The following is a 144,179-nucleotide window of genomic DNA, read 5'->3' as shown; positions in this document are numbered from 1 at the left end:
CACACACACACAGCAGCAGCAGAATGAGGAAACTCCAGAAGGAAAACGTAGTCTGTTCTACTTTGATATACAAAGGGCTGATAACTGTGCTGCAGGAAGACCTCATTAAAATATCTGCAAGGAAAATTATTACGACTCAATAGATAAGTAGGGAATGCATCGCAGAGACGATCCACTTGTGGGGGAGACCCCGTGTGTTAGCAAACACCTGGGGGAGTGTTTAGCCTCTCTGCTAATCAGAGCAAAGGAAACCAAGCAGTTTAAATCTCTCTGATACTTGTTGAACTAGCAGCAGCACCTCCCCCCATGTTGCTCAAGTGTGTGCTCAAGTTGCTCAAGTGTGAGCATGACAAACTCAGTCATGCTCAGAGGTGGAAGGAATGACCTTGCTGTTTTAAGTAAGCAGTGTGTGGACATATGTGTCCTTCAATCCTGTTAGTTTAATTCTGGAAAGGAAGACTGTCCCTTTGATGGTGTTTCATATGTCCCTATTTTTTTTTAAAGGTTAGCAGTAACCTATACACTAGGTGATAAAGGATTGTTGAGGAAATTATAGGTCGCCTACACTATATTTTAAATTTGATTATAAAAGCTGTATGAAAATATGAAAAATGTTTATTAGGCATTGTTAACTGGACAAAAAAAAATCCCTGCTTGCCAAATTACACACACAAGTACAGCGAAGAGAAAAATATGTGCTTCCACAGACAACAAGGGCAGGGAAGAGAAACAGGGAGATGAGAATAGTTTCCTCTGTGGGATTTAGGGTGCCTTGCTTGTTGATTTCATTTTAAAAACGTGGGCTTCTGAAGCCTGTGAGGTCCACATCACAGGCTCTTTCCCAGCCATTGCCCCTCCCTGGCTGGGATCTCTGTCCCTTGGATTACCCTCCATGCTGGTTGCCTGGACCTGGGCCAGATAACCAGGCCAATAGCTTCCAGTAGCTCTTCCAGATAGCTCCAGAAACCCCTGGCTTGGGACACCAGCAGGCCATCTTTGCAGCTTAGCCTCAGGGGGTGGGTGACTGTCCTCCTGACAAATGGTTACTTCAATGCCCACAATGACCAATTCCATCTGCTTCCTGTACTTTCAGGACATCTCAGCTTCAGCCCTAAACTGGAGGCCAGCAGAGGAGCTTTCAGGGCTAAGGGACAGCTTCTCCCTAGGTGAGAATAGAGAACAGGGGGCAGTGCCAGGTCTCAGGCAGGGACAGGGGCAGGGACAGGGGAGTTGGGAGCATCATGCCAGCAGCTACCCTGATGAGTCAGGTGGACCTGGGAGTCAAGCCACCTAAATTTTACTAGAGCTTTGCTCACCTCACCCAGGCCCTTAGGCAGCCTGAGCTCCATAGCTCAAAGATCTTCCACATGCTTATCCATCCTAGAGCTGCTCAAGTGTGTGTGTGTGTGTGTGTGTGTGTGTGTGTGTGTGTGTGTGTGTGCATGCAAGTGCAGCATGTGCGTGAGTGTGGCGTGTGTGCTTGTTCATATACTCTGATTTCTCCTCTCTCATTCTTAGTGATTGTCCCCTCTGCCCTACTTCCTACAGTCTCTGCTTCCTTTTCCTTGCCTGTAAGAGTCTGCGAATAGGAACCAGACAGCCATTGTTCTGAATGATGTAGAAACAGCCCAGGAACAGGTGGACAGCATTCCTTTTGTACAGGCTTTCCACCTAGGAATGACAGCTTCAGGACTGAGCTGACTCCCTCCAGCCCTGTTTCCACAAAAATAACACCCCACCACCTTTCATGACTTTTGCAGGGTTCCTGGAAACTTATAAGAACATAAGAGGTGGGGGGAGCACAGTGACACATGGCACTTTGATGGAGAGTTCTGGCACTGAGGTTTCTTTGGCTGGTCTCCTCTCATCCCAAGGGCTAGCTTCCACCCTGGGTGCATGAATCCAGATACTTGCCCTCTGGGTGGGGGCCTTCACACAGGCTGTGAGAGTGATGTGGATTGTTATCCCAGGAGTGAGAAGCTCTCATTTCATTTATACTGTAATAAAACTCCTATCGATTTTAATAAAATTGAAAAATCTCTTTGTGGCTGAACAGCCCGGGCCCCACCCAATCGCTACCTGACTGGCTGCATTTTCTCCACACTGTGGACATCGTGATTCATGGCTGGGCACCGCTGCAGCCCAGGGCCGATTTTCCCGGCAGAATGAATGTGAACTATAAAAAGTTGCACATTTGAGTACCTCCCAAGAGGGCTTGGCTGAGAGGGAAAGAGTTTCCAGTGAGGGGGTCAGAGCCATGGAACAGCCTGAGGATGGCTTAGGGAAGAAGCAGAGTCTGAATTTCCCTGCCCCAGATGCTGGTCCTCAGCATCTGTCCTACCTGAGCTCTGAGAAATAGCTTCGCCTGACCCTCAGAAACTTGTCCAAGATGGATGACTTCTAGTCTCAACCAGAATTCCTGGTCCCTTGAAAGCATAACACTCCCTATCCAGGTGATCAAGCCAGAAGCCATGTGTAGCCCTTGACTCTCTTCCTGCAGTATCTAGGACTCTCTGTGCTCTGTCTGCATCTTGCAGGTGCCGCGACTTCTCCACAGAACCATTCATGCCAGTCTTCCTCTTTGTCTCTTCTCTCTGATCAATTTGTCCACCCACACACTTTGCACACGCCACTAACCCCTGACATCAAGTTTCTCCCTGGTTTGTGCTCTCGTTGACCCTGTACATAATCCCTTCCAGCACCACACACACACATAGGGTGCATTTGCCTTTGTCACATTTCTAAGCCCTCTCTTCTATTAAGTCAATTCTCTGTAATGGATGCGAAACAAGCACAGAGAGGTTAAGGAATGTGTTCAAGCTCATACACTGAGCAAGTAGCAAAGTCAGGTGATGGACTTATAAGTCTGGGCTAGTGACCACTCTGCTTGCATTGTATGAGGTTGCCAAGGCACATGTCTTTCATCCTCCTCAGGACTGGTGAGTGCTTACCACAGGGCTAGGATGCTCTCAGCATCAGGTGTAGGTTGGATATCCAGCTTGGTAACATCCTCTCCACAGGATGACTCGTCCCCACACCACAGTCTTTCATCTCATCAATGCATGGGAGTCTGCAGACTGATGAGGAACCTTGGCTATATTATTGAGCTTGTATCCATGATATAAGTAGGCTCCATCACATCATGTCTGAATAGGTTAGATAAACTGTGAGGTGCCTGGCATTTCAACTCTAGAAAGCATGAATCCAAAGTCAGGAGCCTCCCTGGCTCAGTGCTTCTTCAACCATGCTTCCTCTTCCTCAGACTCCAACTGTAAGTCCCACCTGCAAAGACTTGGAGGAAGTGCATGGCCTTCAAGAGCCAGTCTGAGGCTGAACTCTACCTAGGAATTGGGTGTGCAGAATGATAATTCTCAATAATAGGGTAGATTTAGAGAGCTCGATTGCAATTAACTAATGAAAAAATAAAATATGAGCACAAGAACGTACTATTCTGCCTCAAAAAGCATAAATTCTTGCCATTTGTGGCAACATGTACAGATAAGAGGAAACTGTGCTAAGTGAAATAGGCCAGGCACAAAAAACAAGTACCGCATGCTCTTCACCATGTATGGAAGCTAGACAAGTTGATCTTTATGGTTTTGCTTCTAACAGAAGTGAGGCATAGAATAGTAGTTTCCAGGTACTTCTGAGGAGAAAGAAGATAGGCATTCTGATTTATGGGCTGTTGTGGAATAGAATATTTGTTTAATTATGTAAAGATGTGTTGCACTTGTTTATGTTGCATTTGTTTAGCTATGTAAAGATGTGTTACTGTTTTACCTTGCCTGCATAATGCATCTGATTGGTCTAATAAAAAAGTCAAACGGCCAATAGATAGGCAGAGGAGGGATAGGCAGGCCTTGTGGATAGAGAGAAAAGGGGAGCCAGCCAGGGCCCAGCCAGCCAGGTCCAGCCAGCCAGGGTCCAGCCAGCCAGGGCCCAGCCAGCCAGGGCCCAGCAGCCAGGGCCCAGCCAGCCAGGGCCAGCCAGCCAGGGCCCAATCAGCCAGACACGGAGGAAGCAGGAAAGCAGGATGGACAGCACATAGATGAGGTAAATGAGCCTTGGAGCAGCACAGAGATGACTAGAACTGGGTTAAATTAAGTTTTGAAAAAAGCTATCTAGAAACAAGCCTAAACTAAGGCCAAACATTCACAATTAATAATAAGTATCTGTGTCATGATTTTGGGGCTGGTGGTCTGAGAAAGCTGGCTATAATAGGCACAAAAATACATTTATTCAGGGGAAATGAGGTCTAGAACTTTACAGTGTAAGAACACAACTATAGCCAACAATGGCTTCATATGGCTTCCAAAGGAGCTCGAGGAAAGGAACTTGACAGTCTGAGGTGATGGATATGCTAATCACCCAGACCAGGTGAGTACACACTGTGTATACATGCCTGAAGTTCTGAGATGATGGATATGCTAATCACCCAGACCAGGTGAGGACACACTGTATATACATACCTGAAGTTCTGAAGTGATGGATATGCTGATCACCAGACCAGGTGAGTACACACTGTATATACATGCCTGAAGTTCTGAAGTGATGGATATGCTAATCACTCAGACCAGGTGAGGACACACTGTATATACATGCCTGAAGTTCCGAGGTGATGAATATGCTAATCACCAGACCAGGTGAGGACACACTGTGTATACATGCCTGAAGTTCTGAGATGATGGATATGCTAATCACCCAGACCAGGTGAGTACACACTGTGTATACATGCCTGAAGTTCCGAGATGATGGATATGCTAATCACCAGACCAGATGAGTACACACTGTGTATACATGCCTGAAGTTCCGAGATGATGGATATGCTAATCACCTGACCAGGTGAGTACACACTGTATATACATGCCTGAAGTTCTGAGGTGATGGATATGCTAATCACCCCACCAGGTGAGTACACACTGTATATATACGCTTGAAGTTCTGAGGTGATGAATATGCTAATTATCCTGACCAGGTGAGTACATATTGTATATACATACCTGGAGATCACAGTGTATCCTGTAAGAGATTTACTGAACTAAAAAAATAAGTTGAAAATTTCTGATATGTATTGACCTGTACCACTATCTCTACCTCCATGCTCTTAAGAGTATGCTAGACTTTTCTAGACTTCTTTAGAAATAGAAACATATAGTATATTATTTTCCCCTTCTGATTTCTTTGATTTATCTAACAATACTCTCATTTTGTAGTACGAATCAGTAGTTTTTATGATTCTTTCCTTTTTAGGGTTGGATAATATTCTGAGGTGTGGAGTAACCACAGTTTCGCATCTGGTGATGATCATCTAGGTTGTTCTCAGTCTGAGAATGGGGCTCTTGTTTCTCTCAGGTAAGCACCAATCCACGTATGACAGATATAAATTTAATTTTAAAACGATGTTTTCATTTAGTTGTAGAGTCACAGGTAGTTTTAAGAACTAATATAGAGAGATCCATGATGCCTTTTCCTTTTACCCAGTTTCGACCTATAATCACACGTTGCTGAACTTTGCTAAGGTTTGCATCGCAACCTGGCTATCCACACTGTTACAATCCACCAACTTATGCAGGTTGCCCCAGTCTTACTTTGTCAATCTCTGTGGACAGCTAGTTGTACACAGTTTTGTGACAAACAGACTCAAGCGTTCACTGCTATAGCCACAGAACCAAGCATTTCCATCCAGAAGACCAAACTCCACACCGGAACATCAAACCTTAGTGCTGGATTTCAGTGGAGGCCTGCAAGGATGCTTCTAGAGCTCTAACAGCTGAGCAAGAACTGAGAGTTGGAAGTGTTGCCTAAGGTTCAACAGCATTTCTCTGAGCCTGCATCAGCTCAAGACTCTACTCTTGCCAATCAGCCAACAGATGTAAGACAAAGACCTGAGGAACCAAGGACTTTCCAGCCCTGAAACTGTTCAGTAAGACATCTTGTGTAAAAAATGAAGGTCAGCCTTACCCCCAGGCTTCCTTTCATTTCATTACAAACTAAGAAGAACCCAGACCCAAATTCTTTTCAGTTAAAGTTTCTTATCCATTCATTAAATGATATGAAGAGAACAATAGATGTGTCTAGTCTCAGTTGCTTTTAGAATAATGTAGAAACCCGTGTTGTACAATCGGAGTGGCAGGAGCCTTGTGGGAAACTCATACGTCTTGGCTGCCAACAACACCAGCATATATTGAGCAGGCCTGGTGCCTGGCTGCATGGGACATTGGTCTGAGAAGCTCTTTCTTTCAGTTCATTTCCAACACCAAAAACCTGCCCCCTGCCAAATGAGAGACCACTATATAGTTATTTTTTCTTATTATTAAAGTGTGGTAGTATTGCTTATAGTACATGTTTGTTAGCCACTATTATTTTAAACAGACAATATCTCAACATAATATTTCATGGAAGAGCAAATTCACCATTTAAAGGCGTGCTTGGATTCAGTCCCGCACATGCTATAACTACCTACCGCAGCAAAGAACACGAGGAAGCAGTGTTTTTGTGTGTATTCACTGGAGAATAACTACCCTTGTGGATTTAGTCAATTGCTATCTCAGTCTTCAAAATACACCATCCTGAGTGTGAGAGGCTCTAGCGTCACTGAAATATAGATGAGAAATAGGGACTTCACAAGTACATGAGGTGCATACCTGCCATGTGACATGGATCTGTAGATCATTTTATAGCAATAAATATTTTATCACAGTTTACAAAAAAAGTCTTTGTTTGTTGAAAGAAAATGAAGGATCAGGGAAAAAAGCTTTCCTGCAAAATACAAAATTTCAGTCAATGGAGTTGGTGTGCCTTTCCCGTTGTTTTGGAGTGAAGAATGCTACCATGAGATTTACTTTTTAAAAGACAAATAACATACTATTTTCATGGTTTTTGTTTACTTTCACAATTTTAAACCGGATTAATAGTTAAAAATCCAACAGTGAACAATTTAGAAAGTAAAATACTCAATAAGGAAAACAACTGTAATAAACAGTGTTATGAAATGTAGAAGAAACACTTGCATTGCCTCATTTTTTCATTTATTACATCAAAGAGAATCCCATCTCAAACGTTGATCTTAAAATGGGATGAAGAGATGGCTCAGCAGTTAAGAGAACTGGTTGCTCTTCCAGAGAACTCATCTATAATTCTTAGCACCCACATCACAGCTCACAACCATCTATAACTCCAGGGAATCTGACTCCCTCTCTGGGCTCTTTAGGCATCAGGCATGCATGTGGTACATAGACATACAGGCAAGCAAAAATACCCATACACATAAAGAGTTAAATAAGTATATTATTAAGCCAAAATACACTCTCTTGTCTTCATATTTGGTGCCATGGTGGCTTTTGTTAGATGTCTACTAAGATGAGATTTTCTATATGTTAATGTATAATAAGACTGAAATGAGATACTTCCCATTTGAAATTTTATATGGTTTAAAAACATCTCATCCTTTATTGGCATTGTGCCATTACAAAACTTTATTACAGAGTTTGTATTTAGCTAAACCGTTATATTAACTAAGAATACATTTGTTTTTTATTTGTAATAATTGAACTTAGATTAAATTGATCTATTATATTAATATAAAACACCTCTTCAGTGTTTTTCCAGAACCCAAGATATGGATGACAAGATCTTTCATCATCTCTGGCCTTGTCTATGGTTACATCTTTCTCCCTCTTAGGTTCCGGCTCTCTGATTTCCTTGCAATTCTAGAACATGCCTTGGGCTCTCTGTAATTCCTGCTCTCTCTCCTCTTCTTTAGGCTTTTCCTTGTTTTGAATATCTTATGTAATATTAATTCCTATGGAAAAATAAAAGCCCACATTCACTCGTTATTCTACTTACCTTCTGTTCCCAAAATCTGACTAGATATCCTTGGGACAAGGGTAATTTTTCTTCCTCTCTCATATCTATTATCCACCCCCCTTATTTCTTTTAGCAGTTGGAAACTCTCTCAATTTGATCTGGCCACATGACCACCTGTAGGAGAGACTACATCACTCTGACTCCCTTGCAGCTAAGTGGTCTGCAATAGGCTCAGTTAGGGTTGATTGGACACATGTTGAAGTGCTGTATGTAACTTTGAACTATCTACTTACATGTGTCTTTTGTTCTCTTCCCACCTCCCATGTGTCATGTGGCCATGAAGCCCAGCCAACTTTGGTCATATAGAGAGGACTAACTTTTTGTGATGCAGAGAAACAAAATGGAAAGATCCAGAATTCCTGAAAAATGCTGTAGAACAGAAATGCTCACTGACTCTGGACCACACAGCTCCCTCTGAGAGGAAACTGACTTCATCTCTTTGGGGCCACAATATGTTAGAGTCTCTTTGTTCCAGCAACTTTGTCATACCCTGAGTTACATAATAACTTTCCAGCCTTGGTGTCTCAGTGTTAAATTGAAATGATAATTCTATTTAGTGGTATTCTTTGAAGGGCTAATGTATTAACACATGGATGGGCTTTTAATAAACTCACAGTAGTTGCTGGTTATTGCTATTTATCTGTCCTCATAACTCTACTTGCTACCTAGCAGTATATAAAATGTGCCCTTGTGTGGTGATATATTGTGCACCTCAATAAAACTTATTTGGGGATTAGAGGACAGAGCTAGCCACTAGATTAGACACAGATGCCAGATAATGATGGAACACACCCTTAATCCTATCACTTGGGAGACAGAGATTCTCTGGATCTCTGTGAGTTCAAGGCCACACTGGGAACCAAGCCAGGCATGATGGCACACACCTTTAATCCCAACACTTGAGATCTCATGCCTTTGCTTGGGAAGCACTCATGCCTTTAATCCCAGGAAGTAAGATGGCAGGGCAGAGAAAGGTATATAAGGCATGAGGAACAGGAACTCACTCTCCTGGGGCTGAGGATTTCATAGGGGTAAGAACTAGTGGCTTGCTCTCTGCTTCTCTGATCTGGATCTTTCAGCTATTACCCCAATATCTGGCTCTAGGTTTTTTTTTTTTTTATTAATAGGACCTTTAAAGATTCGTGTTACACCCTTATCTGCTTGTTTGTTGATCACGTCCTTCACTGGGTTGCGACTTCCACTAACAGTGTCTATGTCTGTCTTGTTCTGCTTGCAGCTGTAGTCACAGTTCCAGAACAGCACTACCCACAGTTCTAGAAACTCAACGAGTGCCATGGGGAGTATTTACATGCATTCCTCTTTTTTCCTTTCTCTGCCTCTCGTATCCATTAGTTCCTTCTACTCACGGCACCTTGGAAACCCTGTATGGTCCAGCCATTTCCTTTACTTCTTTCTAGAGCATAGTAGGCTCAGATTCCAGGAACATCCTGCTTAACCGCACTGTGAAGGATCCACGTGCCACCTAGGAGGAAGCTGGAAGGCTGCTTGTGCTGCCCACTTCCTTCTTACGCTCTGTGACAGCCACACGCTCCCGTTTCCACTGCAGATGTTATCACAAGATGGGAGCCAGGCTGCATTCTAATGGCTGACCACCGTCTTCTGCCTCTGCCTGAAGAAGGAATTATTCCAGTCTCCTCCTAGGTCTTTTCTCTTTTCTCACTGTCTCCCCAGGCTCCTGGGCACGATCAGCTGGTGTGTGGCGGGAGGGTGCATTCTGGAGGGAAATGTGACAGTGACAGCAGAGCTGCTGCAGGCTGAGTGATTTTGAGATGGAGAGGCATAGACATTTCAGCACAAAGTACAGGAAGCCTGGGGCAGCAAAGCTTTCCACACAAGCCAAAGAATACAGAAGTCATAAATGAAAAGCCGGTCAGATCTGAATTCATAAAATATTTATAATATCTGAACAAGGAAGACACAACAAGATTAAGAGACAAGCAAGAAAGTAATATGGAATATTTTTAATGTGATGATTAATTTTTATTGCCAACCTGATTGGATCCAGAGACAAAAGTCTAGGGCATTGGTGAGGCACATCTTTGGGTGTACCTGTGAGGGCATTTCCACTACTGATTAACGGAGGAGTAAGATGTGCCCTGAAAAGCAGGCAGTGCCATTCCATGAGCTGGGGTCCTAAATGAGAAACAGAGAAAAAAGTGATCCAAGCTGTAGGACCCACCTTCTGCTTTCTGATCCACTTGGTGTGTGTGTGTGTGTGTGTGTGTGTGTGTGTGTGTCCACATATACACATTCATAGAAATGGTATATTTAGTGTTATATATAAACCTTGACTGTCAACCTGACTGGACTGCGAGTGTCTAGGAGATGGTAATACATATTCTGGGTCTCTAGGAGCAGCTCCTGAGATGGTTAACTAGTGGGAAGGGCTGCCCTGAATGTGCATAGAACCCTTGCTGAGGCTGGGGCCCTGGGTGGAATAAAGGAGGAAAAAGGGGGGGGGCTTGCAGTAAAGACATTTTCTCCCCCTGCTTTCCCAGGCACCATGGTGTGTCTTTCACAAAAAGTGCTTTCTCTCTGCACTCCCCAGGCACCACAGTGATGTGAACTGCTCTGTCCTGCCAGGCGCTCCCTGCCAGGATGAACTGAAACCTCTGACAGTGGGAGCCAGAGTAAGATCCCCTCTGTCAGACATTTATGTCAGGCATATTCTCACAGCAATGAGGCCATTACTATATATGCATATTGTCACATACACAGACAGTGCACAATATCTATATCTATATCTATATATGTTATAACCTATATGTAAACAAATGAATCTATTTACATGAGAAGGGCATATGTATTTCTGAATGTGGCCATATTTATAAGTGCTTATGTGCTTAATTGCTGTCCCTGGAGGAATAGGAATCGGGAGCTCAAGTGGGTGGAAAGTGTTGAAGGGAGAGTCTCATTTTTTTTTTCCTGAAAATTCCTGTATTTTTTGATTCAGATATAATGTGACTACACTCTGGCATTTGCTGAGTAATGAGAAAAAATATTAAAAATATAAAAAGGAAAATTCCAGAGACGGCTTCCACTAAAAGAAGGCCAGAGGGAATTGACTACCTACTGGTTGGCTTGGCTGCCTGCGGCTTGTGCCTGATTGGCTGAGGAAGGGCTATTTTGGTGTGTGATTGCTCACCCTCAGTCCCATGCCCCTTTGTCCCGGTGGCTACAAGTTGCTTGTGTGAGGGGCATGGGAGGGGAGTTGGCAGCCTGCTGGAGCATCTGCCATGAGGAGGAGACCCTCAGCACTGCAAGTGCCCTGACCTCCCGTTTCAAAGTGCATTGACTCCTCCATTCATTCACACAACCTGGTAGAATATTTTCGAATAAATCATGAGCATGGCAGTTACATTCTCTAAACGACACCGGAAAAAGGATTATGGTCTTTACTACAGGGACAGCAAGATTGATTTTTCACCCAGAAAAGCTGCCAGCTTCTTGATTTAGGGAGCAAGTGATCAGCACAGGCTAGCCCTGATTTATACGGGGGATGGGGGACCGTGTCTTCCTCAGGGCCTTCTCCCATCCCAGATGGCATTCAGGGTGGGGCAAGGCTGGAACAAGTGATTTCCTGCTAGCTCATTCTGAGATGGCCCGCCACAAGCAGGAACACAGCAGCGCACTGTCCCACAGCTGCGTCCTGGGTATCCTCGTTTCTAATCCTGCTCCCAAGGCCCTGTCACCTGCAGTTCTAAGACTGTGATGGCACTTCGGTCACTTTCTACACCGGATCTTTCTTTGCCACGCCGTTTATGGGCAAGCCAATATTGTCCTTGGTCAACTTTGTCTACCCTGTATCTCACTTACTGATCCTTATCACCACATCCATCACTCATTCACTCTGTTTCTAGGTTTCCTCCATCTTTGGTATGAGACCCAGGTCATGTGTATACTCAGTTGGGTTAACTTATTTCCAAGTCATCCTTGGTCCAGATCTAGCCTGTTACGAGGAATGAGCCTTCAGCTAGCTAGAAGCCACCTGGTGCTTCTGTAGAGATCACTGAAGGACCAGTGTGGGCTGTGAGGAGGGCTACATCTACAAGCCATTGGAATTGGAGCAAGCCATCATGGAGCTGCTTGGACGCCAGCTGTTTACCGACCCCTGGTTCCTCTGGCATGGATGACAACCTTTCCTATTCCTTCTTGAAATCTGTGCCTCCAAAGCCATCTCAGCTCAGAGTGGCTGGATCCTTCACACCCACACCCAAGGCCCTCCTTCACATTGCCCATTGGGCCAGCAGTTGCTAAGTGTGACACGACTATCCCTGGGAATATGCACTCCTTTCAAAGGAAACCTCAGCCAATAGGTGTGGGGAGGCAGGAGAGTCAAGCTCCCCAATTTCTGATAACTTCACTTCAAGGATCCTCATGGGCTAGTTCTCTTTTCTAGATGTGAAGCAGGTTAGTTAACATGCTCCTTAAATAACTGCCCAGAGCTGGGCTCATTCCCCCTGGACATGCTGCCGTTCATAGCATGGTTGATGCAGAAGCAGGCGAGATTTTTCTGCAGCCCCCCTCCCCCCCACCCTTGCAAACGAGGCTAGCAGGAGGAGAAAGTCTCAGAGCTGCATGACAGGGGGCTATAGGCCTTCAACTTGAGCTCCCAGAGAACCCTTACCTTCAGAGTTTAAAAGATTTGTAGGCAGGTTAATGATGATTTCACAGTTTTCTCCAAGAACAACCGTCGAGAATCCGTGTTACTAGATACTACACCCCACGGTGATTTCTCCAGTCTAAAGCAGGAATGTACAGCTACAAGTCAACACAAGGTCCCGGGAAGCAAATACAAAGATGTCACTTTTTTTTCTTGAGCAGAATCTCACTCCCCAGACTAAGCAGTGTTTGTGAATCTTAGTGTGCAGGCATAGGAAACAGGGTCCCTCTCCTCCATGATATCTCAAACACCCCAAGATTATGGAATCCTGGGAGGGAGGGACCTTCTCACCCCTTAGCTTATCTCTAGGAGCCACTAACCTGCTCATCAAATGACCAGCAGCTCTGCCATGCATGCCCTCCACTTTCGTATTTTTAGCAGTTTTCAAAAGGTACTTGACCGACTTGTTTTCGGTGCAACTGTTTATCTCCTGAGTCAAGGTTGTTCTGCAGCCCGAATCTTTCACTCCCGTGAGCAAGTCTTCTCAAGCCTGCATGACCCCTTCCTCCTCCAACAGCACAAAGCCACGTTAAAATGCTTCAGACTCATGCCCATCAATCCTTAATGGCCAGAATCAAAGACTCCTTTCTCCACAGAAGACTCATAATAGCCTCTGGCTTCAATATAATTTCCACACATTGGAAACATTTATGGGGGAGTTGGGTTCGATGTGATTAAAACAAACTGGTTTACATGACCTGGTATCGAGGTAATTATGAAGTAATTCAATTAACAAGGAGTAAGATAGGACACAGGTGAAAGGGCTTAGCAGAGGGAATGTATTGGACTAGACTCTGTTTCCGGTACCAGTCTGTACCAGCAGAAGTGAACTCAGCAGCCTCTGGTTTCCAAGGCAGTCTAAGGGATTTCCTTCACACTGATAACTGTCAGTGCATGAGATCTTTAGTAAGCAATAGTCATGGCCACCAAAGGAGGAGGAGCGAGTGGGAGGGGAAGAGTCTTATGAAGATTCAGAAAACAGTAGCCAGTGCAAATGATGTTTAATGTTCCTAATGGATATCTAATTATCTCGATACTGAATTACTAGTAAACCAAAGATTTTAAATATCTGATACTGGTAAGAAAACCATTATCCAAGAGCATTTATTTACTCTTCTAGTTCACTATGTGGCAATGCGATTCATGGCAGATGAGACCCTGCCCTCTTCTGACAGTTCACTGATATCTAATCGACAGGTCATCCTGTTAAATGTCTGCCAGGGCATTTGCAGGAAGATGGGATCAGAGCCACCAGCATTTCTACAGGCTCTGGACTTTATTTTGGATGCTACAGTTTGGGTCAGGAGTGTCTCTCAAAGGCTCATGTGTAGCAGGCTTAGTCCTCAGCCGTTGGTGTTACTGGGAGATGGTGGCCTATCAGAAGAGAATTAGGTCATTGGAGGGTATAACTTTGGAGGGCTATTGAGGCCTGCCTCTTTTCTCTCTGGCTTTTCCTTGCTAGCTAGTATGAAGTGAGCATTGCTGCTCGACCATGCAATGTCGAGCAGGACATCAGCACTGGTGTCCTGATGTTCTCCCTCACTATAGGTGCCAAACCAATGGAGACTGTTCACTGAGACCTCAGAAGCTGTGTGTCAAAACAAAACATCCCCTGTGTGTGTGTGTGTGTGTGTGTGTGTGTGTTTGCGTGAGTAAGTGTATGCGGAACCTCAGGTGTTATACCTTAGATACTACTCACTTTGTTTTTGAGACAGGGACACTGATTAGGTGGCCTGGCTGGTCAGCAAGCGCCAGGGAGCATCCTCTCTCTGCTTCCCCAGTGCTGGGATTACAAGTCCATGTCACCGTCACTGTGCCTAGATTTGTAATGTGGGTTTGGCCTTCCAGCTTGCAAGGCAAGCACTTTACTGAGCTCTCTCCCCACCCTCCTTTACCTCTGGTGTTTTATCACAGCAAGGGCAAGCTGGCTTTCTGGGTGCTGTATGTGTGTGGTAACTATCCTAAGACGACAGGAAAGTGAACGGCAGTGTTTCTCAAACTAGATAGTGAATTAGCCAATCACTGGAGAGGCTTTCAAAATGCCAAATGCATGGGGCATACCCTCTTCTCAACAATTACCTGGGCTTCTCTGGCACTGGAACGCAGTTCTGCATTTGCAACCCCATTGTGCTTCAGACTGACAACCATGAGAGACATGGCTTACAACACTGGCTGGATGTCACTGTTCTTGCAGTAACTGGAACATGGCAAATCTCCCATCCTGTTCCACCAAAGCCGTTGGTCAACCAAGAGCTTGAACCAGCCTATCTCTGACCACCATTCTAGGAAGGCTTGCTCAATTCTTCTTAACTCAGTTTCCACTTGGCACCTTGACATCATCATTCATGGTTCTTCCTTGGAGAAAGATTCCCTCCTCTACCAACCAGTCTGGCATCTCTGAACCTGCTCTGTGTTCCACAGCACAGGGGTGGTCATGCTGGCTGGGAAGGGGACTAAATTTCACAGAGCAGGAAGTATGGCTTGGTTTGCTGAATGCCCAGTGACAAGGGTAGAAGGTGCTTCACAGAATGTGCCAGGAGAGGAGAAATGAACCGGGGTCCATGTGAAGGGACCTGTCATGTGAACTTTGAGGAGAAGGAAGTCACAACACTTTGCTTCTAAACTGTTGAGCATCAAACTGTTGGCGAAATGATCCCAGAGGAGCAAGGTAGATTGGCAGACATGACAAGGTGCTGGGACATGCGTATCCTGTCATGGAATGGGCATGAAGGTGCAGGGGTGAGGACTTTTAGACACCATGCACGCAAGTGTGAACACTTTCACACAGTTGGCCTTGTCTTGGGAGGAAGGCCCTGTGGTGTGGTCATGAGGATTAGTCTGCGGGCACCAGAGAGAACACAAGATGTAATTCCACTTGTACGAAACCCTAGGCAGTACCAGCTAACCTGTAGTAACAGAAAGCAGAGGTGCGGGTACGTGAGGGTGGGTCAGAGGGAGAGATAAGCAGGGAGCCCAAGGAAACCTTGGATGCAGGATGTGCTCCTGGTCTTGATTGTGGAGATGGCTGTGTGGGCATTATACACCAGAGCTTATCAATGCATGCTTCCAATGTGGGAGGCTTAGTATAAGACAACCACACCTCAGTGAAACCAGAAAGTAAAATGAACCCCTTCGCACTCACTGAGGTGTGTGTGTGTGTGTGTGTGTGTGTGTGTGTGTGTGTGACTTCTATACTTAGCTTTCTTGCTCCCCGCTTGGGATGGCTTTGGGCAAGTTTTAAAAAGAGCTCTGTGCCTCAGTTTCTTCATCTGTGGGAATAATAATCTGCTCACCTCATCATAGTTCAACAAACGAATAAGGTGAGATATGAACACACAAGTCCTTCTAGCAGCATCCAGCACATTTTCGCTCCCTAGTGATGATGGAACCTGTCATGGTGGTCTGTGGATAGGCTGGGGTGCGTCTGCACAGAGGAGTGCAGGTTGTGAACCCATGTGTCTGCGTATGCCAGCCAGGGATCGAGGAACTGTGGATTCGGGCTGGGTGTGCATCCCGAGTTCAGCCATGAATCCTCCCTCATCCCCAGCATCCATACAGCCTCCTCCTCCGCCCTGGCAGATGGCATGGCTATTGATTTTTTTTTTTGTAACAGTTACTAAACTGCTGCATTTACTGACTCATTCAGTCTTTTATCATATCCAATAACACAGTGCATTTTGGAAATCACATCGCCTCGGTTCCTCCATGGCTTCTGCAAATCAAATTTATTTTACCATTGAAAATGTCAAAAGGATTCAGCTGCAGGAAATCTGCACTGTTCTGGGGAGGCAGGACCCCAAAGCTGCCTCTAGGGCTGCATGAAGGAGGCTGGAGCTGCTCCTGTGAGTGGAGGAAGGCAGGGTGTCACTGGGGAGGGTGCAGAGTTTACAGCTCTTGAAGATGGACTCATGTGAGAGCAGGGAATCATGGGAAGATCTCCGGGGTCAGCAAAGCTAAATGAAGCAAGCATAGGCCTGTTTACACACCAGCAACAAAATGGACTCAGCAGCTGGGTGTGGTGGCATGTACCTTTAATCCCAGAAACTGGGAGGCAGAAGCAGGAGGATCTGTATGAACTCCAGGCCAGCCTGGTCTAGTGAGTTCTAAGACAGTCAGGGTTGTGCAGAGAGGCTCTGTCTGAAAATAAAATTGGACCCAGCATGTTGTATTTACATATATTTATGTACACACATATGTATTTGTATATGTTTAACAGTGATAAAGAAAAAGAGGCTATCAACTTGATAGGGAGATAGAAGGGATTAGAGGGAGGGTAGCTGGGAGGGGCCAGAAGGAGGAAAGGGAAATGATGCAATTCTATTTCAATTAAAATTTTTTTTTTTTTTTTTTTTTTTTTTTTTTTTTTTTAAAGAAAAGAAGGTTGAGAGATTTGGAGAGATGGCTCAGTGGTTAAGAGAGTGTACTGCTGTTGTAGAGGATTTGAGTTTAGTTTCCACACCCACATCAGGTGACTCACAACTGCCTGTAACTCCAGCTTCAGGGCATCTGACACCCTCTCTGGCTTCCTGGACACTTGTATTCATGTGCACAAACCCACGCAGGCATCCACATAATTCAAAAATAGAAACAATGTTGAAAATAAAATGAAGTTGAGGCTTGACCTAGAGCAGGTCTTGGTTAGGGTGTAAGGCTGGCTCAAGAACATAGAGGGGCATTCTGTACATTCATTCTCAGGAGAGCCGACTCAAGGGCAGAGCATCCCACTGAGGTGCTCAGGAGACCAGAGTTGGTACCCACAAAGTCACCCGGAAGGAGGACAGGGTTCTCCTGCTGTTCGTTCTCGAGCTGCCCCCTCATCTTCCCTCTTAACCTGCAGACAGACGTCTCTTACATCTTTAAATAGTCATCATCAGGAAGAATGACCTCTTTCCCCTCATTTTATTTACGTACTCTCTATCCCTGCCAGCAGCCAAGACGCCAGCATTGCTTAATGCAATGGCAGCTTCCTGGTAAAGAGAAAGGATTGGTGCATCTTGGGTCAGCTGCCCTCTTCCTACAATCTGCTGAGAAAGTGGCTAAGAATGGCGTAGGATAAATCCACTGCCCCATGAGTCGGTACAGGTGGAGAGAGAGGGGATGAGCTCACGGTTCCTGGGTTCCAGACAGTGATTCATTATCTGAGGCCATGGTGGAGCTATTGTCTCCAAATTGAAATATTCTCTCTTGGAGGGAATGGTGGAGATTCCTAAGCTAAGAAGTTCAGGAAGCCAAGAAACTTACCTGATTCATAAGCCTCCTCCTCCAGGTTATATACAAAGTAAACATTTGCTGAAGAAGAGGAGACTCTCTGGTGGAGCTGCCTGCAGGGTGTGCAGGGAGCTCCGAGGAGAGTGTCAAGGATGCAGCTCTCGTGAATCATCACTATGCTGGAGTGGGCTTTCTGGTGACTGCTCTGCTGACAATGGGAGTAAACCCATTGATTCAGCAAGCTGGACTTGGGTGGGATCACTGTTTCTGTCCTCAGTTTCCCATCTAGGCTAAAAACAAATTCATTCGCATATTCCTAGAAAAAGTCACATGATAGAGACAAATCAGGTGGGGAGATAGATATTAGGTACATTTTAGGAATACCTTCTTCTACAGTTATGAAATTATCAATGATAGTTGCAGCCTTGGTAGTAGTCTGCTTTTCAGGGACACTGACCGCCTCTGAGGATGAGTAGGGGAATGAGGTATACATGGACCATCTTCCCTGGTACCATTCCGTAATACTAACTGTAAGTTCCCTTGGAGATAGTGAAGCAGAGATGCTCAGTGGCTTTCTTCCCTCCCCACAGAATCACCTAGAATTTCTCATTTATTTATTCGGCAAACATTGACAGAGTTCTGAAGGGAACAGTGTTGATTTGTGGGGCAGGTGCAGCGAAATAAACGGATGTGCTCTCAGAGGGATTTTTTTCTAGTTCAAGACACAGATGTGCAAATGCCAAGACAAATGACATCTGGAGGAACATCAGTCAGCATTATCCATTTTCAAGACACAGGGATGAACTTTGGGTAAACGTAAGAAAAAAGGAGCCATTTGGAAGGATAGGGAATAAATAGGTCGTTGGACTCAAGACTAAACTGTAGCACAGGCTACAGAACACACAGGATAGTGAGCCACTCCCAAAGATGCAGTGAGCAGTAGAGAATGGACATTTTCTTCAGGGCTCCAGGTTCAGGAACAAAGTATCTCTAATCACTGCCCCCTTGGCCTTGTAGCTGACAATCAAAGGCCCTGCTGATGAACATGACTGGCCTAATATGGGCTAGTTTCTGACTTTTCCAGTTCTTCTTGACTGGTGGTGCTATCATGGCAGACCCACCAGGAAAGGAGTAGCTCCCCACAAAATCTAAAGCTTATGTCCAGAGCTAAGGTCAGATAGACAGATGCCTCAGGGCCCAGCCTTCTCTTCTTTTATATTCAATAAAGGCTTTAGGGGGGTTCATGATCACCTATAAAAGAGGCTACATATGCCACATTCCCTGAAGCCAGGTGCACTGTACATTCACTTGACGGCTACTGTCATTGAAGTGGGAGTGTCACGTAGAAGTTCTCAGAAATTTTCTGAGACATGACATGAGCAATATTGCCTCTCATGTCATGAGTCAATGAGCCAATGCATAGATGGTTCTCAAAAGACAGAGTCCAAATGGCTGATAAACACATGAAAGAATGTTCAATGTCCTTAGGCATCAAGGAAGTGTAACTTAAAAATGCATTGAGATTCCATCTCACCCCAGTTAGAATGGCTGTCATCAAAAAACCAAATAGCAACAAATGCTAGGGGGAAAGTGGTGAAAAGGGAACCCTTATACTTCTCATAGGAATGTAAATTAACCTAGCTGCTACAGAAAATCAGTATGGAGGTTTGCCAAAGAACTCAGGTAGATCTATCAGATGGCTCAGGTGTCAGGTATCCCATTCCTGGGGATCCGATGGAAGGATTGTGCATCAACATACCACAAGACAGAGATACTTGCATCCATGTGTATTGCGGCGCTATTCACAATAGCCAAGCTATGGAATTATCCTTGGTGCCAGTCAATGGATAAAGAAAACATGTGTCTATACACAGGGGGTTGTATTCAGCTCTAAAGGAAAAAGATGGATGCAACTGGAGATCATCACATAGAACAAAGTAAGTCAGACTCAGAAAGTCAAATGTCACACGTTTCCTCTCATTTGCAGATCCTAGAGTTTATAAAGACACGCAGCATCACTATGTACACATGTAATGAGAGTAGAAGAGAAACTGGGGGAACAACGGAGACCAGCAAGGAGGGGTAAAGGAGAAAATGTAGGAGCATGGTGGTGATTTGATCAAGATACATGATACAATTATATGAAACTATGTTTATGACACTCACTACTATGTACAATAAATATATGCCAACAAAAAAAAAAAAGAGCAACGTTCTTTGTCTCCTTCTCTCACCCCTGTCCACTCTGACTTGCTGTCTAGGAGGTCATATGATGGCTGAGGTTCTAGCACCATCTTATACCAGAAGTATGAGAACCACATCCTGGAGACAATGGGAGACAGTGGTGGAATAGCCAGGATTCCGGAGGATAAGCCAGTTTGGGGGAGACACAAGCATCGTTTTAGCTGTGGCTGTTTGGGGGATGGGTTCTTACTTGCAACTGAACCAGCTCTTAAGTGGCACACAGGAGAAACCACCAAATACCTACCTGCAGTTGTTACAATTTGCTGTTAGAATCAGGAAGAAGATGTCACAGAGGAAGAACAGAGCTGCCCTGGAAGGTCCCCAATCCATTCTCTTTGTATTCTGCTCTTTAGCCCTGACGTTTGGTCTCTATCACAACCTTTTCCAGGGTTGGGAAAAGGTGGCATCTAGCCTGAAAACCTAGTAGTCACGGTGTTCCATGCCCCGAGCATCCAAGCCCAGCCTCAGGTAGGTTACTATGAATGCTGCTCTAGCTCTAGACTCAATGTAGTCTTCTTGGATGAAGAGGATGGCTAAGTCTATGTCTGCCATGTGATCCTCTTTATATTATGCTGAGGACTAATTGTTATAGGGTGTTCTTAGAGGAAAACAAGCTACTTGGAGTGTCTGATGGGCAAGTGTGGCTGAATCTGACTCGAGGGGGCGGCAGTGAGAAGTGAAGTTCTTACTACCCCTGCTATTGCCAAGCACCCAAGGATCTCTTCTGTGGACTGGATTTAGCTTTTGTTCCAAGACACCAAGCAGCCAGAGTAGGCTCAATGCCACATCCCCCATGTCCATGACCATCAGTCAGAGACCAGTATAAGCACACTGTAGTGCGACCAAGTTGAGCTCAATTTGCTTGGCATAATGTGGCAGCATCAGAATCTCTGAAGAAAGCCTGGGAGAGGCCATTGGTAAAGGTGAAGTCCAGTTGCAGGAGAGACCTAAGCATTTTGAAGATGCCGGTACCATGGGATGACCATCAAGGACAGTAGCAAATATGGAGTGGAGATGGCCTGAGTTTATGAGACAGGCTGTGTGTGCTACAGACAGCAGAGCTGGAGAGATGGAGCTGACCAGCCTCTGGACACACAAAGATTGTGAGATTCAGAAGTCTGACACTTACCCGTTACACTACTGGATTTTGTTTTTATTTAATTTGATTTTTATCAAGCCTCAACTTCTCTCCATGATACCTTCAATCCAGGGGTTTCTACTCCAATTGAGGTTGTACCTTCACCAAAGCCATCTCCTGGTCTCTTATGATGTCATACTCAGCTATTCTCCATGACCCCTTCATGCCTTCAAAACCAGCTGCACCTGGAAATGCTTATACATTACCAAGTTCAGCTGCTAGCACGAGGTATAGCTTTGGGGCCCCTGGACCACAGCTTCTGTGTGCTGACTCCAGGAAACATTCCCAGAAGACTTTACATCAATGATGCTGCTCCCTTCTTAGTTCATTGTTTATTTCTCAGCTCCAGCTAGCCAGTATCAATTGTCCCAGAAAAGGGAAGGTTTTGATTGAGTAATTCTTACTTTAAAATATCAATGGTCATGACAGTCTTTAAGAGATTCTCAAAACTTCTCTCTGAAACTTCACAAGCCAGGCCACCAGGATCTTCATTGTTTCAGCATCATCTTCTAACTCTCCACAATAGCTCATTAAGTTCTAAACACTTAACACTTGCCAGTGTCTCTAGCCCCAAGTTCAAAGGCTACCACATTATTTCCAAAAATAAATGATCAAGTATGTCACAGCAACATCCCATGAACTATATCAATTACTATCTTAATTTGGGTTTCTATTGCTGTGATTAAAAAACATGATCAAAAGAAACTTGGGGAGTAAGTAGTTTATTAAATCGTATAACTCTCAAGTCATTTTCCATCACTGATGGAAGTTGGGGTAAGAACTCAAGGTAGGAACCTGGAGGCAGGAACTGATGCATAGAGGAGTGCTGCTTACTGGCTTACTCATTATGGCTTGCTCACTCTGCTTTCTTAAAAAACACAGGACCAACAGTCCATGGGTGGCACCAGTGACAGTGAGCTGGACCTTCCTACTTCAATCGCTAATCAAGAAAATACACCACAGTCTTTCCTACAGGCCAATCTAGTGGGAGAATTTTCTCAACTGAGTTTCTCTTCCAAGATAACTCTAGCTTGTGTCAAGCTGACAAAGTAAAAATGACAAGACCCCCAAAGACAAAATAAAACAACAATAACAATTACAAAACCCAACCAGGACAGCTGGGGCACGCACATGAGAACCTGTCTGGAAAAAAAAAGCTTGATTATGTACACATATAGAAATGCATTTGAACCACAGACATGGAGAATATATTGGGGAAATGGTCTGTGTACAGACCACAGAAGAGGTTTCAATACATTCCAAAGATCCCTCATTTATGGACGGAGTCCCCATATCTTTCTCTCTCTGGCATGCAATAAAATTAGTAATCAACAACAAAGAAATGGTTTAAGCTTTTGCTTGGAAACTAAAAAGTGTAGTTTTAAATTAACCGTGGGCTAAAGAAGAAAATCACAACAGAAATGAACAAAACCGTGTGTTGAAATTCTGAAAGCACTGCACATGGAACTTGTCTGCTGCCTTCTCCCTGCCTCCTGATGGAGTAATTTATAGTCCTGGATGCACTTATTAGGGAATTAGAACAGCTGCATCTAACCCACAGCCCAAGCAATCAACTCAACCATCTTAAAGAGAAAAGGAAACCAGAAAGAAGGGAATAATAAAGATAATGATGGCAACAAATGCAAAATAAAACAAATAGCAGCACATAAAACATAAAAAGAAACCCATCAACAAAAGCAGAAGTGAGTTGCTTCAAAGGCAATGTTTTAACAAGCCGCAGTAAGATGATCCAGAAAAGGAGGCGAAAGATGTAATTGAACAATATGCAGAAGAAGAAGAAGAAAGCCCACAGGGAGACTAGATAGGTCTTAGCTGCAATGAATGCAGCATGCCAATCTGCCTGCAAACCCAGAGAGTGTCTCTTAGATTCCACTTGGACTCCCACAGCCTCCAGCACAGGGCTGTGGGCAGTGAGGCTGCACGGAGGTGTGATGATATGCAGGACTGACTTCACACTCTGGACAAGAGCAGTCTTTTTTATCTTGGGACCTCTTGCTCTACCTCGAGAAAGGAAATTTAACCAAGTAGAATTTGTTTCTGTGTGATCCACAAAGCCAGGGAGTGTGGTCAGAAAAGGTGAGGTCAGAAATCAGAGAGAAAGGATGGCCAGACTGCAAAGCAAGAGACCAGCAGATGAAGAAGTTGGGGATGGGATGTCACTGCTGGGGGGCATCATCTGCCAAGGGTAAGAGGTCAGAATAAGTACCATTGACCACTTTAATGACTGTGTAGCTCTAAGCAAATGATTTAACCAATCTGAACCCTTCATCTTCAAGCTGAGAGCAATCCTATTGCCATCTTTACGGAATTACAAAGGTGACATAAGACAAATGTATATGAGTTTCCTTGATCAGGGCCTGCCAGAGAGGCAGTGACCCTAAGGACAAGTGGTGGTGGTGACAATGATGATGATGAGCTCTGCAGAAGTTGAGTGGGGTAGGGTATGTGTGGATGGGGGAGGCAGAATAAAAGTCAAGCCCTTGTCAGATTAGGAAGAGTCATAAATGTGACCCAAATGGTGGCCTTTATTCAATGTGTGACCAAGAGGCAACTAGGCTTTTGAGCTGGGTCATGGCTTATAAAATATGGTGCAGTTCAAGGCTCAGGGAACATTGTGGAAGAGAGGGCAGGAAGACTGTAAGAGCCTGAGGACCAGGGAGTCTGCTGTAAGACTGTCTTCTAGAAATAGCAGGGAAGCTTCTCCTGTGATACCACAACAATATGGCCACCTAAGCAAGTGATCCCTGAAGTCATAGACATATAAGTAGCTCTAAATGGACTGAGTACACACACACACACACACACACACACACACACACACACACACACACACAGAGAGAGAGAGAGAGAGAGAGAGAGAGAGAGAGAGAGAGAGAGAGAGAGAGGTGTGTGTGTGTGTGTGTGTGTGTGTGTGTGTGTAAAAAACAATGACAATTAAAGAAAAAGAGGCTGGCCATGATTTCTAGAGGGAGCAAGAGTGGGTATACAGGACGTATTGGAGGGAGGAAAGGGAAGGGAGAAATGGTTAATTATATTTTAGTTAAAAGCAAAGGCCGGGCGGTGGTGGTGCACGCCTTTAATCCCAGCACTTGGGAGGCAGAGGCTAGCCTGGTCTACAGAGTGTGATCCAGGAAAGGTGCAAAGCTACACAGAGAAACCCTGTCTCGAAAAACCAAAAAAAAAAAAAAAAAAAAAAAAAGCAAAGAATAAAATAATAAGATGTATCCTGGTGAACATTAGGTACACTAGAATTAAGAATTAAAGGAAGGACAGAAGATTGCTAGAGAAGATGACGCATTTGGTGGTCCTCATTTCTCAATGTCATGGACCTTACCACTATCTAAATCCCCATTTCTTTTAGGGTTGCTTCCATTTGAAGGGACTCTCATCCATGCTCAATTTCCTCTTCTGTGTGGCATCAGTGCCATATGTCTGTATGTCTGTGTCTATATAGAGTGTACCTATATCTGTATGTTTAAATACTGCAAGACATTAAAAACAGATTTGTGGCTCTGCATCAATTCACTCCAAGGCCATGCTCATTAGCATCTGCCTAGCACATTCATCAGTATCCATCTATTCTCTAAACAAGAATCTAGTGGAAGAATATTTACCTAATGTGGATAATTAGGAAGGATCTTTCTGTGCTTGGATAGCTGGCGAGAATGAGGCACATCTATAACCTTCAACCACCAGCACTGTGGAACTGGCTGGCCTTGGCTGCTTTAAAAGCTTCAAAGGACACAACTGCTGAGGGTAATTTCTCTGTAGCTCTGCTTCCCGCACAAACAGCCCCCTCCGAGATGCAGAGACCTCTAGCCCTGATGAGTCTTAATAAAATGCACTAAAGAAAGTCAATACCCTCTTGAGTGAAGCCCCGCCTTCTTCTTTTTGTTAAAATAGCTTCTTTTAAAAAGAAAAGTCTATTTCTAGAAAACCAGAGGGGCTTGTTGATAATAAGCCAGTGTTTCTGCACCAATTGCCCTGCTCAGCTTAGTCTCTATCCGGGTGGCCTCATGTGACACCAGAAGCTCCTCTGTGCCCTTGACAGTGCTGACTCTGTCCCTCCTTGCAATGGCAGGACTGAATGAGTCGACCTTCCAAACATTCTGGACACTTGATAAGAGCTCGACGCCAGGCATGCATAGTCCATTGGGCAGTAAGATACACTCTCAGTCCTCAGGGGGCTGGAACAGGTAGGTGAATGAGATGCCATGAGAATATGATGTGTGATCTGAATGGTGGATGTGTGGGGAGTCTTGAAGGTGGAGGACCTATGGCCATGAAGTAAACTCAAGGGAGGATCCCGTGGTCAAGAGATGTTTGAACAAATCTGGAAGGAGGGGTGAAGATGAGCAAGACAGAGAGGAACATCCAGGCAGAAGGGACAGTGTGATATAAGGCAGGTGTGAGGGACCCTTGTACACTTGAGAAACTGCTGGGAGAGGCACAGAAGACCACTCCTTGCTTAGCACAGAGTAAACATGTAAGGCCTGTTCACTGGTAGAATGACTGGCTTGACCCTAGAGCCACCAACTGGCGGGATTTTTTTGGTAGAATATACTGATAGAAAGCATCTTTTTTTTTTTTTATAAGTGTGGGCATCCTTAGCATCACCATTATCTTCTCTACCACCTCAGCCACTACAATTTTCACTTTCTCCACAATCATCACCATTACCATCATCTGCCCCATTATCACCACCTCCCTGATCACCACCATCTCCCAATAAAGACTATCACCTTCATCTCTACCATCTCTCTGTCCTGACCATTAGCACCATGTCCTCCATCACCACATTCTCCCATCACAACTATCATCACTATCACGATCATCTTTCCCATCAGGACCATCTCCCCCATTAGGACCATCTTTCCCATCACCACCATTACCACCATCTCCACCTCTCTCCACCAGTTGGATATCTATTTATTATAAATGGAAGGAGACTTTTTAGATTTGGGTAATAACCAAAACTCACAAGGGTCCTCCCAAAGATTATAAAAGCAGTAACATTTGCTGAGAATAAGAGACTCCAAATGGCCAAGCTGCCCGTACATTGTACAAAGAACTCAGGGATTCACTGTGGTGATATATTGTGTACCCAACTAAAGCTTACCTGGGGATCAGAGGATGGAGCCAGCCACTAAATTAGACATAGAGGTCAGGTGGTGGTGGCACACACCTTTAATCCTATCACTCGGGAGGCAGAGATCCATTTGGATTTCTGTGAGTTCAAGGCCACACTGGGCTACATAAGAGAAACAGAACCAGGCAGTGGTGACAAATGCCTTTAATCCAAGGAATTAATATGGCAGGATACATAAAGGTACATAAGACATGAGGAGACAGAAACTCGCTCTCTTGAGGTTGAAGATTTTGTAGAGGTAAGCTAGTGCCTGGCTGTTCTGCTTTTCTGATCTTTCAGCTTTCACCCCAATATATGGCTCTGTTTTTTTTTATTATAAGACCTTTTAAGATTTGTGTTACAATTCACATTTCATGAGTTGTCATTCATGCTGGAGCAGAGTTTTAGTGATGTAGCTGCCTTTGAATAACCTTTCCTCCCCCATTCATACTTCTATAAATAACCTCCCACAAAATCCCCAGTTCACTAAGCTAGATTTCAGTGAAATTGTTTCTATGGTCTATCATTAGTGCCTTATTTTGGGTGAACAGACATTTGTTCACTCTCCCCAGGAAAAGTCTCACATTGCCACTATCTAATGAATCACACTCTTCACCACTACCACCACCATCTCCATCATTACCACCATCTTTACCAATACCATCTTCACCACCACCACCACCACCATCACCATCATTACGACATCTTCACCATCATCTCATTCATCACCACCATCTTCACCTGAAACATCATCTCCATAATTACCACCATCTTTACCAATATCATCTTCACCACCACCACCACCACCACCACCACCACCACCACCACCATCATTACGACCATCTTCACCATCATCTCATTCATCACTGCCATCTTCACCTGAAACATCATTCCCACCATCTTTACCAATACCATCTTCACCAGCACTTATCTTCATCATGGTTTTTCTAGGAAGAGTCTTTTTATCCCTTTCCTCACATATCAAAAGACAAAACCCATAAGAAATGGAAACAGGAATTTCTGTCTTCCTGAATGGGCAGGTTCATGTTTTTGCTCTTTTCTTTATCCCTCTTCCCTCATCCCTGAGGGAGAAATGTCTCATCAGGTATGAAGTGAGGGGAAATGTTGAGTGTGAGTAGCTTGGTCTCTCTGGCCATGCTATCTTTGCTGTTCAGCCTGACTATTTCTACAAGCTGTTTTCTTTCCCTTCTCTATATAATGTTCCCACCTGGATAGGCATGGGTTGGTACCTGCAATTTTGTTAGAAAGCCAGGTTTTATTTGAAATTTCAAATCTGTCTTTCTACTAAATCTCATAGGGGAGGAAGCCATTTTGTTATATGTTTCCTATTTATTTCTCAATTTCTTCAGAGCCCAGAGGAGTGCATACATTATATACCATCATTTAATGTACATGAAATGTCTATAAATCTTCCAGAACCATCAACCATTGTTAATTGTCCATGTGTCACTTGCAGCTATCCGGGGACTCTACTGACCTTGGCTGCACTCCTTCTGTCTAGAAGCTAGTTGGGTTGAGCCTACCACATTAGAAACATAGACTCATTTGTGTCTTTTCACAATGCCAGAATTTATTGGATGACAATAAATTCATAAGCTACATTAGTTCTGTTTCCTAATTTGTCAAGTACTCTCAATTTTCCTTAGTTTGTTGAGGCAAACGCAAGCTCTTAAACATTAATATTAATTCAAACCACATATTACATATTTTGTAGGTTACAGAAAGGGTTAAATAGGCTGCAGCAGAGGTCGGTGGGATCTGAAGAGTCCTATATGGAGATATGAGAGGGATATAGAGGGGAGTTCTGCAGGACTTAGAAAATGAACACGCTGGAGGTCTTTTGGGGGTGCCTCTGCAGAATCAGGCCCCAGGGTCAGAACTGAGAGGCCACATCATCAGTGGGTCAGAGACAAGCTGAAGCCCCTGGGACAGTCAAGAGGTCTCTGTCAGTCCCCTGCCTCACAAACTGGGTGGCAGCCTGATGGGGCCCATCTCAATCATATATGAAGTTCCTTCCTCTTTATGGGGTTCCACGTAAAGGTGTCGCACACGTTCCTCTGTTTCATGTGTCTGATAAGTTCTCTGGATTCCTTTTCCTGATATGATTTTAATGCATCCATGGGCTCACAGGGTCGCAACTTATTTTGGTAAGAGTATAGCTGGTACTCTTCATACTTTTAGGAATGAAGTGTTTAGCAGTCAGTGCCTCACAGGTGGTGCTGAACAGATGGTGTGTATGTACCCACCAAGGTGCAGGGCTGTCCCTCCTCTGTGTTGGCACTCAAAATGGAGCTGCTTGCAAAATGGAGTTTCTCAGGGCAAGGCACAGCCTCAAAAATCACTGTTTCATACCATGTGGGCTAACTTAGCCTGATCTCAGCACCAGTGGAATGGTAACTAGTTTAGAATGGCCTCGGTTCTCCTGTGGGTGAACCCACCTTCCACAGGCAATTCCAGACCTGTTCTCACCATCCTAGCAGAGAGCAAAGAGGTAAAGACTGAAATCATCAAGGTTTGGAGCGGGCAAGCCATCACTTTACACTTGTTTTATTGACCACAGGAAACTGCCAGGGCCTCCTGAGCTCTGTGAGGGAGACTGACTCACCCTCTTTAGGACAGGAGCTTCGAAGACCTTGATTTTAGAAAGTAAAGAGTGCACCTGGTTCTCATTTCAGAGTCACATCCCTGTCCGCACCATGAACTTGGTTATCAACAGAGTCAGCATGCCCACTTTCTTCATGGACCCTCTGTCCATGGTGATTTGTTCATGTCACAACATGTGATGGATGTGAACAGGCCTCACACACCCTAAAGAGAATCCTGTAGCACAGGTGAAACACTTATACCTTCTATGGGACAAAATTGAGATCTGAGAATTTTTCTGCTTTGTTTAATGTCCCATGGCTGGGCTGCAGGACAAGTCAGGCTTCTCTGCATCCCACTCTAGAGTGGCAGATGTCTGCTTCCTCCAGCATCAGCAAATTGAGGCTGTCCTTTGGATCCTCCACAACCGCCGAGCCACATGCTTCCTAAATAGAGCCTCTTCCGGATCCTGCTGTTACTTCCCTGGGATGGGGAGGCTGCTTGCCTCACCCCTGAAGCTTAATTAAAATGAAGATGAAGTGCTCTCCATGACGGGTCACGCTTGGTGGCAGTCCCTATGCCAAGGACCCGGCGGGCCCTCCGATGTTGAGAATTCGTTCCCAGCTTCTGCACTGGCTCAGCTTCCTCTGGGAGCCTCATTATAATTCCTCTGGTAATTAAAACAACAGATGTTATAATTAAAAGGCTCCTCATTAAATCACAAATAACTGAAGCTTGAGGTGGGGCCTCATGGAACCGTGTCACCAAGTCACCTTTAGAGGGAATGAAAAGCAGGTGAAGGGGGAAGGGATCACAGGCTTAGTACTGCAAAAGGCAGCCAAGCAAGGAGCTCATGAGATACCTACAGGGCTGCCTGGGAAAAACCCACCAAGGCTCTGGGCTCCCAGGGCAGGATGGAGTGCCCCTCCCAGGTTCCCTTTGGATAGAGAAATAAGCTCAATAGGAGGAGCCTTGGGGGTGTCCAGAGCTCCCAACACAATTGAAAACTTGGCTGGGAAGGGAACATGCCAGAGAGTTCAGGATGCATGGTTCTTATCCTGTCTTGGTCACTGACATTCTCAGTGTCCTTGAGCAACCCTTGCCACCAAATCACAGTACTGCCCCCTGGAAAATGCCTAGAGAATAACACATTGGATGTTTGCAGCCCTCCAGCTCCTGTCTGGAGGGCAGATGGATAGACGCATGAGGCCTGGATTGCTGGGACTGTCCAAAGGTGCCTCTAAACAGTCTCATGAAGGAGCCACTTGAATACAGTTGTGGTCCACAGTCAGTTTCCGATTGCATGCATGATGTGTGTGTATGGTGAGGTGTTGCATGGATCCTAATGGTCTTATAGTAAAAAACCAGAGCCAGATATTGGGATAAATGCTGAAAGATCAGAGAGACAAAGGAACAAGCCACAGCCATTTCTCATCTCACCAACTCCATGAATCCTTTGACTGAATGCCGCTGAGTCCTCAGCTGAAAGTGTTTCTAGTTCCTGTCTCCTTGTGCCTTATATGCCTTTCTCCACCCAGCCATTTCACTTCCTATCTCAACCTTTCTAGTGCTGGGATTATTGGTGTGTGCTTCCCAAATACTAGGATTAAAGGTGTGTGCCACCACTGCTTGGCTCTGTTTCTCTCCTAGACAAGATCTCAATCTCATGTAGCCTAATGTGGCCTTGAACTCAAAGAGAGAGAGAGAGAGCGAGAGCGAGAGCGAGAGCGAGAGCGAGAGCGAGAGCGAGAGAGAGAGAGAGAGAGAGAGAGAGAGAGAGAGACCTCCCAAGTGCTAGGATTAAAGGTGTGTGCCACCACTGCCTGACCTCTATGTTTAATTTAGAGGCTGACTCTGCCCTCTGATCTTCAGGCAAACTTTAAGAGTACAACAAAATATCACCACAGTGAGGGATGCTTAACACACAAGATGGTGATCCTGTCCTCAACCCCATTTCCCTTTCTTTTTTGGTCAAGTTGCTGTCCCAGAGGGAGCTATAGAGAGTTCAGAACAGTAGTAAGATGTCCTTATTGAGCTAGCCTGGTCTTTGCCCTTCATTGAGGCAGAGGAGAGCATACAGCTCGGCCAGCCAGTCCCACATGGCATCCTGTCTCCCCTGCCTCTTCCTGGACTCGTCCTTAGGCTGTTTTCATTCTCCACCAGCCTGGTTCCAGAGTGTAAACTGAGGGCACTGAGCCTCACTACCACCAAGTTGTCTTGAACACTTCATGACAGAATAGTGAAGGTAAATGCTCCTGTAGTACTTAGCACACTGCAAGAACACTCTAGAATTTTATGTTCATTCATTTCATCCTTATAACAGCCTTATGGGAGAGTGTGATGGTTATCTTTTTCAACTCAATGTAACCTGGAATTGCCTGGAAAGAATCTCAGTAAGTATCTTAGTTACTATTCTATTGCTGTGTAGAGGCACCATGACCAAGGCAAATCTTATAAAAGAAAGCCTTTAATTAGGGGGTTGCTTACAGTTTCAGAGAGTTAGTCCGTGATCATCATGGCAGGAAGCAGAGAGGCATGGGACTAGAGCAGAAGCTATCATTTCATCCTTATAACAGCCTTATGGGAGAGTGTGATGGTTATCTTTTTCAACTCAATGTAACCTGGAATTGCCTGGAAAGAATCTCAGTAAGTATCTTAGTTACTATTCTATTGCTGTGTAGAGGCACCATTGACCAAGGCAAATCTTATAAAAGAAAGCCTTTAATTAGGGGGTTGCTTACAGTTTCAGAGAGTTAGTCCGTGATCATCATGGCAGGAAGCAGAGAGGCATGGGACTAGAGCAGAAGCTAAGAGATTTACATTCTGATCCACAGATGAGAGAGAGAGAGAGAGAGAGAGAGAGAGAGAGAGAGAGAGAGAGAGAGAGAGAGAGACTAGACCTGGTATGGGCTTTTGAAACCTCAAAGCACCCCTCCACTGTGATACACATCCTCCAACAAAGCCACACCTAATCCTTCCCAAATCTTCCCAAATAACTCTACTAGCTGGAGACCAAGCATTCAAACATATGGGCCCGTGGAGACATTCTCACTCAAACCATCACATTGTTGTCTTCATTGGGTTAGCTTGTGAGCATATCTGTGAGGGATTGTCTTAGTTTAATTAACTGATGTCAGAAGACTTAGTCCACTGTGGGAGGCACTATTCCCTAGTCAGTGGTTCCTGAATGTGCAAGAGTGGAGCAACAGAGCTGAATATAAGCAAGCAAGCATGCATGCATGCAAGCAAGCAACTATGTATGCATTTGTTTTGCTCTGCTCTTGACTATAGGTATGTTCCTAGCTTCTTCAAGCTCCTGCTGCTGTGACCTCCCTACAATGATGAACTGCAACTTGGAACTATAATCTACAATCAACTCTTTCCCTCTAAGTTAGTTTTTGTCAGGATATTATTGCAGCAACAGAAAGGAAACCATAATAGAGAGTAAGTGGATAGCTAGATAGCCAGGTGGGGCATGGAGTCATGGAAAGGATGGTGTATGGTCAGGCAATAAGGGTCCAGAGGGCAGTAGGGTGCTGCTGCAGTGGAGCCTTCATGTGCACAGCCCCTGCTTGATACTATCTGCTACCTTCTTTGCCATGTCTCAGGCTCCCCCTTAGGGCAGACCAGGCCCACAGGTAACAGCCAAGAAGATGCGAAGGAATTGATGAGCCAGGCCAGCATATCCATCTCACTAGATCAGAGACACACCAAGTCTGTGTGCAGCAAGAGGTGATATAAAAACAAAGGTCACAATGTCAAATATTGGAACAAGAGATGGAGACTATATCAAACTGTCTTCTCCTGAGTACTCTCCATAGTGTCCCTAGTCTAGTACTGTGCCTAGCTCTCAGGAAATCCTCTAGAAATATTGGTTGATTGATAGATTTGTATGGTTGGCTATATGGATAGATGATTGAACAGATCAATCTATGTATGGATGCATGAGTGGATTACAGGTATGGCTACATGGATATATCAATGATTTGATAGATAGGATGGATGGATCACTATCAGTGGATACATGGACGGGTGGGCAGATGGAGCAAAGAGTGAGCATCTGCTACATGCTAGATACTGCACATGACCTGCAAGATTGGCTTCAATATTCCCATTCTACAGACAGAAAAGTACAGATACAGCGACTTGCCTAAGTGGCAGTATCAGCATTTGAACCCTGGAATGACCATTTCCAAAACTGCTCATCTTACTCAAGTTGAGTTCCTCACCTCTGTTTGGATGAATTCTGTCCATCTCTATGTGTCCCCATCACGTGGCTGACAGGTAACCTCCATGACATGTCTAGTGCTCAACATTGGAAGCACAGAAATGGTCTCTACACTGGATGTATCTAGTGTCTAGAGACAGTGGCCACAGAGTGGAGAATGCTGGGCTTGGTCAATGTTCAGGGTCAGTGGATCCTGATGCAAAGTCTCAGAGCATCCTAGTACACCCTCATATGTTCCCCAAGACCTTGGTAACTGAAGCAGATTTTGAAGAGAAAGTGGGAGTTGGATAAAGTAAAAAAGAGAGAAGGCTATTGCAGATGGAGGTGACAAGATTTATAAAATCAAGGTTGTGCAAGGAGCCCTTGGTGTGGGGCTTCTTGCTGGTGGCAACAACGGAGCATTGTGGTAGGAATGGGAGATGAAGCAGAATGGGATGTTGAAGCCAAGTGATGAGATCTTTAAATGTTAGTCCAGGAAGACAAGAGGCTATCAGCGCTGAGGGATGCAGTGCTCAGGCATGCAATAAGAAAGCTCAGTCAATACACGGGGCAAGATGGTCAGAAGCTGGGAGACCTAAGCTGGGCATGTATATAGATTCAGTTACTCTCACGGACCATAAAATTACACAGATGCTTAGAATGGAGTACTCTGTAAGCCATTTCCAACCCTCTGGTTGCATATTTAGTGAACCTGAGACCAAGAGATGGGAAGCAAGAGGCTCAAGGTGGAGCAGAAACCAGCTCAGCAGCTTCAGGAATTGCAGAATCTCAGCGTGTCTGGGAGGTTGGTGTAAAATGATGCTCGTAATAAATTTTCCTCCCTTGAGGATAATGAAGCACAAAAGAAGGGGGTGAATGCTTGACAGCAGCTCTGATTAAAGTCAAATACGATGTTCTCAACAATACAGGCTGCTGGTGCCCCAGAGAAGTGAATGACACAGAGTAAGGTAACTCTGGGCCAGGCTGGGAGAGAAGGCGGCTCCCAGGAGACCGAGTCAGAGGCTGCTGGAGGCACGGAGGCCTCAAAGTTGCTTCTCCAGAGGAGAAACTCTCTTGATAACCCCGGTGGCTCTTCACTGCTCTCCTGTTGTGGGTGATCATGTGCCCTCTGTGCCCTGGGCAGGGAGGTGTATACGATAGATTATCATCATTGCAAGTTGTGCTGTGTGTTTCTTTTCAGTACTAGGGATAGAGCCCAGGATGTCCTACAGGCTAAGCAGGGTCTTTACCACTGAGGTCTACTCTAGCCCTGGGGCATGCAGACAGATTCAGTTACTCTTATGACCATAAAATTACACAGATACTCAGAGTGGAATGCGCTAGCTGTGGACTCTGACCTACTGGAAAGAGGTCGTTTCTTTCATGTCTTCTCCTTACGAGGTCACCACTCCCTTCACAGGGGTCCACTCTCATGATCGGACTTCTCTCCATGGCCCCATGAACTTGGACTTTAGCCTTCGACAAAGGAATTGGGGACAGGGCACAGTTGTTTTGTCCATAGCAGAGGGGCACCGGTAACCTGCATCTGTTTTTCCTGGCACTAACATCGCTGGCTTTTATGGAGTCCACTGGCTGTCCTCATTTCCCAGGCACAGGAGTAGCACAGCCCAGGAAAAAGGGCACAGCATGGGCCCAGTGACTGACAAGCTGGTGGCCCTTGAACAAGCCATCTCCCCTCTCCTGGTCTCTGTTTCTTTTTCTGCAAAATGGAAATGATGCCTTCCAGGCTGTTTTGTGCATAAAAAGACATTATGTTTGGACAAATATTTTCATTTCCTTATGTTTTTATTAGTAGCCTAATTGTACAAGTAATTTCCTAGTGTCATCACTGTTAACAATCCAACAGTGATATGTTTTAAGCAGAACTCAGCCAAGGGTCCCTTAGCCTGAGCCATGTCCTACTCAGGGGCGACCACCATTATGGGCACTTAGAGGAACAAAGGGCTTGGTTTTCCTTTCTGTTTGTTCTGCACGGTGAGAGTGTGCTACCCGTGTCCTCTGCTCAGGGCCTCCCAGATGCCACACCCGTTCTCATCTGGTGGATTCTGCTCACCTCCCAGCTCATTCAGTGTCCAGCTGAATGTATCTCCTTGTGGCCATGTGGCTAGGTGCCACAGTTTCTCAATGGGCACTGGCTGAAGACCGATATTGGGGTCAGGGGCCACTCAAGCCTTCCCATAGGGTCCTCTGCCATTCTTGGAAGTTAACACAGGACAGTTGGCCTTTCCAAAGCCTGCAAGAGATGCCCCTCTTGATTCAGCAAAGTCTTACTTGGCAAGGCAACCATGGCAGTGACTTTATAATACCTTAGCGGTACTCTAGTGGGTTAGAAGCTTGCCACCGGCCCCACCCACACTCAAAGGGAGAGGACTGCAAGGGGAAAACTCACAGTAGAGAGGTTGCTTTAGGGTGTATCTTAGTTACTTTTCTATTGCCAGGATAAAACACCATGACCAAGGCTACTTATAAAAGAAAGCATTTAATTTTGGAGTCCATTGTTCCAGAGGGTTAGAGTCTATGACCTTCATGGTGGGGAATTTGGTAGCAGGCAGGCATTGTGCTGGAGCAGCAGTTGAGAGCTTACACCTTGATCCACAAGCTTGAGACTGAGCTAACTGAAAATAGCATAGGCTTTTGAAACCTCAAAGCTCAAACACCTCCTCCAACAAGACCATACCTTTTAATCCTTCCCAAACAGTTCCACTATCTGGGGACCAAGTATTCAAATATATGAGCCTAAGCAGACCATTCTCATTCAAAGACCGTGGGATGTGTCCACAGCAACAAGGTAATGTCCCTCCTCCTCATCCTCTCTGTTTGCTCCCACAGTCTCACCTTTCCACCTCTGTGGCTTTCCCATATCTTGGCCACATCTCAGAGTTCCCAGCCTGCATATGCACACTCTTTGTGCCTGAACTGCAGCCCAGCCTGGACAAAGCTTTGAAGACTAGGCACCTGAGGGGTAAAACCCAATGGGAAGGATGGAGCAAAGGAGACAAAGAGGGGTATGAGTTCCCCCTAAAGCCACACACGACCTCTTCCAGTATATGCTGAGGGAGGAGTACCCCTTGCTCTTCTAGGCTCATGAGGGCCTGTAGACCTGAACACCTGGACCTCTGTCTGTCCCTTTCTACTGGAAGTGACTGATTTGATTGACATGCTTGGAATGAGGTCCTGGGTTGTCTCTTTGCTTTTCCTTTTGTCTCTCCGTGGAGATCCATCAGAAAAGACCCCACAGGAGATCTCATGGCAGAGGTTAACCCTGATTGTGACTATTTTCTAACTGACACTCAGAATGTTCGAGCCCTCACTGCAGCGCTGCATCCAAACCACAGCTCCCAGACCAGCTCTTGGAAGTCCTGCTTCTGATATTTAGATCTCCATCTGCAAGATGTCTTTGTGCCTCTCCAGTCAGCTCATCCCACTGGATAATAATCACAGACTTTCAAACTGAGTGCAGCTTGCCACGTTGCTTGTCAGAGTGTCAAAACCTTGAAAATACTCAGTGCTGGTGAGGTTTTGGGAAGATGAGTGCCTTGGCTTCTTTCCCTGTCACTGTGTTAAAATACCTGGATAAGAGCAACGTAAGGGCTCACAATGAAATGTTTTAGGCCTTCATGCTGGGGCAGTCAAAGCAGCCGAAGCTTGAAGTAGCTGATTGCATTGTATCCACAGTCAGAAAGCAGATAAAAAGATGAATGAATACATGCCTGGGTGCAGCTGCCTTTCTCCATTGTATATAGTGCAGGATTCCCTGACCCAGGAATGGATCCAATCACTATTAAGATGGGCCTCCTCACATCAATTAATGTAATCAAGGTAATTATTAATTCATTCTGAGAGGCTAACCTCAATGTAGATAATTCTTCACAGGTATGCTTGGAAGCTTCCCTCAGGGTGGCTCTAGATTTCAATTGACAACACTAACCAATGCAACAGGCTTCTGATTTACTTGTTAGGAACATAAAGGGTCATGGACCTTTTTTAAAACAAACAAACAAACAAACAAACAAACAAACAAACAAACAACCCCGTGTGTGTGTGTGTGTGTGTGTGTGTGTGTGTGTGTGTGTGTGCGCGCGCGTGCAATGTGTAGATAGACACACTACAGCATGTATGTGGAAGCCTGGGGACAATTTGCAGGAGTCTGTTCTCTCCTACCGTGTGGGCCCCTGGTATTGAGGTCAGGTCATCAGGCTTGGCAGCAGGTACCTTAGACTACTGAGCCCTCTCACAGCCTTGTCAAACTTTCTTTGAGAACAACTAGGAAGTCTGAGTCAGGAGCCTAAAAACATTCATTCTTTCTCAGTAATTTAACTTTAACATAAGGATATGAAAGCAATTTGAGCTGCAAAGGAATACTGTAGCACGAATCTTAAAAGGTCTTATTAATAAAAATGTTTTCAAAATACTGGTGAAGTGAACTCAGTGTATCCATTTAAAAAAAGACTTTGCATGACTTAGGGTCAAATGCTAATGTAAAAATTTGGAAATTTAATAAAAAATACAGATGGAGGAGAGAAGGATTAATTAGTAACTCATTTTTAAAAATATGTTTCCTTGTCCCACCGTTTTTCAAAGATTGAAATTGAAACAAATTCTGGGATTTTCTTTGTTACTGAAAAAGGCTAAAATAAAAATGTATGTCCTATACTAATAAAATCACTAGCTTTGCTTCAGATTAAAAAAATATCATTTTTAATAATTTTTAATAATTACCACTTGGGTTGGTAAATTGAAGACAAAAACAACCTTGAAGTTATTCAGAACATGCTTCAATAAAGATTTCTTATTGAAAAAAATAAATAAAAACAAGCTGGATCCAGGTATTGGGGTGAACGCTAAAAGATCAGAGAAGCAGAATAAGCCACAGTCACCTCATCTCACCAATTTCTCAGCTGATCCTGTTTCCTCAGACTGGATGCCTCTGTTTCCTCATCTGAATGGGTCTCAGCTGAACTGCTGCTCAAAAGTCTAAAAGCTTAACCAGACTAGTTCCTGGTCATCATGCCTCATATATCTTTCTGCTTTCTGCCATCACTTCCTGGGATTAAAGGCTAACTTCACAGGATTAAAGGCATGAGTCACCATGCCTGGCTGTTTCCAGTGTGGCTTTAAACTCACATAGATCTGCATGGATCTCTGCCTCCCAAGTGATAGGATTAAAGGCCTGTGCTACCACTGCCTAACCTCTGTGTTTAATATTGTGGCTGTTCTGTTCTCTGACCCCAGATAAGTTTGTTAGTGTGCACAATATTTTGGGAAACACAATACCACCACAGAATACCAGTTCATGAGATGAGCCTAATATTTTGTGAATAAGAAAAAGTCTTGACAAGGTCACCTAGATCTCCATCAAAAGGAAAAGGGAAAGATAAAATCAACCACTGCATACAGCCAGCTTATAAGATATAATAGTCATTAGCCTTATTTTCAGTGGGAATTTGAACATGTTAGAAATTAACTGTGATATGATACCAACTATGAAACTGTGGAGGGAAGATGATTAGATGATTGCATATTGTGGTTATAGTTTCCTCCTCACTCCCACCCCATTTTCCAGTATAACATACCTACTCCTGTGGAGGGTCCCTGTAGGCTTTGTTTTTTGAGACAGGGTTTCTCTGTGTAACTTTGCACCTTTCCTGGAACTAACGCTGTAGCCCAGGCTGGCCTCGAACTCACAGAGATCTGCCTGGCCCTGCCTCCCCAGTGCTGGGATTAAAGGAAGTGTGCCACCACTGCCTGGATCTCTGCAGGCTTTAAAGCAGGCAGGAACAGGGTGTGCAAGGAGACAAGAATGAAACTCGATTCAATCTGAATTTAGGTACCAGTGCTAGGCCAAGATTTTGAGAGTCTGACACCAGATCATTTACTTTATTCATATTTAAGCACAACACAATTTTGGAAAAAAGCTTTCTGATAACAACTCAGTTATCAGAGCAGAGCAGAGCTCAAGTTATGATTTTATTGGTGCTCTTTATAAAGGACATGTGGCTTCTTCTATAAGATGGCCTCTGTTGACTTAGACATAATGCTCAAAATAAGAGTCTAGGGAGAATGACTGAGGCAAACATAATGCCTGGGGGTGTCAGGATTAGTCTGGCCCTAAGATAACATAGAAGTCACTTAGGTGGTTGTAAAGTATAAATGACATTACTCATAAGGATGGGTTTTATGGCCAAGAAGTAATGTTCAAGGTCTTAGGGGGCAAAGTCTAGGATAAGTAAAACAATATTCTGGGGGATATGGGATATGGTTCAACAGGTAGGAAAGGTTTACCAGGTTGTAAAAGGCATCCATTCTCAGCATTCCAGGAGGAACAGCTAAGCACCTCAATCCACTGGAGAGATAAACTGGGTGTTTAACTTTTCCTGGCTTCTCCAGCGCTGATCTGTGCGCACAAAGACTGTTTTGCCCTCTACACACTCCATCCACACACTTAGTTCTACAGGTAAGAAGAGATCTCTGTGCCATTCCCTTTCTGAAGCTCTTTGAAGTTACCAAGGAGTCTTTGACAGCTAGTGTGAGCTGTGGGCTCTGAGCCACATCTTCTGCAAGAGTGACAGGATGCTGGCTTGCTGGTGCTTGGCAGGTTCTGTGGAAGGCACAGCCGAGTGGGAGGAGGCCCTCTTGTGTACTTTTTCTCTCACCTCTCACCCTGTGGACTTTCCTAAGTGCTCTTGCCGGATCTTTCTGCAGCACATCTGTATGCTTCCAGACAGGACACATGGAAGAAGACACTGTCACTTTGTACAGATGTTACACTCCGGGCACCAGTGGAGGGCTTGCTGTCTGTGTGTCCCCAGGGCAGACCGTCTGGGAGGCTTACGCTGGGAAGAGCAGCATTGCTCCTTGGATGACACTGAATGGTGTAGCTAACCTTCTGGTCGTGGGTTCTGTCCCTCAGGAAACGACCCTGGATTTTTGCTCTAGAGGGAGTATTGCACAGGGGCTTCCCCGTAAGATCAGAACCTTCCATCTTGGAGGAAAACTTCCTAAGACAGAAGATGTTAAAGGGTGAGGTGAACAACAGGATATTTTAAGACTGGATGGTCACAGGGAAGTGAAACAAGAGGATGTTCTGAGGGAAGGTTTAACATTCCATCCTGGAGGGAAGTGCTTTGAGCTCAGGAAGTAAACAACAACAACAACAACAACAACAAACTGAACAGCTTCAGGAAACCGAAACTGAGCAGATTGACTTGGTGAAGTACATACAAACAGGAAGGAATGTTGGGAGACACTCTCAGATAAGCCAAGCTACCTAGAAGATTCTTAGACCAGCTGAGCTGCCAGGAAAAGGCTCAGAGCAGCTGAGCTGAGGACCTGGAAAGGGCACTCTCCAACCTGCTGAGCTGCTTGTAGGGTACATAATGTGCTCCGTGTTCCCAGCTTTCATGAACTGTCATCCATGCTGGGGTGGGCTTTGGTGATGCAGTTGTTTGTGTCTCCTGCAAGTAATCACAGTAAAACTCATTGGCTCACCAAGTTCGACTTTGGTGGTGTCTGTACTTTGATCTGTTGTTAGTTCCCTGTATGGGGTGTGACTCGATGTCTGTTCACGTTTTCCCAGGAACAGTGTCACACAAGAAATAACAGGATGATAGCTCAGCTGACAAACATAATGCACTATAAACGATACCATCTGGAATTGTGGAAACTGTAAGGCTGACTGACCCACAAGGAACTGAGTGGATGGCCAGAAAGATGGGGGGCCCAAAACCTGACCATTTGGTCAGGGACAACCAGAACCTGGGTCTTTCCTGCTTGCTAACTACCGTGATCAGGAGGTCAGATGGAGAAGGAGAATATGCGGGTAAGGTTCCAGGGAACTATGATCAGAGCCAGGTCATAGCAAGGGTTCTGTGCTCTGCAAACTTAGAATACAACCTTCTGAAGGAAAGCAACATGTCACCTCCTGTCCAGATGGCAACTCTTATTTGCCACATATTCCTCAAACAGAATTGTTGACTTCAGTGGCCTGCAGGGTCGGGGACTTTGGCAGACACTAGCTAGACTCCTAATGTATTTGCAGTTGGGTAAAGAGGAGTAAGGGCTTGAGGATAGAGGCACAACCTCACTGTTGCCTTGATGAGAGGCAAGGCTGTGCCAAGCTACCACAAAGAACTGTGGCACAGTTCAGGAGCAGCAGCAGTGCAAGGATGCAAGTAGGTTATGAGCTCAGTCTGAGACTGAGATCAGCTTTGGTCTCTGGGTATGCCAGATTGGGTCAGTGGAGACTCAATCCAAGAATATGTTCAGGGTTTTGTCTGGCCAGAATCAAGGCTTGATTTGCAGCCTACACCAGGGTCTACTCCTGTCCAGGTCATGGTCCATGTCCCTTCTTTCCTTTAGGAAAGTTGACAGTGCTCTAGGAGAGGCATAGAGATTGGCTCTTGGATGGTAGCCTGCCCTGTGTGAGTGTCACTCCTGAGCAGGCGACTAAGAAAAGTTACAAGCTGAGAAGTCAAGAAGAACTCAGAGACCAAGCCTTGTACAACTCAGTACCCCCAGTTTTCCAGCACCTCCAGCCTCCCTATCTTCCAGTCTAGGTCTCCATAAATGGCCTTGTCTTCTGGCACACCTGACCAGACAATAGACAGGCTCCTAATGTCCAAGAAGGTATGTCATGGTGGAATCCATCAGTCGGGTGTCTGGCTTCCATCCTGGATCAGTTCACAAGCTTGGAGAGAGGTTTGTGACCTGTAGGGAGGGCATTTCCATAGGCTGTGCCTCTGACTGGAGTCCCCATGTGCCCTGAGCTTAATGATGGGGTAGCATGGGGAAGCTTCCTGAAGGAAGTGGTGTATATACCTCCTGATAAGACTGGAAGGCAATGAGGCTGGAACCTAGCCTCCTCAAAAGACACACAAAAACCTGGCAAAACTACCCAAAGCCTTTTCTAGATGTTACTATTCTTCAGACACAATATTTTGATCGTTTCCACATAAGATGAATCAGAAGCATATGCATTAATTTCCCCTTAAAACACACACACTTGTTGTACTTGGCAAAATGCAGCCTGAGATTTGATGAATGTAAGGCAGCTGAAGGCTTGTATGGGATCCAAGACCAGGAGGTCCCAAAAGCTGGAGCAGCTTGCAGCTTGTACCTGGAAGCCACTTCTACAGCTCACACATGGCAGCAAACTTGAGATAGAATCTCTTGTCCCAAATGACCTTGCTGAAGACATCCTATCACCCTCAAGCTCAGGTCTAAATTCAGGTTAGATGTCAACACATTCCTTCTATGCATATCCAGGCATGAGCCCAGCCCATCTACACTAAGCAGTTCATGGTTTGGAAAGACAGACATGTTACTCCCCTTAATTTGATGATTCTGTTCTCACCTTTCTCCCTCCCTCTTGTGTCTCTGATACAGGTGGTCCTCATACCTGTTGCAGTTTGGGCTTTGGGGTGTATCAGTTTCCTCTGAAATCAAGAATTGGACTGTTCCATCCTGGAGGGAAGCTCTTTTAACACTCAGGAAGTAAACAACTCACAACTCTCAGGGAGTTCCTGAAACTTACCAGACACTCAAGGCTCCTCCCTCCCCAAGGTTATCTTAGCAATGAGGACTGAGTGCTTCAGAGAGGACACTGTGCCCTGTCCAGTTGTACAGAGCTCTAGGGTTCCAGCTTTGGTGAGTTTACATTATTTAGGTAATGTCTGTGCCTTTGAATAGTCCATACTTCTGCAATTAACCTCTCATCCATACTGCTGTAAGTGACCCCAGTAAACCCAGTGGTTTACCAAATTGTGTTTGGTGATGTCATTACTTTTGTCTGTCTTTGGTTCCTTATCTGGGGTGAGCGGATGTTTATTTCTGTCTCCATAGGAACAGTGTCACTCAACCAGTGTGAAATGGCTTTCCTGGGCTCCTGTGTCTGAACACTTAGTCTGCAGCTGATGGTGTTGTGTTGGAAGGTTGTGAAACCTTTAGGAGGTAGAACCTTGCTAGAATAAGTGAGTCCCTGGGGACAGATCTTGAGGTTTGACAGCCTAGCTCCACTTCCTGCTCACTGTCTGCTTCTTTTCTTCCTCTTCATCCTTCTTGTCCTCCTTCTCCTCTTCCTCATCTTCTTCACTCCCTCCTCCTCACCTCTTCCTTGTCTACCTCCTCCTCTTTGTACGTGTGGTGTCACTTGTGTTGTGTATGATGTATTTGTCTGTGCAGCACTGTGTGTGGGATATGCACGCCGGTGTATACATACGTAGGAGCCAGTTGAGGACACTGGGTGACTTTTCTTTCCTCTTGCCTTATTCCCTTGAGACAGAGTCTCTCACTGAACTCGGAGCCCACTAGTTTTTGTTAGGTTGGCTGGCAATCAAAGACAACCATTCTCCTGTTTCCACCCCTCATCCAGGAGGCTGTTCCATAGGAGCAGCAAATCACCCAGGTGCCCTCTGTTGCTCCATTCAAAACACCAGCAGTGACTTCTCTGCATGAGGCACACCTCACCGGGACTGTCTCAACCCTGAGGTGAGCCCACAGTTTGTAACATGCCACGTTATAACCATCCGTTTGCACCTTAGTCTCAAAGGTAACTCCTGAATGTACAATGTGGGGGTTAAGGGCACTTAGGAGAGGCTGTGGAGATGCTTTGGTAATACAGTGGACCCTGGAGTTGGAGGACAAGAGGATGGAATGGAAATTGGGAAAGCCTTAAGGTCCTGCCAAGGGCAGGGGACAGGGAACTCTCAGGTATCAAGGGCCAGAAGGGTGGATATGTGGTGGCTGTGGACCTAGAACTAGCTACTTACCACACTCTGAATTCTGCTTCTCAGATGTAAGGATCTTCTGGCTCTGTGTGAGTGGGTGCCGAGTCCTGCCTACCTTACTGGAGTGACATTATATTAAGTCACATCCCAGGTTAGCCACAGGCCATGTGTATTTCAAACTTTACCTTGCTTCTGAGCATTCCCTGGGCTGCACTTTCCATTCCCATCATAAGCTGTAGCTATGGGCATAAGTAACTTCCACCTTTCAGAGTGTAGGCCGTGACTAGGTGGGAGGTTTGGGGAGGTCTAGGGAGGGCTTCTTGTATACACTCAGTGTGTTAGAAAACTAAGTCATAGCAAGAACACTTTGTACCAAGCCTGGGGTGGACACAGCAAGTGCTCAGCACATTATGATGTGAATGCTGCTGTTATCACAGCAGACGACCTTCAACATCAACCACTAGGGGATCTTTCCCCAAAGGGAGCAGCTCGAATACTACTGCAGGGAGTGATAGATACTTTTTGGGGAAGGGAGAACCCAATGCATCTGAAATAGAAAGCCAGGATCCAAGGAGATAGAATCTATCTCAAGAGGAGTTGGATTTCAGTAATGTCCAGACACAAGCCAGGGTCTTCCACAGGGGGTGAGTCTCTCATTACTGAAGGTGTGCAAGGAGAGAATGAAGAGTCTTGGTCGAGATACATGCCTCGAGTGTGGTAGGTAGAGATGCATGTTGGGGGTGGGCGTAAAGAGAGGTACCTTTTTTTTTTTCCCACTACTGGGGGTGGGGTAGGAAGGGACTACCATTCTTAAGGGTTGAAAGTTGAAGTTCTAAGCTCTGGAGTCTATCACCAAAGGACTAAGTTAAGCTGGGCTTTGGACTTCTCCTTAGTTTCCCAGCAGCATCACTGCAGAATGGGTGGTGGTGGAGATGTTTGAGAGGACTCCACAGCTCTAGTGAACAGAGGGGCAGGCATTTATTAAAGCACAGATTGACTGTCAGTCATGGGGAACAGCATCAGGACTTAGAATTGCTTAATAAGAGGGTTTGTTACACTGGTTGGCCTTGAGAAGGCAATATTGATCAGGAATCCCTGGCCCGGAACTAATGGAATATTCACCCCCAAATTGCAGTAGCTGATTGCTACAAGGACATCGCTTCTATTGTTACTTGGGAAATCACTGGTGGGGGTGTTTAGAAGAGAGTAAGCAGTGGTTGTGGGAGGGGAGAGGGTCAAGGGAAAAAGGAGGAGAATGAACCGAAGGACAGGTAATGAAGTGGAGCCTCCCCCAGCCGACAAAACCAGATACAAGGAGCTAGGTAGGACCTTCATCCTGAAACAGCTTCTCATCTGTGGAAAGTTACTTGCTGTCCAGGTTGATCAGGAGGTGTATGCAGCATGTAATTTTAATGATGGGGCTTTCCTTATGTTAGTCAGGGGGAATAAACAGTTATGAATTCATTCCTCTCTGTGTGCCTCCCTTCCCACAGGCAGTCCGATGATAGTGTGCCTGAAATGATGTTTATTTGAATAACCCAGAGTAATACCTTGGGAATGTCTGTTAGGGCTCATACAGGAGGAAATGGGTCCAGGTGTACCAGGGCTCTGCAGGGCTCTGCTCTGTGATGTGAGCACATGGCAAGATGCCTCAGTGTCCCCCGAAGGCAGTGTTCGATTCCTGGTGCAGGTGCATCTTCTGATGGCTGTTATCTTCAAACCTCCAGCACAGCACAGCCGACCACAGACTGTGGATGCATGTGAGTTTAAGTGTGTATGTCCCTGATGCTCAGGTTCCCAGTATGGTGAGAACAATGGAGAACACACTAATCAGGGTGTGCACACCACCAAGAGCCACAGCAGGTTTTTTGGGGTGAGCACTCCATCCTATTTGTGTTTGAGCTTTGGGGATAAGCATGAGGGCTCCTGGCAGAGAAGGGTAGAGCAAGGAACAAAGCCAAAGCATAAGGAACAGTGTTACATCTTCCTGAGACATCAAGGGTCTAGGGCAGTGCAGGTGGATGGGGCTGAGACTGGACCACCAAGATTCTCAAAGACGAGGGTCTTTTGTCAGAGGACTGAGCTATTGCGGCTAGGTTGGGGGAAAGGGAGGGAAAAGCCCAGAATAATATACTGACTTGGGAAACTGAGCTGTTGGTAAGAACTTGGATCCACAGTACGTCTTGGCAGAAATGGCACATTAAGTATTGACTGTGCTATGTGAGGTTTCAGGAGATGGCCAGGAAGTGTGTGTGTGTGTGTGTGTGTGTGTGTGTGTGTGTGTGTGTGTTGTGTAATAGCAAAGGCCACACAAGAAAGCACTAGACGACCCAGGTAAAACCCAGCAACAACACTGAGGGCAGAGAAGCAGCCTGAGGTGACAGAAGAGCTGCATATAGATGTGCATGGTAGAGGCTCTTCGTGAGAGGCAACCCACTATTTTAACAAATTCTTGGTTCTGCAGACTTAACAGGAAGAGGGGTGGCCGGGTTTTTAATAGCAATTTATCTCAATGTGGGCTTTTACACCTCAATTTATCATTGTCGCTGACAACACTTGGATTAATCTGTTGCTCTGTGTCTTTCTTGCTGCTGCGAATCCCAGAAGGATCAAAGGGAATTGATATACATAAAGAACTGAATTTCAATTAATGCAAGCCCGTGCTAATTTTCCAGCACGTAGCCCAGAAACATTCTCATCCATTCCAAATTTGTTGAGGCCATTCCTCCAGGGAAAACACACCCATAGATTTATTTAATTTTTTTCTGGCATCAAATTCATCACAGAGAACATTCTAGGGTGGATTGGGTGCACTCTCTGCCCCTCCCTAGCTGTCTATTTGTGGCTGGGCCTTGAAGAGCGGCTTCAGTCTCAGTCTTTCTCTGTACCCTAGACTTATGGCCCTGTGTGCACAGGCCTGGAAAGGGAGCCCAGGCCTTCAAGACAAGGGAGGTTCTTAGCTGTGATACCAGCCTAGCACCTGCCTTTGCCTCAACCTCAGCCATTTCTCAGAAATGGGGCCTTCAGTGGAGGGATCAGGACAATGGTTTCTTTTGGAGGCTGGGTCCTGATTCCCTCAGCTTTAGCTCTGGAGAGAAACACAGACGAACGGGAAAAGCACTTACCACAGCTCCTCAGTTGTGTGTGCCAGGCACGCCTCACACTGGCATCCACCAGTTCAGTGGCCTTGCAATTGCCAAGACCCACTCAGCCTCTTCAAGGAGTTGCTCCCAGGATCTCTCACCTCTGTGCCTGTAAACAGCTCTTGGTTTACCAGGGGTGTCAGTTTCTCATAGGCAGAGACAAGGCTGCCAGGGTGCAGTCATGCAGACAGATCTACAAAGATGCCCAGAAGAGTGGAGGCAAGCTGTGTTCCACCCCATGATCCACTCCATGCATGCACTGAGCTGTGTATGCTCATGCATTAGTAAGTGTGTGGTGGAGGAGGCATCTTTACCCTAAAGCACCTTGGCAAATACTGCCCCCAAGAGGCTGTGTCTTCTCAGAGGGTGGCTCTGCGAATGAATCTGTCTTCCAGATAGATAGTCTCTTTATGCCAGTTGGCACAAAGCCACTCTGCACCTGCCTTCCCTGGGATGCTGCAGATGAACACACCTCTTCCCACATCCCAGGGGGTGATGCTGAGTGCCAGAACAGGGCCTCCCTGCCAAGTCAGATGCTGAGCTTCCCAGACGAACTCATTAGCATCTCTGGGTCGGCCAGCTGCCTGACTCTCCTAGACTGGCAGGAGTGAAACTTTGTTTAAATTGCCTTGGTCTGACTTAAAGAAATGTTCAACATCCTTAGCATCAGGAAAATGCAAATCAAAACTACTTTGAGATTCCATCTTACACCCGTCAGAATGGTTCAGATCATAAAACAAATGACAGCTCATGCTGGTGAGGATGTGGAGCAAGGGGAACACTTATCCCATTGCTGGTGGAACTGCAAACTTGTACAGCCTCTATGGAATCAGTGTCACAGTTCCTTAGGAAGATGGGTATTGATCTATACTACCCTTAGGCATAGTCCTAAGTGATGCTTCATACTACTACAGAGACATGTACCCAACTTGTTCATTGCTTCTCTAGTCACAGTATCCAGAAACTGGAAATGACCTAGATGTTTCTCAACAAATGAATGGATAAAGAAAATGTGGTGCATTTATACAATAAGTATTACTCAGTCATTTAAAAAAAAATGAAATCTGCAGGTAAATGGATAAAACTAGAAAAAAATCATACTGAGTAAGGTAATCCAGAACCAGAAAGATAAATTGTATGTTCACTTATATGTGGATATTATCTATTAAGTCAATGATAACCAAGCTACAATCTATAAAACTAGGTATAGAGTAAGGAACTGGGGTAACAGATCTCCATGGGAAAGGGAAATACGATAGTTATAGATGGGTTGGGGACTTCTGGGATGGGAGGACCAAGTGGGGAGGGAAAGGGAGGAGGAGGAGGAAGAAGGAGGGAATACAGTGGGAGACAGCTAAAATTAAGGGCCATTTGAGGGTTAGTATGAAAACCTAATATAGTAGAAGCTTTATAAAATACATATATATGCTAAGGGAATCTAAATGAAATTGCTAAATAATAGAGGAGACAGAACCCCAAATGGACATCTCTTGTCAACAAGTGAAGTTTCCAGTACTGGGATTGGCTTACATCTAATTGAGTTGTGGGCCAAAGAGGTCTCATAGGAACCACCCCCCCCCAAATAACCCAGGCTGTTGCCAAGACTGTAGGTTGCTCTCCACAAATTGACAGCAAGGCTCCATTGCTGAAGACAACACCCATACAACTCATTGAACATGGAGATGTTGAGCTGGTGCCTACATTGAGCCTTCAACCGTATGTGCTGGTGTCTTTGGTATTGGAAATTACTCTGAAGTCTACCAAAGGAAAAACATAAACACCAAACCAGCTACAAACCCTTTGATCTACAACAGTGTCCTGTCTACAAGATATGCTAGTGCAATGGAGGCACAAAGCTTGCAGGAGTAACCTATCGATATCCGATTTGACTTAAGGCCTACTGCACGAGATGGAACCCATCCGCAACACTGCTTGAGTGGCCAAGAACCTGAGACAAGATAGCCCAGGGGACAAGGATAAAACCAAATACTACTATTATTTTTTAAGGAATAAATCCTAATGACATTCTGCTATGCTCATAGATCAGTGTTTTTGCTCAGTCATCAGTAGAGGAGCTTCCTCCTGCAGCAAATGGGAACAGATACAGAGACCCACAGCTAGACATTATGCTGAGAATGAGAGACCTTGTAACCCTCTGCTCTAAACAGGATATCTCCATTAAATCCCTCCCCTCAGAGCTCAGGGGACCCTAAAAAATAGGAGGCAGAAAGAGTGTAAGAACCAGAAGGGATGGAGGACACGAAGAAAACAAGGCCCTCTATATCACATATGATCAACGTGCATATGAATGCAGAGACTGAAGGAGCATGCATAGGGCCTGCATGAGTTTGCATCAGATGAGGTCGTGGAGCTGAAAGGAGAAGTGGACTCATGTCCCCATCCCTAACCTAGAAGCTATTTCTAAATGGTAAGTACTTATAAGTGAAAATTTAGTGTTCTTCAAGGGAGTCTCACTGGAGAAACAAACTACTCTTTTTTTTTAAATTAAGAAATATTGTATTCATTTTACATACTAATCCCCCTCTTCCCTCCTTCAGCCTCTCCAGCCTCCCCCCTCAACCCACCCCCTATTTCCTCCTACAAGAAGGTAAGGCCTCCTATGGGGAGTTAGCAGAGCCTGGTACATTCAGTAGAGGTAGGTCCAATCCCCTCCCTCTGCCTCAAGGCTGTGCGAGGTGTCCCACCACAGGCAGTGGTCTCCAAACAGCCAGCTCATGAACCAGGGATGGATCCTGATCCTACTGCAAGGGGATCCCTTAAGCAGACCAAGCTACACAACTGTCTCACTTATGAAGAGGGCCTAGTCCTAGACTCCACAGGTATTGGTCTAAGTTTCATGAGTTCCCACTAGTTTGGTTTGGTTGTCTCTAGGATTTCCCATCATGATCTTGATGCCCCTTGCTCATAGAATCCCTCTTCTCTCTCTTTGACTGGACTCCTGGAGCTCAGCATGTAAGTTTCCCCATCATGATCTTAATGCCCCTTGCTCATAGAATCCCTCTTCTTTCTCTTTGACTGGACTCCTGGAGCTCAGCCTGGTGGCTGTGGATCTCTGCATCTGCTTCCATCAGTTACTGGGTGAAGGCTCTCTGATGACACTTAGGGTATTTACTGATCTGATTACTGGGATGAGCCAGCTCAGGCACCCTCTCCACCATTGCTGATAGTCTGAGCTGGGGTCATCCTTGTGGATTCCTGGGAACTTCCCTAGCACCTGGTTTCTCCCTATCCCCATGAAGTCTCCCTCTATCATGGAATCTCTTTCATTGTTCTCCTACTCCATCCCTGTTCCAGCTCGACTATCCCATTCCCTTATGTTCTCATCCCCCATCCCCTACCCTTTGTTACCCTCCCCCCATATCCAGTTTGCTCATGGAGATCTCATCTATTTCCCCTTCCCAGGGCAATCCATTCGTCCCTCAAACTACTCTTAAGGATAGGCTGCACGTTCACAGTAGAAGGCCAACAGAAAATGAATTTGTGGTATCAATGAGTTTCCTTGTCTCAGTGTCCTGACAGTTTTTTTTAAGAAAATGTTATCTTATAAAGATATATATAAAATATATACACATGTACACACACACACACACACACACACACACACACACACACACACACATAAGGGTCGGCTGCCCCATAGTCAGTCATTCTCTCCATTTTGAACCAGTTATGGCTTTCTGTAATAGTCTCCATCTTCTGTAAAAAGAAGCTTCTTTGATGATGGGTGAGAGCTGTGTTTATCTATGGGTATCAGGACAAGTATTTAGAATACAGTTGGAAGTTATATTGATTTAGGAATGCAGCAGTAGTAGGTGCTCTTTGGGTTCTATGACCTCTCCAGCCATGGATAGTTGGCTAAGTTTTCAATACCAGGCATGAATTCTCTCCCATTGAGCAGGCCTCAAGTCCAATTAGACAGCCGTTGGTCACCAGCAAGACAAAAGTGCCATATTCTAAACTGAACACGCTAAGAACAATAACTTTAGCATCTGATACATTTTGTTGAAGACAAGATGAAGTTGGTTATTTTCAGTGGTTCTAGGGGCATAGTAAGTTTTACCCCATGGTGTCTTAATATGCATTGAGTTAAAGGCACATCTTGATGAACAAAGCAAGAGTTAATAATAGGGAAGTGATTCAGGTCAGTGAATGTTCTGTTTGGTAGATATTCTTTCCCAAGGTCACCAGTGGTCTTGATAGCTGTTGGGAGCCTGATCAGTGGAGAGTTTCCCTGAGGCTCTGATATATGGAGAAGGAACACAGCTCTTTCTCAAAACCAGGACCATGCTCAGCAGAACCAGTAACAGCCCAGGGCCAGGGCCTGGGAGCATTTCCCTGAGAACCCAATGTATAGAGAAGAAACACAGCACCAGTTATAAACTTAGTAGAGGCAGTAATGGCCTGGGGCCAGGGCCTTGGGGGAGATGCAGCTTCAGATCCTGATAATCCAACTCTTCCCACCCTAAAGGGCTGTCATCTATGGTCCCAAGGCTGCTGTGTGCTTTTAAGATACCCCACCTTCTCTTTGTGCAACACTGCTTGATGAACTCCCTGCTGACTTCTTCCCATGTATGATAGATAGTCTTTTGCTGACAATGTCCCATTTTTCATTTCAAGAAAGCTGTATATAAAGTACTGTATTTCTTAAAAAAAAAAAAAAAAAAAAAAAACTTGCTTGTTTTACACACACACACACACACACACACACACACACACACACACACACACAATTGCCTTGGTCTGAACACAGTGGAGATTCAGAAAGGAAGCCGATGGCCCTCTCTTTAGCCAGCCTCAGCTGAGTCCTGGCTTTGGATGGAACTTGGGGTGCCAGCCCAGGCAGTCCTGGATCCCTCTGTTCAGAGTCCCTACTTCTGCTTTTCTTTGGGGTCTCCCCTCTTCCAGCCACTGTTTGCTGCCTTTCTTCTTGGGGTTACTAGGCTTTTTACAGAGGTCTTATCCCTGATGTTTCCCTTCTAGATAATTAAAGGGGCTGTTCTCAGTGCCTGGGTCTTAATTTGTAAATGTGGTTGATTAACAACTTAAGGAGGTCGAGTCATCAGCAGAACAGTTTGCTGTTGCCATGGTTCCCCTAGTGTCTTGGTTTCTTTTCCCGTTGTGGAAAATCTGAAGGGATAGGGGGTTTATGTCACTCCCAGTTCAAGGTCTAGTTCATCGAAATGGGAAATTCAAGGCAGTGGGAGCTTGCACCCACAGCTGGGAAACAGAGAGGGATGAACGCAAGCCTGTTAGTGCTCAGCCCATTGTCTTCATTTAGACAGACCACAGGAGACGACTCAGTTGTTAACAGTGAGCGCTGCTCTACAGAGGATTGAAGTTAGGCTCCTGGACTCACTTCAGGAGGCTCACCATGCCTGTAACTCCAGCTCCAGGGGTCTGACATTCTCAGATACCCACACTCACGTGCACATCTACCTCTCGCATAGACACATAATTCAAAATTTTAAAAACAAATAAACTGTCCAGGATCCTCCACCCAGGGAACGGTCCCACACACAATTAAGATGTTTTCCCCCATTAATATGATAGTGATGATCTCCCACAGGCATGCCCAGAGGCCCATCTCTTAGATAATTCTAGATTCTGTCAAGTTGACAGTTAACATTAAACATCACACCTAGAAATGAGAGCACGGGACACTTGAGCGTGACTCAGGACCCTGCAGGGGGAGCAGCAGGGCAGGCCAGGAGGCAGAGTGTAAGGGCAAATGAAGAAGGTATGGTGCTCATGAGCTTTAGCAAGAAAAGCAATGGGACTTGGGGAATAGTTCATGACTGACTGCTTCTACCAGCTCCAGTGGGCTGGGGGCCATGGAAACATCTTAAGTTGCCTGATTCTTGGGCCTGGGATGACCTGCTCTCAGGGGAAACTTTGGCTTTGATGATTTGATGGCTGAGGGCTAGTAGATCTAGCTTGGTAAGTTTACACACAGGAACTTTGGAATCTGCTAGAATCTACTGACCTTAGGAGGGCAACCTCTTTCTTAAGATCTCTAAATGTGAGAGCCTGGGGTATAGAGAGAAGAAAAAAAAATCATAGTAATAGAACCAGCTCTGGGATGAATGGACCCAGCAGGGAAGTAAAGAATCCAGGACAGCACCATGAAAGCATATCTGTACTGAGAAGGTAAGGATTCCCTGCCTGTAAACTGGGAGTGGCAGTCCCCCAAACTCCTAGGACAGCTAGGTATGAAAGTATTGAAATGCAGCCCCTGTCCACCCCTACAGGCCCTGGGAGCATGGCAGCCCTACACACACCCTCCTCTCCGCTCTTCCCCAGAACCTAAGACTCAGCAGAGTGTGGCCCTGCTCTGAACGTGTACAGGCTGCTCAAGCTGAGCCGCCTCCCGCCATGGCGACGTTCAACAGGTGCTGTCTCTGTTTGCTTAAAACATTTCAGGGTGTAACAGCAACACATTGGCTCGGAAACACGCTGTCTGCCATTTGAAACGGAACGGGAGTGGGGCTTCCAAACACATCCTTATGCAGGGATCGTGGCATAATTAGTATAATTATTAGGGGGTTAATGAAGCTGGGAACAGCACATCAAGCACACATTTAAACAAAGCCTTTTTAAAAGTGGGTGGAGAAATGTGCCTGCTCAACTTTCACTCTCGCTCTCTCTTTTACAATTGGGCTTTCAGAGGTTGTACTTGGTATGTGGGAGTGGGAACTCACTACTTGCCCAACCCTGGCTCTTTACTGCCAAGGCCATCTGTGTCATCACTAAACAGGGGTAATAGACCCAGTTCTTTCACTGTCCCTTATCTAGCCGGTGGCCAATGCAGGTAACTCCACTTGCTTAGTATTTCTGGACTTGGCCCTCAGTTTTCACTCCACTATCGTTGTCCAAGGTAGAGGCAGCCGCATCCTCCCATGAATGAGAACATCACCTTGTACTAGCCCAGCCTTCCTCTCCAGGCACCTTTTCCTTAGGCTGGGTACCCCCCAAACAGACACAGAGATAGAGATTCCTATGAGACACTCATTAGGAAGTATTACGGATAATCCAGAAATGGGAGGAGAATGCAGACCAGGATGGGAGGAGAACCTATGGGAAGGTGGCCAGATGATAGCTCCGTCTTAATCTGCTTACAGCTGAGGCCCTGATGGCAGCCTCGAACATCTCAGATCTTGCTCAGAGTCATCCTAGTTTGAACTGGGTGCAGAAGCTGGGTGCTAAGACACAGACAACATCAATTACAGGTTGGAACGCGCTTTCCAAGCCCTGCGCCAAATGACCCAAGCTGCCGTTGTATATTTGAATTTTTAGAGGAAAACACAGCATCAGCTGCCAGACACCCACTCTCAAGACAGTTCCGTTTAAGCATCAGATTGTCCTACATTTCCTCGAATGACGTCAAATCTTTGTGAAGCTGGGTGTGAAGCAGCAGCTGGGATCAAAAGCCCAGACCTAGTGGAAATCAGCTGGAGCAGGGAATGAGGGCAACAGTGTTCAGTCAGATTCCAAGCGCGGAAGAGTTTAGGCAGTGGCCAAAAAGTGCGTGCATCCTGTCAATACGTAAGTGTGATCATTTATGGGTAAAATTGACATGGCATTTTCTGCCTTCACTTTTATATACCGTTACAAGTGGTGGCTACAGAGTTAGGTTGTAAATATTGTTAAAGCTATTTGACCCATGCTACTGAGTAGATGCAACTGATAGTTTGGCTTTTTGTTTTTTGTTTATCTGTCCAACCTTTTGGCCTATGAATGAGTTCTGTGCGAAATGACTAAGACAAGGGGACTTCCGTGAACTGTGAAAGTTTGGAAAGCCAGGAGTAAAGGGCTGCCCCTGAGTGGATGTAAGTTTCTAGGCCCTCAGGCTCTCTGTGCCACAGGCAAAGGGGCCTCCAGCAGCCCTAGGGCAGCCTCCTGGCAAAGAGGCGCTAGTGTGGGCTGCTGGGAATGAAGGCAGCTAGGAGAAGTGTACAGAAAAAAAAACACACAGAGAAAAAGTCTCTAATGGGAAAGCATGGCCACAGTGCCTACAATATTAGTGCATCTCAAGCTGTAAGGTGTGCACAAATGGCCTGGAGGTCCTGCTCAATGCAGTTCTGATTGAGGGCTCCAGGGGCTTGAGGACCTGTGTTCACAGTGTACTCCAGGCTGTTGCTGTGGCTGTTAGTCTGTGGTTCCTGTTGGCAATGCAAAGAGCCAAACCATTTCATCTCTAGTCCTTCCATGCTCATGCACACACATTGGATCTGTGAGGGACTTTCCAACCCAAGATTAACATCGGGATATTGGGATAGCCTTGGAACCTGAGCTCTGGGCCAACCTGGCCCTCCCCCACACTCCTAATTGCTCCACCTCCCCAACAGACAGGAGACTGAGTACTCTGGACAGTGAGTGTTTTGGATCAATGAACTTGAAGCATGATCATAGCAGAAGAGAGTCTAGAAACATCAGTGGCAGGTCAGCGTCCTGGAACTGGGAACTTCCTGGCTAGGAAGGCTCTTGGATGGATATGATGGCCAAAGCCCATTTTATAAACAGAAAATAGAGGCCTGGGGATGGGCAAAAGCATGAGACAGGAACTCAGAACCTTGAATCCCGTTCTCAGGCAATGACCCTTCCCTGCAGTTGGTGTGTCCGTTCAGAGGATCTTGAACCCCAGATAGGGAAAGCAGATAGATATTGGCAGTAATATCCTTACTAAGGTACTAGGAGTTGGAGTTCATGGATGAGAACTTTGGGTACCCTGAAAGAAATACTGTGGGGGAACATTACCACCATATTGTGAAAGCACCCTGTCCCAGGTGTGGGGCAACGCGTTCTCCCAGAAGCTGGGCATGAGTGAACAGCCTCCTGTCTTTGGTGGGCAGGAAGCAGGCATTGCTGAGGAATGGATATTGGTGACAAGGTGTGGTTTTCCTCCCTGATTCCTCATCCTGCAAGTGAGCAGGTTTCTCCATCCACATCAAGATCATGAGCCTAGAGCTTGATCTGCACAGCTGTGGAGGGAACAACAGAATGGAAGCAAGGTGACAGTGCATTTTGGTGGCAGAGGACCAATTTGGACCCTGGTGTTTCTTCTCAGCTAGCTAGGTATGTATGGCATACCCCATTCATATTTTCTTCCTACTAGCCAAATGGAGCACCTGGTCCCTTTCCATCTGACCTTGTCAGACTTCCCAGTAGAAGAGGTTAGAGTTGACTTCCTTCCCATTGATGTGGGTCCTGGCCAAAACTCTTATGGAGTTGCCTGTGTTGGATAGAATCTTGCTGTCATCTCTCTTCTGCTCTGAGGCATGAGTTCATGATCATTACCCCAGAGGAATGAAGAGATTCCAGAAATGGACCAAAAACAGTGGCACCAAAACCACAGGGGCCCCATCTGCCAGCGAGGGAAGGTTCGCTGTCATTTCCTGAACTTGTGGATCTTTGGCTATGTGACATTATGGCCACAATAACTGACAAATGGACTTTGGGGCCTCTAATTAGTTGCTTATGTGAATCTCAGTGGGATATGGTTTCCTAATCTATACAATATGGGCCACCCCATTAATTTTACAGCCCTTGTGTTATGGCTTGATGACCTAGGATGTAAGAAAGCACACAACATGGAACTCACTACACTGAGGGTTCCCTATAAATGAGATTTGAGAAAGAGCAAGAGTCGTTCTGTGAGAGCTGGGTTTACATGTTCACGATAGGTGACTCAGTGCCCGACTCAGATGAGGGTCATATCTAATATTCTATTTCTGTTAGATGACTTAATATGGGCCTCAGAAAGTCACTGAGTAGAAATCCATGCCAGGTAAGGGACAGAGTAGAGGGGAGTTGGAAACCTCTTCCCTTGAGTGCCAAGTCTCAGTGCTGATCATGGGATTTGCACCTGCTAATCTGCACCATAGGTTCATATGTTCTTGTATAATTTTCTGGACAACAAAAGCAACTCTCATTTCTTGTCATTTTGACAAAAGAGCAGTGGTGACCAGTCAAGAAAGGATGCTGTGACAAGAGCAATACCATACATGTCTGCTGAGGCTAAGAGTTGGGGCTTGGAGTGTTCCCCAGGCCTCCAGTGCTCCTCTTTCCCTGCTGGGGTGGCATTCAGGTATTCACTCTGGGACCAAGGCTTCCTTCACCAGATGTCAGAGGATGCTGAACCCTGCCTCTAGCAATTCAACACGTGGCTCAGCTAAACAGTTCCTATGGAAGGGAATAGGGTAGAGGTCACTGTAGACCTTGGACTCCCTGGCTCTCTGTATCTAACTGTAGCCATTCTTCAAATGCCTGTGAGCAAAATGTCTGGGAAGGCCAGCCTGGCTAGAATGTTGGCTGCCTGCACTGTTGCACCACAGGATAGGGCAGGAAGATGTGCTGAGATGGGTCAGCTCAGGAGCAGGGGTCTCAATGACTACATGCAGTGAGGACTTTGTGGCAAGCACTTGACCTGGGTGTCTGCACCATGGAGGATATTGTCTTTGCTCAAACCAGAAACCTAGCCTGTTACACATTTTAGAAAGTTCAAATAACACACACACACACACACACACACACACACACACACACACACACACAGAAAAAAAAAGACAAATTAAAAAAAACAAAAACATTATTTCTGAGGAACAACCGCTGTTACCATTTGGGTGACATTATTCTAGGCTGATGGTATATGTGTGTAAGTGTTCATGTGTGCAGGTGTGTGTGTGTGTTCATGTGTGTATGTGTGTCTGTGGATAGCACTGTTATTTGTCAAATGCTGTCTAAAGAGGGCAGGTTCTGTGCAGGAAGTGGCTGTTGGTAGTTGACCTGGAGCTTCAGGTTGGGTTTGGATACAACCAAGGGTGGCCTAGATGTGGAGCTGGGATGAGAGAGGAGAAGGACTGAATTGCTCTGCTTCGTAAAGAGAGAAGAGCTTGGAGCTCCCAGGACCAATCAAGAGCAGATAGGAGAGTAATAGAGCTAAAAATAGAAAGAAAACTAAAGGGAAGCCCCAGCCCAGCGGAAGCCTGTGCCTTGCTTGGCAGAGTGGCCAGGGTACTTCTACCGGGACACCTAATGACTGGACTACAAGGTGCTGGCTTTGATGCTATGACAGACTGCAGCAGCCTTTCACAAGCCTTCCACAGCATGCTTGACACACACACAGACTTAGAAGTGTGCAGGGAAACATTCAGGAAAGGGTTGACCCTATACCTACTGGTGTGTTGTGGCATGGGAACAACAGAGGCACAGAAGACAGTACGACCGTCCTGACTTTGGGAACATTTGAGGAGCATGGGCTGGGGCAGGAGGGGACAGAGAAGAACCCAGTTGTGACCTTGTCAACAAGGATCCTACAGTGATCACGGAGATTGGGGTTTCTCAATGTGTGGGTGGGGATTTAGACAAGGCGGTTTTTAGATCTGCAGCTATAGGCTGGCCCTTGTCACCAGGGATGTATGCCCACGTTTATGGGCTTTCTTTAAGTGGAATTTTATATCACTTGCCGTTTTACAGCTCTTTATGCCCATCCCCTGTGCTTATGCATCTCGGGCCATCACTAAGTTTATGCCTACTTGGCTTTTCTTGCCATCTACATGGTGAGTTATTGGATAGGAACTACAGTCTATATAGTCTGTGCCCTGCTAACGGGCTTCGAGGCAATGTCCAATACTTCTGGAATAACATCTTTCCATTTATATCTTTACACACTTGTTGAAGTGGCCACTTAAAAACTAGTTTCAGGTCAGAATAGAAAAAGAAAAAAAAAAAACACCCCTCTGATAAGACATAAATAGCATTGGTCATTTTTCCTTCATTCCACCACTGAGCATCTGTATGAAGGCCAGGCCAGCATGCGTGGGTGGTGGTGGTGATTTGAGCAAAAAATGACCAGCCCTGTCAGGCTGTTAATGGTACGGTATCAAAGCTCCTAATTCCAGAAGAGCCAAAGGAATACAGTCTATCCTTCCTTTGAGACAGAACTGGGACCTTTTAATACATACTCAGATTATGAGCATGGGATATGACTGCTGTGGGGCAGCAGGCAACATGTGCTCAGGGAATGGATTTTTTTGTGACTCTGAGAAACAGCAGCTCATGTGAGAAGATGTCAGTGTCAGGGACTTTCTGAGCTGAGTGTTTCACAACACAAACACAAGTCGTTCCTGGCATGCTTTCTGTGTTGAAGTCTGAGATGTAGGAACAGCCTGGAGACGTGCTGTTCTTCTCCAGCTTTCCGGTGGAGAAAACAGAGGAAGAGGAGACATGAGCCCTGGCCTTCTGGAGCTAGTCTGCATACCCTCACCAAAGACTACTAGCCCTGGAGGTGGACAGAGCTCTGGGTCTCTCAGGTAGAGCTGCAGATGCAAGGTCCATCCTCCCCAGGTCTCTCTGCGTGTCTGTCTGCCACCTGTGAGCCTGGGGAGGGGTATTATAGATGGGCTCCACAAATGAATAATTGAATGAAACGTGAATTATTTCCATGGCAGCCTTGCTAGCCCATGACCCACTCTGCCACCTCCAAGGGCCCGCTTCACCCTAATAAAGAAACACATTTGTCAGACGACACAGAGTGAACTGGGATAAGGCTATTTCAAGGGAATGAGAAGGAAACTAGGTCAGCTGAAGGCAGCAAAGCAGGGCTTGCAAGAGTCCCGTCAGCGGGCAGGTGCTGGTGGAAGGTCCTGCATCATACAGTGCTGGGAAGAGGCCTGCCCCTTCTCATGGGGGACGGGCATGGAGTTTGACCCCAAGCTGTCCTGAATGCAAAACCCATATTCAACAGTATGCTTACATGCCTGGAGCACTACATCATATTACTCTCGGAGTAGGAAAGGGAAAGTGAGGCCAGAAAAGACCCTCTTGGGACTCGTTCTAGGTGATCTAGTCATTAAGTAGGAATTAGGGTTGGGAACAAAGCCAGAGATCCAGGATAACCATGGAAGGAACCACAGGGGACACCAGCCTATGGTCAGGACCTGGTGTGCACAGAAGAGCAGTCATTCCTATGTTTCTACAGGAAAAATGGTTATGGTGTCTGGGTGGGTTTTGGAAGGACTGGCTACTCTAAGAAAAGCCTGGGAAGTATGGAAACTCCATGCCTGTCATATGCTGTCATTAGTATTTGTCTGCAGTGCCTATGCTGTTCACTCAGATGGGGCTTCCCCCGTGCAATCGTGTGGAGTGGCCCTGATGACTTGGCTTTAGGTTGATTATCCTACCTCTCTTAGATGTTTCTTTTGTAAAATAGGAATAATAAATGCCTCCCTCATGTATTATCCTGAGACTTCATTATTAATGCAGCCCTGAAATAAATATTTCAATGGCAGTAGTGCCTACATTTTGCTGATATTGTTGTTTGTGTGAAGGTGGTATTGGCAACTTCCAGGACCCTGGCTCTACAGCATTCTTGCCCAGGCACTTGGTTCTTTGAGACATACTCCCTATGTATCAGCTGCTAGTCAAATAGAGGCTTACTGTTCCTTCCTCCTTTCATTAAGAGGCAAACCTGGAACCTGGGACCATGAGGCCAGTCGAGAGGATAGAGCCCCAGGCATCCTTGGGGGGAGTACTTTAGTTGCTTTTCTATGGCTGTGATAAGACATCATGACCAAGGTAACTCCCAGAAGAGAGCGTTTATTGGGGTCTTATAGTTCCAGAGTGTTAGAGCTCATGGCTACTCCATGGTAGGGAGCATGGTGGCAGGCAGGCAGGCAGGCAGTTGGGCATGGTGTTAGAGCTGTAGCTGAGAATTTACATCTTGATCCACCAGCATGAAGTAGAGAGAGCTAACTGGGCATGATGTGGCTTTTGAAACCCCCAAAGCCCACCCCCAGGGACACACTTCCTCCCACAAGGCCACACGTCCTAATAATGGCCACACCTTCCCAAACAGTTCTACCAACTGGGGACCAAGCATTCAAATATATGAGCCTATAGGGGGACATTCTCATTCAAACCACCACCACCACCACCACCACCACCACCACCACCACCACCACCACCAGGAGTGAGCAAGTAAACAAAAGAGCAAGATCACTCTCATCCCTAGGAGTAATTAATACTCTCCCAGTAGAGAGAAGAGAGCCTCACAGAGAGAGGCAGGTGGTGGCCCACCAACCCACAGACTGCACTGCTCAAAACTGGAACCTCACTCTAGACCTAGTTCTGTCATTGCTGCCTCCCTTAGGGCTCTGGCAACTGGAAGAACCAAAGCAGAAAGGCAGGGTAGAGAGGAGCTGAACAGTCTTAAAGGCTGCCTCCTCCAAGGGTTTTCACTTCAGCACTTTGGACAGAAGCCACCAAGGACTAAAATGAAGTGACAATCTGCAAGTGTGGTCTTTCTTTTTCCAACTCCACGACGGCTGCCAACAGCAAATAACATCATTTCAGGCCGTGGGAGAACCGCAGCTTTCGGGAACTTTTGTCCTGTCGATGTAAATCTCTCAGCACCGCCTTCCATCTTGGCAAAAAGGTTCTTCTAAATTACATTACGCACACTGGCGCCCACCCTCATTGACTGTACACTTCTTATTTTATCTGTGGGCAGTCGTCAAACATGCCCTGATTTCATTTGGAACCTTTGGAGTCATTAGGAATAGGTGCTTTCTTTTTGTGTCCCTTATGGTTCGGCACACTAGACAAAGAGGATACTAGTAATAAAAGTAATAATTAATAATAATGATACCAAGACATCTGAAAATCAAGAAGGGCCCACAGCTTGGGAACCCAGGGGAAATCTCTTCTTGGGTCAAGGTTAATTGTAGGAGGCCTTGGTGGGTAATACAAAGCCTCCACTAAGGAGAGATTGCAGACTCAATATGCTATGAATTTGATTTTGAGTAGTCTGGATGCACAATGACCCACTCCAAATGCAATAATGGTCGTATCCTGAATTTGATCACAGAGCAGAAGGACATGAATAGGGGATCCAAAGAAAAGATTCACTGGTCATATTGTAACAGTATTAATGTCTCAATTCTCATAAATGTACTCAGACTGAGCAAAGGTGTTATTAACAGTGGAGAGCCTGGACAAAGGGGATTCTCTCAGTTTTGCTATCCTGCTTCTGGCTTTCAAAGTGCAATCATCAGGGGGGAAACAGAGGCAGCGTAGCCCTTGGTCCTATAGTCACAATTCAAACCTCAGCGAAAGATCAGTCTGTGCTTCTGGACACATGTGATATGGTGTTCAGTCTGGCCATGCTAGCTCAATGGTCTCTTTCTCACTTGTCTGTAGAAATTGTTGGCCCCCAGGAAGAGGAGGGTGAAGGCTAACTTGAAGGTGCATCAGCAGAGAGGAAGCTATCCCCTTCCAGGGGATGGTATTAAACAAAGAGAGCTTCATTTTCTAATCACATTAACTCACCCCAGGGGGTGTTTCCCGGCCCATTATCACATGGTGTGGTTGGCTGGATCTCCATTTGTCACAGCAAACATCAGGCATATGGTAATGGTCCCGTAAAACATGCCCTGTTGGGTCTTAATGTCTATTTAATGACACCTGCTATGAAGGCTCCCATAACTGAACTCATAATGGGAGATGAGGGGATATTAGATTTTGGAGAAAGAGAGTTCTCTGAATGACAGGCTGCTTCTCTCCAGGAGGCCTGTGCTGGGTTGGGCAGGGTGGGGGCCGCGCTGGGCTGGGTAGGTGGGGGGGCCTGGGTCTGAAGCCTCAGAATTTAACTGCAATAGAAATACTAAGAGGTATAATGGCTCTAAATCCTCTGTTCTAATGCAGACGGGGACACTGCGGCTCTGAGGGAAAGGGACAGAATGGGTCCAGTGTGGAAACAGCTTTGCATCTCTCCTGCTCACCATTAATCTGTGATCATGAGTTCCAAGCATTCCACTGGGTGTGAAGGAAGATGGAAGTCCGGTGGCTATAGAAAGCACCAAGACTGGGGATTTAGTTCTGGGGAAGATGTCCAGTCTCCCTACACCCATTTTACTAGAATTTATTAATTGTACAAAATAATAGGTTTCATTATAAAATTCCATATGTGTAGTTAATATTCTTTAGTCATCTTTCAATCCTGTTATCATCTCTTGGTCTCCTTCCCACTATTCCAACACAGAGAGGCCCAAGCCAGGACTATTCTGTGACACCGGAGACGATGATGGAAGTTAAATAGAGTTTGTGCAGGTGCCCAAGGATGCGGCTGGGAAGTCAAATTCCTTCCACCTACCTGTTTTGTCATTCAAGGCACATGGCTTTGTCCTCACCATCACACGGTGGCTAGCTCTTCCATACATGTATTTCTGGATAAATGACAGAAGTATCTCATGAAGCCGTATCCTCCATTGGGGGGGGCGGTGATTCCCTCACTAAGGGTTCCATCTGCCTCTTGTTGAACAGAACTGAGACAGAGACACATGGATGCTCATTGCTGCAAGGAAATCTAGAAAGAACATTTTCCCAAGGTGTATTACCACACCAGTGGAATCCATGGGTGTTGGGTAGCAACTAGCTATATCTGTATAGCATCAATTAACTTCTTTGTTTCTTACACCAAGCCTATGCTATACTTACAGCTAATGCACTTTTATGAATGAGGAACTAGTGGGACAAATAGGTATAGGTTCTTTTTAAAAAAAAGTTTATATAGCTATTAATTATAGTAGCTGGGGATAGAGTATGCTTATCTGTGGTGCTCATGGGTCCATAAGAAGCCTGAGGGAAGGACTGTGTTTTTATCATTTTGCTCATCTTCCGGCATTTGCATCACTGGGTGTCCTGGTCAGCAGGATGATTGAATGCTTTCTTGACATCCTAATAAGAATCTATACCTGTCTGCCCCCATCTCAATACAGAACAGAGGTCAGAAAGACCTCTGTCCTGGTATGATATCCCTCTTGGCCCAAGGCATCTGGGACTTGAGTGTCTTAGAATCATTTTTGTTGACTGCCAGCCTGGACATGCTGAGTTGAGCACAACCAGACTCCACAAGATCTGCACTGTTTCAACCAAACTCCACAAGGTCTATACTGTTTCAGGGAGAGTCTTCGGAAAGTTGTAAATGTGTTTCACTGGGTCCCATTGCTGGTATGATTGGTGTAGATGATGAAAGTGTTGTTGGAATCTTAGATGGTCTTTTAATAAAAAATCCAGAGCCAGATATTAGGGTGAAAGCTGAAAGATCAGAGAAGCACAACAGTCAGCCACTAGATCTTACCTCTACGAAATCCTCAGCCTAAAGAGAGTGAGTTCTTGTTTCCTCATGCCTTATATACCTTTCTCTGCCCTGCTGTATTACTTCCTGGGATTAAAGTCATGTGTGCTTTCCAAGCAAAGGCATGAGAGATCACATGCTGGGATTAAAGGTGTGTGCCACCACTGCTTGGCTCTGTTTCTGTCCTAGGCTGGATCAATCTCATGGAGCCCAGTGTGGCCTTGAACTCACAGAGAACCAGATGGATTTCTGCCTCCTGAGTGATAGGATTAAAGAAGTGTGCCACCACTGCCTGACCTCTTTGTCTAATCTAGTGGCTGGCTCTGTCCTCTGATCCTTAGGCAAGTTTATTAGGGTACACAATATATCACCACATGAAAGGCTGAGTGATTCCTGAGTCAGTTCTACCCAATTACAAGTGTGTTTCACTCACACCTTCCAGGATGGTGCCCAAAACACACTTTTATTACAGGAAATGTGTTTTATGTCAACATATGGTAAAACTGTCTTTCAATTCACTTCTTTGCTGGCTCATATGATCTGCGAAAGAGAAAAAGGCAAGCTAGTAATTACTATAGATTTTTTTTAAAAAACCTATCCACTCTATAATTGCTTTTGACTATAAACAAGGGCAGTTGCAAGAATGATCGTCTCATCTATACTTGGTTTGCTTTGGGATAAGAACTATGGAAGACGTCTTGGGATGTGATTATTTGTGTATACATCTTTTGCTCTCATTTAAAGAGATAGAATATGCCTCATCCCAGCTTATAGCCATATCTAACATGTCCTGGTGCCTTTGCTAAGTCTTAGGACAAGTGCTCTTCACCAGATGTATGAATAAATGAAGGAAGGAAGACTGAAAGCTTCTGTAAGAAATATTTTAAAACCCTGAAGGGAAAGTATTCCTTGTTTATGGTTGCTGTCTATGGTTATCTATCAGTCTGAGTTGGCATTTGGACTTGAAATATTGAGGGTTTAAGCACCTGGAGTAGTCAAGTTGTATTGATTAGTAGAAGTGTTGGTAATGCTGCATAACAAACATCTCCCAAACTCCCCCCCCCAAATTTTATTGATATAAATAAAACAAGTGTATTCTGTAAGAATAGTGGGGTCTACAGGTTGATGGAGATGTTGCCTAATTATAGCTGGCCTTGATTAGGTGTATCTGCTTCATGTTTATTGCTCGGCTGCCTTGGTTCCAGGGTTCAAGGCAGGTTCATGCCTATTCTGTAAGTTTTTCTGGGGTCAAGTATAAGTGGCAGCTCCTCACTGGCAGATGATTTCTAGTGGATCATTAGAGCATGGTACGAGAGAGCTCAGCTGCATCCAGACAGTTCACACCTCTGATTGAATTGTAGTTGGCAGCTTCTCGTTAGTATAAACAGACTGTGCAGACTGTGGGAAAGTCAAGTCAGAAAAGAGTACTCTGAGGTTTGCTAGGCTGTGGACCAAGGGTGCGAGTAAAACTCCACAAGGCAGAGAAGAGGCTGGGGAGATGGCTCACTCGCAGAGCTCTTGTCACCCAAACATGAAGACCCGAATCTGATCTCCCTAGAGCCAATGGGACACCATGTACTTGTAATCCTGGAAGGGGACTGGAGGATCTCTGGGACTTGCTGATCTGAAAGTCTAGCAAAAACTATGAACTTGATTCAGTGAGAGACCTTGTCTCAAACAATATAGTGGAGAGTGATTAAGGAAGACACCAAACTCTCTCTCTCTCTCTCTCTCTCTCTCTCTCTCTTCTCTCTCTCTCTCTCTCTCTCTCTCTCTCTCACACACACACACACACACACACAGAAGAGTTGGAATCTACCACAAAGGAACCCTTACAGATGAAGAGTAGGATGTAGAAAAGTGAGATGGCAGAGGGAATAAAGAGGTGCTAAGGGTTGGGAGAGCAGGGAGGTGAGGAAGCTCCATCTAGGTCACAGGTTACTGAGTTAGGGGGCCTTAATATCATGAAAGGGTAAGACTTCCCTCCAGTAGACCCAGCTTAAACCATCACAAAGATCCCTCAGTGTAAAACTGCCACAGAAGCACAGAATGTACTCATTAAGAAAATTCAGAGACACAGTTTCCCGAGTGACTAGATCTGTTGATGGGAGTGAGAGCAGAGGTGTGAATGTTGGGCTCTGATGAGATACCCACTCCATCTCTGAGATTCCATGGACCCCAGGCCAGATCACCCCTCATGCTAATGCTCCTGCCCCAGCCCCAGATCATGCCATCCAACCAAGATTTTCTTCATGGATACTCAGCACACTTTGGTTCTAATTGTCTGTAATTTGTGACACTGTCAGTCAGTCTCTTTCTGAAATACCCCTGTGATCTTAGATCTTACCTCCTGGCCTGCACCTGTGTTTCCTTCCTAGCTCCCTGCACATTTCTTCTCAGCATGATTTCCAGGCTCATTCAAATTTTCATGAAGGAAAATGTTGGTGACTGAATGGAAGAAAAGATGCACTTGGCAGTCAGTGGTCCACACGGCTTTGCCTTGGAAACAACCAGGGCTCCGTGCCAACAGTGCCTGATGTGGGATGGGATGTAGTGAACTCATCTGGACCGCACTGCCACATGGAAACAGTGACATCCCGCCCCCAACCTTAATTATACAGTACTGACAAAGTTCAAGCCAGCATTGGCTTCAGAGTCACCTTTCCTTCTTCAGAGTTCCTGGGTGGCTTGGTGCCTGACTCATCTTGGCCTCTCACAAGGACCCAGCCAGGGTCTGGCAAGCCGGTGTGCTGTACTGATGCTTCCACACCTCTTCATTCCCTGTGTAGAGAGGAAGGAAAGCATGACCTTGAGCTACAAAATCTCATCTATACTTTCTGCATCCTGCTCAGGACTTCAGACCTGTCCACCCTCTCCACCTCTCACCACGCTTCACCTGCCTGCCTCACACTGAAGTCACTCCTGTGTTAGTCTGAACGAGCCTATCACTTAAAATGGCTGCCTACCTCCCCGATAGCCCCGCCCTTTTCATTATTCCAGTTTCTGCTCCATGCTGGGTTGTCCAGGAAGCATCTCTGACGTCCCACTAGGAAGCAACTCCTTCCTCTGAACTGGCCGTCACTCGCCTCTGCCTCTTCTGGAGCACTGGTTACTTCTGTCAGCCTGAACCACTGTCACCTCTGCTCCTTACCTGCTCACTCCCTCAATGGATTTCCAGGTCATGCAGTTGGGATTTGTTTCAAATTTTGATTTAACCCCAGAATTTAGCCAGTGATTCAAATCGAAGAGGTTTTTTAATGAACCAGTAAATACTTGGCCAACAAATTGGGGTAGAGGGTCAGTGGGGGAAAAAAAATCCTATCCCAAGCTTGTACTTTTGGAAAAGAGAAGGGAGAGATCCATGTTTGTTGAATCCAACTCTTTGCAGAATTATTTTGTGGTCTCTTTCATTGGGCCAATTACATTTATGAAGATAAATTATGACAGGCGAGAACCCACTTGCATGGATTACTGTGTGCTAACTACATAATTAGCGGCCTCGTCTAGGAAGGGAGTTTGTTAGATATTTCCATAAGAAAAAAAAGACATTATGATCCATAAAAACAATGAGCAATGATAATTTCATTTTTATTGGTCATTTAAAAACATTCACTGATAATTCTCCCCATGCTTAATAGGCATATGTTTGCTTCCTTCAGAATACACCCATAAACGCATCGCGAAAAGCACTCTTACATAATCGTTCAGCCTCGCTTCCATCATCAAAGACTTTCAAAGACGGAGAGTGTGGGGTTCAGCAAGGGCATTTGAACAGGTGGTTCCCATTATCCTGAATCAGAGCCTGGTACCTGGGCCGGGCCCAGCACTCACAACCACATCGTTCTCAAGCCAGAGGAGCTACACACCTGAAAGTCTTATCCCCTGGCTTTCATTTGAATGAGCAAACAGCCAGAAGCCACAAACTCTCCTCTTTCATGATAATCCCTAGGCCTCTGGAACTCCTTTCAGGAGACCTGGATCCACAGGCCAAGCCAAAGGCAGGGATGATAAATGTTAACTGTGTGACTGAAGGACCGAAGGCTGGCGAGTGAATGAATGAGGGAGCATGAAGGCTACCTGCACCCCAGCTGGGCTGGCTGAGACTTCTCAAATCCTGTCTCTTAGGATTCTGGCAGAGACTTCAGACCCAGTGCTACTGCCCATGGCTCTTCTGGAAGGAAAACCTGATTGTTGAGCACTCTGGGAGCTAGTTAGCAGCCTCTCATGTTCAGAAAAACAGCAACAACAAAAAGATGCTTTCATGTGTTTCCAAAAACACTTCAAGAAATGGTTTCTATATTCCTAATGAAAATTAGATTCACCATATGAAGTGTGTGTGTGTGTGTGTGTGTGTGTGTGTGTGTGTGTGTGTGTGTGTGTGTGTGTGTGTGTCTGGACTCAAGATACACTTTCCTGTCATTACAAGGCCATCAAACTATGGATGAAAGGGATGGAGTTGCTGATTGGCAGCCCCTCAGAGGAGCTCATTGGCCTTGGGAGCATGCTTATTTCACTCTAGAAATGATATCTATTAATTATGCTTTGAAGTGCTTAGATCCCCTCCTCTGTATGTAAGGGTATGTGTGCAAGCACCCATGAATGTGTGTGTGTGTGTGTGTGTGTGTGTGTGTATGTGTGGAGGTGTCTTATGTGTAAATGTATGTATGTGAGTACATGTCTAACTGAGGCAGAAATTGTGTGTATGTATCTCTGTATGTGTGCACGTGTTCACATGCTAGTGTATATGAATATGTCTGTATTTATATATGAATGTGCATATGTGTGAACTTGTGAGTTTGTGTGTGAGACCAATGGTGTTTGTATGCATATATGAGTGTGTATGTGGAGGTGTGTGTGTGTGTGTGTGTGTGTCTTTATGTTGTTTTTCAGTCTCAGTGTTTCTTTCTTACTATGTCACCAGAATTCTCCCCTGTGCAGAGCAAGTGGGGCAGGAGGGATATAGGGGACACTCCTGAGGCCTTCCTCTGAATATCAGATGCCTGGCCCTTGTCTTTGTGTTGCCCCTGGATGAGCCCCAGGTCCTGTGTCTGCTTCCTGATCTAAGTGTGTCTGCCATAGTTTTCTGTGAGACTTAACAGTTTTACAGATTGTTGTCATGGTTTTCTCTCCCTGACTCTGGCCTCAATGCCCTTGCTTCCACCAGTGCCGATGGAGCCTGCTTCAGAGGGAGGGCTGCTCACCACCCATGCTTTCTCTTGTTCTCTGCATCCTATTGGCTTCCTGACTGTACTATCCTATGACATTGTGTAGCAGCCTTGGGCGAAGTTTGCCCTGGAGGATAGTGTAGCATAACGTGAAGAAACCGGGTAACCCACCTCTGCTGGAGCTGACACAACTCCATAGTCCATCTTCCCGAGGATAATCAGAGTCTTTTCTGGGCCCCAAAGGATGAAATACCCCTCTCAACATCCCTTGGAGTACTTTTAAAGTGACACTCACTGGTGTGGCTGTTATAGCCAGTGCCTCCACAGAACTGCTACTAATCAAAGAGAAGGTTCACTTTCATGGCTTGGAGTCTAGAAAATGTCTTATGATAGTGAGTAGGATAGGCAGCTTCTCTAGCTGGTGACTTCTGTCTTATTACTTATTTTATTGTTAACATGTATCTTATTTATCAAATAGTTAATAGCACCAAATGAAGCCAGTGGTTACTATGAGAGCTGCCATTTGCAATAGGACCATGGGGAACTCTATTCTTTACCAGTTAAATCAAAGTCAATATGACATTTGCCTCAAGGGATTGTGCTGAGGACCAAGGACAATCACATCCTAACTCTCCATAAATGCCATCTGTTATTATTGCTGTTAATGTTGTCACTGTTACTGAGTGACAATGGGGGTGAACGGCATGGGTCCTGCCCATGAGGAATTCACAGTCTAGTTGCCAAGGCAGATATGGAGTTAGAGGCAGAATGATGGAAATGAGATTGTGGGGATGCCACAGAAGAGACCCTTCAGTTCTGCCTGAGAGAGAAGAGGCTCCCGGGGGAGGCAGGTCCATTCAGTTCAGGCTGTGAATGATGCTTAAGATTTGAATGGTCCAAGAGGGGGGAAAAAGACATTCTAAGCAGATGGGAGAGTTGCCATCTAAACTGACTAGATTGACTGAAGCATACATGGGAAATTACAGTCATGAATAAGAGGCTTATGTGGGCATGTTACAGGTCTCCAGGGCCAAGCCAAGTGGGCCTCTGTGTTTTATTCCACAGGCCATGGATGTGGTTCTAACATCTTAAGCAAGGGATTCTGTTCACTACCAATGGTGAAACCTGTCATTATGAAAAATAAATACATTTGCTCAATACTGAGACATAGTTGCAGGATGAAGAGGCCAGCTTTTCAGTTCTTTAGCTTAGGTGGCTTGCTGTCTGCCAAGGGTCAAGAAGGATGACATGACAGGATCTGTGGGACCCTCATGTTTAGAGCAGGTAGCCAACCTGAGCTTACCAAGGACCGTGAAGAAGAAAGAATTTAGCATCACTCAAGATCTCTCCTATCTCTACAGCTCTGGTGTAGGGAGTGGGGGGAGGTATGGTTCTGAGGGGGAAATGACAGGTGGGAAACTGAGGCACATGAGGTGAATCATAGAGATTCATAGAATCATTTTCCTGCTGTCTAACTCTTTGTGTAACACTGGGGACAAATTAGCCTCACCTTTTTGAAGCCTGACTTCCTCATCTGTCAAAAGAGAGAGTTTCACAGAGCTCAGGAACGACTCAGTGAAGGAAGACATAGGAAATTTCCATCTGGATGCTGGGCAGCTGCAAATCCTTGCTAAGTGGCAGCTATTACCAAGACTTCTCACACATGCCTTCTAATCCCCTGCGTCCTCATTCTCCCTCATGCCTATGAGGGCATGACAGGCTGCAGGATGTGCTACAAGAGAGTGGAAGTGGAGAGCACAGCACCCCCACAGCACCCCCCCACACACACACACACCTGCCAGGAGCTTGCAGCCAGAGGAGACCAAGGCACATCACCTGTCTTTTAGCACTTCTCCTAAGAGGCCAAGAAGTGTATCATGTGTCTTTTCCTCTCTCGGACCTTTGAAGTATGAGCTATAAATGGTAAAAAACACATCAACCACTCTCTCCATGAATATTTATTGAGATAGCACTTTCAATACAGAACCATTTGAAAAGTGAATCTCCAAGGAAAACCACGTCTTTTGCAGCCATTGATCTTAAAATATTTCCTATGAATGCACTTGCACTAGAAATATGATGCCCTGCTTTTTATTATTTGTTCTGAGTGAAATCATGGATTTGGCCTTAGTGGTTTTTACAAGCTGAATAGTATTGGCCAAACCATCTTCTGGACCAGATTCAATTTTTATTCTAGCCTCTGGTTTCCCCCAAGATATCTCTGGGACTCACAACAGCTGGTAGAGGGGAGACTGAATATACCCTGCTAACAAGTGACCCCGGGAGCAGGTGGTGAAATCATGTACAGGAGAGCTGGAAGGGTTTTGAAAGTCATCTTGTCCAGTACCCATCCTCACATATGAGGATGCTTTAAAAAATTCTCTCGAATAGGATCCGCTTCATCACCCTCCCACTGGACAGGCCAAGGTTAAAAGAATAAGAGCCGTGAGGTCTGTGTGGGGCTATGAATGCCAATGGAATCCATATCTCTACTGATAGCAGAAATATGAATTGCTACAGACATTTCAGAGAACAGACCACATATTGATTAATTTGAAAATAGAACATGCCCTTTGAATCTGCAGTTTACTTTGGGGACTCCAGCATTTAAACACCCCTGTGCAGTGAGGCTGGCTGTGCCCTCAATTGTAATGAATCTTGCTCCAACATCAAGAATCAGACTGGATATGCACCTAGACAGAGGAGGCAGGTGATCAAATTGTTCCCCAAGTCTGCAGATTAGTGGTCTCAAGCCAGCACTTTTGATTGCTATTTAGCGAGAGTGCACACCTCCAAAATACAGATATTTACTTGTATGTATTATCTTATGTGCATGGTGAAGAAACACAAAATTGTAAAGAGTTGAGATAAAAATAAATAGGAGTCAAAGTGTGAATGTGTTTCTCCCCATGCCAGTGAGGTGGAGCCCCCAAATCAGGAATCTCATCTGCAGAAGGTCATGTTGCATACTAAAGGAAGGAACAAAACACTTGAAAAGTGCTCACAGCAGAAAAGAAAATAAATCTGTGCATCGTATGGTCATATGTCCTCCTGAGTTCTATTGGTATTTGTAGGCCCAAGTAGATGCAGACTTGAGGCCACTTGCCACCACACATGTGTTGTGTGAATTTATATGAGTGCAGAGAACAGAGTGAATGTTATAACCGCTTATTCTCTTGTGGGGCTGAATAGGAAAGTGGGAGAAAGACACATTTGGGGGAAAGATTTTTGGAAGGTTACTGAAAATGAGAAATATTAATAAAAGGATGCTAAATGAAAAGAATTAGAAGCTATGCATAGACAGACTCATGCCTATAATTTCAGCTCTTGGGAGGGTGAGGCAGGAAGATTGCCAAGTTCAAGACCAGCCTGGGCTACGTACACAGTGAATTCAAGACCAGCTTGATCTTCAGACTTTGACCCCGTTACAAAGCAAAACAAAACTAAACAAAACATCTATGCATCCATGGGTCATTTTAGCTCATCTTGATAAAACTAAAGTAGGCATCAGAGCAGTATGGATAAATGAGAGAACTGACTTGATGAGGTGACAGTGTTTGTCTTGTATTTGGATTGTCATTTTAGAAGTATAGGCAATGTCTCCTTCTCTCAGCACAGTGACACCATTTTTTTTTCCTGCAGAGACCTCAGAATGACCATGTGAGGGGCTCCAGGGGCCCCACATTCCCGTATGTTCCTTTCTCACAGCCAGAAGACAGGCCAGGGTTTCTCAGGTCCAAGCTCAAGTCACCAAAACTAGAGTCCAGTTGCTTCAGCCTCAGCTATAGGGCTCCAAGGGTCCCAAGAAGAGAGGAGAGACAGGGAGACAGGTCACGAGGTCAAATCCAGTGTCTGCTCACAGCGATGTTCCAGTGTCAGTCCTAAGGGAAGGGGAGAGTGTCTTCCACAGGTGCACAGCCAGTTAGTACCAAAGTCAGTTCTAAAGCCCAAGTCTCTGGGACCCCAACTGGGGAATTTTCTCACTCATTGGAGATGCTTCATTTTTTCCCTCCTAGGGCTGGTGACCCTGAGAAAGACTTGCCCATTGATTGATGATGAGTTCAGGACAGGACAAGCAAGAGGAATCGCCATGAGGTATCTCTGAGAAGACAAGAGACAAACTCAATGGGCAAATGTATTTTTTTTTTTTTTTAAAGAGTGAGAGTAGGTGATGGTGTCTGTACTGGTTAGTTTTTCTCAACTCCATACAAAAAATCATCTGGGAAGAGGAAAGCTCAGTTGAGGAACGGCCTCTATCAGATCAGCCTGTGGGCACCTCTGTGGGACATTTTCTTGATTGACAATTGATGTGGGAAGGCTCAGTCCATGGTAGGTTGGGCCGTCCCTGGGCAGGTGGTCTTGGGCTGTAAGAGTGTAAGCTGAACAAGACATTGAAATCAGGTCACTCAACAGCATCCCTCTATAAATCCTGCTTCTGCTCATGCTCAAGTTCCTGCCCTGACTTTCCTCAATAATGGACTGCGATTGGGGTGCATAAGTCAAATCAGCCCTTTCTTTCCCAAGCTGCTTTTCGTGGTGGTGTTTTTTTTTTTTTTTTTTTTTTTTCTCCCAAGACAGGGTTTCTCTTTGAGCCTTTCCTGGGACTCACTTGGTAGCCCAGGCTGGCCTCTATCTCACAGAGATCCGCCTGGCTCTGCCTCCCGAGTGCTGGGATTAAAGGCATGAGCCACCACTGCCCGGCCGGTGGTGGTGTTTATCAGAGCAATAGAAAGCAGACTAGGGCAGAAATTGGTACCAGGAGTGGGACCTATTCTCATACTACTGAGCTGTGCTGCCCTGACAGGACAGGGCTACCTGAGACAAGGACCTGCCACCAGATGTACAGGAAACCGCAGGAGCAAGTGTGGGTGCAGATGCTGCCCCTGCCCGAGCTAGGAGTAGGACAAGTAACACAGCCACATGTAGCTCTAGCCGCACCAGCGCAGCAGGATGGGCCAACACATGATGTCACTGGCTCATTCCATCAATTGTTTTTCTGCAATTGAAAATATGCATAAATTTGCATATGGCATCTCTGGGCCCAGTTATTTCTCAAGCTAGAAGATTTGCTCCCTGGCATCCCAAGCACAAATTGCCCTTTTCCTAGTTTCCTGTAGAACATCACATGGATCTTCATGTAGCTCAAGACTCGGAACTGCATAGCCAAGTTCAGTCCCCTGAGAAGGAGGGAGTGGCGCAGGGAGGAGGCCCTGATGGTACCGATGTGGTATCACCACTCTGTGTACTCAGAGGGTCAGAAGGCAGTACCAGGCCCAGGATGCTACCCTTAACAGAACTCAGCTGTGCCAGAGATGGCCCCACTGCCCTTGGCTACTGGGCTGTTTGAGAGGAAAATTGAATTATAATCTTAACATCCTTTGTACATCTGAAAATTTGTCAGAGCAATTAAATGCTAATAAAGCAAGGGAGATTAAATGGATAGTTTTCCTTAAAGATTACCCTCTACCACCCAAGGTCAGGTAGAAATTGGAAGTAATGTCGTGGTGGAGTCCAATCACTCTGGCTGAATAAATGTCACATGAAAGCAAGGAGTCATTCAGTTTTCTATATTTGAACGTCTCATTAGAGTCTGTGTCATTTAAAGATGTATTGGGTGGCAGAAAGGTGACATTTGAGGTTTCTCATGGTAAGCCAAGCCCTTAATTATCTGATGGAGGTTAATGTGGCCATGGCATGGGGGAAACCTCAGCATAAAGGGAGCTAATGTATCCCATTAAGAATAGGTTTCATGGTGGGCCAGTAGTGTGAGCCGTCCACGAGGGTGTCTAGCCAGAGTGATTCTTGCTGGTTTCATGACAGGTGGAGGTGGAGACCATGAAAGAAGTGGTGGCAGGGCTGGGGTTAACGTGCTTGCTGTCCAAGCATGAGGGCCTGAGCTAGAGCTCCAGAACCTCCGTAAAGACAGGCATGCAGCAGCATATTTGTAATCCTGGCATTCTTGACGGTGAGATGGGAGGCAGAGACAATGGAAACTGGCAGGGAGGCTAGCCTGGCTTCCGCAACAGCAAACGTGAAGAGTTCTGTCTGAAACTAGGTAGAAGGTGAAGGCCAGTATCTGAAGCTGTCCTCTGATCTGTACACACATGCTATGGCATGTAATGTCTATACATGTGTTCTCCCTTCCCCCCTCTAAGATTACAAAAAGTGATAACCATAGTTGGGGTTAAGGGATGAGATGGTAGAAAACCACCCTTATCTCCAACAACAATGAAGGCAGGAGCTCAGCTGATTCCTTGTCTGGAGAAACTCAGCTGAGGATGTTGAAGGATGTGTAAGGGTGAGGTGAGGTCCAGTGCAAGAAGCCTCAGGATGGCTTCAGGGTATGTCCTGATGTTTACTGTCCTTGGAGATCTGTGCTTCTCTGCACTCCTGGACTAGGCTGGGTGACTTGCTTCTGATAAGTACAGTAATGATCAAAGTGTTGTGATCCCATTTCCAAGAATTGGTTATAGAAGATGGTGGCTTGTGGCTCGCTCACTGCCTCTTTGATGTATGGATTGAACCCAGGGATTTGTGCAGACTTTTTTTTTTTTAACCAACTGAACTACATTCCAAGCCCCCAAAGGGAGACTTCTATCAAAAGAAAGAAGTTCTTCTGTAAACTTAGTGGCTGGTTTTAGGTAAGGAACTATAGAGCCATGAGAGGTAGGGAAGCTGTCATTCCCCACCTGTCCCAAGGCAAAGAAGACCAGCACAAGCTCTGGTGTAGAACCAAGGTGTGGAGCCAGTCATCGGTCTGTCTTTCTGAACATCCATGGTCAGGGATTTTGCCAGTTTGTACCCTGTTCTTCTCCAAGAGTGAGGAACAGATGGTTGGGCACAGACTAATGTGTGGTGATTCAAGACAGAGCTCCAACAGAATTTGGTGTGTGCTATGTTTCTCTCCTACTCACACCTGCTGCTCTGAGCAGTTACAACCTAGACCAGTCTCTGAACTATTTAACAGACTGCTGGTGGCGACGCTCAGCCAACTCTTCCTCAGCAACTCCCAAATGGAGAAAGTACAGTTGTGTTTCCCAGGACAATATTATTTTCTTAGAAAACTCCTAAAACCCAGGTGATCTTAGATTTCCATTACATCCTCTTTTTATTCTATTTACAGTTCCTGGGCCTCCTGTTTAAGCCAGGTCCTATGTTAGTGGCAGAGGTTACAAAGGTTAAGTACAAAATACCATATTGTTCTTGGTTCCAGGCTTAAAGTTCTAATGATGGAAATATATAAATACAGCTTTTCAAGTGAAAGAGAAGTGTTGGAGAACATTTCTATTGAATTAAAACAAGCAGATAAAAAAATAAAGAATGGGAGAGATAAAGAAAAATTTTCATTAGTACTATCATTACCATAAAATGATTATTAGACACTGTCCATTTGAGGAGACATGATCAAAATTGAGAAACCAAGGGAGTAAAAGTCCATCTGCTATGATGTCATTGGTGAAGTCCTGTGCTTTGAGTAGGATACAAAACTCACTCATTTTCACATGATTATGTGGATGAATTAAGCCAAATTTTAGAATCCACAAGCTAGATGAAGCTTTAGATAATTTTTAAGCTTTACTTATTTTTAAAAGAAGAAATTGAGATTCAGAGAGGAGGTACTTGCCCAAGGCCATGTAACAAGTAAATTATACTCCCAGATGGGATCCCAGGTCTTCTTGGTCTGAGTTAGCATCTGTATGAGGCTCTTAGGATGTCTAAGTGCTTCAAAGGCCTGATATTTTAGGATTGGCAATGGATTAATCAGCAAGTATCTCTTTATTTTATATATATATATATATGATAAAGATATATGATAGTAAGCCAAGAAAGCATGTGCTTCATTCCAAGAGTCACTGGAGCTTTGGCATTAGCTCGCTTGATCTTTCTTCCTCTAGCAGACAGAGCTGCCATCCCCCCGATGATACAGTGGTTCACTCCCACTTTGGAAGGAAGGGCACACATCTAGCGTGTGTCTGGAGGTGGCCCAGAATACTTCCTCCGAGCAGCTTTCCAAGTACAAGGGATGCTTGATCAATGGCCTTAAGAAGGGAACTCAAGCACCCACTGTAAAGTATCTTGGCAAAGGATTAGCAGTGAAATAAACCGTGTTGCTTCCAAATGAGCTGATAAGCACATTTATTTAATTTCCATTGAGCTATTTAAATTTTTTTTATATTTGTGTGTGTGCACCTGTGTGGCAGAGGATGACTCTCGGGGAGAGCTGGTTGTCTCCTTCTACCTTGTGTGTCCAGGGATTGAACTTAGGTTGTCAGGCTTGGGAGTGAGCACTTTACCTATGGAACCGCCTCTCTAAGTGACGGGGTGATGTAATGTGATGACAGTGATGGGGTGGTCTAGGGAAAAGAACCACCTTCTAGTCCCTGCAACTCTCACGCCCATAGTTTCACCACATACAACACCCATCCTGAACATCATTTTCCTTATCTGTAAGATGAAAGGGCTAAACTTCGGTCAATCTTAAAAACAAGAGTTTCTCTTTCCCCACATGGAAGTTATGTTTACCTCCCTCAGACATATTGAGATGATGATCCTTGGAACTCGTTGACCCATAAGACCACTAGTCTCCTTGATCATCAGTGACTCTGCCTTCAAACTATGAATGTCATCATTGATATCTGAACCCGAATAAAAGAAATCTCAGGTCCTGAGTGTCCCTTGGAAAGTTAATTCATTCAGCTCGTGTTATGTTTCCAGCCTCAGTTGGAGTTATTGTTCTTTTTGTTTGATACCAGAGTCCTCTTTTTATAGAAGCAAACACATTTTCAACTTAAGGCAGATTTGCCCATATTCCCATGGCAGGGGCTGGGATGTCTATAATGTTTCCACACATTAGTCTCAGAGGACTGGGAAATCTAGCTTCAACCACAAAGGATAACTGTGAACAAGCATACTCACATTGACCTCCTGAGAGCCTTGCTTTTCTCTACACATCAAAAAGGCCTCCACCCTGGCATACTCTAGGACATTCAGATCTTCCAAGAGGAGCTCAGAAGAATGGACAAGATACCACTTCTTTTGTCCCTTCTATTTCCAGTCCACTATGGGGTCACAGGGGGCAGGACAGAAGAAAAGACTCTACTGGCTTCACCCCACCGCCCCTCCAATAACACTACTACTGCTCTACCCCAAACTTTCCTGTTCCTATTGGGGGAAAAAAAAAACAAAGCTGGAGGATGGTTTACCACACCTGATGTATTAATTATTTTCGTTTGTTGTGACAATATACCTGTCAAAAGTAATTTAAGGAAGGAAATGTGTACTTTGGTTACAGTTTGGGGATACAGTCCATCGCCGAAAGCATAGCAGCTGGAGTATGAGACAGCTGGACACATGTCATCAGCAGCCAGGAAGCAAAGAAAGCCGAGCGTTGGTGCTCAGCTTGCCTTTTCCTCTTCACTCAGTCTGAGATCTGTGCCCATAGAATGGTACTGCTCACAGTCAGCCTGGGTCTCCCCCCACCCCAGTGAATCCAATCTAGAAACTTCCTCCTAGACATGCCCTAAAGTTTGTCTCCTAGGTGATTCTGGATCATGGCAACTTGACTATCAATATTAACCATCATACCTTGCCTTCCTTTGGAAGGCAGTTTATGGCACACGCTGTTACTGTCATCTGTTATTTCTTGAAGTGGGCCTCACCTGCAATCTAAGTCAATTACCAAGAATGCCTTCGAACATCACAGATTTTTCTCCACAAAAGCATTCTGGGAAACACAACAGGACCATGCTCTTACAGTCATTATAGTTGTTATCCTTGTCTTCTTTTCTGTCAAGCAGAGAGAGTAACCAAGTAATAACAACATCAAAGCACTGATGAGGACTGAGACAATGGACAGTTCAGTTCAAGTGTCCAGTAGGAATTCTTTCCTGAGGATATCCAGGTCACCTTCATGCATTGGCTTAAACATGTCACTTGTCTCGGCACAGCTTCCCACAACGTCCTTCACATCCAGCCTCACGCTGAAGAAAGTGGTCTTCCAATCCCAATAGCTTTCTTCCTTCCCTCAGGGAGAGTGATTCCATCATGGTCTCAAGTTATCTGACTACTTTGGAGACTCAGGGTTACCTGCTTCCTCTTTACACGTCTAGTCAGTGCTTATACAAGTACTACTTAATGTTCCCAGAAAAGCCCGTGAGTGAGGCTCACATGGTTGCACAAGGACCAGTCACTGTAGCCAGAGAGGTGGCCATGTTGTTGACATAATCCCAGGCCAAGTCTTCTACCTGATGATGATGAGACTCAGATTATACAAAAGTCCAGAAGAAATGAGGGGCTGTGGGGACAGGAGTGGGGAACAGACATTGAGAATGGAATCAACATCTACCACACCTCTCATTTTTTGGATGAGAGACTGAGACTGGAGCTAGAAAAGTCAGATCACCCTGGCCACCAGACTCCCCAATACTCAAATATCCCTTTATTCATTCTTGTTCAGATCAACACACCCAATATCAGTGACAAGCAACACAAGGTCGGAGCAATCAGCTCCTCCCTCGCTCTCCACGGACTGCTTTGGCTACACTGGATTTTAACATCCCTGGTTTTCTGAGTCTAAGGGAAAGCCGGGCTTTTTGTAGCCACAAGAATAACCTTCAGTTCTTTGTCCCTGTGCTCTTGGGGCCGCCATGAGAACCAAAGAGCTCTTGCTACTTTTAAGAGGAAAAACTGCATTCTGATGTGCAAACACACTCGCATATTCATGCACTCAAAATCTAATTTTAGCTGCAAGAAGCTTCATTATAAGATGTTCACATAATTAAGCAGTTTTCTTCCCAGGGCCTGGGAGCCTGTCTATTCTTCTCTCTCATTTACACATCACTGAGATTATCAGAATGTGTTTTAGTTCTTTAAAATTATATATTTTGGTTTTTCCAAATTGATCCACAACAGGAGATAAAACCATGAAAATTACATGTTTTAAACACAGGTTTGTGCCACTTCACAGCCTTGCTACTCGAGTTGGAATCTGTAGACGGTTAGGGTTTTGCTGTTCTGTTCTAATTGGGTCCCAATGCAGTTGTCACATGCCTGCTTTCTAGACAGACTGGCTTTTATGATTTGGCTAGTGGGTACAGCCGCATCCTCTCTAAGGAGAAGCTCAGAGTTACAGATGAGTCAAATGGACTTCTCCACAAAGATGGACAGATCTACCCCCTTCCCCAATGAAGCTGGTTGGGCTGGTTATTGAAGGTCAGCCACCACCACAGGACCTTTGCACTCCTTTATTCAGGCAATACAGTAACATCAAGGCCTTATGAATTGGTAGCATTCCATCTGAAAGGAGGCGAGGCCTTTGGGTCCCTGGCATCTGTGACTATATCATCCCAACTTCCCAGACAAACTCTCTGGGACTGCTACTCTCCCAGACTCCTGGGATGGCAGGGAAAGACCAGGGTATCTATCACGCCTGGATGCAGACCCTGCCAGGTCTCCCTCCATACTTTGCCCTTCCAAGCTTTCTTTTGGGGATCTATTGGGTGACCAGCAGGAGGCTATGGATCATCTCAGGAGGACTCTAGCTCCCTGCTGCAGAGTCTGGGATGTAGGTGTTTCCTGGCTCCCCTTCAAGTCACCATGGACATTCCTAGGGCAGTGCCTCAGCTGCTCCTTTGGAATGGATAGTGGAGATATCTCAAGCCTGAAGAGATTGATAGAGACTCCAGCCTTCCTAGATTGAGAGAGGGCCAATAGGTTCCTTAGATTTGGTCTTTGCTTAGTGCCTTAAACATGCAGCATGTTCCATTAGTGTGATTTTAAAAAGTTATTTCCTTTAAGTAATTCATTCCTCTACTCTGTCTTCAAACCCCCAAACTCTGCCTTCTTTGTGATCAATTTTGTTGGCAAGGCTTTCCACTAAGCTTCTTAGTTGATTTATGGACATTTTTTTTTTAAATTTCCAGTTTGATTTCAGTTTGGGTTTTCTTTAGAATTTCTACCTATTCATTGAATTCTACTTTCATATCCTAAATTGTCTTCCGTATTTCATTCAGTGGTTTGTTCTTTTTCCACACTTCAAATGCTTTATTCTCATACTCTTTGAGTTCTTTTGGATGTTTATTTGTGTCTTATTTGAATTTTTTTGAACAATAGTTCTTTTTGAACTCCTTGTTTTGTGTTTTTTTTTCCTAAGTTGTTCTCATTAGGGACGGTTACCATGGGATTGGCAATTCTTGTTGGAGACAGATTGTCTTAGCTCCTTGCACTGCTTATGTTATTCCAGTGAGACCTAGGCATTTGAAGTTAGGGTGAAGGGTGATTGGCTGCATGACTGAGTAATGCTGAGCCTAATAGCCAGGGATTATTAAACAAAAATTCTAGTGCCAGGTATGGGATACCTCCTTATGAGTTGTTGGCCATTGTCTTCTTAGTCAGGGTTTCTACTGATGTAACAAAACACCATGACCAAAAGCAACTTGGGAAAGGAGAGGGTTTATTTCACCTTACAGCTTGTAAGTCCATCACTTAGGGAAGTGAGAACAGGAACCAAGAGCAACAACCAGGAGGCAGGAACTGAAGCAGAAGCTGTGGAGGAGTTCTCCTTATTGTTTTGATCCCCATGGCTTTCCCAGGCTGCTCTCCTATACTACCTAGGATCACATACCCAGGGATGGCACTGTCCCCAATGACCTGGGATCCACTAACAACAATCATTAATCAAGAAAATATACTACAGAGTTGCCTACAGGAAAATATGATAGGGGCATTTCTCAGTTGAGATCCTCTCTTCCAAAATGACTCTAGTTTGTGTCAAGCTGAAAAAACAACAACAACAACAACAACAACAACAAACCACTAATCAGGACAGCCATGGAGGTCCCAGAGTAATGGGAAACCAAACAACATAAGCCATTTTTCTTGCATGGCCACCAGAACTAGTTGTTAAGACACTATTGCTAAAGATACCACACATTTTGGGTGCAATATACAGAGAAATTAAACTGTACCTGAGCTGGCATCCTCTTTCTCAATGACCAGCTTTCATAGTACTGCAAGGAAGGAGGCAAGCTACGTATCGGGGGAGAAAAGTATCACAGTTAGCTTCTGTTGTCAACTTGAAACGAAGAGGGAACTTCAACTGAGTTTCTTCCATAAGATTAGCCCATGGCCACATTTATGGGGCATTTTCTTGATTGGTGATTGATGTGGGAGTGCTCAGGCCATGGTGGATGGTACTATCCATAGGCCTGTGGTCTTGGTCTGTGTAAGAGAGGTAACTGAGCAATTCCAGGGAAGCAAGCCAGTAGGCAGTGTTCCTCCATGGTTTCTACTTCAGCACCTGTCTCCAGGTTCCTGCCCTGATTTCCATTAATGATGGATTATAATCTATAAGGCAAAACAAACTCTTTCTAATCAAGTTGCTTTGGTCATGGTGTTTACCACAGTAACAGGAAAGCGGACTAGGACAGATATTGATGGCTTTACCTAACTGAGAACTCTACAGACTATGGTATCAACCTGCCAGAAGACATGTACCTACTGGCACAATAGTGGTATGGCTGTTCTGGGGGCAAACAAACACTCTATAATTAATTTTGAGGCTCACTCCACAAAAGGGAATCCACGCCTGGGATGTTAAAAACCCATGGCTAGGGTGGTCTTAGGCTGTAGGGAGAACTTACTAGTGTTGTTAGACTAAGTTGACACAGAACCATACTGCTTTCTAAATGTGTTTACACTCATAGACAAATGCTATTCTCAGTTTTGATTGGGGAAACTTCTCTGGAAGGTGATGAATAAAGAGACTCATGGCTGCTCAAGATACTGAGAATAAGTGATGGTCACGTGCTCAGCTCTCAGGAGGATGTTTAAACCACTATCTCTGAGGATCAGCGAACAATTCAGAGGAGGGGGTGGTAGGAATATAAGAACTACAAGAGGCAGAACTATAGAACTGTGTAATGGTGTCCTCTGGCCATGGCACACAATGGAATCATGACCTCACAGCAGCAGTGGCTGCTTACAATGGGCCTGTATAAGACTAGACCTGGGCCGGGCGTTGGTGGCGCACGCCTTTAGTCCCAGCACTCGGGAGGCAGAGGCAGGCGGATCTCTGTGAGTTCGAGGCCAGCCTGGGCTACCAAGTGAGCTCCAGGAAAGGCGCAAAGCTACACAGAGAAACCCTGTCTCGAAAAAACAAAAAAAAAAAAAAAAAAAAAAAAAAAAAAAAAAAAAGACTAGACCTGTTAATAGCCAGTCATATATAGGAGCGTTTGTCCCAAAGGGCTCTACTCCTCATTGCTGAACAACGGGATACTGATGGATTCTAGGGATAGGGCAGATGCTGTCTACAGTTGTGTACTCACTGATGAGCTCACCATGCCTCAAGAAATAGTTTCAAACCTGTGGTTTCATAGACGGCCCTAATTAAACTTAGTGAGTTACAAAACAAAATAAAAAAGACATGGATGTGGGAAGAAGACTTGTAGGCAGGAGGCAGGGTGTGATTAAAACAGACTCTATAGGAAGGACATGGAAGTTTAGGAGCAGATACACAGCTGGGGGAGGCAGTTCTGGGGTACATTCTACCACCCTATAAACCCCAGACAGGGACTCCTATCTAGCCAGAGAGCAGGTTGGGGCCTTCCCATGACCATCCTTCAACTGTCCACACTGTTTCTCCTTCTACATAGCTTTGCTTGGTTGAGGAATGTCTCCCCGAGGGCCTTCCAAGGGCAAGACCCTACGCCCTGCCGGGGTCACCTCTCATGGAGAAGCCCTCTGGAGCTCAGACCCATCCTGCTCTTCACCAGTTCCCTACCCCTTACTCCCTCTCCTGTGCCTTGCTCCCAAACTGCACCCATTTCTGAGCACAAGACACGCCGCAAAGGTGACCCATGAAGGCTGTGAGCATAAGCAGTTCTGGTCTCAGGTGGCAGGCTGGGCTGAACACTAAAAGGCTGTGAGAGCAATGTCCATTTCTATGCCCCTCCTCTGTCCTCACCTACCCACTCCCTCCTCCCGCTGCATCTGTAAAGGGACCTGCACTTAGGGCTATCCCATCGCTTTGCAAGCATGCCTGGGTTTCTGGGCCTGCGAACCTCTGCACATGTGCGCAAGCTACTTTCCGTCCGACTGTCCTTCCTTTGTTAGCAGGGGCCATTCTCATTCGAAACCACCTCAAGACTGCCATGAAGCATGCTCTGAAGGTCCCCGGGGAGGTAGCTTAGTTAGGCCTTTGGAGACCACACAACACATACATTCCTCTGTGACTGGAATGTGTTTTCTGTGGCCCCTGGGGCAGTGCCACAGCTGGTGAGATTGGCAGGAAGGGGGTAGGAGGAGGGAGTTGTCACACCCATCTTCTCCCTGTGGGTCGCACAGAGGGCAGAGTGGGGTGACTGAGGAAGGCCATATCAGCATCTCACTGCCCTCTGACGAAAGCAATGGACCAAGGATGGGGAACAATGTTGGCTACAGAAATAAAGCCAGAGGGTGTGGCAGAGCCAGTGACATGGCAGCAGTGACAGGCAGTGTCAGAGGGGATGCAGTATCAGGGAGGACTCTGTCACCTGGGGAGAGGCAGAGGGTTTGCCATGCCTCTTCAAGGAACACATAGCACTTTGGTTGTATGTGTGTGTGTGTGTGTGTGTGTGTAGCCCAGGCTAACTTCAGATTCACTATGTGGCTGAAGATGAGCCTGAGTGCTAGATTCTACTGCTTCTACCTCCGAAGTGCTGAGAAGGAAGGTGGATGTCTCTCTACTTGGTTTGCATAGACCTTTCAGTGTGACCTCGCCAGAGCACGGGCTTCCTACTGTCTGGGGCAACTGGTCCTAGTGGTCCCCGAGACGTACCACCGAGGGCCTCGTAACCACCGCAGACCCCTCCTGTTGGCATGTGGTCTCCCTTGAGTCTGGAGACCCCCTAGAGGTCAAGCTGCCATCCCATCCTCTGGCCCTCACTCCTTACAGGCAGGGTTTGATGCCCCAGCTTCCCAAGACAATTGGATGGAGGAGCAAGTGGACCACTCTTAGATGCCCTGGTGGTGGTAGCTGAAAGAGGGTAACAGGGCCGTGCTGAAGAGCAGTGGCTATTCTAAGGGCAGCATGTGTGCTTGCAGGAGTGTGGGGGTGGGGGGAAAGGGGGTCCCATGCTGTCACACAGTGTTGTCAATGTTCATCTATGGAGAAGAGAGAAGCAGAGACACAGTGTTTGCAGTGCCAGGATGTCACAGCACACACGTTTATGGGATGTCAGACACGCAGCCAGGGTCACACAGTACCCATCAGCAACAGTCTGTCTGTGCACCTCCATCCACTCCCAGTCCCCACTGTACCTGCTCAGAGCAATACTGCCAGTCCAGTCCAGTATTCCAGAGCCAAGGACCCCAAAAGGCCAGTTTATGCCCAGCTGGACCTTGGAAGCCCAGAGCCTCCCAGAGCCTAAAGTGTGTGCACATGTGTATGTATGAGGCAGATATCCAGTCTCTGCAAGCATACACCCTGGCACCTGTGTGTATGTGTCCATATCTGGCTGTGTGTACAAAGCTGGGAGTGTCTGGCCCACCCTACTCGAGTAGTTTAGGCACATTAAAATGGGCACTGTGAATGTTGAATGATGTCTAGGTGTGTCTGAGGATGTGTAAGTGTCTGGCAAGGGGTGTTCTGTGATGTGCATCTGTCTGGGTAGGCTTTGTGCTGCTCAAGATCTCCCGCACATGAAGCAGCATCCACAAGAACACCTTGCTGACGGTGTGCCGGCAGCCATGCATCCCAGGGGTCCACGGATCAGTGCCCTAGAGCGGTGTTCAGCCCGACAGTGTAACTGCATCTCAGCAAGAGCAGGTAGCCAGGGTGGGCCAGCCTATCATCTGGGCACATACTCCCTGGGCAGCCCAGCCCAGTTGTGGTCACGCAAGGCTTGGTCCACTGTCTGGATGTAGCCATTGATCAAGTCCTTCATCTCCGGGGTGAAGGGCTCTGGGTCGTGAGGGCGCCGGCCACGGCGCCTGAAGCTCCCCTCTTTGTTGTTCTCCACACAGAGAAGCCGCTCCTCGCTCACAGAGACGTTGAGGAAGGCCACCATCTCCCGCAGCGTGGGCACCAGGCTGCGCCGCAGCTCCTCATAGTGCACAACCAGCAGCCGCTTCCCGTACTTGAGCCAATCTAGGACGTGTGAGGACCACCAGGAGGCATAGCTGTTCACGAATTCCGGCCACTCTGCAACAGGGAGAGAAGTACTGATGTCAGAGCTGCCTCCTGAGGCTACTGGCTCTGGAGGGCCTGCCTAGGAGAGGGGAGCTGCCAGTTTTTGACCTCTCACTACCCTGGGATGACCCACTTGGGTGTCCAGTGCGAATAAAGGGTTCCTGTCAGGTACAACTTGGCAGAGTCCTAGGTCTGCCTGGAAGACAGTGATCTTGGGTACCAAGTCACGATGAATATAGCCTGCCATGCGCCAAGTGAAAACTGGCCCTCTCCTGGATGCTGTGAGTTCTTTGACCTTTGGGACCATCCTGGACAAGGAGGAGTGTGGGTGGCCTGTGGGCCCTGGGACATGATGACACAGCAAGACAAAAGGATCAGAATCAGGAGGAAACCCAAGCAATCCACCTCTGTGCAGATGACCCCATGAGCATCTCGACCTTGTCCCAGGCCCCTGGGCACATCAAATGTTAAGGTAAGGGCGACGTCCAGGGCTCTACTGCCTACCATCTGGACCAACTTGCCTACATCCTCTAGGGCAGTGGTTCTCAACCTGTGTGTCACGACCCCTTTGGGATGCTGAATGACCCTTTCAACAGGGGTTGCCTAAGACCATGAGAAAACACAGATATTTACCTTATGATTCATAACAGTAACAAAATTACAGTTATAAAGTAGCAACGAAAATAATTTTATGGTTGGAGGTCACCACAACATGAGGAACTGTATTCAAGGATCGCAGCTTTAGGAAGGCTGAGAACCACTGCTCTACGATGACTAATGGTTAATGTATGCCATCAGCTCCTGGGCCCTAGTGAGATGAGGGTGCTAAGCAGTTTGGTCTATTGTGCTAACAGAATGTGGTGTGTGAAGCATGCAGGTGGGGGCCTTGTCATCATGATGGACAATTTGAACCCGTGACATTGCTGGGAGGCAGGATGCAGAATGAAGCCATAGACAAGAGGGTGGCCTCAAGCTTTTGTAGATCTATACCATGAGATGCCCACCCCCTTTTTTTTAACAACATAAAGAAATTATTTTTGAAGAGTGCAGAGTATGAAAACAAAAATGGTCTCAATTAAGAGTTTCCAATGAGGTGCAACAGATCTATTACATATATATAGTCTCAGAGCTCCAGAGGCTGAAATAGAGAATTGTGAGTTCAAAGTCAGCCTGGGCTACATAGAAAGTTCCAAAACAGTCTAAGCTGAATAATATTTTGCCTAAAATACTTCCATATTGTCTAAAAGTTTCCAGAGTAGAGCTATTGATATGCCTGGCATACTATGGCTTGCTTCCTGTCATCTTCAAAATAATCTTATGAGATCAGACAATCCGGGGCTTGAAGATGAAAAAATCTGGTCTCTAGGGGGAAAGCTGAAGCTTGCTCAGGGTTTTAAGGCTTGTAAGAGTCAGTTAGTGGAGGGTCTGAGTTCAGTATGAGTATTTGTAGGCTGATGGGGGCTGAATCTCTTGCCACTGTCCCCGAATGCCTAAACGCAGCTAAGGATGGCTGCTGGGTCTGGTCTAGGCAGAAGGCAATAGGAAAGGAGATGACTGAAAACCATCAGGTCACCAGTTGGCTCCGGAAAGCACAGGTTCATCTGGCGCTGGCCCTGTAGCATCTCCACCCAGTGTTGTCCTAGGTAGAGTTTCATTCATGACTTCACTGACACCGTCACCTCCAGATGTACCCTCTCTATCAAATATCATCATACTGAGGACTAGGGTTCAATATATGAATGGAGGGGGACAAGGGCCAGACTCTAGTGCTTCAAGGGCAGGCTCTCCAGCTAGGGCCTGACAAACGGTAGCATTTTAGGAGCTGAGGTCAACAGGCTGACTCCACGATGAGAACGTCCATCCCAAGTCAGGAAACGAGGGTGCCTCGGCTGAATGTTGATAACATATATTGAAGTCCCTAGACCTGAATATGATGGTGCATATAGAAGAGGCTTTTGGAAGACAATCTAGGTTAGATGAGATCATGAGGGTGTGGCTCTTGAGATGGGATTAGTGTCCCTATAATTAGGGTCTCTGCCATATGGCCATGGAGTGCTGTCTGGAAGCTGGGAGAAGGGCCTCACCAGACACTTTATCATTCATCTTCCAGAACCATGAAGAATAAAGAACTATTGTTTAAGCCACCCTGTCTGGTGCCTTGTTGCAGTAGTCTAAGCTGACTAGGAAGCAGGATTAAGGCCCAGCTCTGCCACCTACCACCTAAGTACCCTGGACAAGTCAAATCATCCTCTGGGCTCATCTGGAAAGTTACATGGACAGTGATTCCCCTTCAGAATATAGTAGAGTCAGTGGAGTCAGCTTAGGAATGATGGTCGTGCTGTACCCTGGATGCACATTATCTTTGTCTTCTCATTTCTGAACAGCATGTGAGTATAGCCTCCTTTTCTAAAGGAGGACCTTGTTAATTCAGGCAGAGGGGCAGACAGGGCCGTGTGCATCTAGAGCTGTCTCAGGTTTCTAAGGCAAACCCTAGGTCTATATGACCTCATCCCTCGCCTGGGGGTGGATAGAGGAGAAATCTGGCTTGCCATCTGCATGGCAGTCATATAAAATGCCACACTGTGTGGACAGAGCAGGCTTGGAGAGGATGGGGAAGAAGTGAGTGCAACCAGGCCTTTCTACAGCTGGGAGCATGTATTCTGATCCTGCACCACTCTGCTGCACCTGTCAGTCCCCTGCTCCAGCCATCTGTCCCTCACCTTTGCTCTTCCAGTTGCGGTCAGGGGCATATCCCAGATGTCCAGCACATTTCCTGTTGAACTCGGCAACGAGAGATCTGTAGGGGTTCCGGATCAGCAGGATGGCGGAGTCAAACATCTCGATCTCTCTCTGGCCGCTCTCATGTGTCTTCACACAGATGGTGCGTCGGCTCCGCCAATGGTCCTTCTCACCCTTGAACCCTGCTCGGGAGGAATGGAGGGCCTCTGTGGAGGAAGGTACCCTCAGTCCCACTTGTGGTGATCCCACATCTACGATAACACAAGGACTGAAGCATCTGAGGGGGTGCTGGGGGAATCTATGAATGGGGACAGGAGAGGTCTTCACAGGAGTGACTCTTATCTCAGGGCAAGTGTGAACAGGAGGTGTCTATCAGTAGAGAAGATGATGTTCACATCAGCATGAGGCAGATTACCTCCTGCAGTCCCTGGGGGCTCAAAAAGGCAGGGTCCCGACTGTAAATATAAAAGGTGACACACACGTTGGACTTTCCAGGGAGATAATTTCAGAGGAGCATTGTAAAGAATTTTGGCCCAGATGAGGCTCAGAGTGGGTGTGTGAACTACACAATATCACACAGCAACCTGACAACTGTGCTAGAGCTCTGTCCACATACCCTTGAGTGTTCCTGTGAAGCCCCTATCTTCTAGCCACCTCTCCAGTAGAGACAAGACAGCCATCATTGTCAGTGGCTGTAAACAATGGTCGACTCTCTATGACTTCATACCATATCCTATCTCAGGTTCCTGGACTATCATATGAGTAGAGATTCTGTGCTACAGGATCCAGGGCAGGTCTGGTGAAGGCCTCACCCACAACACTTCAGAATCCACTTCCATGAATGGAGAGCTGTCCCCCAAACCAATATCTCTACTACCCACACCCTCCCTTGGATCTTTGGTAAAGCACTGAGCACTCAGAATCTGAGTGACAACTGATTGAAAAGATCAGACTGGACTCATTGGTCCCCAGAGTCACAGGGTTCCATAAGGTCCTCGTGGCTCCTGTATTGAACTTTGGATCAGTTAATGGATGGTGCTGTCAACTTGGTAAGACTGGGTTCAGCTAGGAGACAAGCCTCTGGGCACACCTGTGAGGGATGTAGCACTGGCCATATCCATGGGGGACTATCTTGATTGGGTTAATTGAGCGAGGCAGATCCACCCTAAAGGAAGGTGACACCATTCCCTGAACTGGGGTCCTGGCTCACATAAGAGGAGGAAGCTGGCTGAATACCTATATTCATTGCTTTTCTTCTTGCTGACCACAGATGGATCCAGTATGACCAGCCACCGCAGTCTCCTGTTCCTCTAACTCCATCTCAAACTGTGAGCCAAATAAACTCTTCCTTCTTTCCTTGAATTACTTTTTCCACTGTATTTTGCCACAGTGACAGGAAGGATAAATCCAATAGCAATGAAGGAACAAGAGCAGACCCTGACCTCAATGCTCTGGATTAGAAGGTGGTGTGGCCCAAGTGCAGAGCACAGGGGCTTAAGGGAGCAGAGAAGAAGAGCTCACAAAGTGGATGTTCTGGAGGCTTTCTGGAAATATATCACCTGGGGTCCCTAGCCCATAGATCAGCCTCACCCAGGACACCCAGCTCATAGAACAGGCTCCTTAAATCTCCGCAAGCTTGTCTTGGGGTTTTGGAAACAGAGTCCAGATGCCTCCCTTCAGTAGAGGTTTCAAAACATCCATATCTACAGTAGCATCGGTGCTTCCCTGGTGCCTGGAAAATGCAACTCTCAAACCCGGAATTGGGGGTTACCCACCAAAGCTTGCTGCTGCCATGGGTCAAACACCAGAAGCTTTTTTTGCCTTGATTGATCTTACCAGACAGGCTAGGATGCCATAAGAGGAAGATTCAAACTATAGCTAAATGAATTGTCAGACCATGTCTGAGAGCCCATAGCCCAAGTGCCCCTTGGCAGCCCTGAAACTGGCTGTTCCACTCTTTGGCCACTTATCTACATGTGGGTAGCTGGTACAGGCCTTCTAGGCAAACATTGTAGGTCACTGCCGCCTGGGTCCAGCCAGAGAAAGCAGGCCCATGTGCTTATCTAGCAACTGTCTCCTGCATCTGCAGGTGCCCTCAGCATCTCAAGGAAGAGGGCTGGGCTACCCAGGCACAGCCAGTTTAAGAACTTGCTGCCACACACAGACACATCTGTCCCTCTGGGTTGTTTTGTTTCCGACAGTGTCGGCTGTTTTCGCAAACCCAACTCTGGTTCAGAAACCCAGAGCAAATGCCGTGCCACTTGACAACTGAGAAATACATTTTGCCAGATTTAGATGCCACTTGACTTGTCTGAGGGTCTTCATTCTTGAGCAGCAGGCAAACTTGAGCCATTTAAGTTAATTTACTCAGCATAACGAGACCTCTTATTTCTACAAGGGAAAGATTAAAGATTAGAAATCATAAAGTTCTTGAGCACTTCTGGACCAATTAAAGAAAAAAAAAAAAAACAACAACAACGGCATTTCGATGAGCTACCCCTTTGCCTGGAAAAAAAGAGGAATGAACAGATTAACTTTCACCCTTAATGACTGGGGAGCTGTGGGAAAATTCTAGTGCTCTGAGGAGAGCTGGTTTGCGAGGGGACCACATGGGGCTGCCTCTTCTCCCCCAGCAACCTGGCTTACCCTTGTTGTATAGGGTTCCATCGAAGTAGTAGCTTCCTGTGTAGAAGCCAGTGGCGTGTTCGATCAGGTGCCTCGCCCACGTGTTCCCAGCTCCCGGGAAGCTCGTCAGAGCCACAAACACCTTAGACTTGTTGGGCAGGAACCTCCTGTCTGTGCACCGGGTGTCTGAAAGTCCATAAGTCACCATGGAGTCACTCACCCGCACTGTGATCTCAGAGCTGTTGCTGGAGTCCTCTGGACAGGGACTGGCAATGAAGCCATTTGTCACCTACACTTTGCTGTGCAGGTGAGTGGATGGTGATGGGATAAAACCTCCCATCCCTGGTGGATGGGAATTGGGTGTGCTGGGGATGCTCACCCCACTCTGTCTCTATGGGACAGCCAAAGCCTCTTGGCATAACACAGAGAACTCCAGATTCTGCTAGGGGAGCTGTGTCCGGACCTGGCCATGTCACTGCAGTATAATAAACTGAAGCTGGGCTGATTTCAGGCCAACAACTGTGCTTCTTATGTTCCCTCCCCAGGGCTGCTGAAAGAAGTACAAGTCACTAGGGGACAGTCCCTGGAGGCACTGGGAAACAGTGGGATGCCTCTCCCTATGAGCTAGTCTTCCCCATCAGTCCCTAGGTCCAGCAGAGGCCAACGTGATGCTGCTCACCCCAGGGGGATTGCTAGCACATGGAGGCTTCTGAGACCCTTTCTGTGCCTCTGAGTCTTGAGTTATCCCCTGAGGCCTCCCACTCTGCTCTTCTTCTCTGTCTTTTACTCTACCATTCCAATGGCTTATGTTTTGAAAAGGAGCCTGGCCTCACCCTCCCTTTTCTCTCCCTTATCCACTGAGAAGAGACAGAGGGAACTCAACATACCCTTTACCCTGTGGCTTCACAGTCAAGCATACTTAGTCTTTCTAGCCTCGGGAGCTCTTTGGGCCCAGAAAAGCAATTCTCAACCAGTGGGTCATGATCCCTTTGGTGTTTGAATGACCTTTCATAGATTTGACAGCCTAGGATGGTCAGAAATATCAGATATGTACACTAAAATCCATAACAGTAGCAAAATTACAGCTATGAAGTAGCAATGAGAATAGATTTATGGTTGGGGGTCACCACAACATGAAGAATTGTATTAAAGGGTCACAGCATTCGGAAGGTTGAAAGCCACTGCTCTAGACCAATGCCACAGTCCAGGAGGTATGTAGAGCTCACCTTGTACAGGTGTCTGGTAGACCTCACAGTAGCCAGGTAGCCCCTGAGCCTCAGGGACCTGGCTGCACAATGCTCCATCCACAGCATCCCGCAGGCTGAACTGGGGGGTAGGGTAGGCACAGTAGCAGTCCCAGCCCCGGAGGATGGCCAGAGGAAACTCCTGTAGGGAAGGAGAGGAGGAGCGTGAGGTAAGGGAGTGAGTGGCTTGTACCTGCAGTCCAGGTGTGAGCTGCACGCTGTGGAGGTGCTGCCTCTCACACAGAGTCAGCAGGGACGACCACCAGGCTCTGTGTCCAAACCTGAGGTAGTCACAGAAGTGAGCTGTGCCTTCTGCCCTGCAGGAGCTCGGAGTGGACGGGAGGCAAGCCAGCTGTCACCACACTGCGCGAGCGTCACCACCGGAGAAGGTGAACAGCACAGAACGCTGGGCACATCCTGGAATGGGGCCCGGGATGTGGCTAGGCGTCTGGCAGGAGTGGCAGGGTGGGTGAGGACATCAGGGAAGAGACCCACATATGTGACCTCGTGAGGACAGGAAGCCAGCTCTGCTGCCATAGGGCAGCTCAGGGCGCAGTGTGCCACATCATTAGACATCAGACCTTAAGCCCTAAGGGGGCCCCAACTCCCTTAGCTAACTATGCCCCCATGAAAAGGGACAAAAGCCAACCCTTGGCCTAGAGTCCCACAACAGAGTGGGGACAGATCCTATGGTCTTTTTTTCCAAAGACTGAAGAGTAGAGAAACACCAATCTCGTTCCTTCCTGACACGCTCAGATGATGGATGGGGCCTTTCTGAAAATGGAAAGTCTCCACCAGACAGAGACTGGACACACCTCTTTTTGAGGGTTCAGCCAGCTCTCAAGTGGGTTTTTGTTCCCCTTTGGAGTGTCTGCAGCATATAGCAGAAAGAGAATCCTGAAGGCCTGGGTGTGAATTCCGGCTCACTTGTGCAACAATGGACAAGATGCTAACAGGCGCACAGTAGGCATTCTACATGGGAATGGGACATATTTGGCTTTCTTATCCTTTACCACAGCTCGTTCAAAAAAAAAATGCACCCATTCCCCTAGCACATGTCTATGAGCACCCACTATGTGCCAGACAGTAGGACGGACATTCAACCCCACCCCATGCCTCCCAAGGGGGCACAGTAGGCTTCTTAGACACAGAACCTGTGTGACAAGAGGAGGCAGTGGGGCGGGGAGGATGGCGTTTGCTGCGAAGGGAGCCGCTGCACAAACCTTTTTATTTTTTGCCCACAGCAAGAAATCTCATAAATAAATAAGGAAAATCAATAGCGTTTTCTGTGCGTGGCTTGGTAAAGCTGAGGAGCCAGGCACTTGTGTTAGACAAGAGATAGTGTCGCAGCCAGGGGAGGCGAAGCGGAGCCTGGGGGTGCACTCAGGAAGAAACGCTCATCGTTGACTCCCTCGGCACAGGAGACCCTCTCCTCTGAGCCCAGAAAGCCCTGTCCCCCATCTCCCCCATCCTTCTTCATACGAGGATGGCACTCTGTCACTGTCACAAGGGACTGACAGGCACCACTGTGTCTTTAAGTCGATTCCACACATGGGCCCCACACTGCTTTACAAATAAGCCCCTTTGGTGGCCTGACTCGCCAGCTTTTCTGGAAGTAAGAGTCCCTGTGGATGTGAGCTGGTGGAAAGTGGTATGGTCCCTGCAGTCTCACCTCCTCTCTTCACCACACCAGTGTCCTGCCTTGTCCTTCAGTAGAACCTTCGCCCTAGTGGAGGCTCCCAGGCCCCCACGTTGCCCTCGGGGAGCACACAGTGGCTTGGTGCTCATTCCAGCCCACACAGCCTGTGATGGTGGAGTTTTAAACACGGGGTCTTTATAGAGTTAATTAAAATGAAGCCATTAGGTTGGGATGGTCCTTCATTGTGACTGTTGTCCTCACAGGAAGGGCAGGCCAAGGCAAGCATCTAATAACACTGGGAGATACAGGTTAAGGAAAGAGGATTTAGGAGACACCAAGGCTGCTGGTACCTCCAAGTCATGGTTCCAGCTTTACCCTCCAGAGCTAGGTGAGGGTTAACACCTGTTGTTTATTCTGTCCAGGCCGTGGTGCTGATGCAGCAGTCTGAGTCAGCTAAGACAAAGGCTCGCTCTGTTCCTGGGCTATTGAGTCAGGCTCCCATCCCAGGGCCTTTGCACCTGCTATCCCAAGGGCCTGGGGTGTTCCTCCCCACACACCCTCTCTCACTTTCTCCCAGCTGCCATTTCAGTGAGGCCTCCTCTGCCTACGCCTTTCCGAACCACAGTGCCCTCCCACCTTCCCCTTGGTTGTGTGCGAATACTGCTTAGTAAGTTCCCTATGAAATGCTCTCATCCCACATCCATAGCTTGGTCAGCTATGATGAACACACATTGAGGCAGGCAGCATTTCCACCCACTTAGAGGTTCTACGGTTCTTTCTCCTACAGCTCTCCCTCCCTCAGCCTAAGCAACTGCTACCCTGCTTTCGATCACCGCAGATCAGCGGCATCCATTCTAGAGCGTCGTATAAATAGGATCACAGGGTGTGTATTTTTGTAAGCCTGGCTTCTTTCATTCAGAAAACCATTTGTTTAATCCATCCCCATCGCCTTACACATCAGTAGCTTCTGACTGTCACATAGAATGCCACGTGTGGATGGGCCACGGGTTGACGGCCATCCGAGCTGCTTCCAGGCTTTAGCCACTGTGGATAAAGCTGCTGTGAAACATCTAAGGATGAACGTCTCGTGTGTAAACGCCTGCTGCCTTTCCTGCCTTTTTCTTCACCACTGTGCTCACCACCACACAGCATACGGCGTACTTTATTTCTTTTCCTGGTTTGTTGTCTGCTCTGTTCACAATGATATAAACAGGCAAGGGATTTCTGTGTCCTGCGTGTTGCTGCATCCTCAGGGTCTAAAACAGTGTCTAGTGTGTGGCAGATTTTTAGTAAGTGTTTGATGGATGAAGAAACACATGAATGAATGAATGAATGAATGAATGAATGAATGAATGAAAATGCATCCTTTCTAGATTCTACCACCATCAAAAGCTATTGGCAACAAACCATGCCATATTCCTGCTAGCTAAGGTCAAGAGCATCAAAGGCTATGAGGGCGGAGAACGTGGCTACCTCTGAGCCAGCCCCTCCCCCCCCACAAGCCCAGGGCCCTACTATCTTGGGATCCCTGCCAAGGCCAACAGTCTCCCCAGCCTGAGGTCTGAGGGCTCCTTTTTGGCTCTCCCCAGTGGCATTGGTGCTGCTGAGGCTGAGCCTTCCATTCTCATATCCCAGGGCTGCATGTCTCATATGCCTGTCACTGCCCCCACCAGTGACCCAAACCTTTTTGCTTCCCTGAGTGGATTAAACTGTCAAGTTTCCGGGTGTTTGCAGAGCAACGGGAGAGCTGCACACAGTAATGCAGTTTTATTTACAACATAACCGCCTCGGCGACATCAGTGGATCCTGAAAACACAGAACAATTTTCAGCCCCATGGGATTTCGAGGACACGATTTCCATAAAAATTAAATATTGATGAATCTTATCTCTTTTCCAACTTTCAGCTCTCCCATGCCCCTGCCCCCACTCCAACCTTCAATGAGAGAAAAAGACAGAGGAAAAGGGGGGTGGGGAACAGTTGAAAAAAGCTAGGCAGAAAAAACAAGCAGAAAGCCTGAGAATGACGTGGGTTGTTGGAATCAAGCAGAGAGTGAGGAGAGCCCGTTAGGCCTGCATCCTGGGACAGGATGGATGCACAGCCTGCTCTTGATCCTGCACCTGCCTGGGATGGGGACTAGGGCAGGATGGGACTGAGCCTGACCTAGGAGAGGGCATCAGGCAAGGACCAGGTCTTGAGTCAGTGACTAGGGCTCTGTGGCTTGCAGGGAGCCATGAACAAAGGCCTGGCCTGTGGTTGTGGATATCTCTATTCGTGGGAGTGGGATCCAGGGGTTGAAATGAGCTCTGGGTCCCTTTCAGAGAGTACTCAACAGCTGTGATGGTGAGAGTGTGGGTAAGGCTCAAAGAATTGGGCTAGATCTCCAGCTCTCACTTGTCAGGCCCTTTCCACACATGCATCCTATGGGCACAAGAAAAGTCCAAACATGGTGGCTTAGGGGAAAAGTCTGAGTGTCACCAGGAGACTTAGGGGTATCAGTAGGGGTGTCATGACTTTGGGAAGACCCAAGTCCATGGGCAATAGACAAACTAGACCAACTTCCCAGAGGACTTGGAGAAATAATCTTTGTCACAATCACCATCTGGACAATGGCCTACTCGGGAGGCACCACAAAACATAAATCATGACATCGCTGGACCCGTGCCCCGTTCTCGCTGGCATTCTCACTCCATCCAGCACAAAAGGTGGAGGACGGGGGTGACAGGACTAGCCAGCGTCACAAATGAACAGCAGGCAGGGACTAGGACTCAAATGATCCCAAGTTCAAGTCCCTCTTTGGACCAACTTGAGAAGGGCAAGACACAGTTGGAAAACATTAAAAGTTTGTTATGTACTTCTGCGTGTACATATGAAACCACGAATCCTTGGTTCCCTTGTTAACGTAGCTCAAGGAAACAATTATGAAAGTGCTCACAGGTAAGAAAAGAAAACCAAGAGTACAAAAGAAGTAAGGAAGAGGGTCTGAGATAGCTCCATTGGTAAAGTGCTTGCCTTGAAAGCATGAGGACCTGCGTTCCAGAACCCACATTTTATATTTTTGGTTGTGAGCCTAGCCCTTAACGGCTGAGCCATCTCTCCAGCCCCAGAACCCACATTTTAAAAAGGCAGGTAAGGTGGTGCATACAGTGTGATCCCAGAACTGGGGAAGTGGAGTCAGGTTGATCCCTAGCCTACTTATCGAGTTCCAGGCTAGTGAGGGACCCTGTCTTAATAAAACCCAAGGTGAGGACGATACCAAGGTTGTCCCTTGGTATATACATGCATATATATATATATATATGAGCTCTTGCATGTGTGTGTATGTGTACATGTGCACGCACATACACACATACACACAAGACAAAAGAAAGAAGGAGAGAATGGAGGGAGAAATGAGGAAAATAAAGAAGGGAGGTAGAGAGAGGGGAGGGAAAGGAAAGGAAGGGACAGGGAAGGGAGTGGAGTGGAGGGCAGGCGAGAATGGAAAGCCACATAGCCACAAAAATCACAGCATGGCAACAGAAATGTACAGGTCATACTAAAGAAGAGGATGGATGTAAGATGCAATGGTCCAATGTTTATATTAGAAAACAAAGCCCTTGCACACATGCCGAGAATAAGGTCAAAAGGCTACTATGTTTTTAGTTGTTTTTCTTTTTTGATGCAGTAAAGTTATAGGTAAGTTTTATTTCTATTTTGTACCTTCAATTTTTCTGTAACAGACACCTTTTTACCTTTGCAACCCTCTAAAACAATGAGTGTTTTATAAGTACATGCACAGTTCAATATCGCAGGTTCTGTACGGGCTTTCAAGTGACTCTGCTATGAACCGTACTAGGGATGGAACCAGGGTCTTACACATGCTAAGCAAAAGCTCTCTAAGTGAGCCACACCCACAGCCCTCGCTTTTTGGGATCTAATCTTATTGCGTAGTCCAGGCTAGTCTCAAACTCACAATCATCCAGTCCCCATGCCTCCTGAGTGCTAGGATTGCAGGTATGTGCCACCATGTCTGGCCTAAAGCACCAGTCCTGAGCTGCTCCTGGAAAGTACATCTGCAGCCCAACCAAAGCAAAACCCTTCTTTGTCAAGGATCCCAGATCCCAGACTCCCACAGACCCCACCTCTGGCAGAGACGTGAGTGCTGCACAGTTGCTGGGGTCTCCCTGGGGCAGACCTCTCCCATCTATTGGGACTCAGGGGGATGTAGTCAGAGCAGGTAAACTGGGGAGAAACTCAGGCTCAGGGTCATGCCTCCCTTTCCGGTTCCCCAGGCACTGCGACCGGGGGCAGCCACACCTTAGTAACCTGCCTGCAGACAGTGTCAGACTTCACTGCTTCCCATTTTAGAATTCTCACTCCCACAACAGTCTCTGCTCTTGCACACAAATATCAGTCTTCAAATTAATTACCCTAGATGGAACCAGCGCGATGAAAGTATCTACCTCCCACCCTGGCTGCTTCCTGAACCTTGCATGGAATGAAGGCGGCATCAGGATCTTGAAGGTGACTGAAAAGGAGCAAGCTTCCTTCTGTCTCCAACACTGAATATCAGAAAGTAGATAAGACCATTTTACAGGGCTTTAAAAATGCATTTTTGGGGAGGGGCAGCTGGAGAAAGGGTTGAGTAGTTTAGAGCCTTTGCTGCTGTTCTAGAGGTCCTAAGTTCAGTTCCCAGCTTCCATGTTGGGTGGCTCACAACTGTCCAGCAGGGGATCTGATGCCCTCTTCTGGCCTCTGCAGGCACTGCACTCACTGCACATACCTGACTTACATACACATCGTTAAAAAAAAAAACAAAAAAAACCCCAAAAAAACATTTTCTTTTTCTTCTGTGGTGTAGCCACTGTTAAGGAGCCTATGCTACTGTGAACAACCCTAATGAAATTCATATCAACATAAAAAAAGATGTGAAAGTCGGAAAGCGACTAGGTGGGAAGAGGGAAGGGATCCAGAGAAAGAGGAGGGAAACAGGAGAAGGTGATGGGATGGACACTTACGTAAAAATACACTCTGTGTTGTGTGAAAATGCCAGAATGAAATCCATTATTACATATAATTAACATATGCTAGTAAAAAACGGATCATTAGAGGCTGACTTTTTCTCCAAACGGTCTTTATTGTTCAGTTACCTTCCTGGAGCTTCTTAAATCTGTGTTAGCTAACTGCCGCTAAACTAGGGATCTTTATCTCTGAGCCCACAAAGAGGCTTTAGCAGGTAGCTCAGAAGTGGGGGTGCTGCAGGGAGGGTCTCTCTGTTCTGCTTCCAAGCACCACCTCTCACACCCGCTGCTCTGGGTTCACACCCTCAGGCTTAGCTCTGCCCCACTGAACACCCTGCGGGGAGCACCACCCCCTCCCAACGTCTGGACACATTTTCCATGTCTGTATTACACCGTACTGTACGGATCTGGCCAATCCCACTGCGTGCGGCATCTGAGTTTATTTTCTGGCCCAGTGAAGATGTGATGAGGCCGGCACTGGTCAGTCCTGCCGTGACGCTGCCACTGGCCTCTCTAGGGAGGAAGTGCTTGGATTGGGGACAAGAAAGTACAGCCAAGTGTTCCATCACTGTTGTCCCCTGACCCACTCACTTTGTACAGGAAGGAAGTCAGGAATCTCTCCTGCAGAGGCCATTCATGGTCAGGCCAACTTCCAGTGCCTTCCCCACCCCAGGCCTCCATGTGCAAAGTGGAAATCAGTACAATAGGGAAGGCAGGGCAGGGCAGAGCTGTGCAGCTCATTCAAGTCAGCTCGCTAGGGCTGTGGGTCTTACCCTCCACCAATCTTGGCCAATGTGTGAAGTTGAGTTGTGACCCTTGAGGGGAGAGTTGCTGTTGGCATCTCATGGGTAGAAGCTAGGGTCCTTGCTAAATACCCTACAACGCAGGGTTCCTGAAACAATGAATTCTCCAACCCTCAAGATCCAAGGCTGAGACCATGCTCTGGGGTAAAGCCAAACCCAGGAATCTGCAAGCTGAGGCCTTGAGTCCCATTATACCAACGTGTAAGGGGAAGACAGGGGAGTCGGGTTGGCAGCCTGGGGACCAGAGGTGTACTCTGATGCCTTGATGGTACTTTACTGGCTCTGTTCTGGCCACAGCTGGAATCCCTTACTCCAGAGCCACATCATAGGTTGACTTCTGTGGCACCTTTGCCAAGTGTCTCCGAGGCTGACTCTGAAGAATGCTGCCTCCTAGGAGGATCTACGGAGAACTCTACTGGTCAAAGCCACTCTCCACCCACACAGAATTCATCACCTTACTCCCAGATGCGTTCCCCCCCCCTTCAGGAAGATCAGCTTGAACCCCTCTTTCATCAGCTCCACTCTTCTCTGTGGTCCAAAGCATCCTGCCTCCAGATGGAGAGTGTCACGCTACTCACAGCACCCCTCCCCACCGTACCATCAATAGCTTCCTGTTTCCTGTTGGGGAAAATTAAAACAAAACAAAACCCACAACCCACTCAACATTAAGGCAGACATCCAAGGCTCTTTGTAACCCCCTCCCCTTTCCACCCTGACTCCCAGGGGCCTCTTCTTGCACTGGACTGTTGTGGTCCTCACATAGCGGCTACCACACAATGACCATCAATGCCCATTTCCCTTATCCATCTGCTCATACTGCCCTGGGTCCTCTAGCTCCTCCTCCCCTCTAAGTTACCTCCATCGCCTTCAGCCACCACTCAGTCCATGCATCTTGGCTCCTCCCCAGCCATAAACCCTACCTTGCAGCATGCTGAGTCTCACCCACTGCTGGGCTCTGCTGGCACCCAGCACACGATTTTACCACTGTAAACATCGGCCTATGCAATTTGGCCAAATCCTGCTAAATGGACTTTGCTAAAAGCCACTTTCAGCTTGAACACTGCAAACCCCTGCAGCTCTCAACAATGGGACTCAAGGAAATGTCCCCTCCTGCTCCATCCGATGGGTCGACAAGAGATGAGTGAACTGATTCCCACGCTGGATGCTCTGAGGGCACGGACGGGCCACATCGAGAACCTTAGGCACCTTTTCCATGTGGCTCTGGTGAGGTGGTGCCTGCCGCCAGTAACTCGCCCTTGAGATGCATCTGCAGGGGAGTCGGACAAGGTGCTAAGGTGCCAAACGGCTTATGATACCGAGAGCCTGCGGGGATCTTCTGGCACACTTCACTGTAAAACTGTAGCGATGTGGATTTGTGCCAGTAAATATGAAGGAGAGCTGAAAATAGCAAGGAGTTTCTCATCTTTAAATTATTGTCTGCAAGCACCAGGCAGAGCGCTCTCTGGGTTCTAGAAGGCTGCCCAGGGGGAGACACATCCAGAATACTGGAACATTTTCCTAGGATGTTCCCTCTCCAAAGAAGGGGACCCCTCCAGGAGTGGCTATGTCCCCTCCCACCTTTGCCAAGGGCAACCTGGCCACAGAAACTGAACAACAAAGATACCTCCTGAACCCAGCATCACCTGGGAAAGTGTGCGTGTGTGTGTGTGTGTGTGTGTGTGTGTGTGTGTGTGTGTGTGTATGTGTGTGTGTCTTTTCCTTACAGACTCATACAAAATGACCTAAACATAGTCATTGCAGCACTGTTTGTAAAAGCAAATGACTAGACGCAATCTAAAAGCTGAACAGTAGGGGATCGGTTAAATAAATTATAGGACATCTGTGAGGCTGGGAAAGACTGGAGTTCACTCTCTAAACCCATATGGAGTGATCTCTAAGGCGGATGGTCTGGCAAAACAGGGTCAGTTCAGCAGAGTGCAGGTCCTGTGCTGATGGTAGCTGTGGGATTTGTTATGGACCAGTCTAGGATGCAGCTGATTGAATATTCAGTTTCTGAAAGTGGCCACAGGAAGCCAGGGCAATGAGCTGCCTCCCAGGGTGGAGGCTGAGTGGGAGAGAGGCAGGAGCGAGCTGACTTGCCTTAGTATCTCTTTACTGTGGTCTACACAAACAAATTACTCACTCAAAGCTAACCCGAGGAGTCCAAGTGTGCAGTCATGGAGACTGCACTTTCTCATTTTCCCGTTATTTTCCCCACCTCTCCCTCACTCCTTTCTGTCACAAGGAGAGGCTGCAGTGTCTCAAAGCACAGATGGTGGAGTCAGGAGCTCTGGCTGTGCCTGTGTACAAGCCTATCCCTCTGCAAACCTGAGCTGAATCCTACAGCCACCAGGGGTATGAGGGGGTCCCCTGCTGAGAAGATTAAAGCAGTCTTTGGAAAGGCCCTGGCCCCACCAAAGCTGCTGGGAAGTCTGCCTGTACCCTGGTCTAGACCAGTGGCATTCTACACTCTGAAGGAAGTTGGGCTGGGGGGGGGGGGGGGGGGGGGGGGAACGGACGACAGACTTATGGGGACATGGCTCAAAACTACAGGTACATTATTTCCTTGTAGCCCCAGGCAGGGCTGGCAGCTGTGTGGGTGTCCCCACTGAGTTCTGTTCCCACTATGAGGATGGGAAGTGATTTCCCAGGCCAGATGCTGCAAGTCAATAAACTGGGGTGACTGCTCTGTGACCTATGGGTCCTGATGGCAGTGCCTTTGAAAACGCTGGTGGCACAAAGCAGGGGAAGTGCGTCAACATTGTCCTCCGGGTGGTGAGAGGAAAGTGCCTAGGAAAGCTTTGTTCTCTCTCCACCTGGCAAGAGAAGCCTTTCCAGAGAGCTGAGGAAGCAGGAAGAGGGCAGTACCCTGCGGGCTGCAGGGGTGGGGGTGAGACAGAGGATGGATGTCACAGCCACTTCACTGCGGCTGGCCCTGCTCCATCCAACCCCCACGACGACGGGTCAGTCATGCAGCTGCCCAGTCCCGGCTCCACCAGTGCTGCTACATGAGCACGGAGCAGACAGCCCCAGGGCGCTGCCTTAGCTGCCTCAGTTTCCTCACCTGCCAAATGCAGATCATCTTTACACCCATCCCATTAGGCCTCAGGCAGGCTGAATGAGTTAACACGGGTAAAGTGCCTGAAAGAGCTAGTACCTTCCATGGTATGAGTGACCAGGGTCAGTTCCTGTTCACAGTCAAGGTCACCATCATCATCATCATCATCATCATCATCGTCACCATCATCACAAGCAATGCCCTCTCCCCCCTTTAGCTCTGTTCCTCTGTGCTGTCAAGTACCACAGAGCATCAAGGCTCCTGAGCCCCAACACACCTGCATCAGCCCCAGCCCCCAGCCCACGGTCACCTAGGATCACTTACAGAGATGCAGCATTCACCACAGTGTGAGATGGCTGAATCCCAGCCTAGTACCTCTGTGCTCTATGGACACAGGGCTCCCTACCACACCGCATACACTCCTGACTCTAAACTTTGCAGTCCCCACTTGCCTTTGCCCACTCCTCGTCCTGCCACAGAGCAAGTACATAGTGTGGGGGGATAGTGGCTTGAGTGCCTTGCCCAGATCAGCCCGAGCAGAGTTCCACTCCCCTCCAAAGCCTAGACTGAACCACAGGAGTGGTTGTGGCATGGCCCCTGCAGCCCGCCGTCACAGCCCTCGGAACAGAAAATGGAAAAATCCATCAACTGTCCCTAAGGATTGAGTGGGCATCTCTGAGTCCAAACAAGGTCAATTTAACACATGACAATTGTGCCAGAAGCTTCCATGCAGAAAGGCATGCAGGCACATTCTTTTTAGCTTTACAGCCTTCCCTATCCAGTCTCATATCACAGAGGGTGTTACTTGTGAATGATCCAACACTCCCTGTGTGACACCAGATATATGGCCTGGCCCTTCCTTCTACTCCTTGGCTCCCTCCTGGGCTGTCAGAGTCGATGTGTTTGGCCCAGCATGGGCCCTGCCCCTGCTCTGAAGACCACCATGCACACTGTATGACCGAAGCATCACACAACGGTAATAGTTCTTACTTTCTGGGAACAAAATTCCGAGCATGTCTCCACAGTCATGTTGGCCTGTGTCAGGGAGGAGGAGAAGGTGTGGGTGACGTTCTCTGGCAGTGGGAAGCACCCTCGGAAGGTGGCAGTCCGCCCTGCAGGGAAGGAAATGAGGATTGGATGAGAAGTGGTGTCTGTGGTTGGCTTTGGGTCCTGAGATCTACATGAATATACTCAGGAGGGGCAGATGAGAGAGAGAGAGAGAGAGAGAGAGAGAGAGAGAGAGAGAGAGAGAGAGAGAGAGAGAGAGTAAAGGGTCCGGATGGGTTGAGCCAAGCACCTGAGAAACACCCACTATGGGAACCATGGTCACCCAGGGTCTTGGACAAAGGTCACCTGGCTGTAATGCTGAGGTAAGGGGTCACCTTTCCTGCCATATCCAAGGGGTGGGGGTAGAGGTGAGGGGATTGGGTAGCTGTTTGTTTTTTCTTTCCTTTATTTTGCATTCTACTTCATGCTAGCCCCCACCGTAGGTGATCTGGCAGGCTGCTAGTCTGGAAAGTTCTATGACTCCTGAGAATTTGCATGAAAAAAATAACTGGACTTGGGCATTTGGACTGCCCATTGCCTCTTCCTGTGCTGGGGCAGACAAGGTACTCCTAGGCCTCCTAGCAAGGCTGTCCTCACTCTGGTCTTGAACTCCCACCTGGGTTCTAGGAATATTCCTCAATTCCATGTCAAAAAGGAAATTTCTTGCCAAGTTGTTCTTCAACCGTCTGGTGGAAAAGCTCAGCTCGCTTTCTGGTTCCCTTGGTACCGAGCAAACCTTCTGGAATGTTCCAGCACCAACTGCTTGGGGATAAGTTTCTTGAGTTGGCATCTGATTCCCATCCCACACTCCTCTTCATATATAAGGTCTCCTGAGACTTGACATCTGTCCTTAAGCTTGCTCTACCTGTCACATCTCCCAGCCAGCAGCACAAACTCTCACCAGCTTCAGTTGGGGCAGGAATTTTTCCTTATAAACTGTTAAGTCACGCCAAATTCTGGACCTGGAAGCCCATCCTGATTGACCATAGAACTAAGGGTCTGGGAATTGGTGCACAGAGCTAGGAAGGCCATCTGTGGCAGAGAAAATGACTGGCTTCCGATCCTCAGGACCTGGGCTGTCAGCCTATGACTAGCCCTGTGTCACAGACTCAAGGGCTCTTCCTCACTGACATCCTCCAAGCTCTGAAGACTGTTATGGAGTCACTATGTGTCCCAATGCCAGCTCCTGACAGCTGCATCCCCTCTCTCACGCACACCCCTGCTCAGGACTGTGGTTCAATGGCCAAGGCCAATGATATGTACTGCCTACAAGACTCTGTGCCATCCTGTGGCAAGGCCAGGCCATAAAGAACAAAGACTTAGCTCAGACCACAGAGCTCAATCACTGGCATGGGACAGACATTGAGGATACAGGATGAGGGGCATAAGGGAAAGGAGGATCACTAAGGCAGGCAAAGCACAGGAGGAGAATAACCAGTATTCCAGGGAATCCAGGCCATGGCAGGGTTGGGGAAGAATAGGGGAATCATGAGACTCTAGAATGGAGCTCCCAGAAGGAGGCTGTGTGTGGTTCCCTTGGCTCCCTGCAACCAGCTCAACACGGAAACACAGGAGATGCCATGGGGGCGCTGTGGGATGTCTTTCTGTGAATATGCTGTGAATATGTGTTGCTCTGATTGGTTGATAAATAAATCTGTCTGGACTGTAGCAAGACAGCTTAGAGGCAGGCAGGAAATCCAGGAGAGAGACAGGAAGAAGAAAGGAGAGACAGAGGAGATGCCATCCCCCCATCCAGGGAGCAGCATGTAGTGGCACACAGATAAAGCCACGGAACACATGGTGACATACAGAGTAATAGAAATGGGCTGAGTTTAGCTATAAGAGCTAGCTATCAAGCAAATTGAGTCATAGGCCATGGCCATGCAATTCTTAATTGATATAAGCCTCTATGTGTTCACTTGGGTCTCAGCGGCTGTGGGACTGGGTAGGACTGGAAAAAAAAAAAAAAAAAACAAAAACTTCCGACTACAGTGATGAGTGAGTGAATGAATGCAATGAGGTACGGAATGGGGTGGGTGGCAAGGCTCAGCATGATCTACAACAGGGAAGCAACCCACATGCCTTGGGTGGTCACAGAAATGGTCTGTGTATAACACTGATGTGACTGTGGATACTGCCATTAAGTGTAGACTATTCTACAGCCCCCACTCTATATCCCCAGATGAGAGCCCTGGGACCATGCAGGACAGAAGAGCATTGCCAAGGGAAGACACTGATGAAGTGTCAGGACTGAGCCTGATCCCAACTTGAAGGCAAGGGCATACTTGTGAGTATGTCCTAGCAGCCGCAAGCTGCAATTTACAAAGGGGGTCACCTGATCACCTCTGACAGCCTGTTAGCATAGCTCCTGGGGAGTGGAGCAGAATGCAGAGGTCAGCCACACAGCTGGCTGCAGAAATGGCATTGACACACCACTGCCAACACAAACCAGAACAGCATCTCTGGCCCACTCAAGATCAGAGGCCGGCCTCCGGATCATCTGTCCCTCAGACAATCAGAAGCAGAAGCAAAACAGCTGTCTCTAAGCCAGTGATTGAGCTGGAAGGTGGTAGGGTGGACCACAGTCCACCTCAGGCCTGATCCTGCTGGGGCTCAGGAGTAAGAGGTCAGGGATCAGGCTAATCATCTAAGGCCAAAGAAATAAAAGATCCAAGAAGCGAGCATGGGCCAGTCTAGTCCTCAGAGAACCTAGGCAGGAGTCCAAGAGATGAGGTAAACCTCACATCTGGCACATACTGGGTATCAGTGGGTTTCTGTTGAGTTAATGTACTCACTAGCAAATCCTTGAGCTCATATATATTGTCAGTGTCTTTATTCCAAGCCATCGCCCCATCTAGACCTCTTGGCTCCCAGGCACATCTGTCGGATGCAGGAAGCACCTGAGCATCTTTAGCAGCCAGGAAGGAGTCACTCTTCCTGTACTTTGACCCTATGCACAGTGGCTGTGGCCCACCATGGTCCCCGAGGCTGGGCTATTTCTTTTCAAGCTGTGCAATTTTGAATTGTATGCTCATCTTTGCTGTGAGAACCCTTGATGTCTAGGTTTGTTGGCATACCTCTCCAGAGAGAGATTTTGTACATGCTGCTCCAAGATCCTCCAAAAAACCAACCAAACAAACAAACAAAAAAAAAAACCAAAAACCAAAAAACCCTCCAGAACCAACTTTTATGTTAGAGTTTGCAGGGCCAGGTAGGTGGTATAAAGTTGACCTCCCAAACACACACACATGTGGAGCTGTAGCTACACATTCTCAAGTCTTATTTCACCTCCTTAAACTAGTTTCAGCCCCCCAAGTCCACCACCCTCTTGCTAGAGACCTAGCTCTATCCAGAGAGGTTAGAGAACAGACTTGAACCCAGTGAAGAGAAATGAGCCATTTGTGGCCACACAGCAAGCCTAGGCTTCCTAATCAGCTTCTTCTGCAAGGGACAAGGGAAAGTGTGCCTGGTCAGGAACCCAGGCCGTTACAGTTTTTGACGGCCCTCACTCTCTGTCTGCAGCATGCCAGGAACCAGTCAGGTGCAGGTGATAGGGCAGGGGCTCAAATTCTGGCCTATGGGCTGTGGGTAGGGTGTGGTGGTATTGTGTTCCCCAAAATATTGTGCACCCTAATAAACTTACCTGGGGTCAGAGACAGAACAGCCACTAGTTACAAGGGCTAGAAAACGGTGGCACTCACACCTTTAATCCTAGCATTTCAGAGGTAGAAATCCCTCTGGATCTCTGTGAGTTCCAGGCCACATTGGAAACAGTCAGGCATAGTGACACACGCCTTTAATTCCAAGAAGTGAGCCTTTAATCCCAGGGAGTGATGGCAAAAACAGAAAGGTATATAAGGCGTGAGGACCAGAAACTAGAAGCATTTGGTTGGTTAAGCTTCAGGCTTTCGAGAAGCAGTTCAGCTGAGACTCATTCTGGATGAGGACTCAGAGGCTTCCAGTCTGAGGAAACAGGATCAGCTGAGGAAATGGCGAGGCGAGGTAGCTGTGGCCTGTTCTGTCTCTCTGATCTCCCAGCGTTCACCCCAATACCTGGCTCAGGTTTGATTTTATTAATAAGAACTTTTTAGATCCGTGCTACAGTAGGGTGAGCAGGACATGGGTGACATGTAAAGCTTGGGATGAGGCTGGCACACTCACGCTTCCTGGAGCCCGGCTGCTGCAGTCCCACGCTGTACACGGAGAGCCGACGAACAGCCCCGCAAAAGGTCCCCTTCTCCCCCTTGCACTCCTGGTTACACTCCTTCAGGCTGACGCGCGTGGCTGGGAGTCGGTTCCCACAGTAGCACTCTGCACCAGCCTCCAAGCCGGCATAGACATAGGACCTGCAGGGACACAGAGTGTGGGGAGTCCAAGCTGGGCCCAGAGCTGAGGCTGGAGTCCAAACTACGGAAAGGACAGTCAGGTGATGGCAGCTGGGTCTTAGGGAGGGACTTGAGGCTGCGCTGAAGTCTGAGTGAGTAGGCAGGGGCACAGCCATCAGCATGGCTTAGGTAGTGGTTCTCAACTTGTGGGTCCCGACCCCTCTGAGGGTCAAATGACTCTTTCACAGGGGTCAACTATCATATATCCTGCCTATCAGACAATTTACATTGTAATTCACAGCAGTAGCAACATTACAGTTATGAATTAACAATGAAATAACTTTATGGTTGGGGGTTACCACAACATGAGGAACTGTATTAAAGGGTTGCGGAATTACGAAGGTTGAGAACCACTAGCCTTTGGAATCAGGCTCCATCCAGAATTAAATGCCATCTAAGTACAGGGAATAACGTTTTCTTTGGAATAAACTGTTAAGCCCCATTGATCTGTCTTGTCGGCTTTGGGACTGAACTTCAGTTTCATCTTCGGTCTCAAGTTACAAGGGATTATTACATCAGCGATGTGGAGGAACGTGGTTCTCAGTAAATGTGCAGAGCCCTGGTGTCTAGTGTTTGCTGATTGCTGTGGTGTAAACAGTCAACAGATGATCTTAAGCTGCCTAATCACAGGATCACAGGTGGAGATTCAAGTGTGTCCAGCACCAGCACAGCACTGGCCTGAAGCCTACGCAACAGGCGATACTCCAGGGCCCTGCTGCCCAGCCCCCTCCTCCTTACCTACAGGCCCCACTGGAGCAAGATAGAGAAAGAGAACCTATAGAGTATCTCACAGGGCCACAGCTATAGAAAGTGGACCATGTGTCCACTCTCCCTTCCTGGGGTGAAAAGCTCAGAATGAAAACTCCAAAATGATGAAGTCCCATTTGGCTGCTTAGGAGATGGCAGACACTGTCACTTGCTACCTGTGAGTCTCGGTTTCCTTGAATATGAAGAGACTGAAATGAGGCATTGGCATCCTCATGTTGAGCCTCACCTTTCTCTGAGCTATGAAGCGTGGGGGAAGGTGGGTTCTGTCTTTGCTTTCTCTAGGTATAAAGTGGGGGATAATTCATGACTACCTAAAAGAATGGGGTGGGACTTATAGAAAGCAGTGTAAAAGAATCATAGGTGATGGAAATAGGTGAAGAGTGCTGCGTGTTCACGCCGCTCTGCCTGTCCTCTGCCGTGAACATGCACACACGGTGAGCCGTGACAGTCCTGGTGGCAGGGGCCACTCCCTGGCACATGAGGCATGTCTGCCGGCTGCAAGGAAAGCTGGCAGTATCTGGAAGAGCAAATTTTGTCGTAAACACAAGTAGAAATGTTTTTTTTTTTCTAACTGCTGAACTGGTCCTCCACATCCCTTTATTTTACTTTTTAAACAGGTGAACAAACTGAGGCCAGGGACTTGAGTAAGTTTTGGATGGGTCCTCAACCTCTTCTAGAGCCTATTCAAAGAACTCCCATGGTTCACAGGGAGAGTCCCTAGCGTAGCAGGAATAGAAGCCAGGTCTCCAGATACTTCCCAGCACCTTGGTCATACGCTGACAAGCTTTCTCCTGGAGATTAGAGTCTGATGAATGGAGGGGTAATGACATCAGGACAGCTAACCAGCAACCATGATGTCCCTTGGTTCTGAGACTGTCTTCTAACCTTATTCTGGTGCAGTCAACAGCCCAGCTCAACACTCACCGCTCAGCACAGGCATCCTGGCAGTGGGACACGGTCATCTTTCTCAAGTCATAAAACACTGCCCCCTTCAGAGTTCTCTCCTGGCCCTCCTCACTGAAGCATCCCAGGTAAGTGCCTGTAAAGAGGGAGCACAACTGAGATCATAGGCCCAGGAGTCAAGGAAGGCCTTGGGCCTGGGAAAGTCTGCCTGCCTGCAACCAGTGAGGAAAAAGAGGGATCACCAGCCCTGCCTGGCCCATACGCTTCTCTAGAGAATAGAGGGGATGAAAGCTGCTCTTCAACTTCCTCTCAGCACAAGGGCCAAATGGGCAGTTGGGCAGCTTTCTGCTCCTTTGCTCAGTTAATGGATACTATGTACTCAGTTAATGGATACTATGTACTCAGTTAATGGCCTACTGTGCACTGAAAGGTGTGGCGGTATTGTGTTCCCCAAAATATTGTGTGCCCTAATAAACTTATCTGGGGTCAGAGACAGAACAGCCACTAGATACAAAGGCTAGAAAATGGTGGCACTCACACCTTTAATCTTAGCATTCCAGAGGCAGAAACCCATGTGTTCAAGGATACAGCCAAGCATGGTGACTCATGCCTTTAATCCCAGGGAGTGGTGGTAGAAAGCAGAAAGGTATATAAGGCTTGAGGACCAGAAACTAGAAGCATTTGGCCTAGTTAAGCTTTCAGGCTTTGGAGCACAGTTCAGCTGAGAGCCATTCGGATATGAGGACACAGAGGCTTCCAGTCTGAGGAAAGAAGATCACCTGAGAAATTGGCCAGGTGAGGTTAGCTGTGGCTTGTTCTGTCTCTCTGATCTTCCAGTATTCGCCCCAATAACTGGCCTCAGGTTTGATTTTATTAATAAGAACTGTTAAGATTCATGCTACAGAAAGGCACTTTCAGGAATCTGGAACCAGCCTGACTGCAGGCTTTTCTCCACCACTCCTCTTCACTGAGTTTGAATCTGAGTTTCAAATACATATGCATATATTATTAATTGTATATATTAATGGGCTACAGTGTGATGACTCAATATATGTGTACAATGATCAAATCAGGATAGCTGGCATTTTTATACACTTGAGTCCTTATAAACATTGACAGTTTAATGGCCTTACCCTCTCTTCCCTTCCTAGGTTCAGAGAGGCCCTCTGTCTCTACTGTGGTCCCAAGACACACTTCTACCACATTCACATGAACCAGAGGGAGGACAGGATCCAGGGGAAGTCTGGAATTAGTTAACCTAAGACTTCTCATGAGCAGGGGCCCCTTTAAAACAACCAATCTGCAGTGTGTTGCTAGCATATGTAAACAGTCTGTCAGTTTTGAGACAGGAGTCCATGTAGGAACTGATGTAACCAAGTGACTGTGGAGCCCTCTGCCATACCCTCATGCACTTCCCCAGTCAGGGACACGAGGATGATTCCATAGGGTAGTGGCACTATAGACCCAAGCATACACACGCTGGTGGGAGTTGCTGATAGCCGGCCCTGTCACTGACAGGAAGGAGATGCTTCCCAGACTTGCAGAGAAACCTGGGGAATGCAAGTGCAGCCCCAGGCATGTAAATGTCACATGCATCACAGTGTTTGGAAGAAATGGCATTTGGGAATTTGCAAACACACTCTCGCATGGTCCCCAAACTGGGAAGGCACATCCACAACTGCTATGTTGGGAACTGGCCAGGACACCTGCACTGAGGCTGCACACTGCCTGAGAGTGTGTGTGTGCTCTGCTGCTCTGGACCTCTGAAATGTCACCTGGAGTGTGCACCAGAAACACAGGGCTGGCCAGAGAAGAGGGAGGTCATGGTCCCTCTCAAGGAATGGTGGCTTCTGCTGAGCAGTGTGGGGGAAGGGCTCCATGCCCATTCATTCCTGAAGCAGGGAGGGGCTCTTCAGTCTTTGAGTGCTGCCACAGTAAAGGCTACTTTGGACTCATCTCAATTGTCCGTAGTTCAGTTTCTCCAACTGTCAGGTAGATGTATGCCCACCTTTGCTCTAGACCAGTTCCCCTCTCCCATCTAGCCAGAACTTCTCATCTATCCTAAGGCCAGGATCCTTCCTCTGTCACTCCAGCTCTCCATAGAATCTCAGGGCTCAAAGATGTTGCCTTAAAAATACAGGCAAATTAATGACTGGGATTGTCAGCCAAGTCCTAGTCATTAACTTGATGTTAAAAATCTAAACCTGAAGCTTCTAAGAGGGTAGGGACAGCATCTTTACCCCAACTGACTCACCAGAGTTAGGCACAATACCAGTGCTATCACCTAAGGGGAAACAGTGGGTCACAGCTCCAACAGACCATACTGGTAGTCCCAAGGCCTCAGGTGTAAAGCAGAGGAGCCCTGGTACAATAAGGGTGGCCCTGCTGGCCACACCTGGCTCTAAGTTCCAGGGGCCTAAACTCCCAGAGCAGATGACAGCCACAAGAGCATGAGCTGTACTTTCACCATCCAGGGCTCCAGGGAATCTCAGGTCAGAAGATGCCAGGAAGGCGAAGCCAACAGCCACCTTCTTCAATATGGCCCCTTCTAAATTCCATGCCTCCTGAGGCCACCTCCATGGAGGGTTGGGCATCAACACATGTGGCCACACCCAGCATGCCAACCACAGGCACCTACTCCCTGGTGGGGCTATTTCCCTGGTACGAATCCCGGTAAACTCTCTCTCTCTCTCTCTCTCTCTCTCTCTCTCTCTCTCTCTCTCTCTCTCTCTCTCTCTCTCTCTCTCTCTCTCTCTCTGTCCCCGCAGGGATCCCCATCATATATGGTTGCAGAAAACACCCACCCAGAGCAGCAGCAGGCATGAATTATTCTCGCCTTGCCTACTTAGCAGTGTCTGAGAAACTTCCAATGTGTTAGTTGGCACAGAAGAAAATGTCCATTGCAGCTTTCGATTAAACAATCCAAACACGAGTTCTGTAGTGGAACCTGAGGCACAAAAGCTCAAAAGGCACCCGGGCTAAGACTTGCTGATGTTGAAATGGTGCATCCATGTTTCTGAGAATGGGATGGTGGAGGTTTGAATTCCTGCCCTGCCAGGACAGGGCTGTGTGACCCGGGATGTGCAGTACGAGGGGGTACTTAGAGAGGGGTCTAAGATGTAGATTCCCTATCTACAAAACTGGGACATGGTACCAATTCCAGAAGCTGGTTGAGAGAATTCCACAAGATAACACATGTCCAGTGTCTAACACAAGCCTCGGAGTGTCAGGTACCCAGGAGTGACTATTTTATTTCTAATAGTTCATTTTGAATAATGAAGAATTCTCAATGACTTCGCTGGAACTCACATTCTTCGTTGTTAAAGTGGCGAGAACACTGCTTACATCAGTAGGCTCTTTGAAGATTAAATTAAACAAGATGACAGATGGACATCTACACAAAATGATGCTCCATACATAACAGATGTTCAAATAAATAACATCTATTATTATTCTGATCCTATACCCTAACCTGGGACCTAGTGGGACAATGGATCAGTAAATATTAGCTGAATAATTAGCACATTAGTGGAAGAGAGGAAAGCAATGGTTTCAACAGCCAGGCTGGCGTTCTGAAAGTAGAAGTGGCTGAGTACTGAGCCGCTGGACTCCGTGTCTGACCAACATGCAGAGGAAGCCCCCACCCACCCACTGCCGCTCCGCCCAGCAGCTCTGCCTTGGGGTGAAGCCAGGGCCTGAGACACAGATGGCCCCTCTGGGTTGTGGGGGAGCAAAGGAGCCCTTTGTCACTTAACATAACAAATGGCTTTTCTAAATCCCTGACAGAGGCAAGAATGTGCAGAAAAGCAAGAACTTTCGAGGGATGCGCTGGGACGATCCCGAGGCGGATTTATGACTTCGGGCTGAAACGAAGGCGATGCATTACCGCCTGTGACTCTGCATCTGTTCATTTGCACATCGGAATGGACAAGTCGTGAGGCTATTAACGATGGCTTTGGAGATATTGGAATGTCTTTGGAAATTACTATCAATAAAAAACAAACTGGCTATGGAGAAGTTACTATTTTTCCCCTAGTAAACTTACTGACATTTTATTCCATTATGGATGTTGTCCAAGGTATAATGAAATGCTCAGTGATTGATGGAGACTCCTGCAGCTTCCGTGGCTTGCAGGATCCCTTTCAGGGGATGGCGGGATGCCCAGGCTGCAAAGAGATGCTTGCTTTGTCTGCAGCCCCAGCAGCTGGCCGAGGGCTACACTGTGGGCCACTCTTTAGACCAAGGAGACCTGCTTGGCCATGCAGGGCCAGAGAGTCCTATCAGAGGCAGGGGCAGGGGCTCCCAGGAGAGCATTCTGCCTCCCTCTGTGTTCTCTGAAGACTCCCATCATGTCACCACACCTCCCTCAGAAATGGTCATTTGAGTCTGCAGGGAGACCAACTTTATCTTTAAAATCTTGCAGAAGATTCAGAATATTTAATCACTTCATGGAGTGATGGTGTCTATTAAGCATTCTGGATCCTCACTGTCAAGCCCTGGGACTGGACCTTGGATGCCACACTGTACCCTGTTGTGGCCAGAGTTAACCCTTTCTCTGTTTGGAAACGGGGGCACTCCAGAGGTCAGGGACAGGGACTATCAACAGATAAGGAGGTATGCCATCTTTAGTCACACCCCAAACCATATTGTCGGACAGCAATCGATCACTGCCTTGCTTACATCTAACTGTGATCTCTCCTGCTTTTGCGGGAGCCCTTCCATCACTACTGTGTCTTTGGGGGTAACTAAATGGTTCTCTTGGACATGTCTATGGCCAGAACCAGACTGCTGGGCGGCCTGTAGTTTCCTTCTCTGCAGAGCGGTTATAAAATGTCTGCTCTGCCTCAAGCCCCATGCCATGCCTTAATCATCTTTCAGTAAGTCTGTGTAGTGATTATTTGCATACACAGCTGACTCCACCCCAGACAGAGCACTCAAGAGCCCAATGCAAAACACATATGGGGACGAATGCAGTAGGTCTTCAGTAAATGAGGGTGGAAAGAAATGAAGGGAGGACTCCAGGTCAATTTGTTGAAGGTCACAGAGCCATGAAACAGCAATAGCAAGAGAGGAACTCAGCTCTGTCTTCAGCAAGTATACACTTCACAAAACTCCCTCTCAAGAAACCCATGGGGCCCTCTCCCGGTCATTTGCACTTTAGTCTAAATTAATTGCCCCAGTAATGCCTGCAGAGAGACCCAGTTTCTTGGTACATTGGAGAGATTAGAGAAGGAAGGCACACATACATAAAATGAGCTGGACCACCAGTCCCTCCGTCTCCTCTTACATGAAGGCTATGCTAAAGAGCCCACTGTGATGAACACTGGCTGGATGATATCTGAAAAACATCCTTCCCTGGAGACAAGAACCCACAGCCTTCTAGTCTTCACTTGGTTGGGCTGAGCCATCTCCCCAAGGAAGAGAAGCTGGGGCTCCTTTCAGGTCTCTGGAACCTTATCATCCTCAGAATAAATCGAGGGCTGGGGGTGTGACTCAACAGTGCAGTGTGTGCCTAGTATCCTGTGGCCTAGGAGCTGAGTTTCAGCAACACAGAATAGATCCATCCATCCATCATCCATCCCAAATGTTAGGCCTGGCACTTTCTCTTATGCCTGCCCTCCCCTAGGCCTGATGCCCCACTTGCCTTATCTCCTCCTACAGTCTTCCACTTAGCGCTCTAGGCTAAGAACTGTGTATTCTATGCTTAATATTCTACGTGCTTGCTGTGCTTAGTACTCCATGCTAAGTACTCCATGCACTATGCTTATTCCTTATGCTAGGTACTGTACAGACTATGCTCAAACATCTATATTTAACAATCTATGAACTTTATTTTAGGGACAGGAATACCTGGTGACTTAGGGTACAGGACCAAAGGAGGTGGTAACAGGATGATCAGCGCTGGCTGAGCTCAGTTTCATTCAGGCACAATTTCAGCACTTACTATATATGTTCCCCAGGCACCCAGCATGTTTCCTGGGCCCTGTACAGAGAATCCACAGAACGCAGTGCAAAGAGCACCAGGTCGGAGTGGACCATCTTATTTTGGGGCTTACAGCAGTGTGAAGGCTGATCCCAATCACTGGCCAACTCCAGGCCTGCCACTCCAGGCTGCCCTGAGATGTGTGTCCTGCTTTGCCTCCAGTCCCCTCCCAGCTCAAGCAGGCTCCATCAGCCTGCTCCTGCTCCATGGCACACCTCTCCTGGCTGCCTTCCTTCTTGGTCTCCCTGCCACTCCCCAGCTGGGGTTTCCTGAGGTCACTGCCCAGATCTACTCTACATTTGAGTTCTGGCTTTGGGGCGAGCTTCAAGAGACCTCAAACTATGAGAATGACCTTGGCCATTCACTCAGCTTTCCCATGACTCAGTGTCTTCACTGTGAATTGGGGAAATAATAGTGCCAGACACAGTGGCTTCACAGAAGAGTGACACTGTACAGACGAGGAGCTACTTTTACTAAAGAAATAACAGCTTCCAGTTAGAAGGCCAAGTAATTCGTGAGGTACCCTTGACAAGTGGCTCTTGGCTTAGGAGTGCACCAGGGTGACCTAGAACAGCAGTTCTCAACCTGTGGGTAGCGACCCCCTCCAAGGGATCAAATATCAGATATCCTGCATATCAGATATTTACATCACAATTCATAGCAGTAGCAAAATTACAGGTATGAAGTAGCAACACAAATAATTTTGTGGCTGGGGGTTGTTACCACAACATGAACTGTACTAAAGGACTGCAGCATTAGGAAGGTGGAGACCCACCAGTCTGGAGCATGGATAAGGGGATTTCTGGTGGGCAACCAAAGTAGGAGATTCTGCTTTGTTTGATGTATGAGAACCTGAGACTGTGCTGGTCTCAGAGCAGATGCTCCTACTCTGAGAGCACCCTTGACACCTTGTGACACACTGCTCCAGGCCACCCCAATACAATCCATACAATAACTTTGGAGTCAATGTCTCTATCTCCACCTGAGAGGACCCAGAAACAAGTGACATAAACAAGGTCACCCAGCAAGATGTGGCTGAATCAAGATCAAAGTCTGAGCTCTAGGTGACCGTATCATACCCCTCAGCTACCACAGGGCTGAGAAAAGGGGCAACCAATGGAACCGTGAGCAGGGTTCTTGGCAGCAGCAGAGCACCTACCTTGGCTGCGGCTTGCTGGTCCAGGGGCCTCAGGGCCCAGGGTGGGTGGCGCCTGGGGGTCACTGGTGAGATGGTGGAGCCAGCGCCGCCTCAGTGAGCTGCGGTTCCTCCGGGGCCAGCGGATTCCAGGTGGCAGTCGGGCCAGAGGACTCCTTAGTGTGTCCACATCAAGTATTAGGTCAGGGCTACTGTGGGGGTCATGAAGGCTTCTGCCATCCAGAAGGCCCACCCCCAGGGCCACAGTGGCCACTGGCAAGGCCTGTAGGCTGCTAGGAGGCCGAAGGGCCTGTGGGAGGGCCACTCTGGCCCTCTGCAGGAGCAGCAGGCTGCCGGTCATCAGGTAGGCGGCTGTGAGGAAGAGTAGCAGGAACTGTGTTCTGCGGAGAAACTTCTGGAGTCTGAAGAAAGGTTTGGCCATGCCCCTGGGCAGCAGGGCTCCCGGCTGGAGCCTGGGGACGGCTCCTAGCACCTGGGCAGGAGGGACGCCAGGGCCTCCAGAGGTGTCATCCCAGCATCCTGGCTCTTGAACCTGTCAGCTCACTTTTGCGCTGCTGTCCCTGTGGGTTTCAAATGTCACCATCACTTTTCTCCAGCAGCCACAGGCCCCACATTGGTAGCTTCTGCCCAAGGGTCACCATCTCCCCCATCCCTCAGCTCTCCTGGCCCTTGTCAGTCTCAGGAACCTAGGAAAGTGGAGAAATAACATTAAGATGCAATAAGGTTCACCTTCTCCTTCCTGAGTCAGGGTAGTCCCCAGACCTATGACTGATTTAATAAAGGGGTGAGCTAGGTGTCAGGAACACGGGACAGAATGTTCAGATCCCAGCTCCTCTGCTGGCCAGCTGTGTGACACTGGGGAAGTTACTGAACCTCTCTGGGCTTCAGCTTCCACATTTGCGACCTGAGGACGATACTGTTTTGGACAGTGGCAAGGAAGGTCCAGTAATGACAACAGCACTGAGTAGGAGGAAGGCAAGCAACCATGACCTTCAGTGAGTCCACAGTAGTTCCAGGCACTCAGCTTGGTGAGTTACACAGTATCTCATTTAACTCTCCCCAATCGAATGAGCTAGATGCTGGAATGTTTCCCACTATACAGATGAGAAAAACAAAGGAAAAAAATCATGTCCTGAAGCCACACAGCTGGTGAGCACAAGAGCCAACGCTCCAAAGTCTCTCTCCAGATCTGTGTTCTCAACAGCTACACAGCCCAGCCTGAAACACAGCTTGACTAGAACACGAGTGTGCCCCACACAGGCAGGTGTACACTGATGGGACTGGATGAATACACACAGTGACCTGCCTGCCTCCTGTGATGCAGTGACGCTGTGATCTGTATTCTGGAAGCAGCTTCTACAGAGGTTGGTCATTGACTCTCACTAAGACAGAGGCCCGAGGGAGGGAGGGGATTTTGGTGGACTCTTTGCTAGGGTGCCAAAGGACAGGATAGCACCAAGAGGCTGGAGAAGCTGATGTGGAGGAGGGAAGGTCCGCCAGGCAAGCTCGCATGGTGCTCATCGCTGCCCGGGGCCATAGTGTTCATGTTAAGCTGTGGTTCCCATTGGCGGCATCTCCAAAGTGGCTATTAGGGTTGGTGGGGGGGGGGTGTCCGCAGCTGCCACGAGTTGGGCTGCTGTGTGAGAAGGGCCCTGAGCACAAGGACAGGCTTGTCCCAGAAGAAAAGACCCTGGAAGCATGACTAAGCCGCTGGCCGTAACTAACATGGTGAGGGCAGTCGCTTCAATGGCTGTTCTGTGCACAGACACGGCCTGCTGGGTGTGAGAAGAAAGACAATGTTTTGGCTCTGGGGCCCAGCATTCCAGGCTGCAAGGAGGCTGGGGGCCCAGGAGAGCATCCAAAGGGGCCCAGACGGGCCTGCGCCTTCCGGATTAAGTTCTGAGAGCCCCCAGGATGACAGAGGTATGGGAACACGGGTCCTCATCAGCAAAGGATGGTGGAATCCAGCTGAGCGGGGAAGCCTTTGCAGATGGTCTCCGAGCCTTTCCTTTCTAAGCTGTGTGTCGCCAGACCCACCCCTGCCAGCCTCAGATTTGTAAAACCACAGAGAAAATCCCATGAAATCCGGACTGATCTGTCTGCCCCCAGCCTGGGCTCCTTCAATCCACAGTGCACAGGCTGCCTGGGTGAGCCTCCTTAACTCACGCATCTGATCATGGCTGGTGTTCCCCTGCTTAAAAACCTCTCTTTCAATAGCTCCCCAGAGGTTGGGGATAAACTGCAAGCTCCTTAGCATGGCACACAAGGTCTCCTTGTGATCCAGCCCATCGTGGCCCATTCTCTAGGCCTCAGTGTCTCCACCATGCAGGCACATACATGCATTATGACTGCAGCAGAGCCTCCTACAATCATAGCGTGTCAGCCCCTATTTCCTCCCTCTGCCTGGTGAAATCTTTGTATGACCCCCTGGGCTTAGCATAAAGGTCACTTCCAAGCTTTTCCCGATCACATTCACCCACAGAGATAGAGATGGGCTCCCTGGTCCCCAAGAGCCTGTTTTGAGTCCACACCAGCATGCACCACTTCGGTGCAATTAGCATTGTCCATCCACTTTTCAACATGCCCAAAGGACTCTGATCAACCCTAGTCGATGGCATCCCCTATTTACTTTTGTCACTGTCCCCCAGCATAAAGCCTGGTACAAAGTGATACCTCAGTAGTCTTTGCCTGTAAAGACTCTTTCCTTCTTCTTATGAATGAAAGAGTAGCTAAGTGGACAGGAGAAGCCTGCTCCTGAGGGGTCTGATAGCAGCCAAACTTCAAACTCCATTCATCCATAGCTGGGAGGAAACCTGAACTGGAGAGATGCTGAGCAACATGTGGGCAACCAGAGGTCTCAGCACCACAGAGTTGAGGTGTAAGATGCACATGGATTATCAAGAACACCTAAATACCTGTATGTTGAGTCTTTTGTGTGCTTTAAGAAGGTTTCCAGGTATGTTTGCAGAAGAGTTTTGGATGCAGAAAAGTTAGGATCCCACTGGTATAAAACCCTGAACACTAAATTAGCAGGCATAAGGTGACATATCTGCTGTGGAAAGAAAGTTTCTGGTGAGATGGAACAGACATGTGGGGGATGCTCCCACCCCTGTGCTCAAGGTGTGCTGGGATTTCCATCTTATGTTACAGATAGGATCTGCATATATGAGACAAGAAGAGTGGGGTGGAGGGGAGCGATTTCAGCATGAACCCGCCAGGATTCAAACTCACTCAAGCTCTCCAAGACCTTGCAAGTCCTCCTAGAGCCCCCTGGACCAGTTCCTGGAGTGGTCTCTCTAATGTAGGTGGTGTCAACAGTTACATGTAGGTAGGCCAGAGTTCGATAGCCCAGGGTCCCAGAAACAGGCTTTCATTCTCAAGTCTTAAAATGGCAAAGCTGATTCCCAGGCCAGAACCCTGAATGAGGTTGGGCAGGGGGTTACATAATGAAAGCATTAGGAACTTGCCCTGCCCTGAGCCTCCACCATACTTTACCACCAAGACTGCATTTGCTAGTGTGCACCCCCTCTTAACTGTCAGGCTGATGAGGCTCCTCCAGGTCCTGGCCTATCTCCATATCCCCAGATCCCAGCATACAGCTAGTTGAGTAGTAATGGCAAGAACATGTTAACTCAAGAGGGGCCAAGCTGGGACTTGCAACATTCATAGAACTCACAGACAGACAGTGTAGACAGCAGAGCCAGCTGAGACCTTGCAGGAATCTGGCCATTTTTCATCTATACCAGACCTGGGAGGGCATTGGTTGACCTGCTGTCAATCAATGATCTACCAGCAGACCTTTATTATAGCAAACCCAATCCCAGGGCAGGACCTCAGGCTCCTTGTCTGTGAATGGGTGAGTGGGTATGGTTGTAGATCCATACTCCAGTTGCCTAGACTGTGGCACACACTGGTTCTGAGTACCAAAGAGGTGCACAGGAGCTGATGGAGGTGCCCAGAGCAGGTGTTCCTGGGAAACTGTCTCCTTTCCTCCTGGCCTCCTACTCCCAGGACGGATCCAACAACTTCCTCTTGCTTGAAGTTGATCTGACTGCTGTTGGCAACTGCTTAATTTTCAGTGACACCATTTATTAAGCTCCTGCAGTGTGAATAAATAGATTAGATGGCCTATGTACCTCATGGGCCCCTAGAGCCTCATGGGGGCAGAAGGCCTGCTTCGCGTCAGTTGAGAACTGTCCCCATACCTGCCTAGATGATCTGAGTCAGTATTCATACCCAGGCCATCTGTTCCTGGAGTGTGTGGCCAATAAGCTCCCTGCCCCTTTGAGTTCCTCACTTGATGTATTCTTTAAAATTTAGTGTGTCTCCGTCATAGGTTTGAAACTATGCCAGACAGAAGTTCCTCCTGTTCTGGCCTTCCCAGAGCCAAACCTAACAGGCACTGCCATGGGCAGGCTGGAAGGCCGCCTTTGAGACCTTCCCCCTTTTCTGGAAGTCTCCAACATCTTTCTGGAGGCTTGCTTCATTGTTGCTTTTCCTTGTCTGGAACTCAGAGTACTTGGGGTGAGGGACTGTTGAGAGTCCCCACTTGAGGCTCGTCCAGGTTGGACAAATGTCCATCTGCCACCTTGCTCAGTGCTCTATACATCCTTGGAATTATTTTAAGGCTTAGGGAAGGAGTCCCTGAGATTTCCCAGGAAGAAGAGGAGACTATTGAACCAAGAGGCTTCAAGGAGTCTCAGGGAAGAAAATCTGACTCCTAGAGCAAGGGGAGCTCAGGAAACCTGGGCTCTGGAAGGGGGCAGGTGGCACCTCCCTGTGGGCCAGGTTGGGTTTGGAGCCCTAGGAGTGGCAGCAGAAAGAGCAAGGGAAAAGACAGGAGAGGAGAGCATCACCAAGGCTCATCAATGCTGGCCCCTGGGGTTCAGTCATGTGACTCCACCTCCCTTCTACCTTCTAGCTAGAGAGGAGCATGAGTGGCAGAACAAATGACCAGCGCCCCCCCCCCCAACACGGATCTTAGTCACTGTGGCCACCAAGAAAGGGTGACTCAAAGCTGTGTGCACACCGGGCAGCATCTAAAGACAAAGCTCAGGGTCCAGCAAGCTGTTTCCCAGTCAAGATGGGGACCTATGCCCCAGCTGCTCAGAGCCTCAGGTCAGGGACCAACCAGAAGCTAGTGGCTCCATGCTTTGGGACCTCAGTAAAACTGTAAGTAAGGCTGGACTCCAGTGTTCTCCCACCTCTAATTTCTCCTTCTCCATCCTCTGCTGCCCCACTTAATGTCTGTCATCTGAACTTCATCCCTCTCCCAGAGACTGTGTCCTCCTAGCATCTCAAGAAAGCAGTTATCCCAGTGCATAGCACTAGTGATGCTATAGCTTTCAGAAGCCCCAGGAGGAACTGGTCCAAACTCCTCCACTGCCATGCAGTGTCCTGTCTTGGTCTCACTCCCATCCTCCTCCCTCCAACTGTTCCTTACAGAACCCTGTGTCCCAACTAATATTCCTGGCCAGCGTGAGATGTTTCAAGCCTCCTTATGGTGCACATTCTTCAGACAGCCAGGGATGCTCTGCCCAACTCACAGGCCTGAAGTACTTTCCTACCCTCAAGGCTCTGCCCAACAACACTTTCTCCATAAAACCTCCTCACCCGCTGGCGCAGAGTGACTCTGCCACACTGACAGAGATGCTGAATGCAGGGTGAGCTGTGGCTGGGTTTGGGTTCTACTTGGAGTGTGGCTGCCTGTCACTATCCCTACATCCCCTCCCAGCCTGCAAGCCACCCCTAGGTACAGTCAATAGCGCTGCCCACTCTGCCCACCCTCATTCCAGGGTCCTGAACTGGTCCATGGCTGCAAAGGGGGGTAAGGTACCCACAAAACACAAACCTGTTGGGCTCTTGCAGGAATGGGGTAAAGACTCTATTTTTGTTTGTTTGTTTTTGTTTTTTTCAACAGGGTTTCTCTGGCTGTCCTGGAGCCCGCTTTGTAGACCAGGTTGGCCTCGAACTCAGAGATCTGCCTCCCTCTCTCTCCTGAGTGCTGGGATTAAAGGTGTGCACCTCCACTGCCCGGCAAGACTCCATCTTTGAAGGGGCAAAACTCTTTGAACTTCATCACTCAAGAGAAATAATTCCAAAAAAAATGTTTCTAGGGGTTTGGGGAGATAGATTAATGAGCAAAGTGCTTGCTCTCTGAAAGCAGGAGATTCTGGGTTCAGATCCCCAGCATACAGGCAGAAGCCAGGCATGGATGTGCTTCTGTAAGCTGTGTTCATGAGGTGGAGATAGGCAAAGGCTTGCTGACCACACAGAATAGCTGAAGCAGCAAGATCTAGGCTCAGTGAGACACCTTGGCTTGTAAAATAATATGGAGGTCACATGTGGCAGTACAATGCCTTTAATCTCAGCATTTGAGAGGCAGAGGCTAGCCTGGTCTGCCAAATGAGTTCCAGCTAGCCAGAGTTAGACAGCAAGAGCTTGTCTCAAACAAAACAAAACAAGCAAAACCCAAACAACAATAATAATGTGGAGAACAATAAGAATGTAGAGAACAACACTTGACTTCAACTTCTGGCCTCTGCAGGTGCTTTGCACACACAGATGTGCACACACAGATGTGCACACACACATACTCCACATCCACATACAATGTTTCTTTAAATGTATAAAACATAATAACTAATTAGCTTAATCAGTTCATATTATATACACAGGTCCCATGTCACATGGTAGCCCGTTAAAATATACAATTATGATTTGTCAATCATGAATAGTAAGAATAGTCTTACTAAGGTCAAAACTCCACTCAATGCAGATGAAGTATCTAACCTTCAGTGAACTCATGGCTGAAGTTCATATGCACAGTAAAGTTTGGATTAGAGTTACAAGTGCTTTCACATACTACGAATGAATAGATAAACAAATGAGTGAGTGGTCTTCCCACAGGCTCATGACATTATTTTTATGAGTCATTATCCCTGTTATAAAGAGGCAGAATGTGAAACACTGGGGGCCAATTAACTCAGAAACAAACAGCTAATGTATTCATCCATTCCTGTGCTTCTTCCACTGGTGGTGAGTCCCTGAGTGTGGTCTTGGGCCTTGGGCAGAATGGGGCAGGTTAGATGGATGTTACAACACCTTTGAGAGACTTGGATAAATCTGGGCAGGTGAGTCAGTCAGTCCTGTCTTCTGTGGCTCCATTTCTGCCAAAGGACAGGGACTCAAGCTATAGGAGATGACCCAAGACACCTTGCACATCCCTGTCCTTACTCATGGTCCCTTCATACCAAGGTGATGACCTTTAGGGAGGGGGCTCACATCAAGCAGAGAGGAGGGCACTTAATGTCTACAGAGAGGCACACAGACACAGCCTCTCAAAGCAGCGCATGAAGATAGTATTTTAGATACAACTCAACATGGTGGTTATTAAAGTCAAGACTCAGAGAAATTAGGGAAGAGAGGGAGAAAACAAGATTAAGAGGTCCAGAGAAAAATTAGGTCATGCTCCCCAAATAAGCAGGGCTGACCTCCAGATCAGATATCAAGACCCTACCCTGTGAGTATGACTACCACTTGCCATATAAATATAGATCCCCGAGATTTAAATGCTGAGCTGCCTCCAAGATCTTGCTCCTGACTCCACAGGGAGCTGGTCTCAGGAAGACTGGCCAGGATGGAGCCAGGTGGGAGTACAAGCTGGGAGTGTCTGCAAAGAGAGGCGTATCTATCCCACTAGGTCCTGCTCACATATGTCTCAATCTGGGCCTGGAGGCTGTGGGTTCTGAGGGTCTGTCTATTCAGTGATTCTACAAGAACTACCCGTGAGACTCACTGACTTGTGCTGCAGTTTCCGGGTTGAACTGGCCAAGTTGAGACTCACATTTAGTAGCAGGCCATTGGCCCAGAATGTGCCCTCTGCTGGGGGAGGCAGATAGGGGAAAGGGACAGGGGTCCTCTCTGTCTAAATCCACCACGTTGCTCTGTACTTCTGGTCAGGCCAGAGTGCTGCCCAGCACTCTGTGTATGCTAGGACTTCAATGCCCTGAAAGAGGGATTCCCTCACCCCAAGATAAGTTTCTTCCAAAACTCTATGGGAACGATTATGGGATGGGGGGGGCATGATGTCAGGGAGATAAGGAGATAAGGGGACAGTTGCCCCACTACCCTCAGTCCAGCAGCTGGCCAAGCTGTCTTCAACCACTGCCAGGGAGATGCCTTCACTGAACCTGTGGGCTTGGCAGTCTCTCCCCACAGACGTATTATGGGATTTCAGCTAAGACTATGTGTGTGGTGGGAGGTCATGCTTGGGAGAAAGGAAACCCGCTCCTACACCCAGGCAGCTCTCCCCAGCACTTGTAGCCATTAAGTGGGGGGCACTGTAGACAGACCAGCCACCCAGCTTGAGGTTCCTCTAATTCTTTCACTTTCTACAGCCCTCACTTCCTGTGCCCGATGGGATCCTGATCCCTACTACAAAGTCTCCCACACAGGCTGGCTGTGTGTCTCCCTAAAACAGAAGTATGCATGTGGCATCAGTAACAGGAGAGCTGAGGTGACAAAGTACAGTGGTGTCCCGAGCTTGTCCATTCTTTCTGGAAAGCAGCCTGTGATGGAGAGTGAGGGCTGTGTCCCAGGGCTGGAAACTACCCATTTGTTAGTACGGAGATGGGGCATAGGTCTTCTCCCCAGTCTGACCTCCCATCGATGAGCTGGCATCAAGTCCCACCCGCAGAGCACAGACACCCAGGAAAGCAGTTTAGACAGGCTACCCTGAAGCAGCTGACACAGCCAGGGACGCTTCCGACTAGCAAAGAAAAAACGCCAAACACAGCATCCAGCCACGAGTCTCCATCCACACCTTAGAAAGATGCAAAGAGCGACACCGGGTAATCTTCCCAACAAAATACATACGTTTCGGTTTTGTCTCTGCTGGTGTTCAAGTTCACCAAGAGACTGAAGAAAACCCTGCGCTGACCGGAAGCCTGGCTTGGGAACGGAACGAGAGAGGGGGGGCAGCTTCTGGCGAATATCTCCACCTAGGAGGGAGGCAGTGCGCACCTCAAATCCTGTTCTGAACCCCGCCGGGGACTGGGACCCGGTGTACCCGGGCTCCTGGCGGAGATGCGGCTGGTGCAACTGCCTGTGCACCCCCCCCCCCGAGTCAAGCCCAGTCGTGGCGATGCTCTCCCCACGCATCCGCCACGGTCCTGGCGCGCCGAGCGCCGGCCCCTGGAAGGCGCCCCGCCAGCGCGCCCCGCGCCCCAGCAGGTGCAGCCCCGCGCGCTCCCAGTCGTGTCTACACAAACTTGTTTGCCCGCGACTGGGGTAGATCCAGCTCGCAGCCTGCGCCGGGGTCTTGGCTGGGGGACCCCGGAGACAGGACTCACCCCGCAATCGTGGCCAGCTGGGGCGCCCGCCTTCCCGGGCGCCGAGCCCGCAGCCCCGCAGTGCCCGGAGCCCAGACGCCCGCACGCCCCCGGCGCCCGTGGCGATCACACCAACGCGCCCAGGCCCACGCCGCTCAGCTTCCCCGGGCTGCGGACTTCCGCGCTGAGCAGTGGCGGAGACGGCGAGCGCCGACCTGAGCCGCGGGCGCGGAGTGGAGCGGGCGGCGGGCGCGGAGCGGGCGAACGGGCGCCTGGTCTGCACATGCTCACTCGCGCGGCCCGGGGACAGCGGCCGGCCTCCGCCGGGTCCTAGAGGCTCCGGCGTAAGCCCGCTGTTTGACTCCCAGAAAGGGTCGTGGCTTCCTAGCCCAGAGGGAAGTGGTGGTGGGGGGCGTGATCTGTCCTGGTCTGCGAGACAACACACACACCGCGGGTCACACGCGCTACTCGCCACTGCCAAGACGAGACATTGACACCAGTCTGATGCACCCGCCCAGCCTAGCACTGCAGCCTCGCTGGCTCTAGCACGCACCATGGTGCTCACACCATACGCACAGCACACATGAACACACTGGGCATTGCCACTCACAGCAGTACGCCACCACACTTAGATGCAGACGTGGTGGTAGACGCACAGTGGCTGATACAAATACACACTGAATCACCAGACACCCACACTCACACACTCTGTGGGCTCTGCTCCACTCACTTAGAAACAGGCTAGAACACTGGCAGGTGCACACACACACACACACACACACACACACACACACACAACCACGCAGTTTGTACCACTCTAATACAAACACACAGACACACACTGGATCACTGTCCCATGCAGAGGTAGGCACATTCACCTCACCCACTGTGTCACACATCCACTCAGAAACAAGCACTCACATACAACTTGAGACACAATTTGAATCACATTCCTGATGACAAGGATTCTCACACTATCTCCACACACACCTGGGGGTTCTGCCAGCAGCTTATCACCCTGCCCACACTGACACATGGTGACAGACCTGCTTCTTGATATAGTATGGAGAGGGACATTGCCTCCCAGGTACACACACACACACACACACACACACACACACACACACACACACACGGGGTGGGGGGAGAGAACAACCACACAGGTCTACACACAGCCCCCTCTAAGGCTGGACCCAACCTCAAAGGCTTAGCCCACTGAGAAGCCCCGCTCCCCCTCTCCAAGCCCCCAAGTCACGGCATCTACCCGGCTCTACCAGGAACAGCCGTGGGCCCAGTTCTCACCCAGGACTGACAGCATAGATGCTGCTGGAGGCTGAGGACAGGATGAGAGCTGACAGCAGGAGCAGGTGGCAGAGGCTCTAACCGACTTCCTGAATGGAAGTTTCATGCTTCCAACTTCCGCTAGGGGCAGAGCTGCTCGGCCGCTCAGAGAAGTGCGTTTTCAACAGGTGCTGGGCAGCAGTGGGGCTTAGAAGGGGGACTAGGAGAAAGCTTCTGGGAGGTCAAGCCCCCCCACCCCCCCATGAGGAAGGACTCGCTGAGGTTTGCACAGAAGAATCTTGGGTCTGGGGGACTATGGCAGAGCTCTTGGATGAGAGCACAGGGAAGGAGGAATTCTGTGCTATCTCAGCATTCCAGGCCTGAAAAGAAAGGACCCTCTCCACAGCCTTTAATAATCGTTATCAACAGTAACTCGCTGTGCCCTTTTACAAAGTTGTTTTGTGTTTAAACCCTCTCCAGGACTGGCTACATAATTTATAGAGTCGAGTGCAAAAGGAAAATGTGGGCTCTGTGCTCAAAAATTATTAGAATTTCAAGACATGAAGGTATGATTTTTAAACATAGTTCAGGGTCCCTGGGAAGCTCAGACTCTTGTGTCTTGCACAGGCCTTAGGCCACGACTCTCTTATATCCTTTGTCCCGCTTAATACTTATGATAGACTGACTCACTTCATATGCATCCACTTCAGAGATGATCTTGATGCACACAGGGAGCTGATTACCCAAGGGTTGTAACAAGGACAGCCCTGGGGACAGCCAAACCAGCTCCTTGGGATTCCAGGCTCTCCCTTGCAGCTGCTACTTGGGAGGAGATACCATCTCAAGCAGCAACAACCTGAAACAACAGAGCTGAGTTGTCGGTGTGAAGATTCTGAAGGATGGAGTGGATATTAAGGGAAGAGCTCCATGTTGGATGGCATCTGCCATGCACAGCACTCCAGGAAGGGCCTCCTGGTGTCTGTGTGTAGAGACGCCTATGTAGGGATGCCCACTGACTCTGACAAGAGACACTGAGAAAGGAGGAACCCATCAAGTAGTTAGTTGGAAAGACTTGGGAAAGGCAGTTTTGGGGTTTCTGTGCTGGGATGAAGCCCTCCTCTTCAGCATTGGTTGCAGATAAGCGTTCGAGAAGCCACCTTGGATGGGCCTGATAGCAAAGTCCCCTTCAAACCATGCCAACCCCCTCCTTGTGCCTAGATCTCCTTTCTACATAGCTAAGATCCACTGGTAGTCATCTCCATATCACCTGTTCCCATGTGGCAAAGACATCCTAATGTCTTCTATGGTGGCCCTTCCACAGTGTTGGCTCAGGTCCAGCTACTTCTGAGTAATGTCTCTGCTTCTCTTGCAAGTCTGAGACTAAGAATTAAAAGGTCTCAGCTCACACCACCCCTGTGTTTGACTCTTTACTTCATCTGCTCCTCTTTATGAACTTTAATCATTAAGTATATGCATTGCCTCCTAACTTAATGCCCTCTCCCGAATTGTTGTTCTCCCCTCCCCTCCTCTCTCCTCCTCCTCCCCTCCCACCCCCTCTCCTTCTATGTCCTCCTCTCCCCTCCCTTCTCCCTTCCTTCCTTTCCCCCCTTCCTTTCATGTTGTGCTTTCTTTTACTCACTGAGAAAGACACCATCCTGTGTTAGATTCCTGTTGATTTGTGGAGACTGATGAGCCAGCTCACAAAAGAGGCATCCGGTGTGGACAGCTGGACAAGAAAACAACCCCCAAATCTGGGCCAGTATGTGTGTGAATAAAACAGCACCGGACATAGTATGTAATCTATTTTTGTAAATATCCCATGCAGGGGTTTTTCCTGGTGACCAGAAATGCCACATGCTGTTCTGAGTTCTCCAGGCCACCAGGTTTGTGGCGTTTCCTCCTTCTCCAAATGGCATGTTGCCCAGGAGTTCTGTCCTGCAGGGAAGTCCTGCTAGAGCGCCTGCCCACTGTTCACTTCCCAGTCCTCATAAGATTGATCACTACCTTCACCGTGTGTCTTTGCTGGTTCATCGTCCTTTTCTTAACCTTCACAGGCCACACAGGTAGAACTTGAGCCCCCAGATAGCGAAGGGGATTTTTCTCATAAAGAGCTATTCCACACATAATCCTTGGTACATTTGCATGGTCAGTCAATATTCATTAACTTTTATTTATTAATTCACTTATTCATTCACTTGGCTTTTGAAACAGCTTTACTTCATATGCCAGACTAGCTGGGAGCTCACTCTATAACCCAAGATAGACTTGAACTTACTAGCAATCTTCTTGCCTCAGCCTCCCAAGTGCTGAGGTGGTGGTTCTCAACCTGTGGGTGTCAAACAACCCTTTCACAGGAGTTGCATATCAGTGATCCTGCATATCAGATATTTACAGTACAGTTCATAGCAGTCACAACAGTAGCAAAATTACAGTTATGAAATAGTAACAAATAATTTTATGTTGGGGGGGTCACCACAACATGAGGAACTGTATTAAAGGGTCACAGCATTAGGAAGGCTGTGAACCACTGTGCTAAGGTTACAGGTGTGAACCAGTTTGATGATTAACACTAAATTTGGTAAGTTCCAGAATCACCTAAGAGACAAATCTCTGGGCATACCTGTGAGGAATTACCTAGATTATGTTAGTCTCTGCACCTGGCTGTGAAGAATTATTAAGATTATGTTAATTGAGATGAGAAGACACATACTGAGTATGGGTGATATCATTCTAACAGCTAGAACGTGTGTAAAGAAAGGAGTAAGAGATCTAAGCACTGTATTCAGTATTCTAGGCTGCCTAAAGTAGATACAATGTATGCATCTGCCTCGGGTGGGTTCCGGCTGCCAGGGCTTCTCCACAGTGAAGAACTGTGCTCTCACGGTGAGCCAAAATAAACCCCTTCTTCTGTGAGTTGCTTTAGTTGGATATTTTGTCTTGGCAACAAGATAAGCCACCATGCCTGGCTTAAGCATAATCAATTTCTAAGGTGCAATGTGTCTAACATGACATTTTCCATGAACCCAGGTAGGTCAGTGTCAGTCTCTAATGGATGCTGTGTTTCTTCTGAAGAACTCAAGACACTGCTTACTCTTGTTCTTGTTCAAGTATCTCTATTAGTCCCCAGCCATCTTATGATTGGCTACCAGAGTCAACCAGCCACCAGGGGGACCCTGGAGGAAAGGGGATGGCTCAGTCTATGGTATCCACCTGATGGGGAGGAGGCTGTGCCAAAATAAGAAAGCCAACCACATTTTGACCACCTGTGTCTGAGTGTTGCCCTCTTTACCCACGCAGCTGTTGCTCCACTGTCCTGGACTTCAGGGTCACAGGGACTTGACCATCCCCAAGTAGCCTGTGAAGGCTGCCTTTCACTCTTGTACCTTTCCTGAGGATGTGACCTTGAAGGATAGGGAAAATCTTTAACAACATCTCCAAAGAGAACACACAGTTGCCTTTCTCCTTCTGAGCTTTTTTTGCATGGTGCCACGAACACTTCATGTCTGTGTGCACAGTGAGACTGGGGCTGGGTTCGGCACTTCGCTGGGCTGTGCGTGCTTATTTGCTTTCTCCTGTGAGTACTGCAGTGACTTAAATGTGCGTCTGTGAAGATGCCAGCTACACAGATGGTAATTGCACCCCCTGCTGTGCTGGAACTGCAGAACACAGGGCTGTGGGGGTGTGGACCAGGGCAGCAAGCCTGTGACTGCCTGGGACCAGACAGCCTCCCTGGGTGCTGGTCTGGATGGGAGAAGCTGGACTCCCCAGACATGGGCCAGAAACACCCGAAAGTTGCAGGAATCCAGAGGTGGCAAAAGGACACAGTGCAAAAGATGTGTTTCAGTGGCAAGACCTCTTGGCTGTGGCTGTGACGCCTGGTGCAAACTCTCTCATCTAGCCGAGGAAAGCACATCACTTCCCTCAGAGGTAATGTTTCCATTTAGTTTAGTTTTAATTTCATACCCACTAATGCAATATCTGCAGCTCATAGATCTAGGAGCAATTTCAACTTTGTCTTACTATTTAAGAATATTTTTTTCTGAGGCTACGACTGTTCTAGCTACTGTTGCCTTCGATGGATCTGCGAAAGTCAACTGGGAACCTTCTAGAAAGGATTAGCCATTCTAGATCCCACTGAGAATGTTAATGATTCACAGAAGAGATCAGAATAGTAGCATTAGCTGGAGTTTGGAAGAAGCTGATCTGCACCTCATGGAGGAGTTCAAGACATCAGTAGCTATGGCTGTGGTGGGAAAAGCCAGAGCCAGGCAACAAGAACTTGGCATGGATTTGGAGGATGGGGCAGAATTGCCTCAGTCTCATGATGAACAAAGCAGTTTCTGGAGATGGAATCTGTTCTGATGAAGATGCTGTGAACATTTCTGAAATGACCATGGGTCTAGAATGTCACATCACCTTGGTTGACAAGCAGAGGTGGGGTTAGTGAGGAATCGCTGATTTGGAAGGAAATTCTGCCATGGGGGGGGGGCACACTACAGCATCTCGGCCCAGGCTGCAAAATGGGAGAACATTTGATGTCCAGGTTGTGCTTCTAGAAGATCGCAGAAGTAATGAACAATATATCTGATGATCTAACTCTGACACCCAGTCCTGGCATTGAGCCAAACAGCATGGCATACACTGGAACGAGGGTCCTTGGATGGGGGTTATAGCTGTCTGGTTTCACCTTTTATTGGTGCAAAGGCAGCAACTGGGTGATTCAGAGGAATAGAAAGCCATGAAGAACCTCACCATGCCTGTATGGGCATGAAATCCATGGTGTCGGCTGTCAGCTGGAAGGTGTGAGGCTAGCAAGCAAGCCACAGTATAAGAGGATGTGGAAGCTCCTCCACTCTGCTTTACTCTCACTCCCTATCTGGTCCTCACCAACCAGACACTGATGCCTGAAAGAAGCAGCAGCTCAGCTTCGCCCCACTTTTATAAATTTTCCTGTAAGTCTGTCACCAAAGGTCATGAACTTGCAAATGATCTAAATTAAGCTACTGGCATACTTCATGCATATAGCACCAATATAAAAAAAACCACTTTCATTTTAGAATAAGTTAACGCTCACAGTCAAGTTTCAAAGAGAATGGGGTTCTCCTCTACCTGCATACATTTTTCCCCCATGGCCAGCATCTTATATTTCTACAATACTTTTGTCAGAACTAAGACCTTGGCTGACATTGGCACATGGTTGGTAGCTAAACTCCAGACTTAATTTGGATCTCACCAGTTTCCCCATTAACATCCTTTCTCTGCCCCAGGGTGCCATGCAGGATTGCAGAGTCCATTGAATTGTCTTGTCTGCCCAGTGTCCTCTGGGCTGTGATGGTTTCTAATGGTGCCTGGGCTTTAGATGACCTTGATAATCTCAAGATCACTGTCTAGGCAGAATATCCCTCAATCTCATTTCAAATCCCTGATCATCTCAAACTAGAGTGGCTGTTGAAACTCATGGCATCATGTGTCTCTAGACACTGTCTCCCAGGACATAAGGCCCACTGTTTAGGAAGGGAGAGCTGGGCAGTGTCTTGAGGAAAGGCAAGGAAGAGATGCTCCCTTGGGAAGAGGTTCTAACAGAATTAGGGCTAGCAGATGGCTAGAGGATGAAGTAATATTCTGGAGGTAAGTTCTGAGTGTGCCACTGGCAGATATCTAGAAACACACCGATGGTACAAGGATCACTTCTTTATTCCCCATGCCTCCTGCATCCCCAGTGTCTCTAGGGCACAGGTGGGGCTACTCATTCTTTCCCTGGGTGGTCTGCATCCTAGGTGACCCAGAGGTGCTCGCGGGGCCTTTTGAGAAAAAGAGAAGCTCTTCTCAGCTTCCTCGTCCAGCTCTGACCCTTCACTCCCCATGGACAGATCTATCCATTTCCTCAGCGACCGTGGCTCTTCCTTCTCCTGTTCACCCACCTGTATCGCCAGCCTTCCCCCTCACATACTCCTTCCTTAAGTCTCCTCCCTATGGAAGACTTCCCCCAGTCGACCAGTGAGGAGGCGCTCTCCCCACTTCTCAAACATCTAATCAGCTGTGACAGAAATTGCTCCCTTCTTCTCCCAGAGGCTAGCCACTTCCTGATGCTGGTCTCAGGATGGCTTCCCCATCCCTTCCCATACTCAACAGTGGGTTCATTTCTCACTCTGCAGCCACATGAGGTTCCAGTGTCCTCCACTCCCAATGTGTTCCCTGTCTCATCCATAGGTTTCTCTTCTCTTTCTCATCCATAAGGAGGATCCTGAAAGTTCTGCCCCCAGTCCTCTTCTCTGTTGTCTCCTCTCCACTAGACCTACTCTTTCCTCCACTTTGACCTCTACCCTCAGCCACAGCTGTCTACCCAAGGTCTCTTCTGGCTGGCTGGCTGGATCTTAATACCCCTCATCCCTAACCTGGCAGCAATCCTCTCTGTCCTGTCCCTGGGCCTTTTCTGTCCCCTGGACACCTTCCTTTGACTCATGGTTCTAACATCCTCCAGTGGCCCAACTTTCCACATTTCCTTCTCTTTTGCTCATCTCATTTAAAAATTGTCATTCATCCACATACCTAAATCCCATTGGATGGCTCCAACTTCTCAGACCTTCTCCACGGTGCTACTGTCCAGCATGGGTAGAGACGTGACAATTCTCACATCCTTTTGTGGTGTTGTTGCTGTGTACAGAAGAAGCTCACTCTGGGGTTAGGCTCATGATGCATGCTATCCATTTTCCACACTTTAACCCCTTATTCCTTCTGCCTGGGATCCCATTTCTGTACTGTCTTGATCTCTGAGCTTTTCATCTCTCAGGGTCCCAGGACAAATTTCTTCTTCCGTCCTATATATAATCCCTCCAAGATCCTACACCTGCAATTAAATCTCTGCCTCTCTGTCAGGGTTTCCATAGTTTTATAAAGCTCAAGCTAAAAACCAAGATGAGAGAGACCCAGGCGTCAAAGCCAGGGTGTATGTATTCAGTGTGCATGTGTGTGTATGTGTGGTGTGTATGTGTATGCGGGTGTGGGTGTATGTGTGTCTGAGCATGTGTGTGTGTGTGTGTGTGTGTGTGTGTGCTTTCATGTGCATGTGTGTGTTAATGTGTGATGTGCATGTGTATTTGTGTGTGTATGTGTGTGTGTGGTATGTACATGTATGTATATGTGCATATGTGTGCAGGTGTGCTTTCGTGTGCATGTATGTGTGGGTGTATGTGTGTATGTGCATATGTGTGCATGTGCAAGCATTTGTGTACCTGTGTATATGAATGTATGTGGGTGTGCATATGGGTGCACGTGTGTGTGTGTGTGTGTGTGTGTGTGTGTGTGTGTGTGTTATTGTAGCTGGTGCTGGTCTTTACTGTCCAGAAAATACTGATTTCTCCTCAGCCAAGAAGGCAGGAGGAGATGTGTTAGCACTTGGGAAGGCTCTGTGGGTTGATGGGTCCTATGAGAGATGAGAGGTGTTTTCATGTCATTTTATTTCACCTTCCTCAAAGCTTTGTGCAATACATACTGTTTGAGCTCTCCTTCTCAAATGAGAAAATTGTGGTTGGGGGGCCAGGGACTAAGTGACTAAGCCAAGACCATATATCTAGAAAGCAGAAATGCTGGGGATAGAGCTTTGGTGTATTTGGATCCAAAGGATCCCTTCCCCATGTGCTCAACCTTAGTAGCCATGTTGACCCACCCTACTTACTCCCAGTCCCACTACCCCTGGGGCACAGGGACAGTAGTGACAACTTCAGAGACACCTCAGGTGCATTCCCTGTGTAGTTAGCTTCCAGACAACACAAACACATTCCTCCCCCCACCCCCGCCCCCCGACCAGTTTCTCAGATTGGGAAAGAACTTTAAGGGAAAGGGACAACTCATGCTACTAACCAGGGACATGGCAATGTCACTGTCAGAACACAGGGGACCTGAAACAGGGAGCTACTGGTCACTTAGAGGTCACTGAGCCAGATCGAGATGCCCTCTGGGGATAAGGAGAGAGGAGCTGCAGAAGGAAGACATGCATGCAGTCCCTTCTTCCTGTCCAGCAGGTGCCTGACTGCAGGCAAGCAGAAGCTACCCCACAGCTGGACATAAAGATGCTTGCCTAAGAGAAGAGCCTGCCCCTCCATTTTCCCGCTGTCTCCTCCGCACTCTCCCTGATTTTGTCAAGAACAAAGGGGAATGGCCCTAAGAATGAATGGAGAGGAGCCAACTCAAACAGCAATCTTGGGGGTACAGCAGGCCGGGGGACTGCTACTCCAGGACCACATTATTGTGTATCCTCTGCAAGTCCCTTCTCCTAGAGCAGTGGCTCTCAACCTGTGGTTCACACCCCCTTGGGGTCCAACAACCCTTTCATAGTGGTCACCTAAGATGATCCAAAAAACACAGATATTTACATTCTGATTCATAACAATAGCAAAAATACAGTTATGAAGTAGCAACGAAAATAATTTTTATGGTTGGGGATCATCACAACATGAACTGTATTAAAGGGTCGCAGCTTTAGGAAGGCTGAGAACCACTGACTTAGAAGCTCTGTCTCCTCACCTGAATGATGAGGAGCATGATGATTACAGGGGAGGAGGCTGGGTGGGACCTTGGCACTCACTGTACCTCCTGCCTTACATTAGTGACTTTTCTTATTTTTATTCTCGCGAACATCTTGTCATACTCCATAGCTCTATTTTCATTTGGAAATCTACTGGTCAACACCTGGTTCTGACTTTAGACATGCCTTCCCAGATACCAGAGTTCACTACATTGCTCCCTTGGAAACTAGAGCACATCAGCATAGGGAAGAAGGCATGTCTGTCCATGACTGGTGCTGCATAGATCACCTTTCTCTCTATTCCTGCCCACACAGGATTATATGTGAGGCAGAGATGGGTTACTTGTGCTGCTGTGAGATTTGAGCACCTCCTGGGTACAGAACTGATGGGTAGTGGGCAAGAGCTGGCAGCAGGCAAGGGACCTGTGGACATAGAAGGTGTCTGTAATTCAAAAGAGCCTTCTGACCTTGCTTTCATTGGCCTGGGCATCCCAGGAGAGAAAGAAATGCATTTTAAAGGAAAATCAGATTTTGAGAACATTCAAAATGAAAATTGTATGGAAAACAGTTCTTATTTTTTTTTTTTTTTGCATTTGTATTGTGTACGTATGTAGGCATAATCTCTCTCTCTCTCTCTCTCTCTCTCTCTCTCTCTCTCTCTGTGTGTGTGTGTGTGTGTGTGTGGTGTGTGTGAAATGTGTAAGTGTGTAAGTCAGAAGACAATTTGTAGGAGTCAATTCTCTTTCTACCACATGGGGCCTGGGGATTGAAGTCTAGTCTTCAAGCTTGGTGGCAAGAGTCCTTACTCCTGAGACATCTCCCTGATCTATGAACACTGTAGACTGATGAGACGGTGTGGTTCAGGTAAGTCTAAAGTGGGAAAAACTCTTGTGTTCTCAGGAAAGAACAAGGGTAGTCTGGAGACAGATTAGAAAATGCTAGGGGATTAGCCTTTCTCCTGGAGTCCAGAGCTTCAGCAAGCCTTTTGCCAGTGGACAGGAGCCACAATCTGGAGAAAGGAAGGATGGTAGGTCCTGACCATCATTCCTGGGACCAGCCTGACTATTGCTATGACAACCAATGTGGGGCACATGGAGAAATATCTTTGGTTCTTAGATGAGGGTGATTCTCACTGTCTCAGGCTGAGTTTGGGACTACTATCTGAGGCACCTGCTTTCTCCCTTGAGGGTCCCCTGGGTTAGAAGCAGTTTCAACATCCCAGTGACAAAACACAGGGCTCCAAATGGTCACTCATACCTGAGGAATGACAGGGCTCAGGTGTAGGTCAGGCTCTCTGGCTAGCCTCCACCCAGTTCCATCTGCCCTGCAAGGAACAGGGAAATGAGAAGTGACAGAAAGTGCCAGGAGTCACTAAGACTCTGTCACCCCGATTTGCAGGCAGATGGAACTGCTCCTAGTGAATAGGGCACTTCAGAGACACTGCATCCCCAAAGGATCCTCCTGAGACCAGCAAGACCTTGGTGTAAGTCTCTGCTCTGTCCCTGTCCCCTCACCTGTTCCTGCCACACTCTCCTCCACCAGGCTCAGCTGTTTCCTGGACCCCCACCCCCACCTGCCATACAGGCAGAGCCTCCTATCTTCAGAACTCCTTTTTTTAAAAAAGCCCCATCAGAACCATCTTTTATTGTCCATAAAGACATCTGGCTTCTCCGTGGCAAGCCCCAAGTACCCTTTTACCCATCTTGAGGACCAGTCTCCTAGGAATAAATAACTCTTCATTGTTTTTTTAAAGATAACCTTTACAGAGCTTGCTTATAATAACATCCAACAATTACTGGGTCAGACTCCCGGGAATAATGAATTACTCCATCTGTGTTCGATGTCTTTGTTGCCTTTTATTTTCACTGACAGATTGAGAGGTTTTCGGGCTGCAGCATCTATCTCCAAACAGCACTGTGTCCCTTTCTGAAACCGTCTAGACAGAGCCTTGCTTGTTACATGACAGACCTGGGAAGGCAATGTTCCAGAGGGAGATACTGGAGAAAAAGAATTTCATCTCATATGCAGGCATTTACAACAGTCCCTTCCTGGTACAGGCCAACCCACCCCTAATGTTTTTTCCACCTTTACCCAAGACATGACTCACAGCCCTACATTAAATTTGTTGAAACCTTAGACTGGATTGAGATTCACAATCTGTCGTACATAGATCTGAGCGTATATAGACATGGGTACACAGGAATGCCATATCACACATACACATGCATGCATAAAATTTATATGCATACAGGCCTGTGCACAGATGCACATACAAACAATATGCATATGCATGCTGAAGCTGATTTGGTGGTTGAATAGGCACACACAAACTTATGCACACACACACACACACACACACACATACACACACACGCACACAAGTGCATGGTATATAAAAGTACATGAGCACATGTACCCCACAGGCTTACACACATGCATGCACACATGCATGTACATGCTCCTTTGCTTGGGTGCTTATTTTCAATAGTACAATGGCATTTCAATAGTACATGACATTTTCTTGCTACAGTGTCTTGGTTGGTCCTCTGGTTCTAGTCTTTCCCTCCTCAGCTCAAGTCCTGGCCCTCAGGCTGGAGGCAACCACAGCACCTAGTTGAGACACTAGTGGGCACTATAAGCAGGGAGGAAGCAAAACCTAATGATGGCTCTGCCCCTGCCATGGCATGGGAAATGGCCTGGCTTCTGTTCCTCCTGGAAGCTCACTCTCCCCCAGAACACAGCAGAGACAGGTGCTGCCATCTCCCAGCCTTTAAGATCCTGGGGGAGTAGGCTCTGAGCCTCCTGTGGGGGCAGCCACAGACCACTCTAATGCCCTTCACAGCCAGCACATCTCTGTCTCCCAACCCAGCTTATTTACGATGCTTTTAACTTCAAGCAGACCCACTTCCAAACTCCTGCCCCTGACATAAATTACCTGCGAGGCCCGATTTGTATTCGCTGTGGTTGGATGGCGCCTAACCAGAAAGCACTCTGGCTTCTCAGCAGCTTCAATCCAGGCAGGCACTATGGATTATTTTTTTCACCCTAATTGAGCACTTCAGAAAGGGGGGGGGGAAGCTTGAAAAATCTTCAATAGGTTTCATTTTTAGGGAAAGCAATTTTGACTTATTAGGCACTGTTGGCTTCAAAAATGTGCTCGCTAATGACTTCTATTTAAATATTTTCCTCCAGCTGAGACACTTAAAAAAAAAAAAAAAAAACAGGGTGTTAATGGATTCAACATTCCCTAAATGAGGATTTTCCCCACTGTGGCCTCTGAACTTTCTTGGCCAGATATTCTCCAGGGGTAAGGTAGTGCCAAGCGGGCCATGTGAAGACACTTCCTATTGGAATTCCCTGGAGGATGGGTGATGGCCGCTGTCCCCTCCTCCTAGCACTTACAAAAGTGGTGATTTGCTACCTGGAAGTATAAGTCAAGACAGGATCCCCAGGCTGCCCATCCCTAAGAGACTAAATCCAAGACACTGAGCCCCGTGGAAAAAGTCCCAGCCTCCCTTACGTTAGATTTCCCTCCTCACTACGGTCCCTCGGAGTCCCAGACAAGAAGAGGCGGTGGTGAAAGTGCTCCATCCAAACCCCTGCCTGTCTGCATGGGTGTGAGACCTGGGTGGATTCATGGGGCCTGGCACCAGGAGGCCCACAGCTAATTTCTTGACTTGCTGTTTCCATCTTGAAATTTTCACTGGTTGGTGAGCGAGGTCTTACATTCTCGATCTGCACTGGATTCTGCCTATTACATATCTGCCCATGGCTGGCTTCAGGGTTCTACACACACACACACACACACACACACACACACACACACACACACACACATCACACCCTGCCCCCATCTTCCACTATTCGTATATGCAAAGCCCAGGCCTACCGTTCCTAGTTCACACAACAGACTATGGGAAGGGGACAGTGGACAGGACAGAAGTGGACGGACAGCCCAGGGCCTGAATGACATCAGAGGCCAGAACATTGACTTCAGCATGGATAATCAAAAAAATTCATCTGGAAAATACTGACATCCTGTCCCTACCTCCTAAGTTGCTGCAAAGTCTGAGGGACAGATGTGGGAGCACGTGGAAGTGTGCGGCACGGGACGACTGGTTGACACCGTCTGGCACTGGTGCCATCCCTTCAGGACTGATTTCATACCAACCCTTAGTGAGGCCTTTCTTAGCTGTCTGGACTCCTTCCCTTCCAGGTAGCTGGCGCCGGCCTGTGCGCCCCAGCCTCCTTCCTGTCAGTACTACAGTTACACTGGTGTGTCACAACTGTCTGTCAGGAGAGCTTAAGGTCACTTTCGTTTGCAAGTGCCAGAGCCTGCTCAGGCTTGGATGAAGAGAGAGGCTGCTGGAAGAAGGGTGTCTCCTAGAACACGGGGTGAGAGCATTGTCTGGCCCCAGCGAGCCCTGAAATGAAAAGCTGGAAGCCTCCAGAAGCGCAGGATGTCCCTCTTACTTCTGATATTATTTGGGCGTTGGTTCTTGCACCCAATCTTTTTCCTCTCTCCTTTCCCCCTCCTTTGCCACCCTCTTCTCTCCCATCCTCTGCTCCTCGGCCTCCTCTTTTTGTCCCTGTCCCTCTTAGCAGTTTCTTCTTCACAGCCTTCTGATTTCTCCTTCTGATTCTAGGTGCTGCAAAGATGGATTGTCCCTGATTCAGTCTCCTGAGAAGGCCTAAAGGGTCCCTCTGGCTTAGGTCTCATCAACAATAGGCGATTGTTGCACCCTGGCCTGCCAACTCCTCTACACCTGCTGCTCACCCCCCCACCCCCAGTCCACCTTTGCTTAGAGGGCCTGGAACCCTCATCTTTGCCTCTTACAGTATCCAGGCCTTGCCTAGCCTACAAATTGTCCTTGAATACGGGAGGGCACGAACTATGGAGGAGGGCTTACCTTCCAACCTGGAACATAATGTGAGCTAGCTATTGTGCTCCTTGTGGAACCCAGTAAATGTGGCTGTGCTGGAATCAAAACCCTCTGAGGCAGCAGGTCACCAAAGGGACACTGGAGGACTTTACCTGGCTCCTCAGCCCCCTGCAAAGAGACTCTTGCTGACCTTTAGTGCCAACCCTAAAAATCAAATCTGGGCCCAGTCTCTCTGAATATGCAGTGTGCTGCTTCAGAATTTAAGTTGATTTCCACAGGAGGGAACCTGCTCACTCAACAGAAACTATACTCTCAGAAATTATTAAAGGAGCAGAATTAAATTCACTGGGGTCAGAGGTCCAGGAATACTAGAAATGCAATCCCAGCAGAACCACAGTTAATTGGCACTCTGGAACACATTGGGAGAGACTAGAAATGCAGCTGGACTGTGTACCCTGAGACCGAAGCTAATAGCAGAGACCCTGCTCCCCTGGTATGGTCTCTGAGCTCATGGCACTGGTGCTCAGGGAGTCTCCAGGACTATCTGCTCTTCCCTGGCTTCTTTGCAGAACAGGACAGGTGCCTATGCAAAAAGGAGAGAATGGCATGCATGGATAGGATTCCTTGGACTAATCCATCCAGATGTGGCATTTGAAACGTAGGATCATCGCTGCTTCCAGAAGCAGCTTCATGCCCCTCTTACCGAGTCCCATGGCATCAAGAATGGGCTAGAAGGAAATGCCTTCTCCCCTCTCCTGCTTTCCATGTGAAAGGCTTTTCTAAGGCCCTCTCTGGTCCCTCTCTGTCTCTTCGTCCTCTCAGGTGTAAGCTAGCGGAAGGCAGTGGGCACACCCAAGTGAGGTCCTACAGCCTGCCACAGTGCAATAGTGCAAGATATATAGACCTCTGTCTTTGCTTGTCATTCAACTTGTTTGGACACAAGCTCCCCACATAAGGATGTGATTTGTTGAGGTGGGCCGCTCAGAGTCCCCATGTTTTTGCAGCAAAGGTCAAAAGGTATAAATACCTTCTAAAATCAACATATCACATGACTTAAGTCACAACCTTTCTGTCTTTGATGCAAGAACCATTAAAGAATATCACAAAACTGCAAAGCACAACTGGTCTAATTCAAACGTTTAGAAACCAAGGTCAACATGCTTTTCAGGTGCTGTAGTTGAATTTTAAATGTCCTCAAAGACCCACGTGTTCACCACAGGCTTCATCTTCGGCCTTTGCCACCACTGGGAGGTGACAAAGCCTTTAAGATGTTGGCCATGGCAGGAGGTCTTCTGGTCATGCTGGAGTGTGCCCTTGAAGCGGAGGGGACCCCCCATCCTCCTATTTCTGCTTCTTGACCACCATGGCATGAGCAACTTGTTCCACCACGTATTCCCTCCATCCTGCACTGGCTTGTCACAGGCCAGAAAGCAATAGCATCTATGAAAGCTCAGAAACCATGAGCCAAGACAAACGTTTTCTTCTTTTTAAGCTGATCATCGCAGATATTTTGTTATAGCAATGAGAGGCTGACAAACATGTAGACATCACAGCCGCAGGCTCTTTTCATAGCTTTCCAGGCTCAGATTTGTCTTCTTAAATTCCGGTTTTGCTGTATATCCCTTAGCTCACCAAAGCTTTGGAAACTGTGGGCAAATCCTTAATCAACTGTGCCATAGGCCCTGTTCTGGGTTTTGAACAAACTGGGAAGTAAAATGGAAAAGTGAAAATGGAGGCCAAAATGTCAGGCTATGACTGCTAGAGACCAGGTGGAGAATGTGGCATCATGCCTGTCCGACAACTGTGTTGCTAGCACTAAGCCCTGAACCTGGCAGACATCCCCACCATTGCAGGGATGTGCCAGATTGCAGCAAGCTTCCCACATGGAGGGAGGGTCATGGCTGAGTGAGACTGTAACCGGGAGAAGTTGAGAATAGCTATTGTTCTTTTTTTTTTTGTTTTCAGTGTGTGTGTGTTCATGGGTATGCACATATGAGGGCATACATGCCTGTATGTGTGCAGGGGCATGGAGGATAACAGCTCACATTAGATGTCTTTGCTCATTGCTTACCTCCTCATTGTTTGAGCTATGTCTTGCATGGAACCCAGGGCTCACTGATAGGGCTACTCTGGATGCAGTAAGTACCGGGGATCCTTTTGTCTCCACCTCCCAACACTAAGATTGCAGGTGCACACTGCCACATCCAGCCTTCTCTGTAGGTGCTCGGGATCCAAACTCAGGTCCTAATGCTAGTGCAGCAGGTATCTTAATGACTGAGCCATCGTTCCAGACTCAGCTTTTGTCTTTTGTGGTTAGACTGAGTCTGGTAGAGTA

At 47.3% G+C, this 144,179-nt stretch overlaps 1 protein-coding gene across 3 annotated transcripts; it reads right to left on the bottom strand.

Moving 5' to 3' along the window:
• Nucleotides 1-85,476: 85,476 nt before the first annotated feature.
• Wscd1 (WSC domain containing 1) lies at nucleotides 85,477-128,544 on the bottom strand. Of its 3 annotated transcripts, none has more exons than XM_028888681.2 (9): nucleotides 128,459-128,544; nucleotides 117,828-118,510; nucleotides 110,707-110,821; nucleotides 108,791-108,975; nucleotides 104,573-104,694; nucleotides 93,063-93,222; nucleotides 91,858-92,022; nucleotides 89,193-89,393; nucleotides 85,477-86,484 (listed from the first exon to the last, which is right to left on the bottom strand). In XM_028888681.2, exons 2-9 carry the CDS (start codon nucleotides 118,243-118,245, stop codon nucleotides 86,132-86,134), a joined length of 1,719 nt encoding a protein of 572 aa, XP_028744514.1. In that variant the 5' UTR covers nucleotides 118,246-118,510; nucleotides 128,459-128,544; the 3' UTR covers nucleotides 85,477-86,131. The 3 variants fall into 3 exon arrangements, with proteins under 3 accessions (XP_028744514.1, XP_028744512.1, XP_028744513.1); XM_028888679.2 differs by lacking the exon at nucleotides 128,459-128,544 and adding an exon at nucleotides 127,178-127,516; XM_028888680.2 differs by lacking the exon at nucleotides 128,459-128,544 and adding an exon at nucleotides 126,702-127,137.
• Between the last annotated feature and the right edge of the window lie 15,635 nt (nucleotides 128,545-144,179).

Source organism: Peromyscus leucopus, chromosome 8b, assembly GCF_004664715.2.
Source record: "Peromyscus leucopus breed LL Stock chromosome 8b, UCI_PerLeu_2.1, whole genome shotgun sequence".
Classification (NCBI taxonomy): domain Eukaryota; kingdom Metazoa; phylum Chordata; class Mammalia; order Rodentia; family Cricetidae; genus Peromyscus; species Peromyscus leucopus.
This window is presented reverse-complemented; position numbering and strand designations above follow the sequence as displayed.

Coding starts and splice junctions, on each gene's coding strand:
- Wscd1 (XM_028888681.2), bottom strand. CDS start 118,245: ATGGCCAAACCTTTCTTCAGACTCCAGAAGTTTCTCCGCAGAACACAG. Junction 108,976..110,706: donor CAGGATGCCTGTGCTGAGCG/GTGAGTGTTGAG, acceptor GTGTCCCTGCAG/GTCCTATGTCTATGCCGGCT. Junction 89,394..91,857: donor TGGAACCCTATACAACAAGG/GTAAGCCAGGTT, acceptor CCTCCCGAGCAG/GGTTCAAGGGTGAGAAGGAC.